Source organism: Callospermophilus lateralis, unplaced genomic scaffold, assembly GCF_048772815.1.
Source record: "Callospermophilus lateralis isolate mCalLat2 unplaced genomic scaffold, mCalLat2.hap1 Scaffold_52, whole genome shotgun sequence".
NCBI lineage: Eukaryota > Metazoa > Chordata > Mammalia > Rodentia > Sciuridae > Callospermophilus > Callospermophilus lateralis.
In genome coordinates this window covers 232,499-376,677 of record NW_027514454.1, presented here as the reverse complement: position 1 = coordinate 376,677, position 144,179 = coordinate 232,499, and the positions used below count along the sequence as shown (strand labels likewise).

General features: G+C 45.7%; 1 pseudogene; it reads left to right on the top strand.

The window, feature by feature from the left end:
• Positions 1–133,462: 133,462 nt before the first annotated feature.
• LOC143387238 (E3 ubiquitin-protein ligase Mdm2 pseudogene) lies at positions 133,463–134,712 on the top strand (annotated as a pseudogene).
• Positions 134,713–144,179: the final 9,467 nt, after the last annotated feature.

The window sequence follows — 144,179 nt, the reverse complement described above, 5'->3', positions numbered from 1 at the left end:
CCTGGCCCACCCCTCTCTGTGCCTACCCAGGAGGAGCCCCAGCTCCCTGTGACCCAAGTCTGAGCCTCTGGTCTGAGTCCGGAGATCGCACTTCAACATGGCACGACTGGCTGGGCACCTCCAGCCTCCAAATCCACTCGGAGCCTCGTTCCCCAGCCACCTGCCGTTTCCCTGACTGTCTTCCTGCTTCCAGTTTTGCCTGGAGTTGCTTGCAGTGGCCCTGCAGATCACCACCTCTGTCCCTCCCAGCACAGGGAGGCCTGGAGGGTCTCTGAACTTGGCAGAGAGTGGGTGCTCCACGATGTCTCCCAGAGGTCGTGAACAGTGGGGCTCAGGCCCCCGTCAGACCCCAGCCTGGACCTGGGCACTGTGCGGTGCATCCTGAGGCCAGGGGTCTTCTGTGGTGTCCCACAGCCTTCCCTGGACACTGGCATGGGGTCAGTGCATCCCCCTCTGCCAGGTCCCCCAGGGGAGCAGACTGTCCCCGCTCTGTATGAAGCACAGGTTTTGTTCTTGGGCACGTAAGAGGAGGTGGGAGGAGGAAGAGAGGAAGTTGGCATTTCTATGCTCCTAGAATTTTTCTGTAGCCAGAAGATTCTAGGTCTTCAGAGCCTCAGGTAGCTTTCCTGAACCCAGGTCCTCTTAATTCTGCCCACCCCTTCCTCCATAAAACTGTATTAAAACTTCTCCTGTATGACTGTGTGGGCATGAGTGTACTCCAGTCTGAATTCATAATGTGACATTCATTATCGTTGGCTTCTTTTTTTTTCCCCCCCTGATTTTTTAAAATAAATTAAGTGAATGCATGGTCACCCTGGGCCAGACTGTGTAGATGTGATCACCACATGAAGGGAGCGAACGGAGATGCTGTGGGGTGGGAGTTGGGGGGTGGAGAGACAGGACCCTAACGCTGCAGGAAATGAAGTGTTCTTAGAATTCTCTTGATTCCGTTAAGCAGGCTTCATATAGAAGGAGGTTCTTTCCAGAAGGGACATTTTGGATGAAAGCAGACAGGGTGGGACCTTGGTGCACCCTGGAGTTACAGCCAGAGTCGTGCAGTGTTCCTGCCTTTCCCCTGAGGAGGGGAGGTTGGCAAATCCAAAGGATTGCCTCTCCACCTGCACGGATGGAGTCCTTCTGATTTCATGTTCACTTGAAAACCATCTCTCAGGAATAAGAACGATTTCTGTGTCTTCTGCTGTGTGAAGCCCCTGAGCATAGAACTCTCTCCACCGAGGCCCCACATAGAGGTGGCTTCTGTGAAACCCCGTCCAGCACTGCTCAGGCCACAGGCGCAGAACATCCCAGCCCCAAGTCAGGTGGCCCTTCTATCCTAGTCACTTGAAAAGTCTATGCAGTCCTTAGGTGGATCTGATGAACCCCACAAGGTTGCAACTAGGGGTTGTTTCAGAAGGTCCCATCACCCCTTCCCTCAGCCCAATGAAGAAGCTGCTCAGAAATGGATCTGAGAATCTGACGCTGGCTCAGTGCTTGGTTTTAGGATATTGATCATGGCAGGTCTTTATAGACAAGTGCAGGTAACAGTAACACCTCATGGTCTTTGATCAGGGTCTTCCAGACCACAGAGCCAACAGATACCACAACCAGTTGGGAGGGAATTGAACTCAACTGTGGACACTCAACCAAAAGCCGGGGACGTGGCCACAAATAAAGATATTCAGGGGTAAAGAAATCACACGTTTCCTCCAGTCTTGCTCCAAAGACAGCGTGCTGACCAAGCTGGGAATATGCTCCTTCTTTTTCGGTTTGCATTACTATAAGTGTTTGAAAGACAAGATCACAAGATCACCGGAGATTTTTTTGCAAGCTTGAAACCCATCTTGCTGTGGCAGAGCTAGGTCCAGCTGTCAGATAAAAAGAGTGCTTGTTCCTGCTGAAGTTCTAGCAACATAAGATGGAATCTAATTTGTTCCCAATTAGTCATCTATATAAATGTTCTCCAATGTTCAGGGACAAGGTAACCTGCACCCTAGTCATCTGCCAGCCCTTTCAAGGAGAGAGACCAGGGCTATTGAAGGCAGTTTATTATGCCTATTGCCATCTGGGCTTATTTGGACAAAATCACTTTCTGATGTAGGAGTTCTTAGCCTGTGGAATCCAAAGCATGATAAGTCATTCACTGGATTCTGTAATTTTCCAGGTTTGGCCACAGGCCCACTGGAGCCTGGGGAACTCAAGCTCACCCAAATCCAATGACTGAAGAATGGAAAAAGATGGTACATCAATGGAAAATCCAGGCACTGATGCCTAAAGACGGCAGAAGGGCTGCTGATCAGTAGGAGAAGTAGAAGCCCCTGGAGTTGGCAAGAGACAGAGAGGAATTCACCCTTGACCTCACTCTCCAAGCCCTCCCAGGCGTATGCTTGCTGCCTTGTCAAATGAAGACACAAGCCGTAGTCACACAGTCATTTATTCAGCAGCCATTTAAGGGGGGCTGGCTCTAGACAAGGTCCTTGACCGAGTACTACTACTGAGGATGCAAAATAGGGTGCCTTCGTGGGACTTGAAGATCTGGGTTCTTTGCCCAACGTATGCACACATCGGGCTGGAGACATAAAGCTTTCCCCCCTTGTGCATGAAGCCCCCCCACCCCATTTCCTCCTTCTAGCAGAGAGGCTGAAGAAAACTTGCAATACATAGGAAGCATAGGAAATTGACTAAGATTATAAATTGTCCTTGTGACTCACATAGGTCTGGGCTGGCACTGAGGTTTTCTCTGACACCGTCCGTTTTCAGTTTCCTTCATGCCAAGCATATTTCAGACTTAAAAAAAAATCATGTTTTTTTTTTCTTTTCTTTTCCAGTGAACTTGTTCATTCATGCTCTTTGAACTTCAAGATGGAAAAAGCAAAGTCAAAATCCATAAGTTTCTTTGGAGCTTCTGACCTACTTTTGGGAAAATCAATTCCTGTTGAAATTACAAGTGGGGCCCTGCTTCCAGAGGTTTCCTGAGATGTGCTGTCAGAAGCATATGGGAAGCGGGGTGCTCTGGGGTCCCCTCTGAAAATCCACACATGAGCAATGACGTCTAACCCAAGGCTTTGCATCCCTACTGACACTAGAAAGACGTCTGCCAGGTGACTCCCCTTCAGCCCTGGGCCCCACTTCCTACCGGCCCTGTACCTCCAGTGCAGACCTTGGCCTCACCCGCCTGAGTCAGGGTGCCCTTGAGGAGCTTCTATTTGGAGATGGGGCACCTCGAGCTCCACCCACCTCACTCTGTCCTAGCCCCTGGGCTCCTGCCTTGCCCACACCAGCCAACTGTAGAAGGGGGTTCTTGTGACCATCTGTCCCTCCGATTCTCCCTGCCCCACCACCTGTGCCTCATGCCCAAGGACCCAAGAACTGGGGACCCAAAAGTAGATCCCCTAAAAGTTCATGTGTTAGAAACTCAATCCCCCAATCACAAGTCAGTGCACATTTGAAGGTGGAGCTATTAGGAGGGGAGCAGGTTTAGATGAGGGCATCAGGGTATGGCCTCCCTGATGGCATTAGTCACTTGACCTGAGCTATCACGCTTGCTCTGTCTCATAAGGGATGCCCTCCGCCATGTTCTGATGTGGCAAGAAGGTCCTCACCAGTGCCAAGCAGATCTGCTGATACCATGTTCTTAGACTCTCCAGCCTCCAGAACATATGCCAAGGCACATGATAGGTGTGCCTAATTCTTTATAAATTACCTGGTCTCAGATATTTTGTGATAGCTACAGAAAGGAGACAAAGATACCACCTTCTGCACCTCTCATCCGGGCTTCGACCTTCATTCCATTGACACACGCACGCCCTAACTTCTGCCTGCTCTCAGCACAACATTATTCTCCTACATCCCCAGGCTGGGGCCACGTTGACCTCCTCCCTGCATGTTAAGCCATTCATGTACTTTGTAGATCCCGGTGTTCTTTTCCGGCAGAGAAAAATTAATTTTCACCTTGTGTAATTTCCTTTGACAGACCTGCAGGTTCACATCACACACACACACACACACACACACACACAACTTGGGGGTCTTGGGTTGGCTTGCCACACAGCTGACCCTCTGTGTGTCCTGTGTCTCCCGGTGCTATGCTTGGATTTGGAATGTCCACCCAAGCCCTGGCTCCTGCCTTGGGAGGTGGCGGAAACTTCAGGAGGTGGAGCCCAGCGGGAGGTTCTCAGGTGACTGGGGGCATGCCCTTGAAGGGACTGAGGACTCTCCTCTCTTCTTTCTTTGCCCTGACTTGAGGATAGGGGTTTTGCTCTGCCAGACGCTCCTGCCATGATATATTGACTCACAACAGGCCCAAGACAAGTGGGGTCAGCCAGTCATGAACTTCAACCTTCAAAACTGTGAACCAACAAAAACCTTTTCTATTTGTAAGTTGATTATCTCCGGCATTTCTTACAGTAATGGAAAGCTGACGAATATACCCTGCACACTGTGTTTTGAAGGAAGGGCTTCCCTTGGGGGGTGGGGGCACGCCTAACTTGGTCTCTTCTTACCTGACTCTGGCTTATTCCACAGAAAAGGCTTCATCTTCCCAAGTTCTAATTTCCCCTTCTTGGAAAGGATAATAACAGTACTAACTCTATCCATCTGCTGGGGTGAAGAAAGGATCAGCAATATGTAGAGCCCTTAATTCCAGTTCAACCAATGACGGCCGCATCTGGGTTATAAAGTGACTTCACCTTACAGGTGCCTATCATTGTTCTCATCTGTGATGTCACTTGAGAGCTCCTTGCTATAAGGGAAAACAAAGGCAGTCTTTCAGGGACACCAGCACCTGGGACCGTTTCGGAGGGTTTCCCCGCTTGGCCTGCTGCAGGAGTTCTTCTGTGGATGCTGATCCTGTTCCAGGCTGCCTCCCTTCATGAGTCAGGTCTCCAGGAGGACAGGCTCCGAGGACGGAATCCTTTTCCAACAAAACATTCCTTGTGTGGCCTGCACAGAATTGAGCGGCTGCATGTGCGAGGGCTCACACCCATGGTCCACTCTGCACGGAGGGGCTGGGGAGGCCTTCAGCTGTGGTTCAGAGTCACAGAGTGAAAAGGTGTTCAGGGACTCCTACAGGTCCCCAACGAGCTCCTGACCACCAGTCATTGTCATCACATCGACTATTTGGGTGACCCTTTTCTTTCTCACTCAAACCGGGACACCTTGGAATGTGAAGGTGAGGAGCATTAATGATTACTCTGGTAATTATGAATTACTTGAGCACAAGAGATGGGTCTGCCAGGGACTGTCACCCTACTTGTCAAGCAGGTATTGGGTGAAGACTCCGTGCTCAGCACTTGGCCTACCTAATCTGTATTTGCTGATCGCTCTGTTGTGTGAGTCGACATGTCCTTGTTGCGTAGATCAGAACACTGAGGCCAGAGGAGGAAGGAACCTAAACAAGGTCATTTGCCCATAAGTGGCGGAAGCAGGGTGTCGGTCTCCAGCGCCTGGGCCTCCGCCCCCTCCGCCACCCTGCTCTCTGTCCACTTAGTCCTTCACTGAGGCAGCTGCCTGGGTGGGACGTCCAGGCTGCAGCTGGCACTCGATTGGGTATGGCAGCTGCAAGGGGGTTGTGGAATTCTGGGATACCTTGCCAGCGGAAGTCAGGCTCTCAGTGACCGTAGTTCATCTGGCTTTCATGAGCATTCGGAGCTGGTCCACAGATGCTGGTGTCATGTGAGGCACACTCTGGACTCAGGCTTTGCAGGTGATTTTGGCCAGCGGGCCCCTGTCCCTTTGGGTCAGGTTCAGAGCTGCCTGTCTCTGGCTCAGGGCACAGCTGGAGAGCCTGAGGTCCTTGTCCATGATCCCAGCCAGGGGACCTGGAAATAATTCAGTCATTCATTGCTTTTGTCCAAAGCAGGAATCAGTGCAGATGACTGTAGTGGTCCTCTGTAGAATCTGCATGTCTGTCAAGGTTGACTGACAGCAGAGGCAGCCATCTCTGCATAGGCCCACATGCAGCAAGTGAAGCTCGGGAAACTGTACACTTATCAAAACAAAAAGCTCCTGCAACTCATCAGTCCACCTGCTGTAAGTCGGCAGCTCCTCCCAGCTCCTTTCCACTGTAGCTCTCCTGCTCTGCTCCTGTAACCAGGCAACCCGGGAGCACAGGCATCGCAGAGTGACATCTGTACAGACGGTTGAGCTCCATCATGATGACAGATGCCCAGGACTTTCTGGAAGCACCCTTAAAGTGTCAACATCATGGCAGAAAAACAGAAAAGTAGACACAAAGACATATCACAATCAAATTTAAGAAATGGCCGGTGCATCTGTCTGCTTCCCATTTATATTTCTAGGTAGTGGAAAAGTCATCTGTCCTGGTAATTATCATTCCATTTCTGTCTTCTTGGCACAAGATGCTAATTACTTGGCTTGGGAACTTTCTGAGCAGGGTACATTATTTTAGTCAATCATAAAAAATTTTCGTAACCAAAGATATAACCCAAAATATCACATGCTTTTGCATTTTGTGTTGCTGGTCAATTCCAGGTTACCTGGGCAACAACCCTGACCTGTGGGCTGGAGATTAGAAAACTCCACAGCATGCGATAATTTTGACACATAGTTTCGAAATATACCACATAATTTTTACAGAAGCTTTCCTTCCTAATTGCATGAAAATCCTCATGAAAGGCAAGGCTACTTTAAGTGACTGACTAAAAATATGGTGGCTTGAACCAAGTGCCACTTTTCTCTCAAGTGACCCTCCGAGTTCCAAGTTGGACTGGAATAGGGTTAGGCTGGTGCTATCCTGCCTCTGTCCACACATGGTCTCCAAAGGCCCTCGGTTCACGGATGCTCAAGGCATCAGGAGTGGAGCACACCAGTGTGGAGGGGGTGCAAAGCCGGCCTGGGGACAGTGCATTCACTCTACCCAGGGGAGGACACAGCCACATGGCCACACTTCAGGAGATGGTGGGGAACACAGGAGAGCGGCCAGGCGCCTTCCAGGACACGGTCCCACCCTTATGGAGAAGGGTGGGACTTCCTCCACAGAGAGCTGCTCCCTGTCTCAGCTCAGGCTGCTGCAGCACAATGCCGCAGGTGGAAGGGCGTAGAAACAACAGAGATAGTTCTGGAAGCTGGAAGTCCAAGATCAAAGCGCCAGCAGATTCCATGACTGGTGAGGGCCTCGCTCCTGATTCCTAGATGGCCACCTGCCAGTGGTAATCTCACAGGGGGAAGAGCCAGATATCTCTCAGGGGTCGTTTTAATAAGGTCTTAGAGACCTTTCATGAGGATTCTCTTCTAATGTCCCAAACACGTCCTATACCATCACCCTGGGAACTAAGTCTCAATGTTCGAATTTGAGGGGACATAGACACTTAGACCACAGCACAATCTTATGGGCATTTTACCCAGGAGAAAACCGAGGTGCAGAATAATGGAGCAACTCCCCCAAGAGCACGGAAACCAGAGGGGAGTCGGGATCCTCCCTCGGTGTCTGCCTCTGAGTCCACGCCTTCAATCATACGCTCGGTTGGATTTAAATATAACATGGGCTTTACCAGAAAATTCGGACTTTTGAAATTTGACTGACTCTCTTTCTATCCTAAAGCATCAGAGCCACTTCTTTGTCAAACTGCTAGGAGATACTGACACTGGGCTGGAGAACTGGGTGTCACCTCTACCCTCGCGTCCAGGACTCAGACTGGGCCAGGGCCCCGCAGCTGGAGGACATGGATGGGCTGGGCCTCCCACTAGACTGACCAGTGGGCATGACGGGCTCGAGGCCTTGTGAGGAAGGTCACCTTGCTCTCCCTGAGCAGTGGCTGCCCTTCCTGATGCCCTGGGAGCCCCCGTTACTACAGCAGGACCTGAGGTGCATGCTCAAGAGCTGGACAGGGGCCCAAAGCCAAGCAGCTGACGCTTTTCAGTGTCACCCGGGAGGAGGCGGGGCCCGGGAGGAGGCGGGGCCCGGGAGGGGGCGGGGCCCGGGAGGGGGCGGGGCCCTCAGAGCCTTTCACATCTTAAAGACACATTGCTGCTTTCGTGGACTTTGTCTCATCCTCATCTCATTTAATATTTCTTTTTTTCCTTTTCCTGTCATTAATGTGGGACTAAGAGATGGGGGAATTGGGAGATCCAAGCAAAACCGAACAGTGAGTGTCATTTGAGGGCAACCTGCAGTTATCAGGACCTTCCCTGTGTGCTTTTGGTGGAGGTATTCAGATCTCCTGAGGCCCACAGTCAGGAGGCAGAGAGGCCAGCGGAGGCTTGGAGGCTACCAGGGGCCACCAGGAAGTAGTGCTGATGTCCTCACTGTGGCTCTGGTGCCTTCCCGAGAACACGCTGCCTCAAAAACTCCGGGTGGACAACTGTCTTCTAAATTAGTTCCTTTTCTGAGGGTCCTGCTAGGGGTTGGCTGGACCAGAAGAGTGGATGGCCTGGGTTTAAGCAAAGGTACTGACCCAGTGATTCATAACTTTTGAGAAGGTGGAGAACCAGAGTATCCAGAACCAAGCATGTACCTAGGCACTCTCACACTTTAGAGGATTCCAAACACCCTGAGGCCCTCCCACGGCTTCCTATGTGAGGATTAAAACTGTTCCCTTTCTCCATTGTATTTGTTGATCATAATGATGAAAACTTTCTTATCAGTGTAAGAGTAGTTAACAAATTATGGCAAATCCATGCCATGGACTGCTACGCAGTGAGGACGAAGAAAGGAGTAGATGTGTGTGTGTGTGTGTGTGTGTGTGTGTGTGTGTGCGCACAGACTATGGTTGAATGTGGCTCACCCCCTCCAAAACTCATAGAGTATGATCTCCACTGTGAGGTATCAAGAAGGCAGAAGCTTAACCCGACTGTAGTGTAGAGCTGGTACCTTTGGGAGATGATCAGGGTTAGATAAGGTCATTAGGGTGGAGCCCCATGATGGAATCCTAGGAGCTTTATAAAAAGAGAGAGATCCAGGTGTGGTGGCACACGCCTACAATCCCAGATACTCCAGGGACTTGAGATGGCAGCATCATGAGTTCCAGGCCAGCCTGGGCAACATAGCAAAACCCCATTCAAAAAAAAAAAATGCAGAAACACACACACACGTGCGTGGACCCTGTTTCTAGCCATGTGATCCTTTGCATCCCCTTGAAATTCTCCCAGCGAGAAGCCATAATCAGGTACTGCTTCTTGCTCTTAGACCAGATCTGTAAGCCAAATGAACCTCTTTTCTTTGCAACATACCCAGCCTGTGGCATTGTTTTATAAGCAACAACAAGGGAACTAATTCAGAGAGAGAGAGAGAGACAAGGAGAGAGAGAATGACTCTGCTGCACACTGGGAGACAGCAATGACAAAACTGAAGCCCCACCCTGCAAGTTGCTCTGCTAGAGCCCTGGCAGTGCATGGGGCCGAGAGTGAGGGCGAAGGGCCACTCAGAGACACTGGGGCTTGTTCTGAGGAAGTCAGGGAGCTCTGGAGGGTTTTGCGCAGGGCAAGACATGATTGTTTTCAGTTTTTAAAAGCTCTGGAAAGAATTGCTTCTGTGAGTGGTTTGAAGGAGGCAGAGGATTTTAATCGGCCATGGCAGTAGTTCAGGTGTGGGGATGGGGTTGAAGCCTGCTGGGGGCCCAGGGTGCTGAGAAACTGACAGACTCTGCATGAACTGGGTAGAGCCCCCAGGAGTTGTGGAAAGAAAAGTCAGGGACCAAAGTGGACCCCAGTGTTTGGCCACTAAATCATGGTGTGTTAACTGAGGTGGAGAGACTAGGACAGCTTCAGGTTTGGCAGGGACGGCGTCAAGGGTCCTCTTCTGCACCCGTCTGCATGCCTCTCAGGTCCAGGCTGGGTGTCAGGTGGGGGCTGGTGGTCCAACCTCAGGATGGAGCAGCCTGTTTCTGATCTCCACCTTCTGCACATTTCTCAGAGCCCCAGGACTGGACGAATCAATGGGGAGTGAGGCATAGTCTCAGAAGGCGTGGGGAACCTCTGTCATTTAGAGGCCACTTGCAGGAGGACCCAGCATGGCCGGGGGAGAAGGTCCAAGAACCTGAAGGGGAGAAACTGGAAACCCAGAGCAGACAGAGCTTCAGAGACGGGGAGGGGTCTGCTTGGGGAACGAGCTGTTGACGTGGGGACCAAGAGACAGACCCAGCCGCAGACACGGGTGCCCCAGAAGGATACAGATGACAGGGCAGAGGATCCGAATGACTGGGAGAGCGCCTAGTGGGTGAGGCAGCAGAGCCAGATCCCCTGCCTTTCACCTCCCTGCCCCCCGGAGAGGCCTTCTCCTTCATCAGCAGTTGCCCGCCTCCCCCTGACCCGGGGCCTCTGTTCCAGCCTGTTCTGCATAGCCCTGGTCAGGCCCTGTGGTGCCCTCCTGCCCTGTCCTTCCTTCAAAGCCATTAACCCAGCGGGAGAAAGTCGTTCAACACTCGCTGTGGCTCTCCGTTAGGGTACGAATCATCTACGACGCTGAGACTGTGCACGGACTGCCATGTCGTATTGGTTTTGTGGGTGACGGCTCTTTCATCCACGAGGATGTTTTTCCTGGGCCATTTTCAGACTCTTTGTTTTGTGCAGATGATCCAAGACGTTCTGGAAATTTCTTTCTGAATGATCCATTCAATTCAGATATTCCAACCCTATGAAGGCAAAACAAATACAGAGTATGTGCACACACACACACACACAGACACACACACACACACATAGAAACACACACAGACATACACAGACACACACACAGCGACACACAGAGAGACACACAGACACACACAGACACAGAAACACACACACAGAGTTTTTCAATCTCTATTAAGCTGAAAGTCTCCGGGTAAATGAACAAATTAGTTCAACACAGAGCTAGTCACCTGGGAGGGAAAAATCAAGATGGACTTGTCACAGCTCTCAGGATGATGACGTTGTACCTGAGCCCACCCGACGGCCGTGGGCACCTCAGTGCATTGTATTTCTATCTGCAAGGCCGTTACCCTCACATTTCCTGTTACAGACTTGAAACATCACAGATCCGTGGGGTGGGGGTGGGCAGCTGCCACTTGCAAGGGTGCTGAGTTACCCCAAGAAGTCCTGAAAAGTAGGTCAGTGGGTCACCGTACAGACCTCACCAGAGAGGAAGTGTGCCTGACCCCCCGGAGGCCCAGGCTCTTCCAGAGGCCAGGCAGAGCCGGCACCCCGGGACCCAGAGAGGAAATGCCAGAGTCAGGGTAGCCTGTGGGCAAGGAGCAGGCGGTGGGGGGGAGACCCGGCCAGAAGTTGTGCCACTGTAAATATCTGTGGCCCAGAGTAAGAGAACCGTGCTGGGTGGGCCCAGGACAGTGAGGGGCCCAAGCTACAAGAACTTGGAGGTTCATTGAGCCCAACTTCCTGCCCAGGGCAGGGACACCTTCCCAGAATCCTCTTCAGGAAGCCTGAGTGTCCAGCTCCCCCGAACCCCAGGTGGCCGTGAGCTCAAGGCGTGTGTGTTCCATGGCCACTGGTCACGCTGAGCTTCAAGGTGGGGTGGGGCCTGCAGGGTCTGACACTCCCTGCCATCGAAGGGCTGATCTGCTGGACGGGGCTGTCCCCCGGTGCCTGTGCGGGCTCAGGCAGAGTTCTGGTGATTCTTCCAGGACAAATTGACAAAGAGTGGGCTATAGGGCGCTTGTGCCTGTCCCTCCGAGGGGGGTGGGCCGGTGGGCACAGGGAGGACTGGAAGGCAAGGAGGCCCACCTTACCTGTGTCCGTCCCAGAGCTCACCTCGACTTATTCCCTCCAGAAGCTGCTTTTTAACCACAGTGGAGGCCCCAGACCTGGGGACTTTGGCTAAGGGGGACCAGGAGTCTCCTTTCCGGCCTGGAGAAGGCGCTCCAGGTCTCCCCGGGGCACTGGAGAGTAATCACGTGGTGAGTTGGTGTCTTGGGGTGGGTGAATCCTGGGTTCTGTTCCTGCATGCTCCTCAGGTAGAGAGGAGAACCCCGGGGTGACAGTGGCCTTGGCTCTGTGGCACAGCCATCTCCAGGAAGCAGAGATGCCCCTGCTCTGCCCACAGGTCCCGCACTCTGGGCGGTTCTGGGCCACTGTGGCAATTCCCCAGGCCCTGACCTCCACGGGTCTTTGGCAGACAGCTTGCAGGTGGCCTGGGTGACCACCCCTTTACTTCTGCTCACGTACCCACCTCTGCCCTTTCTAGACTTCAGGTTGCAAAACTTCAGGGGCAATTTCCTCTGGACTGCTGCTGACTTACCTGTGTTGTGGGGTAAGGTCCCTGGGGATGGGCTTTGTGGAGCCCCCAGACTCCCTAATCCACTCCTGACCAGGCTCCCTGTCCAATACCTTTGTCAAGAAAGCAATCCAATGGCACTTCCCACTCCAGAACTGCTCCTTCTGGAGAAATAGCTCATTACTACTGTGTTTCCTGAATTCCCTAGGACTGCCCACCCACACTTCTAGAAGTTCTCGCCTGGCATGTTCAGCTACGGTTTCATCTCTACCCCACAGAGTTCTCCGTGTGAAAACAGCCAAGTGACTGGCAGACACCACAACTGACCCTCTCAGCTTCTGCCAAGTTCCAGGATGGGGGCTGGGGCTGCCGGGCACAGAGAGGGTTTGCCTCTGAGAAGCTGCCTGGACCACAGGACCCACCAGTCTGCAGAAAGCACATGTCCGTGTCATGGCATCTCACAAAGCTGACTCAAAGCGAGCAGGAAAAAGATGCTTTGAGCTGCAAGATGCAATCTCATGGCTTCCCAGAAACCCCCACCCCCAGGAAATGGGGGAACCTTCCCTGAGATAAGAGGCAGGGACTGAAATCACGCTGTTCTCCCACAAAAGCTGCAGGCATGTGTGTGTCAGGGGGTTGTGATAGCGAGGGACCCTCCCCTTTCCTGGGGGGCCACACTGTCGTGGGGACCAGGGGAGAGGGGCTCTTCTGCAGCTCTGCAGATGGCCCAGCACAGAGAGCAACAGGAGCTAAACACAGCAGGGGCGGGGGACGGAGGAGGCTCCCACGGTGCGAGCCTACATCACATCTGTCCTTGGCTGGGAAAGAAGCTGATCATGGTATAAATAAAACCCTCTCCAGGCCTCAGCAAAAGGCACTGTGAGGACCGGGAGGCATCTGCTGGTGCCCCGTGGCAGCCACCTAGGGAAGGTGGTGGTGGCTCGGCTGTGGTTTGCCCCAGAGGTGTGCAGGCTGGAGGCCTGGCCTCCAGGGAGGCAGTGTTGAGCTGGTGGAAACTTGAAGAGGTGCAGCCTGGGGACCGTAATTAGGTCATGAGGACCCCGACCCTGGAAAGGACTAACACGAATCTCACGGAAATGGGTGAATTCTCACAAGATGTGTTCTGAGGGAGCCTGGCATTTCCCCTGAATCCCTCTTTGGCATGGGCTGCATCACCACTTTCATATAAGTGCCCGTCACTGTGTTGCCTTCTCCCATGAGGTCCTCACCAGAGCCAAGCAGATGCCAGTGCCATGCTCTTGAACCTCCAGAACTGTAAACCTCTTTTCTTTACAAATTACCCGGCCTTGGATATTCTGTCATAGCATCAGACAGCGGACTAAGACAGAGGTCCAGACTCACCTCTGGCCTCTTATAGCACTCATCCTGCTGCCCTGCTCTCTGTCTGCAACCAGGGGCCTCCTGGTTTATTTATCTTTTTTTTTTTTTAATCCTACCAGCTCTAATAACAACAGCTGACATTGATGAAGCACTTACTACATGCCAGGTTTTGTGCTAAGTAGGTCACATACATGACCTTTTATTCTCCTGTCCAACTCTGAGTGGTTGACAGTATTTTTCCTGATTCTAAAGATGGGGAAGTGGCCCAAGATCACCTGCTGGCAAGTTCTGAAGCCAGGAATCGCAGACACACTGATGTGGTGAGCGTCTTTCTCAGTAGAACTTCTGCATTTCTTCCTGGATGGGCACTGGCCAGAAGTCACTTCTCCCAGGTCTACAAAACAGCTCATACCGAAGCCCATCTTTTGCTATAACGTTGGCACAAAGATCCTCCATATGATGGTGTCATCTGCCTGAGAGCATCTTTATTCATCTTGGTTTCTCTTAGAATCTCCACGTTAGTGTTTTGTATATAGAAAATGATCGTCGCACGTTTCACTGAGTTGAATATGTTCGTTTCTTTTCTACAGATGGGCCCAGGATAGGGGCCTCTGAGATAAAATAACCAAATTCTAACCACAGTGTGCTTGAAAATCAGCAAAGAGATAAATACAAGAAGGAAGCCTACGCCTCCGGCAGAAGTGGGATTGCAAACATGAGTCACGCCCAGTGATCTGCAAGTACGCTGGTGAAGTGGCTCTTTGAGGGTTGCCATGAGAACCACCACTCGAGACTCTTGTGGTACCCTAGTAATAGCACAGCCGTGGTGTTGTGCGTGAGATGCGTATGCATGTTGAATGCGGAGCACATGGGGACTGCCTATGCCTGAGACTTCCCGTGGAAGACGGTCCTTGATATAGGTAAACACACTGTCATGGAAATGCTTCCAGGTGTCTCGCGACAAAGACTCTGTTGATCTTTCACGTCGACTTCATCAGGGGAGACCGTCTGCTGCAATATGGGATTCCCCAAGTTTCACTCAGAATGTATGATGGGAAGGGCTCGGTGCTGGCACCGTGTGAGAAACCAAAAGTCCAAGCAGATAGCCTTGATCTTGACCACATGTTAGCTCTGTACACTCTACTGGGTTTCCCCAGTGGTAGCATTTTGCAAAACTGTAGTGTAAGATCAGAACCAGGAGAGGGACACTGGCACAACCCACTGGTTTACCCAGATTCTCAGTTTTCCTGGCACTTGTGTGTGTGTGTGTCCAAGAGCGTTAGATCCCGTACCATCTCCTCGCTTTAGTGGGTTCACATAGCCACCTCTGTCCAGATCTTGAATCGTTTCAACATCTCTGAGATCCCTCATATTCTCATGCTGCCTTCTTATGAAAACATGCCCCTCTCTCCTGCTCTTAGCCTCCATCCCGAATCTCCAGCAGTGAGTGACTAACTTCTACCAATAACGTTCTAATCTCCATTTCTAACATTTTTTTGTCATTTCAAAAATGTTAAATAAATGAAATCACACAATATATAACCTTTGTGATTGGCCTTTCCCCAACTCACCATAACTCATGGGGGATTCACCTAAGTTGTGTGCATCCGTGATTCATTCCTTGCTTTGAGTAGCAGACTGTGGTATGTATGCACCACAGCTGGTTTCACCAAGTACCTATTGAAGAGCATCTGGCAAAATTCCTATTTGGGGCTATAGCAATAAACATTCATGCACAGGTTTTTATGTGAACATGTCTTCATTTCTCTGGGAGAGAAGATGAGGGCATAGTTGCAGGGTCAGAAGGCAATTATGTGTTTAGTTTTACAAGAAACTGCCAGTTTTTCAGAGTGGATATGCTATTTTACATTTCCATCAACAATATATGCATGATCCAGTTTCTCCTAATTCTGGACATCGGTTCATATTGTTCAATTTTTAAAATTCTGATAGTTGTGATGTGTATGTAGTGATATCTACATGATTTTCATTTGAATTTCTCTAATGGCTGTTGAAGTATCTTTTCCTTTGCTTATTAGTTACCTGTATATCCTGCTTTTTTGGGTGAAATATCCATTCATGTCTTTCCCCCATTTTCTAATTGGATTGTTTTTTTTTTTCTCACTCTTGAGTTCTATACATTCTTTATATATTTTTGATACTAGTCCTTTGTCGAATATGTGATTTGCAAATACTTCCCCCAACTCTGTAGTTTATTTTTTCATCCTCTGAACATGAACTTTACACAGAGCAAAAGTTTTTATTTTTGATGAGGTCTGGTTTGTCAACTTTTCCATATACAGATGGTACTTTTGATTTAAGTCTAAAAATTTTTGCATAGTCCCAATTTCTGAAAGTTTTGTAGGTTTGCATTTTACCTCTAAGTTCATGATACATTTTGAGCTAACTTTGTATGAAATGTAAAGTTTAGGTTGTGTTTTTTTTTTCTTTTAGCCTGAAGATGTCCAGTTGCTCCAGGCAATCCTTCCTCTATTGAATTGCCTTTGTACCTTGTCAAAAAATCAGCTGGACATATTTGTGTGCATCTATTTCAATGCCCTTGCTGTTCCATGGATCTCTCTTCTATCACTCTGTCCATACAATGCTGTCTTGATGACTTGACTGTATGTGAGGCGTGTGTGCTGGGTCCTCCCACAGGCTAGGCAGGCACCCCCACTGACCTGTACCCCCCAACCCTATATCCAGGGTCCTCCTAGAGAGATTTCTTTTTCTTTGTTCTTATCAGGGTCGTTTTAGCTATCGCAAGGCCTGAGCTTTACCATAGACATTTTTTAATTAGACTACTAAGTCTACAGAAAACCTTCCTGGGATTTGGATGGTGATTGTTTTAGATCAATCTAAATTGTTTAGATCTTAGAATGTCCACTTTATTGTTTTGTATATATAAAATGCTCATCATGCATTTCATTGAGTTGGATGCATTTGTTTCTTTTCTATAGATTTAGACACATTTAGTATATTGAATCTTCCAATCAATGACAGATCCCACTTATTTCGGTCTTTTAAAAATGTATTTCATCAATATTTTACAATTTTCAATATAGAGATCCTGAACATGTTTTATCAAGTGCACACCTAAGTATTTAATTGTCCTTGGAGTGACTATAAGTGGCATTGTATTTTTATTTCAGTTTCCACATTTTCAGGGTTAGTGTATAGAAATAGAATTATTTTTTTTTTGTTAGTTTTGAGTCCTGTGACATTGTTGAATTCATTTATTAGTTCTAGAAGTTTTTTTCCCATAGATTCTTGAGGCTTTTCTATAAAGACAATCATATCATCTTAAAGTCTAGTTTTATTTCTTCCCAGTATTTATGCCTTTTATTTCTTGCTTTCCCTATTTCAGTAAGTAAAGTTCCTTTTACTATGTTGAACAATAGTGGTAAGAATGAACATTACCTTGTTCCCCACTAAGTAAGATACTAGTTGTGCTTTTTCCTTTTGTAGTTACTCTTTACTGGAGTTGATTCCCCTATATTCTTTTTTTTTTTAAAGAGAGAGTGAGAGAGGGAGAGAGAGGGAGAGAGAGAATTTTAATATTTATTTTTTAGTTATCGGTGGACACAACATCTTTGTTCTTTTTTGTATGTGATGCTGAGGATCAAACCTGGGCCACAGGCATGCCAGGCGAGCGCGCTACCGCTTGAGCCACATCCCCAGCCCAATTCCCCTATATTCTTAGCATGCTGATATTTTTATGATGAATGGAGTTGGATTTGCCAAAGAGTTGTTGGGGTGTACGGATAGGCTATATATTTCTACTTAGCTGATTGCTATGGCACCTAACATTGAATGATTTTGAATGTTGGACCACCCTTGCATATTTAGAAGTCCCACTTGTTCACTGGGGGGATTCTTGTCATATATTACAGGGTGAGTTTTGTGAGTATCTTGCCGAGAATTTTAAAAATCCAACTTCATAAGAGTTGTTGGTCTTTGGTTTTATTTGTAGTTTCTTTTTCTGTTTTTGTTTTGTATTGTATTAGGATAACACTGGTTTCATGAGATGAACTGGGGAACATTTCCTTGTATTCTTCTTACTGGAGTAGAGTGTGTAAAATTGTTTTTAATTCTTCTTTAAATGTTTGGTAGACTCCTCTAGTGAATGTGGGCCCAGAGATTTCCTTTTAAGGAGCTTTTCAATTACTAATTCAATTTCCTTAGTGGCTACAGGGTTATTCTGACATCTTGCTCGACTTGGCAGCTTGTGATTTTCAAGGAATTAGTGCAATTCTTCTAATTTGTCAGATAGAAGAGTTTAATGCTATTTGTAACATTCCCTTGTTACCTTTCCAACGGTGCAGGACCTGCAGTGGTGAACCCCCTTCCATTCCTGACGAGAGTGGATGAAAGGGGGCCTACTTTGGGTCTTGTCTGACTCTGTTCTTGACCCTCTTGAGAGAGGCTTATCAATTGTATTGATTGTTTTTTAAGGACCAGTTTTTATTTTCATATCAGTTTTTCCTGTTCTTTCCCTGTTGCGTTTTCATTGATTTCTAGTCTTATATTCATTAGTCCCTTCCTTTAGCTTGCTTTGCATTTATTTTGCTCCTCTAAAATGTTTCTTGAGGTAGTAACTCAGACTATTGATTTGAGACCTTTCTTTAATCAAATGTAGCATTTAGCATCATGAATTTCCTCACATTACTCCCTTAATTGCACAAATTTCAACAGGCTGTATTTTCCTTTCCTCTCGGCTCTATGCACAGTTGCATCTACGTATCAGCAGGGGGTTGGTTCCAGGACCCCTCACAAACACCACAACCCACAGGTGTGCTCACATAATATGGTGCACTGTTTGCATACAACCGACCTATACCCTTTCATAGATTTTATTTTATTTTACAGTGCTGGCAATCAAACCCCTGGCCCTTTTTATCCTAAGCGAATGTTCTCCCACTGAGCTATACCCAAACCCTTCTCATACACTTCAAATAATAATCTCTAGGTTACTGGTAATATCTAAAACAATGTCAACATTATATATAAACAATTGCCGTTCTCTTATTTAGGAACTAAATACAAGAAAAAAAGCTGATGCATATTCATTACAGATGAACTTCTAAAAAGTATATTTTCAATCTGTGCTTGATTGGATCTGCAGATATGGAACCCAGTGATACCAGATTTAAAATTTCCCTTTTAGACTATCTCTTTGACCAAGAGATTATTTCTAAGTTGTTCAATTCCTACATGCTTGTTTCTTTTCCTGTTGTTTTATGTTACTGATTTCTTGTTTGATTCCATTATGGCGGGAGACCACATTTATTGACTATGATTCTCTAACACTTTTTCAGGTCAGATTGGAGTCATAGCTCAGTGGGTGAGAGCTTTCCCAAATGTGCATGGCCTTGGGCCCAGTCTCCAGCAACTCCATAAAAATTTTTTGACATGTATTTTATTCTCTGTGATATGATTGATTTAACTTGGTGCATGATCCTTGGGCAATGGGGAAAAAAAAACTGTATTCTGCTGTTGTTTGGTGGAGCGGGTTGTATATGCCGATCACAGTTGATTGTCCTTGCTAATTTTCTTTCCAGTAGTTCTATCAATTGCTGAGAAGGGAGTACTGAAATCTTTAGCGATAGTTGTGGGTTTTTCTCTTCTGCTAGCAGCTCTTTCAGTGGTTGCTACAAATATCTTGAGATGAGGATGTAGGGTGCGTTCCCTTTCAGGACTGTAATTTCACTTTGATGGGTTGGTTCCTTGGGTATGATGTAATTTTCATCTTCACTTCTAATAGTTTTCTCTGGAGTCTACTTTATCAGATATGAATATGGCTGGTTCTGCTTTTTTCGTAGGAATGCTTACAGTTTTTCACCTCCAGCCTATCTATGTCGTTGAGGTCAAAGTGAGTTTTCTGGAGGCTGCTTTCGGTTTGGTCATTTCTTAAAATCCATTCTGATTCCGGTGATTACTGAGATGTCAGTGCTGGAAACTGCCATTTTACTATTTGGTTTCCATTTCTTTCTTCTGCTTCCCTGCCTGTTTCACATTTCTTGTCGTCTTGAGGTTTACTCAAGCAGTTTTAGGATCATGTCTTGAATTATTTGGACCTTTCTTTTTTTTTAAAGTATTTTTTTTAAGGTGGACACAATATCTTTATTTCATTTTTATGTGGTGCTGAGGATCGAACCCAGTGCGTTCTACTGTCCACTGAGGCAAGGAAATCTCTACTCCCTACTTTGAAACAGCATTGTGTTGCGTATCAGATGTAATGGTGGTTTCAATGATCAAGTATACCTGACAAAGCTCATGAAGAACAGGCTATTCTATCATTACACATATTTCTGCTCTTTTCACTGCTTCTTTTTTCTTCCTTTAAGACTCAAAGATTCATTTTTTATTATTTTCTTTCTATCTGAAGACCTTCCCTTAGCTGATGGTCAAATCTCTAGCTGTGTGGGTCTGCTAGTAACAAATCCTTTCCGTTTTCCCTTGAGATTATTCTTTTTGTATTTCCCCTCATTCTTCATGGATAATTTTGCCACATACAGGATTTGTGTTTGGCTAAGGGCTGTTCCACTTCGTCCGGTCCTCTGTGATTTTCTCTGAAGAACCTGCTGTCATTCTAATTGCTGTGGCCTGCATGTGATGCGTGGATTCTCTCTCACCGATTGCAAGATGGTTTTCTTTGACTTTAGTTTTCAGATGTTACATGATAACGTGTGATGGTGTGGATTGCTTTGGTTTTATACTGTTTGGTATTTATGTAGCGCCTTGGATGTGCAGATCTGGGTCTTTTGCCAAATTCAAGAATATTCAGCCATTCTATATCTACAAACACTTTTCCCGTCCTGCCCTCTTTCTCCTCCCCATCAGGAAATGATATGAATGTTGTCTTTTATTATTGGCCCATGAGTCTCTGATTTTTTTTTTTTACTATTATCATATTTTCTTTTTTCAGATTGTGTGAATTCTATTGTCTGTCCCCAAGTTCAAGGATAATATCCTCTAGCATCTCCACTGTCTTATTGAACCCATGCAGTAATTTTCTTTAATTTATGCTTTTGTGGGTTTTTTTCCATTTGGTTCTTTTTTTATAGCTTGTATTTATTTACTCAGATTTTTCATTTCATTTAGCTCAAGATGCGATTTTCTGTGATGGCTACTTTGAAATCCTTTGATAATCCTGACATCTGATTCATCCTGAAGTTGGCATGAGTTACTAGTCTCTGCTCCCTCAAGCTGTGATTTTGTTGTTGTTGTTGTTATTGTTTTTCCTGGTATGATGGCAATATTTTAATTGTATCTTGTACATTTTTTTTTCTGTTTTAGGAGACTGGTTCCTATGAAACTCTTTCATATCAGCAATCACTCTGTTTACACTTGGTGTGTGCCTCGCCTTATCTTCATGGGTTCTGGTTGCAATGACAGTTGAAGTTTTGGAGCATTTGATCTGCTGAGTTTCTCTGGAGACACCGGGGTCTTATTGGTCCCTGCTGGTGCTACCTGAGGGGGTGAAAGGACTTTTCCTGGTCCTGAAGTTTGGATTTCTCTTAGTGGGAAGGTGTTCCCTTTACCGTACTCTCCAAAGGCTCTGGGGTTTCACGGACGCAGTGTGAAGATCAGATGTTCCCTCTCCTTGAGGCTCCCTCAGCAGAAATGCAGAATGATACCTGGGAAAAGACACCTCTTCTCATGGACGGGGGAGAGACGACAGAGCAGGAAGATGCTGCTGTCACTTCCACTGAAACGACACAGGGGTCTCTGCAGCCCTCTTCCCAGGGTCTGCTCAGCTCAGGTGCCATGTTCACAGAGTCCACGGCTCCCCCCTGCCGCCCCCACGTTTCCTGGGTCCCTGCAGCCCTCAGCCACCCTGCGACGGGATGTACCGAGCCACCAGCGACTGCTGGCTCTTGTCTTCCCCACAGAACTGTCAAACTTCTCCTTTCCACAATCAGGTAATGCAAATGTTTAAAGAACACAACAGCTACTTTTAGAAAGGAATCATCTCTGGAATGATTTTAAAGGTCACTGCCTGTTTTAGAAACATTTGTTGAGAGAAAAAGAAATCACCAATTCAGTTTTCCCTGGACAGCAATTTAAAGAAATATTGGCTGTCCAAACCGTCTCCCCAAAGCCCACTAAGTGAATGCTAAGAAAGAGAAACAATGATTATTTTTATGGGTTTGGTGTGTTTTATTGCAAGCGTATTAATTTGAGCCAGGTCAACCAGGATAGGGTCGCATTTCCGATGTATGCAGGAGGAGGACTTTACGGGCATTGCAACAAACCTGTGCGTGCAAAGATCTCTTCCCAAGGATCTTTTCAAAGTGGGGTGAGATGGGGGTGGAGTCTGGATTATTCGGAAATGTAGCTTCAGTTCTCAGCTTGGCACCATTAAGATGGGTTATTGGAAACATTTGTCAAAATTATCTGGATCTTTTTCTTCTCTTGAAAAGGCGCGTGAAATCATCTCTAAGGTCCCTCTTAGCTCCGAGGTGAGCTTTCATATGCTTTCACTATTTCAGTGACTAGGGGTTCAGGACTTGAACCTCTAACTAACTGTCAACCACTTGCTGTGGCCCTATCTGAGGTTGATCAGAGTCACAGCTCATAATGGTTAGATGCTTTCCATGAGGAATTTTGTGGTATAGAAGTTTCCAGAAAAGTAGGAAGACTGCTTTCTTAGCTCACCAGGCACAGGGATGGCTCACCACAGTACCTTCCCAACAGAAGCCCCCGGTCGTGGGTGGAGCAAGGTGTCAGGTGAAGAGAGCCCAGATGAACCGTTTTCCAGGGAGACAAAACCCTTGCGAGGGGCATTAGCCCAGTTAGGAAGCTAAATATTCATCCAGTTTTTTCTCTCTCTCCCTCCCTTTCTTTCCCTTCCTCCCTTTGTGAAAGAGGAAAACAAGGTGGCAGGAGGTACTGACTGTACCCGTGTGAATGCTGAGCACCACATCACAGCCCGGGATGGAAAGACCAGCATGGTGACCCCTGGAGAGAAAGGGCAGCCACTACCAAAGCTGGACCCAAAGAGCATGTGTCCCCACCCCCACCCCCGTGCCCCTCCCTTGCCCCACCCCCCACAGCCTGGGATCAGGGCTCTCCCCCTCCCACACGTGTTAGCGCCTAGCTCAAGTCCCCTTTCTGCAGGGGCCCTTTGACAGGGTCAGCCCACCTCCAAGCCTGTCACCTGGATCCTACTACAAATTCTATTTCCCCTATTTACAGTCTTTCAACCAAAACCCCCAGCAGGGTGCAGACGCAGGCCGGAGCAGTGAGAACCGAACTGTTTCTTCCCAGTGGTCTGACTTTCTGAGAGGCCCCTGGACACAGTGTGCCCGATGACCTGGCTCCAACCCTGGCTGGCACCCAGTCCCCGGGAACCTGGAGGGTCAGACTCATCCCTCCCTCTCATCCATTCTGTCATTTACTGAGTTCTCAGGGATTCCCTTGCTCCCATGCCCCCAAGGATCCCCGGGGTGGCCCATATTGTACAGGTCCTGGATTTAAAGGCTGCGAATGGCAGTGGGCAGAATTGCCATTTCAAAATGGAACCCGAGACCACGTGTTCGATGGATGACAGGCTCAGGTACCGTCAGCTGTGACAGCCATCTCACACAAGAGATTCTCCCCCTGAAGAAAACCTCATCCAGTGAGAAGCAGCTTTCCACATGGCTTGTGCTCTTCCGGAGACGCTTTTTTCCTTTTTCTGTTTCTTCTTCTTCTTTTTGTTTTAATCCTTGACCTACTTTCTCCTCTGTGCAGGATACCTAATGGGAAGGAAGCCGGGAGGAGAGCCCTAAGAGGGTGTGGTCTCTGAAGCCCTCCACCTCAAGGGCTTTCTTGTCAGTGTGGGGTCAACTGCGTCCGGGGAACCGCAGGTTTGCTGGAGATTTCTATGGCTCAACTCTGCTCCTGTGAGACGGGAGACTGCAGAGGTGGCCAGGAGAGCTGGGCAGAGGGACTGACCAGGCAGGCGCACAGCCCCCCCACGCCCTTGCACACTGCGTGCACACACACATTCCCAAATCCGCCCTGCGCTCCCCAGCCTGTGCAGGGCTGAGGAAGAGGCTGTCAGGGTCTGGTGTGTTAGGTGCCGTCTGGTGATGGTTTTTCTAAAGCAGATTCCACTAGTGATGTGATCTGAGCACAAAAGGACAGAGCCTCACCCTGGCCCCTGGAGCCATCAGCCTGAACCCCAGGAGGTTCTGGAGAGGAAAGAGGTGGACCCCGGTTCACACACCCTGTCGACATGTGCGTAGCAAGAACAGCGGGGGCTTTCAGCCTTGAGGGGCGTCAGACCCACTGAACGGGCAACAGGAAGAGGCGCCCCTCAAGTGAGAGCTGGGGTCTGCTGGGGCCACAGTGTCCCCTCTGACACTGGATGGCTGCATTCAACACCCCTGGTGTCTGCCACAAAGATGCCATGAGACCTTGAGGATGGCGCTCCCAGGATGGCATTAGTGGCTTCAGAAGAAGCAGCAAAGAACCCTAAGCTGGCACCCTGGCCCTCTGTCATGCTGTGCTGTCCCCCAGAGAGCTCTGCGCTGGGGCCACTGCAGAGCCACAGCAGGAGGAGATGACCAAGGAGAGCAACAGACACGACATGGAGAAGGGACCCGGGGCCATCGTCCCTGGAGCCGTGCACTCTGCCAAGAAACTGGGACTGCATTGGGAGCTTGCTGGGCTCTGTGACAGATGCCACAGTCTGCCTGGTTTTCACACCGTTCCGGAGGCTGGAAGTCCACTGTCCAGGTATTGGCAGGTCTGATTTCTTCTGAGGCCTCTCTAAGGCCATCTCATGTGGCACTTTTCCTACCTCCATGTTTCCATGTCTGAATTCTGGATGAGGGGCCACCCTTACAACGTCATTTTAATTTTTTTTGGTACCCTGGATTGAACTCAGGGGCACTCAGCCACTGAGCCACGTCCCCAGCCCTATTTTGTATTTTATTTAGAGACAGGGTCTCACTGAGTTGCTTAGTGCCTGGCCTTTGCTGAGGCTGGCTTTGAACTTGAGATCCTCCTGCCTCAGCCTCCCGAGCTGCTGGGATTACAGGTGTGCCCCACCATGCCCCGCTTCAAGAGTTATAGATATTAGTAATTAAAATTGGGATAAAAGAACCTGTGATTGTCCTGCTTATGTCTACCAGGTGACCCACGTGTACTTGGTGAGTTGCAGTTCATGAAAGCGATGTCACTGGTGAATTTATTGTTTTGCAATGATTTCAGACACTGAAAAGACACACGCATTTCTAGTCTGTGTTAATGTCAGAGCTTGCTCACCACAGGGGTTTTCTAATTTTGCTTTCTTCATGGAGAAAGACCCAGAGTCTCTGGAAACTTCTGCTTTATTTCCATTCCCCTGGGTTTGCTTTGTTGTGTCATTAGGGCAGAGAAAGAAAGAAAGAAAGAAAGAGAGAAAGAGAGAGAGAAAAAAGAAAGAAAAAGAAAAAAGAAAAAATCAAGAGGGTGTGAGTGGTTTTATGGGGGTGTCTTCTTGGTGGACTGAGAACAAGAAGCTCCAGCCAGGTGGTTCCCAGCCTTCAGGGAGGGCAGGTGACTGACTCTCCTAGAGAGAGGGTCTCTCTGGCCACAGGTCCGTATCTCCCCCTGACTCTTGGACAGCCCGTTCCCATCTTTACCCTTTCACCTGAGAGCATCTCTGCTCCTGGCCCATCCTCCATCCCTCCTGGAGGGGGCCATCCCACCCTGGCGTCGGCCTCTGTAAGGCCCACTGGCCTCCTGTCCCCCTGGGTCTGACCACTTCTCTGCCTCCCGTGTCCCTGCCCCAGCTCAGCCCTTTCCCCAGCAGCTCCTCCTCTGTCCCTTGAAGCCCTATCACGCCATCTGATCTCTGCTCAGGAGGAAGCTGACGCTCATTGAAGGAGCTCCCTGTTTTGGGCTTATTGTTTACATCTGTGGTCTCTTTAACCGTTCAATCTATGGCAAGGCTGTGTATGGGGGGGGACACGTCATAGCCACCCGACCCCCACCCCACTGAGGTGCTGTGCTGCAGAGATAGTCTGGGGTGGAGATCTCTGAACAAAGAGGGCAGAGATCTCAGGAAGAGGAACATATTTTTGAGGAGGGGACGGAGAAGTAGGGTGTGGAGAGACCGAGCAGGACCCTGAGGAAGGACACTGGCTGGATGTCACTGGGGTGTTCCCCCCTCACTGTCGTGGAAGGCTCTTAGTCACATCCTGGGGGGCTCATGGGCTTGTGTCTCCTTCGCAGACATCTGCCTGCAGGGACAGAGCTGGTGGCATTCAGGTGCAGCTGCTGGGAGCACCATTTTATAAGCAGGGAAACTGAGCCTCAGAGAGTTCACGCCACAACTGGTCAGCGACAGACCCCTGGATTAAGTCGGCTTAGATTTGTCTGACTCTGAGGTCCACCCTCGCTCAGTCGACGCCGCCTCCATTCTTGTTTGAGTCCTTTTGCGTCTTCCCTTTTGCGTACTTAGGTGAGACTATCTGGGGTTGGCCTGGTCCCCAGCCTTTCTGAGGTCCTTAGAGGGGAGTGAGACAGCTTCCTGCCTGGGGCACCTGTAGTTCCTGCCCTGAGGTGCCGCACCTGGCACACGGTTTCCTGGACCCTGGGTGCTTCATGCACCGTCTCTCCACACTTTAGACCACAAAGTGGGTCTCCTGAAGTCTCCAGAAGGGTGCAGCCCACTGGTCTCATGCCGTGGAAATCCCAGCCCATCTCTCTGTCTTTCTTTGCATCCTGAGTATTTCCGACCTGCTTTATTGCAACAATGTAATCAGGCTCATTTCAGTGGGTTCTGCTCCCAGGGAGAAGAAGGGAAGCTTCGATTTCCTCTCACAGCGAGGCCAACAAAACAACAACAACAACAACAACAACAACAGTAACAAAAACCCAGACGTTCTTAACAGCCATGGTCGTAGTCCCTGCTCCGTTCTGGGTTTTCAAACCAAAGAGGCCATAAAGAAGCACAGCAGAAATGGCCCCATAAGCCCAATGAGAGCGGGTTTCACCTTCAGAGGCCGGTGGAGGAAAGCCCTCCAGGAGTAGACGAGAGGCTCTCACCCTGAGGACCTTGGATGCAGCTGGTGCTGCTGAGGGCTGCTCTCACCCTGACCCTGAACCCCTCCTTCCTCCGCACCTGAGAACAGGAAGAACACAGCCCAGTCACAGACTCTGAACCAGCCTCGAGAAGCCAACAGTGAGCTGACACTTCAGAGACACCTAGAAGACGTGCTCCGCAAGCGAACATATTTCCAGAATTTCTCTCTCAAAGTTTATTTCTTGGCTTGATGAATTATCTCCCATCAAAATGCAAAGGGGATCCCTGGGGCACAGGGGAAACTAGGGGGCAGGTTGGCAGGTGTTGGAAGTAGACCTACGGCGTTGCCTGGTTCTTAGGTCACAGAGCACCTAACCTCTCTGAGGGTGGAGGTGCTCAAGGGAGCCTGTCTCATTGATAATGGACTTCAAGTCATTTGGACACACGGCATGCTCGATTAATACGAGCTGCGTCCCATACATTTTAACCTGCATTATTTTATTTAATTCTGTGTATTTTAAAAATAATTTGAAATCACTGCAATTCAGAGTCTAGACTCTGGGAGTCAATGCCAGTTGTGTCTCTTGCTGGCTGTGTGACCTTGGGCAAGTGAATTAACCATTCTATGCCTCAGTTTCCTTATTTATAAACTCAGATCAAAACTATACCTCCCTCTTAGGGTGGATGTAGGGATAGCGACTTCGCAGAGGTGAAGTGTTCGGAAAGGACTTGGGGACATAGTGTCTTTACCACCACGGGCCATGGTCTCCGAATGTCATTCTCCTCAGGAGCACCTTTGCCTTGGGGATAGTTCTCTGTGTTTGAAAGAAGACACATTTCTTCAATGTCAGTGCTCAGTGGATGAATTTCCCCTTCTCTCCTTTGAATCATCCTTCCTTGGATGGCCTTGGTGTGCATGTCACCTCCCCGTGCCCCACAGGCTGGCCCAGGACAGGATGCAGTGTCTCAGAGAGCTGGGTATCCTCCAACTGCAGGCTCAGCTGCTTGGCGGGTCCTGTGACCCTTGACAACGCCCAGGGTCAGGCAGGAAGCATGGCCCTCACTCACCAGATACAGCCTCAGCGTCTGACAACTCGGGACTTTCCCTGGCTCTCATCACCGTCCCCAGGGACAGGCATATGACTCATGAGAAAAGCCCGCAGCTGCCCAGCCGGGAGCTTGGGAGTGGGCACCATTTGGCCAGGGGTCTTTCCCTTTGATCTCTGGGTCTCACCAATGGATCCCAGCCTCTCTGGGTGGCCTCAGGTGGCATCCCGCTTCTCTGTCCCCCTGTGTCTGGCCACCACCTGTGACCAGAACACACTGGAGATTCTGCATGGCCCAGGATTGCCCAAGGACAGATAAAGAAATATTTGAGCTTCAGATAAATAAGAGAACATTTCTACTGCCAGTGTCTCTCTTGCAATATTTGGCACACATTTACCCTAAAAGTTATTGCTGGTTTATCTGAAATTCAAATTTCCCTGGGCAGCCTGTGTTTTTCTAGGCTATGTCTGGACCCCCTCTCAGAGGGCTTGCCTCTCTGGGTAGCAGTTTTAACCAGCTGAACATTTGATTTCATCTTTGTCATGAGCAGGAGGTGACTGGCTTTCCCTTTGCTTGGGGGCGGGAGAGGGGACGCTGGTGCATTGCAAGAATTGAAAAGGATTTGTTGCTTGCATCTTTCTGCAGTTGGTCTCCTTGGCCTCAGAATTGCTCTAGGACTTTCCTGCCTGATGCCTCATTCTTGGGCCTAGGGGTTGGGAGCTTCCATTTGCTTGCATCAGGTCATGTTCAGTGACCACTCTTAGGGTGACCTGTGTCTCAGATCAGAGTGAAGTATAGACAGTTTTCTGTCACTGTGACAAAATGCCTGAGATGATCCACTGTTAGAGAGGAAAGGTTTATTTTTGACTCATGGTTTCAGAGGTTCTGGTCCATTCCTGTGCTTTGGGGACTGTGGTGACACAGCATACCAGGTCTCTCATCAGGTCGTGGAGTGTGTAATACTGCAAAGCTGCTCACCTTGTGGCAGCTGGGAAATGAAAGGGAGAACCAGGACAGGGCTAGACTCCCAGTATCCCTTTAAGGACACGCCCCCATAACCTAACTTCCTCCCTCTAGGCTCCACCCCCAGGGTCCCACTGCCTCCCCTGTAAAGCCCCAGGTTAACTTGCTGTTTTAGCACATGGGCTTTGGGGAGTCGTTTCAGTTCCAAGCTACAGCGGTGGATGAGGAGGAGCACATGGACTCCCCGGAGGCTCCTTCGGGTGACATCACACGTGGGAGTCCCACGGCCTGTGGGGTGGAGCTAGCCATGCTGGAACAATCCTTCTGGAGATGGGCTCTTGCCCACAGAGTGGTCACTGGCGGAACACCTGGCCTTGGAGGATGGAGCACTTAGCACATGTGAGGGAGACAGGGCAGGGGACAGGGAGGCTCCCTGGCTAGCTGATCATGGCTCAGCAGCAGTAGTGTCCAGAGCCCTCTCAAACTGAGTCAGGATGCATCTGCCCCAAGAAATCTTTCTTGATGGGACAAGAGGGAGCAGGATTCTCCCATTAGTCCCCCACCTCTTGTGGAAGGAGTATCTGTGCCAGGGGTCACCTGGCTTCTTGCGGCAGCCCCACGTTAGATGGAAGCCCGAAGCCCGAATAACCGCCACCCAGAACCGGTTCAATTGGATGTGTCTTATTGAGCATCTACTATGTGCTAACCACAGTACGAGGCTCACATTGTAAGGTTGGGGAGTCCCGTCCTCTTGTGGGAGAAAGGTCATGTGCACTGAGATCGATGTGCACCTTGGAAACCCCAGGTAGGAGGTTCAGGAACCCCACCTGGCTGTCCACCTGGCTCTGAGGGGCAGTCTTCCCTGGGACATACCCCAGGAAGCAAGAGGCTAGGCCTGTCCTTTCAAGTTGTGACTGCCACAGCAGAACCCCGTGGACCCGACAGCTCACAAACAATAGAAACTTATTTCTGGTGTCTGGAAATCTGGGATCAGTGTACCCATGTGGTCACCTCCCTCAGGACCCTCCTGATACCTCCCATGGGTGGCCAGGATTTCAACAGACCAAGGCTGAAGGGACACAAACTTTCGTTCATCACGTCCTGAGGGTGAGGGGAAATCCTTCATTGGAAAGCCCAGATTCTCAGGAAATAACCTCATCCAGTGGACCTGGGGGCGCCTTTTGCTTGTGGAAATTCAGAGCAGCAGGTTTTTTTATGCAGAAGCTCATCACACACCCCAGCAGCTCTGGCAGCCCTTCATTTGCAGCCCCCCTTCCCTGCACCACAAACCCCGTCTGCCTGGGCTACTTTGGGCTCATTACCGGCACTAAAGTGTCTGCTTTTTACATATGGGCTGTGCTCCGAGCTGCCCAGGAACAGGAAGAACAGGGCCGGGGAGCCGAGGGAGACTTTTTGTTCATTATTTTCCCTACAAGATGTGTTCGAGGAGGGGGGACCTGGAGCCGTGGCCCTAAGGAGCTCGTGGGAGGAGGACAGATTCCTCATTTATTTCCCATTTGTCACCTGGAGCAGGTGATGAGGCGGAGAAGCACAGATGAGCAGCGTCCCTGGGACCTGAGGAAAGCACCCCCGGGAGCAGGGTCCCCTGCAGCTCCTCTGAAGAAGGAGCCGTCCCCTCCAGCTCTGCAGGGAGAGCAGCTCGGGGCCACCCGAGGGGTGCAGGCAGTGGGGAGGGGACACCCTGTCCCACAGTGGGGTCCCTCGCTGCCCGGTGGGGCCAGCAGTGTCATACAGTGACTAGGACTCCACTCTGACAGAGTAGGGTCTGGGGACGAAATACCGCAGGCTCTTGGCAGCTGCCTGGATGGCTGGGAAGGCACAGGTGACAACATGGGAGCACCCGCCACTTAGTGTGCACCTGTGGCCGCCGGTAGGGCAGCTGCAGAGCCCTCCGCCTTCACTAACCCATTTGTCCTCTCCTTATCAGGCAGAGCAGGGGGCCTCCTAGAGCAGCCCCTGGTGCAGCCTGGAGTGCTGTGTGGCTTAGAGGGACCCCTTGGTCCCTGTGACAGTGACAGGGGGCTGAGGAGGGGTGGCCAATGTCCAAGAGAAGCCCCAGCCCCCCTGTAGGAAGACCTGCCAGGGAGTCCTGCAGCCGTGTCGCCTGCCTGCTCAGCTCTGCGGAGCCAGCCCTCACCCCTCACCCCTCAGTCCAGGGGGTACAGGTCAGGGGCCGGCACATGCTGTGGACTAGGGGGGTGTCTCCCAATGGCACATGCTGCAGACCAAGGTGCTGCTGGGCAGTGATGAGACCTTTAAGGGAGGGAGCCTAGCGGGCGGTCATGGGTCAGTGGGGACTTGCCTTCCAGGGGACCGTGGGGCAGCGCTCTCTTCTCGCTCTTGCTTCTGCTTCCTGATTTCCTAAGGGAGAGTGAGCTTCCCAGGCCATGTGCTCCCGCCAGGATGCACTGACCTGCCACAGGCCCAGAGCAACAGGGCCAAAGACAATGGACTGAACCCCCCAAAACCGTGAGCTCGAATAAGCATTCCCTCCTATAAGTCGATCTGTCTCAGGCATTTGTTAGGGGACAGAAAGCTAGCCCAGCATGTGACCCTGACCAGGCCTGTTAGAACTGTTCCTGTTCCTGGTCATGCAACTTAAGATGAATCCATCTAGCGTGATTCTGAAGAGGCTAGAAGTGACTGCTTTTATGAAGCTGCTAAGCTGGTGGAACATAAATCACCTCTGCCACCATTGGGGAAGACCACAGAAGAAGGTGAAGCTAAAATTGCAGGAGAGGGAATTCTGATAACACGGTTTTAGTTCCCCTGAGTCGAGCTACGCCTGAAAGCCATAGACTCCCACTTACCTGAGCCAAAGCCACTTTCCCCCTGAATCTAGTTTCAGTTTAATTTTTATAATTTCAAATCAAAAGAGTTCTGTTTTATAATCTAAGTATATAACCTTGCACAAATTATGCTTCCAAGACTCAATTTCCTCCTAGGTAAAACGGGGATAATAATGCCCATCTACGGTGGTACATCTCGGGTATTAAACCAGGAGTATATTTCCTTAGACATATTAACCTGCTTGCACTAGTTTCCTCTTTGAAAATGTGACTAACGAGACCACTTAACCTTCTTGAAATGTGAACAACTGAGATCATGCACAGAAAGGAATCTGTGCCCTTAGGTGGGAATAAGTTTCCCCAGGGGTAGCTGCATTTTTAAAAAGGCTTTGGGAAGACTGTAGCTTTGCATGCAGCGGCTGGAAGCACTAGGGAGAGGTCCCGCCTGCTCTCCACTGTTTCCCTGAATAGTGAAATTTTGCATGACTCTAGTCTAATAGCACAAACAGGAAATTGACCCTGATGCAATGTACTGGCTCTATTCAAATATCTACATGCGCACTGTTGGGTGTGTGTACTTGGTTCTGCGCCACATGGGTCTGTCTGAGTGCCACCACAGTCAGAGTGCAGCGTCCCACATGCCACCCTCTCCTGCCTCAGTTCTCCCCCCTCCCTCCCTCCCTGCCTCTTTCTGAACCTCTGATGACCACTAACCTGTTTTCCATCCCTACCACTTTGCCACTTTAAAAATATTATATGAATGGAATAATACAGTGTGTAATCTTTTGAGATGGGCTCTTGACTGAAATCCATCTGGTTTCTTGCACGTTATCAATAGTTTCTTTTTTATTGCTGAGTATATTCCATGGATGTGGATGTATCATGATTAAAGGACATCTGGGGCATCTCCAGCTGTTTGGCTAGAACAACAACAACAACAACAACACCCCATAAACATTGTGTATAAATAGAGTAGAGGAAGTGCTGCAGTCTGGCTGGGCACAAATCACGAGCCACTGAAGCAGGAACAAACTTTATTTCTGAACTCCACCGGCACCCTCCACATACGCTCCCCGGGAACTCTCCCGAATGCCACGTGGCTCCTCCAGGAACCACACACCAACCTGAAATCCCTCTTCCGGAAACCCTTCCTCCCGCACTTCCCCAACCAATGGGAACTCTCCAGAATCCCCATGAGAACTCCAAAGTAGCAGGCCCAGGCGGACAGTGAAGCTCTAATCCAGCATCATCTTAACGGCTTGCCTCTCCACCAATACTATTGGCAAAATGCCAGGGGCCATTCCGACTCGGCTGTGGCTCTCAGCAAGGAAGGGATTGAGAGGGAAGGAGGAGGGGAGGGCACGTGCTCTCTTCTGGTGCCTCCAGAATCATCCTGGACTGATTCTGACTGCTCCATCTTGAGTTGCGTGATCAGGAACAGTTCAGGGTCACATGCTGTGCTAGCTTTCTGTCCCCTAGCAAATACCTGAGATAGGTCAATACATATATAAAGAGGGAATGTTTATTTAGGCTTACAGTTTGGGGGGGTTCAGTCTGTTGTCGGTTGGCCTGTTGCGTCTGAGCCTGTGGCAGGTCAGTGCATGGTGGTGGGAGCACATGGCCTCTCACTAGGCTCTATCTAAAGGTTTCATTATGGCCCAACAGCACCTTGGGCTGCCCACCAAGTCCTCACCTGTGTGCCCTTGGGATACATCAAACCCATAGCACATGCCAGTTCCTGAGGAACAGGATCTAACAAATTGTGATATGTCTATTTATGAATATACCACAGTGAATCACACACAAACATGTAAATGATACATATGCTTGTTTTACTTAGTGCTTATATATTATATAATATCTATAATTAACATGCATATTTAATATGTATGATTAAAATAATAATTACAGAAAAGAGATCAGCAGAGAAGAGCAAGTGGATCGGGGCAGGGAAGGGGGAGGAAAGTAGGAGTACGGCGTAACGGATCCCACGATGGTGTAGGGTTATAATGTACCAGTAAAAAACATGATGTATGAGTTTTTGTAAGAATTCAATTTTTCATTTTTAGAGATAAAAGCCTAAGGATAAAATTGCTAGGTATGTCCATTTTTAATTTTAAAAGAAATTGGCAAATAATTTTCCCGAATGTACCATTTTTAAAATTCCTACCGGGGGCTGGGGTTGTGGCTCAGTGGTAGAGTGCTCACCTAGCGTGCTTGAGGTGCCGGGTTCGATGCTCAGCACCACATAAGATAAAATAAAGGTATTAAAAAAAACCCAAAATTCTCACCAATAATGTATAAATCATTTCTCAGCATTCTCAGAATTTGGTGTTCTTGCTATATTCCGTTTTCTCTGTAGTGGTAGGTGTGTAGTGCTATTTCATTGTAATTTCAATTGTCATTTTTTAAATGGCTAGTGACATTGACATATCTTTTTATGGCAAATTCATCATCATCTGAACATCCTCTTCAGTGAAATGTGTGTACTTTTTGTTCATTTTCTGATTGAATTGCTGAATTTGGAGAGCTGTGATGCATTCAAGGTACGCCTTTTATCTCATAGCTGATTTGAAGATATTTTTTCCCAATCGGCAGTTTGTCTTTTTATTTTCTCAAATGAGCTTTCGCAGGACAGAAGCTTTTGATTTTAGGTCCAGTTTATCCATTTTTCCTTTTATGGGTTAACTTTGGTGCTAATTTTCTTCCTTAGACCTTCAAGATTTTCTCTTTGTTCTTTCCTAAAAGTGACTTGCTTTTGCACTTTACCTTTAAGTCCATGTTCATTTGAGTTACTTTTTGTCTAACAGTTTAGGTTTACGTCAGTTTTATTTTTCTGTCCACAGATGTCACATTATTCCAGTACCACGGGGTCAGGTTTGCTCTTCTGATTTTTTTTTTAATTGCAATGGTGGGGATTGAGCCCAGGCCTCATGTGTGCCAGGCAAGTGCTCTGCTGCGGAGCCACCTCCCCAGCCTGTCTGCTCTTTCGGTTTTACTGATCCGTCTATCCCTCTGCCAGAGCCACACTGCCTCAGGTGCTGCAGCAGGCAGAAGGCCTTAGTAACAGGTGCAATGGTTCCTCCTAATGGATTCTTTTTTATCAATTTTGGCTATTTTAAGGCCTTTCCTTAGACATTTTAGAACAAGCTTGTGTAAGTAAAAAAAAAAAAAGCTAAGATTTTGATAAAAACAACATTAAACCTGTAGATCGAATGTCTATAGTGCCTCTGCCTAGGTAGTCAGGTCTCCTGTGATTTATTTCATCAGCATTTTATAAGGAATCCTATACACACTTTATTTGGTTTAGAAGTGTTTCATTTTTCCTGGAGTAATTATAAATTGTGTTGTAGTTTTTAATTTTTTTTTTTTTTTGTAGATGGACCGACTACTTGTATCTATTTATTTTTATGTGTTGATGCTGAGGAACAAACCCAGGGCTTCCCATGTGCTGGGTAAGCGCTCTGCCACTGAGCTACAGACAGTGTTGCACCTTTTAAAATTTTGGTTTCCACTTGTTTGTTGTCAATATGTAGCAACACACAATTCATAAATGGGGTTTAAAAAGACCTGGCCGGAAGCAGCACAAGAATCCAGGGCTTCTCCTAGCCTCATGCTTTACCTAAAAGTGGCAACTGTGTCTGATTACGAGTCTCTGCCCAGCGGCTGCCTGTGCTTGGGTTCTCAGTTACTTGCATGGATTGGCCCCGTGGTGGCAGGAAGGTAAAGTAGGTCCCTGCTTTACCCCAGGTTGCAGAACCTACCTAGCTCAAGAGAACCGGTTGACCAAAGATGCATTGAACCCAGCGACCCTACCTGAAAGACTACAATCAAGGGAAGTTGCACCAGGGGAAGGTTCTGGAGTCTAGACCAGTGGTCCCCCAGAGCTTTAGATTGCAGGGACCTCAACATTCACAGAACCACACCCCAACTGGAGAACTCACAGAGGGCTGCCAGATTCCACTGTGGGTGTTAAAGAGGGAAGGAAATTCCCCGTCAGCTACTTGACCAACAGGACCACCTACTGTCCTTTCTAAAGTCAAAAGACTTTCCCTTCAAGGGGAATTCCTTTTCATGAAAGAGAGAGTTCTTGAAAAACAGAGCTGGCGCATTGCTCCTTTCAGATTCACAGTACCCAGGCCACAAGGACACTGGCCATTCTTGTCACTGGCCAGGGTGACGTCCCAGAGGGGCTGCCTGCTCTACCTGGGCTTCCCTGGAGTGTTCACCTGGAAGGGTTTCCTGGGCTTCCCCCACCTTCAGGTCACCCACGGATCTGGCCACAGGCGCAACAGGAGCAGCTTGGGTCTTTCCAGAGAAGCTCAGTAGCCCGTGTGGCCGGGGACAGTGGTGTGGGAAGAAGGCAGTGGCCAGGTCACAGGGCACTGAGGGCCCCGAGTTGTAATTGTGTTGTCCACACGGCAGGAGGCCATTAATGGACCTAGCAGGGAGCCGTGAGCTGAGGGCTGGGTGAGGAATGACCTAGGGCCAAGCAGAGACTCGGGAGAGATGACAAGGGCCCTTACCAACGGGGACTGGACCCCCCGTTCTGCAGAACCCGTCTCATGGCAGGCACAGCACTGGGTCCTCCTCACATCTATGTTCAAAAGCACCCCATGGAAGTGTCACTGCCTCTGTTGCAGTTCTGAGAAGGGCCGGGTGCTACCCAGAGACTCTCTGCTTCAGGAACTTCCTGGCTCCACACCTTGGCAAGGTGTGAGATTTCACAGGAAGCTCCTAATGGGGCGGGGAGGGGAAGCGAGACTGACCAGGAGGAGCCTTCTGCTCCCTGTTCCTGACGTGACCCTGGTCCCTGGTGACGGGCCAGCCCCTGCCTGGCTCCTGCCTGATTTCTAGACACACGGGCCCCTCAGTTGGCAGAGTCGGTCAACACTCAAGCCCACACCTTCAAGCTGAGCAGCCTCGAGAAAGTTAGTTCCTCTCTCTGAGGCTCAGCCTCTTCGTCCAGGGAGGGAGCTTCTTAGCACGCTTTCTGCTGCCCAAACAAAACACAGGGCAGGGGGGTTTACAAAGGACAGAGATTGATTCGGCTCATGGTCCTGAAGGCTGGGGAGATTGGGAGCAGGGTGCTGGCATCTGAGGAGGACGCTCATGTGGCGTCTGAACATGACAGAAGGGAAAATGAGCACTAACATGAGAAGGAAAGAAGGCGAGAGGGGCTGAGCTTACTTACCTTACTTATCTGTCCCACTCCCGAGATAACAACATCAGGCCACCCATGAGGGCCCAGCCCTGGTAACCTAATCAGCTCCCAGAATTGTTGTACTGGGGAAGAAGTTTCCAACTCATGAGCTACAGGGCACACGTTCAGGGATTCCCGAGAAGGACAAGACAGTTAATGCACGTCTCAGAGCACGAAAGAAGTCCTGGGCCAGGTGCCGTGGTGCAGGCCTGAAATCCCAGCAGCTCAGGAGGCTGAGGCAGGAGGATCTCGAGTTCAAAGCCAGACTCAGTAATGGTGAGGCATTAAGCAACTCAGTGAGACCCTGTCTCTAAATAAAATACAAAATAGGGCTGGGGATGGGGCTCAGTGGCCGAGTGCCCCTCTGTTTAATCCCTGGTACACCCCCCCAAAAAATGAAAAAAGAAGTCCTTGGTAGGATTATTATTGTTACTTTTTTTTGTCAATAACTCTAATCTCATGGTCAAGCTCCAAATCATTTGCCTTCAATGGAAGTTTGTTGTTGTTGTTGTTGTTTTGTGTGTGCGGTTTTGGGGATTGACCCAGGGGATTACACCACTGAGCCGCATCCCCAGCATCTTGCTCAGCTGCTGAGGCTGGCCTGGAATTTGCGATCCTCCTGCCTCAGCCTTCCACGCCAGCCTGGAACCTTAAGTATCAGTAATACCACAACCTCAGGGTCACCAAGTGGCACCTTCCCCTTTCACCCAGCGAGCACTTGACCCCCTTCATATCATCTCTTCGCCTCCTCATATCACTGAGTCGCATAGCAACCCTGTTAATCCCATTGTACAGTCCAAGAACCAAAATCCCAGAGACACTCAGGACCTTGTCCAGGGTCATCCAGCTAATGGATGGCCTGTGACTTTGAGCAGGACACCGGACTTCTCAGAGCCCCAAGTTCTTCCTCTGAATTTTATGTTGCCCTGTGCACTAGATAGCCCCACCCCTGCTCCAGCTGCATGGAAATATAAGCTCTTAGGATTCCTGGCCTCGACTCCAAAAGCAGCTCAAATTGCATTCATCAAATTCCCCTTTGATCAATGCGCTGGAGGGCAGGACTCCACAGTTATTGTCAGAGAGAGAGAGAGAGAGAGAAGGAGGGGGGGGACCAATGCCATGGGGAAGATCATAGAATGTGCTGGAAAGGCTTCTAGGAGCGCAGAGTTCAGGCATGGTGAGCTAGGTCTGTTCCTTCTCTGCCTTAAGCCCCCCATCCTGGCTCTCCACTCCGGGGCTCTTTAAGACAATGGCTGCTCACTCTGGGGGACTATATGCCCCTATGGATCTGCAGGCTCCCAGTCACCCTCTCGGGAGTCCAGGTTCAGGTGGGATGGTTTTAGTCAATGTTCCAGACACACAGAGAGCCAGGGACGTAATTCAATCCAAGCCCAAAGCCTGAGAATCAGAAAAGCCAACGGGGCCAATCCCAGCCCCAGGGCACAAGAGGGTGACAGGAGGTGCCCCCCTCCAGCAGCGAGGCAGGAGGAAAGGCACAAACTCCCCCTCCTCTGCCTTCTGTTCTGCTCCAGCCCTCAGCACACCGACAAGGCCCACCCACACCGCAGAGGGCAACCAGCTTTACTCAATCTCCTGATCCCAATGCCAGTCTCACCCACTTGTGCCCCTGCAGGCAGAGTCAGAGATGATGTTTCCTCTGGGAACCCCGGGGCCAGTCAGTGGACCACACTGCTGCAGTCCGGCTGCAGCAAAATAACCGGGGGGTGACGAACAACTTGCATACATTGATACAGCAGGAGTAGGAGCCGTTTATTGTAGGACAGGAGCGGTATATATACATTCCACACAGCTTATCTAATTAACATAAACTAGATTCAGCAGTCAACCAATAAGGAATCTCCACACTTAATGGCTTGCTGGAATTACTCCACTCCCTCTGGCCTTTTGCCAGGTGCCATCCAGACTTGTTTACAGACACTAACATTTCTCTGGCAAAATGCCAGGTGCCATCGTGACTTGTTTATAGACTCTAACACCACAGCACAGGGCTTAATAGCAAGGCAAGGGAACCACTGTCCCCCTGACCAAGCCCCCCTGATTTACTGATCTGCCCTTGCAGAGTGGGATCTGAGTTGGGCATGCACACATCAAATGCAGGTTCCCCCTAATTCCTCTTCTGCAAGTGGGAGGTGTTCCTGAGTCTTTGCCAGGAGAACACTTTGCTTCATGTTCAGCTTATCATGATGCAGCCTCCACAGAGGGCTCATACCTCATCTGCCTCCTCCTTGCAGCTCCCCTGGGCTCTGGCTGTCCAGGGCCCTTAACCTCCTGCACATCAGAACCCTCCACCTCTGGGTCTCTCTCCTGCATTGCAGGTGAGTGGGTGCTGGAGTTGGGCAACAGAACTTTCTAGGGCTTTCCTGCAAACACTGGCTCATGTCAGAATATAACCCAACAATGCAAGAGACAGCTTGGACCAGCCTTGTCCTCTGCAGGACTGTGCTTCCCCAAATTCCCACCAAAGAGCCCAGCCTAGCCGGGAACGCCACAGGATACGGACATACAGGGCAAAGCAGCCCCGAACCTCCGAGCTCTTTGAAGTTTTGGGTTTTATACATAGAACTCACACCGTGTTTTGCATCTCATTCCATGGTAGGGACAAGTTCACAGATATCTTCAAAGTTTTCTATTGTTTGCTGTGAAGTAAGATTGATGTTCCAGGACTTGAAGCTTTAGGCTCCCTGTGGCCTGGCTGTCTGCGCTGCACCCAGCCCGTCTACTGCCCAGTACTCAGTATGATTTGCTGCTCATGGGTCATCATCTATTTGTTTATTTATTCTGCACATAGTTGGGCGAAACTACCAAGTGGAGGACGGCACAGGGTCAAGCTCATAAGTTTGGAGTCAGGCAGACTTGTATTTGAGCCTCTGCTCCCCTCTTAGCTGTGTTACTTGAGGCAAGTAGCTTACCCTCTCTGAGTTTCAGTGACATTATCTATCACCTGAGAGCATGTATCACACTATGCTTTTGTGAGAATTAAGTGAAGTAAAGCCTATAAAGCATTAGTACTTTTTAGCACAATATTCCTTACACTGCTGCATGGTAAACGAAGGCACGAGGTAGCATTTTTACATGAAATTATTGATGTGGGATTGTTGACTGAATACTAATCAAAAATGTTAAGTGGAGAATCATAAACAATAATAATGATTATTAAACTGTTTATTATGTAAAGCACATAAATGCTTATTGACTTGCCAGACTGCGGCATCTGGTGGCCCGTACGCGGAACGTCTGAAACTTGGAGGTAAGTAAAATTGCTCGCCCCTGAAGAAGGTGAGATAATGGGTGACCATTTCAAAAAACAGTGTGTTCCTGTTTTAATTTATTTTGTTTTTATTTCAAGTTGTCTGTTCCTAGAAATTTCTCAGGCAAACTGGGGAAAATGGTTGACTCAAGGTTTGAAGTTGTTCGCCTCTGAGGAAGAGAAATTGTTAGAAAAAGGAGGCACCCTAGTAAGACCAAGAACAGTTAGGGCATATGTTGATACAATACAAAAATGTAGCCCATGGCTTTTTAAAGACGAGTTATTAAGTATATCAATGGGACCATCATGGTATCCTGTAGAAGAGTTTTTCTTCAACAAGAAAGAGATGGCTAGTTTTGTTTACTACATTTGTCTAAGATCTTGGTTTTTACAGACATCTGATTAATTTACAAAGCTAAAGTGTTAAAATATCAACCACTAAATATGAAATCAAGTACTCTTTACTTATTAAGTTCCATAAGGTAATGTATTTAAACATTATGTGTGTTTTCATAAATTGGTAAATGGAAACAAGAGTTTTATTATTGCTTTGGTCTGTGCCTTTGCCAAAACAAGGTTACTAAGTGTTAGATTCTATCATGTGTAATTTATATACAAAGAGTATAAGAAGTTCCCGTTGAGTTCTCCCGGGATTCAGAGAGTTTTTGGGATCCAGAACGTGGAACTTGGCAGAGAACGTGGATTTCCCCAGAACGTGCTTGTAGAGTGCCGCTGTGAGATCGGGAATAAAGAATTGCTGTTTGAATCTACAAAGCTGTGAGTGGCTCATGATTTTGGGCCCAGCCAGGCTGCGGCATTGCCTGACCTTTGACGTGAAATCAAGGCCTGGTATCTTGTTCTTTGGGCTAGAACTTCATATCCTCTTCCTTAGGATAAATAGGCTGTACTCTATATTTTTTATTCTAAAAATGGAGCAAAGGTTTATGAACACACACGAAGCAAGCATCCTCTACATATTCAAATTCTCTCTCAGTCCTGTACGCTTGTCTTGCCAACACCTACGTCAGTACCATAGATTTTTAGGGACATGTCTTTCTTGGGGCTTTTCTACAACAGAGTTCTTCCTTTTCATACTCATTTTTTCATTAATTTGCAAGTATTGAATGAAAATATGTAAATGTGATAGCAGAGTGGGTTTTTCCTGTTTTGTTTTTTTTTGTTTTTTTTTTTTGGTACTGGGGATTGAACTCAGGGGTGCTTAACCACTGAGCCACATCCCCAGCCCTTTTTTATTTAGAGACTGAGTCTCATTGAGTTGCTCAGGGCCTCGCTAATTTACTACGGCTGGCTTTGACCTCACAATCCTCCTGCCTCAGCCTCCTGAGCCTCTGGGATTACAGGCGTGGGCCACCGCGCCCGGCCAGAGTGGGTTTAGGTGGGGAAAATCCCGGTTACCCTGCTGAGGAGCTGCCCGGCTGGCTGGAGTGCTCAGACTCCTCCACACATGCATGACGAGTGGCAGTGAGCACTGATGGTGGCCTTGGTGCCATGCCCAGAACATTGAAAAGTCAAAAATCCAGCTCTAACATGCAAATAAATAGCCCGCCTTCCTCTCCTTTATAGGCCCACGAGGCCCAGTTTGAATGCCGGATTCTTGAGCCTTTCGCTTCTGTGTTGGAACACCATGACCAGAAAGGCCGGCTCTGAGGCCCCCACCCAGTCGGCCTCCTCCTCTTCCCATCTTGCTTGCCCCACGGAGGGGCCTGGCGGGGACTGTGGGAGCTCCGTCTTGTCTCCTCGCCGACTTTGGCTCTTGGCCACCCTGAAGTGTTCGGGAAGCCCCTCCCTGAAGATGGAGACAGCCTGCGGAGTGGGGGATCCCCGGTGTACCAGGCATGGTCTAGGCCAGGGCCCACAGACATGCGTGAAAAGGGCCACAAAGCCCGTGTTCGAGGTGCTTGGTTTACATGTGGTTCCAGGATTCCCAAACTCACGTGCTGGGAGCGTGTCCCCAGGGTGAAGTCACTGAGAGGCAGACCCTTGAAGAGGAGGATTTGGTGACGAGTGACGAAGTCATGGGGGGCCGCCCTTCCAGGGGGTCAGCACAAATCTCACGGGAGTGGACTGGTGCCAGAGAGTGGGCTGACTTCAAAGAGCCAGGCGGGCCCCTCCCCAGTCCCTCCTGCAACGTGACTCTCTCTCACGCGCCTGCCATGATGCCATCCTCCACGTGAGGACAGCCGGAGGCCCTCACGGGAGGCCACGCGGATGGGGCCAACGACCAGGGACCTTCAGACTCCAAAGCTGGGAGCTAGGCAGACCTCTCCTTTGCACAGGTCCAAGTGCTGGGTAACAGGGGGCACAAGACAGCAGGTGGCACGGTCTCTGTCATACTGCTGGCCTCTGCCCGTGTGGGGCGAGGTTGGGCATGGACACCGGGGGCATGAATCAACAGGGCTCCGTTCTCGTAAAACTTTCCTTTGGACAGGGACACTCTGATCCTGTGTCATTTCCACAAGCCATTCTGCCTTTAATTTTCCAAAGTCATTTAAAAACATAAAAGCTTATGGATTATGAGAAAAAGAAAGAAGTGGACCACAGTAGTGGTTTGCCAACCTGCAGGAACTCTGGATCCAGACACGTGCCACTGGGCACCTTTTACTGTGGGCAGCAGGGCTTGCAGGGGCCTAGGGGAGAGGGCAGGAGTCCATCTCTCAGCTGATCTGAAGCAGCCTGCTGTGTGTGAGCACCTGAGATCCTACAGATTGCTAAGGGCCGGGGGCTCGGGGGGGGGGTGTCTATTAAGGGCCCTTCTGCTGTTAACAGAGAAGTGGTTTTTTTTTTTTTCTTTTTTGTTACCAGGGATTGAACCCAGGGGTCTTAACTGCTGACCACATCTTTAGCCCATATATATATATATATATATATATATATATAATCTAGAGACAGGGTCTCTCTAAGTTGCTTTCGGCCTCACTAAGCTGCCAAGGCTGGCTTTGAACTCACAATCCTCCTGCTTCAGCCTCCTGAGCCTCTGGGATCACAGGTGTGCTGATGATTCTGGGGCAGGCCCCATACAGCCACCTCTGCCCTCTCTGACCTGCTACTTCTAATATTCCAGGCCTCCTTGGAGGTGCGAAGTATGGATAGTCTCATTTTCTATGTCAGATGGAGCCATGGCTCATAAACCCTCTGATTTCTAGAAAACTGACAGTAGAGTTTCTAGAAGACCCATGTGGAATGGCTTCTCCTCACGTCTCCCCACCCCTGGCAGGGGGCGGCGGGGAGGGGGGGGGGACATCTGCAAACAGGAAGCAGGATCCCACAAGCCCAGCTTCCAGGGCCCCGGTGCTCATGCCAGGCTTCTGACGGCTCAGCTCAGGGAAAGACCAATTCCTCTTCATTTCTGTTCAGCGGCTGGATTGAGGCCGTTGTCTCCAACGCTGGATGATGTCGTTGCCGGATAATCTACTTTCCGTTTGCTCGCTTACGAGCAATTTCTAAGGCTCTTGTGGAAATCATTGTTAGTCATCCCTATATTTAGCCTTGAGCTGCATCAATTTGATGGCTTCGAAGCAGAAAAAGAGAGAGAGAGAGAGAGAGAAAGAGGGGCAATTTTGATATTTTGATAAAGGACGCACTTTCCCACAATTTTCACTTTAAAAAATAGCAATGTACACTCTGGAGGTGGGTGTGAATTTTGATAACAGATGTAGTCAAAGGAAATTATGTAAAATCACATTTATGTCTAACTGACTGGGCAGCGATGAGCTGCTGCCCCCTAGGTTTGACTCAGATTGCCATGGGAACAGTTTGGATCTTCTGAGAGGTGCTTCAGAGAAAAACACATCTGGCAGACGCTACCTTCCGCCCCCAGCCCCACTTTCCCCTGAGGGCTGAGCTCATTCATTTACTCGTCCTGCTCTCAAGTCCAGCCTCCTGTCCCTAAGTGTCAGGGCACTTTTGGGGTCCTTGGGTAGTTTATAGGGGAGAGAGGACACTGGGTATAGAATCTTGAGGTCAGCAAGTCCAGCCCGGCTGGGCTCTGGGTGGGAAGGCTCTGTCTGATTCTAATCTTTCTTTTCCTTTTGCCTGGAAGAGTTCTAGAAAGTTCTTCTTGGAACATTTGTTTAAGATGGGGAAATCCACAAAAATAGAAGCCCTTCCTCCTGCCCAGTCCCCAAGTGTCCTTTCTCCTCCCCTCAACACATATCAGGAAGCCATCCAAGAGGTGAGAGGAGTTCCAGGGTCAGCCTGTGCCCTGGCATCCCCCATGACAAAGCCATGTCCCTTTGTGTGTGCCACACGCGTCCTCCAATCACTCAACCTCTTTCCTAAGGAGCAGAGCTGTAGGCTGTAGGCAAGACCCGCTTGGGAGAGAAAACCTAGATTCCCATGTCCAGGCCCCAGCCTCAGACCCAGTGATGCAGAATGTTCCTGGGTGGGACTAGACTGCGATCATTTTGAAGGACTCCCCAGGATATTTGAACACACAGTCTATAGTTCTCGCGTAGACACAAGGCGAAGGAGTCGGTATTTAGAACTCCTGGTCACACATTCAGCTCGCAACCTGGTGGTCTTGCCTGGCTTGCTGTCTTGGCCAATGGTGCTCACACCCCACATGCCACGCACCCATACCAGCCTTCCTGCTTACACACCTCCGAACTCTCTAGACTCAGCAGTCCACGAGGGCAGGGACCTTGTTTATTTTATTTACTCAGCACAAACCTGCCACATAATAAGGCCTCAGTTTTTTACAGGTACAGACCAATGAACAGTCATAACCGTTCCCCAGGGTTTCCAGATTCCCAAACTCACCAGGTCAGCCGATTGAAGGCATGTCACCTTCCCGTAAGCCCAGGGGACCCATGTTTGCAGAGTTAATCTGGACAGGGCTCTACTTTCTCTGGAGGGACTGAGCTTTCAACGGGGGGTCTGTGGTCACCGTTGCTTGTCCTCGGCTCCACATACACTGGGAATTCCTGGAGGTGACCATGTCTGGGACTCTCAGAGATGGCTGCACCTCATTGTTAGCCCCCGGGTCCCTGGGTACTTCATGTCCCTATTGTGTTACCTGTCATACCCTCTCTGCCAACTATATTCCCTTGAGGCCGGGTTCTCAGCTCTGGCCACCCTCTGGAATCACCTGGAAAACTCTGCAGCCTTCTAACACCTCTCCAGAACACTCTGGCCTTTCTGCCGGAGCCTCTGGGAATGGGGCTCAGGTTCCCATGGCTACTGAAGCTCCCCAGTGATTCCAAGGAGCAGCCAAGGCTGAGACCCACTGGGTGAGTGAGGAGCTGAATGCCACCAGGTTTTATTCACTCCTCAAATTAATATGACAGGCAGCTGAGTGTGTAAGACTGGCCACCAGATAAGGGTCCACATGTGCTGCTGGTTTCTAATTGATAACCACACGCTCTCAGCTCTCTGTCAATCACTGTTCTAAGGGCTTCGTGTATATGAACTCACTTCCTCTTCATGATGCCCGGATGAGGGAAGAATAATAAGAGTTAATGCTCATTTTATTTTGCGTGGGCTTCAGATGCCGTGCTGAGTGCTTCACCTGTAGTTCCTTCATGGCAGAGAAGGTAGACGGAGGCACAGGGAGGTTAACTTGCCACAGGTCAAGTGTTGGTTTGTGACATGGAGAGGGGACACTCACCTAGGTAACCAGGTTTCTGAACCCAAGGACTTCACCTATGACATCTTGGGTGGAAATAAGGGTGGCCAAGAATCTGTGCAGAGGAGAGACTAGGACAGGCGACCTCAGGGCCATGCGAGATCTGACCGTCACCGGCTGCCTGACCCCCTGGGTGGGAAGAGGAGCGTGTCTGGGGTAGACACAGAGTGCACATGGTGGGGTGTGCGTTTCCTTCTTCCAGTTTCTGAGTTGCACTTTCTAGCACAAATGCACATACATGTACCAGGAGTTATGAGGCCTTCTCAGAGCAGGAGAAACTGGACTGATTTCCATTTCCCATATCCAATAGCTCATAAAGTTAATGGGGTGTGGACAGAGAAGGGATGCTCTGTTAGGGGTGCCCTTTCTTGCTTCCTGGCTCCAGTGGTGGCCTGGCTGGTCCCCTTCAGGGGGGCTGGGGGCCATACAGCTGAGGATGCTGGGCCGAGCATGACGTTTCTGCCTTCCTGCTCTCCTTCCCCTCTCTCGTAAAAACAGCCTCTGATTTTACTTTGGAGACACGCCCCCCTACTCAGGTCCTTTGGCCCAGGTGTGCTGTGGCTCCCTGACCCTGGAGGGAGGAAGGTGACCACTCTGCCTAGACAATCCACACTTTCTCCAGATTTGCCCAGGGCTGAGGTAGTGGCTTGGCCCATTTGTGCTACTATAATGGAACACCGTAAACAAGAGAAATTTATTCTTCACACTTCTAGAAGCTAAAGATGTCAAAGATCAAGGCACTGACAGACGTGTCTGGTGAGGGCCCACTTTCTGGTTTGCAGAGCGCCCTTCTTTCACTGTATCCTCACGTGGCGGGAAGGGAAGGGAGCTCCCTAGGGCCTCTTTGACAAGGGCGCTAATCCCATTCACGAGGGCTCCACCACTGTGACCTAATCACTCCTCCAAATCTTCACATATGGATATGGCAGGTTGTGAGAGACCCAAGCTTTCAGTTCATAGCACGTAGAATCTAAGCCAGGCCAATGCGATTCAGGTCTGAACCCTTGTGGAACCATTAATAAGAGAAGAACTCGCCCGGAAGGGTTAGCCAAGAATCTAAGATGTTGGGCTGGGGCTGGGGCTCAGTGGCAGAGCGCTTGCCTAGCATATGTGAGGCCCTGGGTTCAACCCTCAGCACCACATAAAATAAACAAATAAAATAAAGGCATTCTGTCCATCACAACTATACACACACACACACACACACACAAATAATTTTAAAAAAAAGAATATAAGATGTCAACTTGGAGTGGTGGCTGCCATCTTGGTCCCACAAGTTAAGGGCCGGTGGAGGACAGAGAGAACAGAAACAGCCAGGAATAAATTCTGAGGATCTCCCCCCAGTCTCCAGATCCAGCTGGGTCTGAGCCCACCTCCATCTCTCAGTTGTGGGAACTAATACACCATTTTCTTGCAAAGCCAATTGGAGTTGGGTTTCTGACAGATAGAACTGCAAAGGTTCTAACGTGGGTGTTGATCCCAGCGTTGCCAGGTACTAGCTCTTTAACGCCTCGGGGCCTCAGTTTTCACATCTGTAAAATGAGAACAACATCATCTCCCTCACAGAGCTGCAGAGGAATTAAAGATGATTCTTATGTAAAATACTGGCAAATGGCAGGTCCGTGATAAATGTTAGCTCCTGTCCCCCAGTTCCAAATATAAAACTAAAATCTGGACCTAAGAGACACAACATGTGGCAAGAATTAAGAGAAGATGTAAAAGTATAACACAATGACCCTTGCCTTAGGAGGCAGGAGATAAATTGGCACGGAAAGTCAGTCAGTAGGAATCAAAGAACTCAAAGCCAAGTTAGAAAATTAGCAAGGATTCTGAGCTATCTTGAAACTCCCACGACTTCAATGCATAAGCAGAATTCATTTACCAAGTCTTTTAAACAGACTCCAGTGAACTTTGCCTTCAGGGTGGGAAATTGCAGAAGGAGGCAGTTGGAAAGGGGAGCCATGAATGGGACAACCTCTGGCCCGTCTTCAGCTGATTTCAGTTGGATCATTTTCATGCCACATGTAACCCCCCAAGGCACATAGTCAGCGTGTGGCTTTGTTGGTCTTGTCCATATTCTAGTATTTTTCTTTCATCCAGAAATACTTTATTTTTTTTTCTCTGCAGATCTATACAAATACCAAGAAAGGAAAAAAAAATTGATCAACTCTGGTTAGAAAAATATCAATGTGTAATGCACTATTTCCAATCTCTGAAAACTTTAAACTGTACAATAACTGAAGACTTGGGTTCCAGTCTCCTGTGAAGGAGCTTGCAAAGCAAATCAATGAAGACCTAAAAAGTTGTTTCAGTTGCCTCAGGTCAATTATAACCACAGTATCAACTATTCGTGATTTATTGAGCACCTATTTATGTCCAGCACTATTCTGGGAAATATGGTGAAAAAAAAAAAAAGGTGGCCTGTTAAACACCCTCTGGCCTGTCTTCAGCTGATTTCAGAGTTAGATCTAGACAGCAAGGAAGACAAATTCTCACACAGCTGATACCAGTTAAGTACTTCTCTGTGGGGTGCAGACTTTAAGTGCAGTGCGAGTTCAAAGATGGAGTGTCACGCAGCCTGTTGGCATTGACAGAACCTTATGGGAGAGGAGAGCCAAGACTCCACTTTGGTTCTTAAAGGGAGCACACAGTGGGAGAAGCCCAGAGGAAAAGGAGCAGGTGTCCAGGTATCAGTGACTGAGTAATGGAGAGCCAGAGCCTGAGGTCTGCCAGAGCCTGGGACGCATGGGACCAGTGATGGCGGTAGATGCATCCGTCACCAGGAAGAGGATGCCAGGCCAGCCAAGGCCTGCCCGGTGACGCTGCTCCATGACAGCCCACAGAGAGAGGGCTGGGCAGCCGGGAGCTGGTCCAGGCATCTGCCTTCCACTCCCTTTCAGCATGGTAGGCCTTCCATCCACAGACTTGTCACCTCATGCCCAAGAAGGCCTCCGCAGCTCCAGGGACAGCCTGCTCACTACATTCAGTCACAGGAAGCAAGGGCGTGGCCGGTGACAGGTCAGGGTTGGCGCCTGTCTCTTGGTTGAGGGGCACAGGACATTCACCAGAACCTCCCCTCACAAGAAGGCCTTCTCTCAAGGTCAGAGATGGGGACCCTGGCCACCCCTAACTGCAAAGAAGGCTGAGGACATGTGTAGCTGGCGTTTGGGGGACTTAACTGTGGGGGTCCACACTCTGTCAGGGGGGAGGAAGGATGGGGGTGGGATGGCCCCTGGGCAGGCAGCCCGAGGGGTGGGTTCACAGAGGGACGGTGCTCTTGGAAGGTCTTGGATTGAGTAAGGATGGTGGTGCTCAGACCCAGGAGCAGTGGAAGCACATTGGAATGATCTGAGAAGGTTGGTTAAAATGCACACCTTAGGCCCCTCCCTGGAGATTCTGATCTGAGAGGGAAGGAGTGGGGCCAGGGTACACGTCTGCTAAGGAGCACCAGGTTACTGACTCTAGGGCGGGTGGCCTCGCTGTGACAGTCACTGCACTAAGGAGGCAAGGCAGGGTCTGGACCATTAAGTATCAGGATGCAGAAGGCATGGGAGCCCCCGATCAAAGTCAGGGGAACCTGACCAGAGAACTCTGCAGCCATCCAGGCAAGACAGGTGAGGTCATAAAGTAGAGAGGCCACAGGGGAATCAAAGGCAGGCACGAGATCATGAAGTGAGGACTCACGGCACCTTCGGTGTGGGAAAGGAAGATGTGAAAGACACATGGAAAATTCCTAGGTTTCTCATCTAAAAATACATACATACATACATACATAAAATACATGTAATCCCAGCAGCTCTGGAGGCTGAGGCAGGAGGATCACAAGTTTGAGGCCAGCCTCAGCGATATAGCGAGTCCCTAAGCAAAGAAAAAGAAAGCTTAGAACCTCCCCTGGCAGCAGCCAGGCGACTGATGTGCCAGGGCTCCTGCTTTGCTTCTGGGACCAGATTCACGAGGGGAGATGGACGCCATTGGCCCCATCCGACAGTCCCGAGGAACAGTGCTGCTCACCCCTTCAAAGGTCAAGACAGGGAGGGACCAAGCATCTGAAATATTCAAAGGAATTAAAGAGCAGCTGTCCCAAATCTACAGACTTCCCGGACTCTCTGGGGACGCAGCCTCCCACATGTGACAGCGATTACAATAATCACTTTTGAAGCAGCCGCCGTGGGGTCTTGTCATTGGATGCTCCTCACCGCCCTCTACATGGCCATCCTTACTCCTGTTCTGTGAGGAAAAAAAACAGGCTTAGAGAGACTAAGTCACTTACTTACGCTGGAAGCCAGCAAGGTAAGAGGTGGCTCTGAACTTAATCTGCCCCACCCCAGCGCCCCCATGTCTGAAGGACCCCCGCAGGAAGGCCACCTCACCCCTTCCTTCACAATTTCCTTGGATGGTCACCATCTCTCTCTTTCTGGGAAATGGAAGTAACTAAGAGAGAAGTCATTCTGTTGGTTGGAAAACACACCAAATCCCGTGGTTTTTGTTGGAAACTGGGCTTTTTTTCCTTCTTAACGCCATTTTCTCTCCCTCATCATAGAAAGTCTTCTTAAAAATCAATGGGATTGGAGACAGATTTGCCCAATAAGTTTACAATGATTAGTCCTAGGAGGTCCTATATGTGCTAAGGACCCAAATCTGCTGAAGGCCCACACACTGGCTTAAAAAGTAGACCTGGTGATGGGCTGCAGTTGACGGCTGGCTGATTGCAGTAGGGTCTCGCGCGAGTAAGCAAAAAAGGATGCAGGTAAAATGTTAAAGACAAACACGTGATGCTTGCCAGGGTGGGTAACTGGCTTGTGATGAGGCCAAAGCCCAGCAGGGGAATTCCTCAGGGACCAATCCTGGCTATGACCCTTGGCCTTCGGTACCTGGCCCTGCTCCTCTCAGCCAACTGCTTCCCCAGCTACCCCTGTCCCATGAGCACTAGAGACAGGTGGCCTACAGCCCGCTCTCCATGCCCCTCCTCTGCACCAGCAAACCTATTTGCACCTTGTGCTTCCTTAATTACAGAACAGGGAGCAGGGGAGCGGGTAATCCATAACTTCATTGCTGACTTGCATTTTTGGGGAGGGAAGGGGAAATATAGCATTGTTAGAGGAAGGAAAGGTATTTATAGAACCGCAGAGTGATGCAGAGATATTAATAACACCTGGGACTCACCCAGGGCTGTTGCCTCAAAATGTTTTAATAAACAAAACCACAGAAGCTCACCCAAGCGTGGAGAGGGAGGGGCATGCAGAGGCCCGTTGGTTGTCAATCCCCAGTTCAGAGCGTGACGCTGGGGTGAGTTCTCATTTGGGGAGCCCATCCTGCACCCGAGCATTTGAGCATTACAAATCCCTCCAAAGGTGAAGGGTTTCAGCCTTTTGAAAAATATAAATAAAGAAAAAGAGAGTATGGGTATAAAAAGAAACTTGTCTAAGGCCCATCAGCTGGGAAGTGGGATCTGACTCCATCCCAAGCCTGCCGGACCCAAAGCTGTCCCTGGGGCACTTTGCTATCCAAAGTCTCCCAAAGACTGAAACCACAGCATGGGACAAGGGACAAAAATAGGGACTCTCACGATCAGGGACTCCCAAACTCCTGTTCGATCCCAAGATAAGAAATGTGGAAGAGGGAGATAGAAACCAGGGTGTGGTCCTGATTCTGACACTCACAGCTTGAGTGATCTTGATTGGGCAGATCCTATGGGGTTGCCAAACCTCCCGACCTGACCTATAAAATAGGGACTAGCAGAGGCTTCAAGTTCAGTCCATGGGGCAAAACTGGGTGTTGGACTCAAGCAAATACAACCATGGAGGGAAAAGAGAAGAACAACTGCTTGCAGCCATTGACAGAGTGTGGGACTGTGACCCTGGAGAGAAGAAGAACACACAAAATGCCCTGGTGTTCATGTCACCTTCCCGCCTGGTGCACATTCCACATTGTGGCATGAAAGTGGAACTGGAATGGAGAGCCGTGTTCTCATGGAGCAGAGGGGAGATGCTCGTTTGGTGCTGATGAGGCAGTTGGAATAGGAGGGGGAGGAAACCAAAGAAGGGTAGCTGTGCAGGGAGAAGAGTCACAGAGATCTGCATCGGGGACTTCCAGAGTCTGAGGACAAAGACTCCACTCCAGGTGTCCAGGTGACGTTCCACAAGGTCTGGTAGAGAACAACTCCTGGCAACCGGGAGGTGAGCGAGGAATTCAAAGATGGTGCAATGCTGGGAATATGGGAGGCTCAACTGGCATAGGGAGGGAAGAATCTCAGGCATTCTGGTAAGACCCCAGGAAAGCTGTGTCCTAGAGTAAGGGCTTTGCTGGCCTGGCCTGCCGAAGCCTAAAGTCAGCCTGTGTTTCCAGAAAATTAATTGCCTGTCAAACAAAACCCAACCCTCTTGAAAGGAAGAAAATACAATTCAGAGCCTCCGTGGACAGCACACAGTAAAAAACCACTAGGGCCAAAGCACAGCAAAACAAAAACACTAGACAAGAAGTAGGAAATAGGACCTAACATCAAGAGAAACACAGTCAACAGAAACAGAACAGGGAGAGGAAGTGGGATTAAGAGACAAGAAATCTTGAAAAGCTGTTTCAGGATTATTTAGGGATTTATAAAGAAAATGTAGATAGAATAAGTAAATAGACGGGATCCTCCACAGAGAAATTAATATCAGTTTTCACAGGTATGGAATTGCAGTCTCAGAAGGAGGAGCAAAAATTTCCAGTAAAAGGGTATTGAAAATATAGTGAGAAAAATGTTTTCCAAATCTGATGAAATATATCAATCAGATCCAAAAAACTCCACAAGTCCTGAGTATTATCAACAAAAAGAAGAACAGATCATGGGGTATCAGTAAAATTTATGAACACCAAAGATGGAGAAAGACTTTAAATCAAAAGATACCTTGTGTATAGGGCAAGAACAAGGATATTAAGAATGGAAAGTTGATCCCTTTTGTCCCTTCTTCTCAGAAGGAGAACAGCATTAAAAGCTTAAATCTAAACTGTAAAAAGGGCCTATCTTAATGCACCTGCATTGTTGAAATATTTGCAGAACTAAAATTTTTGGAATTAATAGATGAAGGGAGGGTGACTTTATTTTGTGTAAAGTTGGTGAAGTGGGATGGGTCAATTATATGGATATAGATCTCATATCCAAAATACAAAACTTATTTTGTTGTTTGGCTGCTTCAAACCCACCAGCAGCCTTCTTTGAGATGTGGCTTTACCACAGGCCCTTGTACTGAATGGGAAAAAACAACAACAACATCAATTTAGAATTTTATTCCCAGCTAATATATCCTTGAAAAATTAAAGTGAAACTAAGACATTTTCAAACTTAACACAAGCTGAAGAAATGTGTTAATACGCTGCATCACCAGAAGTGCAGGAGGAAAGTTTATATAAATAAAATCCAACAGGAACTCAAATGTACACAAAAGAATAAAGAGAGGTGAAATGATAAGCATAACATTTTTGTTTTTAATTTGTTTAAAGTCAATTGACTATTTAAAATGAAAATATAAATAACATATGGTGTGGTCTATAGTCTATTTAAAATTAAAATGTAGGAAAAATAGCATAACATGGGAAGGAAATGAGTGGAAAAATGTTCTTATGGGATTTTTATATTTTACATGGAATGTAATATGAAGACAGACTGTGATATATTAGTGTATTAATCCCTAGAGAAACCACTGAAAACCCAAAGTCAATGCAAAAGAAATGGAATGTTAAAGATCATTCAGTGAATTCAAAAGGAGAGAGGAAAGGGGGAAACAACCAAAGAAATTGCCAGTCTCAGGATTCTAAGAGGGGCCATCACTACAAACCTTACAGACATTAAAAAGCTAATAATTAAATATGATGGAAAATTTATACCAAAGAATTCAGTATCTTATATGAAATGTATAAATACTTTAAAAAGTACAATTATTTAACTAAGAATAAACATAAAATCTGAATTTCCCCTTATCTCCTAAAGAAACTGAACTTGTAACCAAAAAATTTCCTTCAAACAAAACTCTAGGTCCACAAGATAAAATTCACTGTTGAATTATATCAAGCACCTGCAGATGAAACAATACCTTATTTGTATGAGTAAATAAGTTTTTACACAAACTTTTTCAGAAAATAAAGGAGTAAATGCTTTCCAACTCAATGTATCTGGATACTAAAGCCTCACAGTCTGCTACAAAATACACACCCCCCCAAGCGCACACACATGCACGCATGCACACACACACACACACACACACCAGGAAAATGTCACTCAGGATATGGACAAAAATGACTTTAAAAGTACTTAGCAAATAAAATTCAATGACATAAATAGTGACACATTACTACCAAGTGAGGTTTATATTGGGAATTCAAGGTTAATGTAATATTAATCAAAAATGTAATTTACCATATTAACAGAATCAAATTGGAAAATCACATACTCATTAAACACATGCAGAAAAAAACTTTTCACAGTGTTCAGCATCCATTCATGATTCAAACAACAACAACAGACTTTCAGAAATCAGAAAGGAATTTCCTTAGCCTGTTCACGGCATCTGCGGGCAAGCTCCACTAACATTGTACTTTATGGTGCTTTCCCCTAAGATTGGCAACAAGGAAAAAAACACCTGTTTCCCCCACTTCTATTCAGCCTGGTATTGGAAGGGGATGTTATTGAATGGAATAAAACCAGGGGAAAAAAAAGAAAAAGACGTGCAGATTGAAAAGGAAGAACTTCAATTTAAATTCTTCATTTGCAGATAGCATGATTATGTACATAGAAAATACAAAGGAATCCACATAAAAGCTACCAGAGTAAGTGAATTTAGTGAGGTTACAGGGCAGTAGGTCAATATATAAAAATCTATTTTACTTCTTTATATTAGCTTTGGAAAATAAAACCTAGGGAATCCAAGTCCATTAACAATAGCATAAGAAATAAAAATACTGTGACATACATTTATCAAAAGATGCACAAGACCTCTACACTCAGCTCTTCAACACATTACTGACAGAAATGAATAAATAGAATAAATAGAAACAAAATAAATAGAATCAGATAACATGTTTGAGGATTAGAAGACATTATTATTATTATTATTATTATTATTATTATTATTATTATTATTTCTAGGGATTGAACCCAGTGCTTTGCACATGCTAATCACCTACTCTACTACTGAGCTACACTTCCCTCCAACCCTGGAAGTCTTAAAATGATTAAGATGACAATTGTTCTTAATCCAGCAAACTGTTTTGGTAGAGATCGATTAACTAATTCTACAAGTCATAAGAAAATATAAAAGACCAAAATAGAGCAATTGCAAGTAGTTAGAGGACATATATTAGCTTGTTTCAAGACTTACTATAAAGTTACAGAGTCAATATGGTGTAATGTTAACATACAAATTAATGAAAGATAAATGAAGCAGAATATAGTCCAGATAAAGACAAACATACACATGGTCAGCAGATTTTTAAAGAGCAACATGCTGTCAACAGGGCTGGGGTTGGAGATCAGTGGAGGAGCTCTTGCCCAGCACATGTGAGATACTGGGTTCCATCCTCAGCACCACATAAAAATAAATAAATAAAGTTATTGTGTTCATCCACAGATAAAAAAATTTTTTTAAAAAAAATAAAGCAATATAATAGGGAAATCAAATTTTTAAATAAATGATGCTAAAACTTCTGGGTGCAGTGGTGCATGACTGTAATCTCAGAGGCTTGGGAAGCTGAGACAGGAGGATCAAAGCTAGCCTCAGCAACTTAGCGAGGGCCTAAGTCACTTAGTGAGAGCCTGTCTCAAGATAAAAAATTAAAGAAGGTACAAAAAAAGTGCTAAAACTGAACTTTTTGAGGAAAAAAAGTAAACCTTGATCCCTACCTCACACCACTTATAAAATCTAATTTAAAATGAATTACAGATCTAAATGTAAATGATAAAACATATAGAATAAAACATGGCAGAATATCATGACTATGGAGGCAAGCAAAAATATTTTCAACTGAACTTCATCAAAATAAAAACTTTTGCTTTTAATTGGGAGAAAATATTCCCACCACATTTATCTGACAAAAGTTCTATAAAGAACTCCTATGGCTAGGCACCCTGGTTCACGTGTATAATCCCAGCAGTTTGGGAGGCTGAGGCAGGAGGAGAGCAAATTCAAAGCCAGACTCAGCAATTTAGCAAGGCCCTGAGCAACTCAACAAGACTCTGTATCTAAATAAAATATAAAAAAGGGCTGGGGACATGACTCAGGGGTTAAGCACCCCAGGTTCAATCCCTTGTACCAAACAAACAACCACCACCATCAACAACAACAAAAAGTACCCAACTCCTGTCACTTGATTAAAAAAACAAAACAAAACACTTTTTATAAAAAGATTTTTGTGATACTTTTTTTTAAAGGGGAGGATTTTTAGTAGGATTTTTTTTTAATAGCAAAAGACTTGAACAGACACTTTACAAAGAAAAATATACACAAGGTCAATAACACATGAGAAACTGCTCAACATGTCATCAGAGACAAGCAAATTAAACCACAGTGGTAACACTCCTCACCTACTACAGTGGCTATGATTGTAAAGTCCTATGACATTGCACATTAGTAAGAATGTGGAGCAACTGGAAATTTAATTCCTGACTGGTGAAAGTGTAAAACAATGAAACTGTTTTGGAAAACTCTTTGGCAGCCTCTTATAAATATTAAACCAATCTCTTGTCCCCCAGCTAATTCCACTCTTGAGTATTATATCAAGTTAAATAAAAAAAAAAAAACACATGCCTACCCATAAAAATACCTGCACAGAATGTCCATAGTGGTTTTATCCATCATGACTCAAACCCAGAAACAATTGAAATGTCTGTCAAATGGATGAACACATTCTGCAATATCCATACAAAGAAACACTCAGCAACAAAAGGAACAAACGACTAGTACCCCTAGCATGCATCAGGCTCAAAAGACTACGCTGAACAAGAGGAATCAGATACACAAGAGCACATCCTGTGTAATTCCACTGATAGGAAGCTCCAGAACCCGACCATGGGTGATTGTCCATGAAGGATCTTCTTAGTCCTTGGGGGCTGCTGTAACAAATAGCACAGCCTGCGTGGCTCACACAGTTGCAGAAGCGGGGAAGTCCAAAATCACAGCGCTGGCAGATTCCTGTCTGGTGCAGGCCTGCTTCCTGGTTCACAGGTGTCACCTTCTCCTTTCGTCCTCACAAGGGGAGAGGCGGAAGGGAGCTGTCATTGATAAGGCACTGATCAAATTTTTGAAGGTTCTACCTTCATGACCTAATCACCTCCCAAGCCCTCACCTCCTAATACTACCTCTTCGGTGATCAGAGGAAGAATCTGCTCCATATACTTCTCCTGGTTTCTAGTGGTTGGCAGTACTCCGGGGCTCTCCTTGGCTTTTAGCTTCACTCTGATCTCTGTCTCCTGACCTCCTGTGTATCTTCACACCATCTTCTGTGTGTGAGTGTCTGTCTGTCTCTGGGTCTCTTCTTAGGACACCAGTCGTATTAGGTAAAGTGTCCATCTTGAGCATGACCTAGTCCTGAATAATTGCATCGAGGTGGGAGGGGAGATAGTAGAGGATAGGAAAGGCAACAGAATACAACAGACACCAGAATGGCAATATGTAAATCAATGGTTGTGCAACTGATGTGATTCTGCAATCTGTATACGGGGTAAAAATGGGAGTTCATATCCCACTTGAATCAAAGTGTGAAATATGATATATCAAGAACTATGTAATGTTTTGAACAACCAACAATAAAAATTAATTTAAAAAAATAAAGTAAAAAAAATAAAAAAAAATAAAAAAAATAATAATTGCATCGACAACAACTCTATTCACAAATAAGTTCCCATTCTCAGTGTTGCAGTCAGCTTTTGTCACCATGACAGAAATGCCTTAGAAGAACAACTTGGAGGATGAAAAGTTTATTCGGGCTCATTGTTTCGAGGGTTTCAGTTCCAGGGTCAGCTGGCTTCAAGGCAGAAACATCATGGCGGAAGGGCATGGGAGGGGAAGGCGTCTCAGCTCATGGCAGCTGGGGAGTAGAAAGAGCAAGAGAGGAGCCAGGGACAAGATATAGTCCAAGGATATGCCCTCGGTGACCTACTTCCTCTAGCCATGCCCCACCGGCCTATAATTAGCACTCAGTGATCTGTTCAAATTATTCACCCATCAGATGGATTAATCCAGTGATTAGGTTATAGTCCTCATATTCTAGTCATTTCACCTCTGAACATTCTTGAATTAACCTAACACCTGAGCTTTTGGGGGGACATTAAGGATCCACACCCTAACACTGAGGATCTGGGAAGGACGGGATTCTTGGAAGGCACTATTTAATGCAGGGTTGCCAGTATTTTTCATTTTTCTACTCAGAGCCCAACGGCCAACCATCTTCCCTGATAATGCCACCATGATGCTCCGCTAGTGGGGGGGTCTCTGACAGGAGCTGGAGGTGCACTTCAGGATGGTCTTTGGAGCCATCCTCTTTCCCGGGTGCTGTGATGTTTAAAGTCACGAAATGCTGGAAATCTTGGGTTCTGGGAGTTATTCAGGGGAAATTATCCTGCCTATACCTGTGAAACCTGCTGGGGGGCGGGGGGAGCAAACACCTTCCAGATGGAATTCAGTCCTCAGGAATGTGGCTGGAGCCACGGGGAGAGTGATTGGCTGCAGAAAGGAGAGGCTGGAAGGGGAGCAGGAGGGGTCAGCGGGCGACATTCTGGGAGAGGCAGGGGGTGGGACCCATGAGAAGGGGCTCCGTGTTCTGGGAAAGAGAGGATTCCAGCAAGAAAGCCTGACCTGTCAAGCCGACCCCACACGCCTTGGCTAATTTTAACGGAATTCACAAGTCCTTATTTTCAGACCAGGGCGCAGAGGGTGGCTGCGGAACAGAAATGTGATTTACTCACCTAGAATTCACAGAGCAGCCCAAATGCAGGGGAAGCGGCTACAAGCTGGGTACAGCTGAGGAAGAATTTATTGGAGTGGTTTGCAAGACAGTCCCAGGATGTGCAAAGCCATTTATTTTCCAATTTGTAAATCAAAATGTTCTGGGTCAGGCGGGAGAGCTCAGTCTGGGGCTAAGAGCTGTGGTGTATAAATCAAAACAGAATTGGCTGTCAGGGATTTGAAACTCAAACGTAAATTCAGTTTTTCTCCTGTTTATTCTTCCAACAGAAAGGTGCCTCCTCTCCAGCTCCCAGCCTGCACCATCTGTCTCTGTGGCCCTGGGGACGGCCATTGTAGTGCTCTGAATGTCCCCGCTCAGACCCAGGAGGGTCTGTAAGCTCTGAGCTCCCGGAGATGTTTTGTGTTTTAATTTTCATTTGCTCTTTTTAGTGATACATGACAGTAGAATCCATTTTGGAATATTTGTACAAACTAGGAATACATCTTATTCTAATTAGGATCCCAGTCGTGTGGATGTCCACGATGGTGAGATTTACTGTGGTGTATTCATATATGTACATGGGAAAATTCTGTCAGATTCATTCCACGTCCTTCTTATTCATATCCCCCTCCTTTTCCTACATTCCCTGGTCTAATTCAGTGAACTTCTATTCTTCCCCCCTCCTTGTTGTGGGTTAGCGTTCATATATCAGAGAAAACATTTGTCCCTTGGTTTTTGGGTACTGGCTTATTTCACTCAGCACAATCTCCAGATCCATCCATTTACTGACGAATGGCTTTATGGCTGAGTAATATTTCATTGTGTATATAGACCACAATTTATTCATCCATTCATCTGCTGAAGGGCATCTAGTTTTGTTCCATAGCTTAGATATTGTGAATTGTGCTGCTATAAATATTGATGTGGTTGCGTCACTGTAGTATGCTGATTTTAACTTCTTTGGATATATACCAAAGAGTGGGATAACTGGGTCAAATGATGATTCCATTTCATACATGGTTCATGGGACTACAAATTCATGGAATCCCTCTGGATATGTTTTATGGGTGCAAATGCCCTGCTTCCTGTTCTGGGCTTGGAGATAGTCAGAGATTCCAAGGTGTTGTCATTGCAGATTCAGAGAAAGCTGAGTGTGGGATCCTTCCTACGTGCTTTGACCTTTAAGGGATAGCCCTGCTCAGATGTTGACAACTACCCACCCTCCCTACGCCTCTCAGCTTGATAATGTTACAGGCAAGGAAGGGAGAAGGTGCAGGTTGGCAATAACAGCCGTAGCAAAACATTGGTAACAAAAGCAATAACAACATACCAAGAATGGCAAGAGCAATAATAGCATTTATGGCTTTGCTATGTGCTCAGCATTTATCCAAGCATTTTATGTGTACAATCATTATTCCCCTTATCCATGGGGATATGTATCAAGACCACCAGAAAATGACAGAAAGCACAGATAGCATTGAACCCTATGTATTATGTTTTTTTCCTGTGTATATGTACCTATGATAAAGTTAAATTATGAATTAGGCACAGTAAGAGATTAACAATAATAACTAATAATTAAACAGAACAATTATAATAATATTATGTAACAAACTTGCTAGCACCACTCTTCCTGCACTTTTGGACCATTACTATTTAAAGAGTCATTTGAGCACAAGTCCTGCCATACTACTACAGTTGACTGGTAATGTAGATGGCTATACACTGACTAATGGAGGGGGGTAGCATATACATTGCAGATCCACTGCACAAAGGGATGATTCATATACCAGGTGGAACAGAGTGAGACAAGGTGATATTTTATCATATTATTCACAGTGCCATACAATTGAAAACTTATAAGTGATTTATTTCTGTAATTTGGGGGTACTATGTTTGGCTGGGGTAACTGAAAACTCAAAAAGTGAAACCATGGATAAGGAAGTATTAGCTCATTACATCATCGAACCAATTCTTTATGACAAATGGTATTATTCTGTCTTTACAGATGAGGAGACTGAAGAAGAGAGAGAAGTTTAAAGCATCCTCCCACTCATAATTATACACACACACACACACACACACACACACACCAATGAATTAATGAACATCTATTGAATTGACACTCTCATTAATTCTTGAATCATCCATGAAACCTGGGTCTTTGGAGGGCTCTTCTTCCTCAGACACTGGTCTTGAATAGAATTGTCCTGAAGATTTTCATTTTTTTGTTCCAACTACTATTTAAAGAGCTATTTGCCTCTGGGATCCCTTTGGTTCCATACTATCCAATAATTAAAGTAGACCATGCCCGTGACCATGCATGGGGTGGGGGTGGGAAGCTGCTTCTCTCTCTCTCTCTCTCTCTCTCTCTCTCTCAGAACTTACTGGGTGCAGGGCTACAGGCCCCTCCCCTTAGACAACAAGCTCTCTGGAGAGACTTTTTTTTAAATAAGCATCAATCTGCCTCTAAGAAACAAACAAAGGAAGTCCTGACCTGTACGTCTACACTTTCACCCACTCAGGACAGCGGGTCTGTTATGTCACTTGGAACAGCCATTTATCCCTATCAAGCAAAGAGTCCTTCACTTTGTAGATAATTACAGAAAACTCAGAAATTCAGAAGTCTTCCAGGAAGGAGTACAATATGCTTCTCATGGATGAGGGCTGTTGGGAGACTGCCCCTTGGTGTGTCCACAATTTTCTGAGGACACCTGCTGGCCTGAGAACTGCTGCTTGGGACCCCATCCTCCACACTCTGAGCTGAACGTAGCCTCTGGTGCCCAGATCTTTCAGGGAGGGGCTGTATGCTCCCCAGAGACCCGGCCCCCTCCATCTACCAAGTGCCATTCATCCATCAGGTCCCCCCACCAACATCTCTACCCCAGGTAGCATGCCCACACACACACATTGGGAAGGGGTTTTGTACCATAAAATTCATAATGTCCACTATTTTTCCTAGTGAAACATACCCCACCAGTAGTGAGTTCCTTAATATCAGTGTTCTCCACGTGGCTTCCTGGACACTTTTCATGAGAACAGTAAACACGTCTGTCCATGTCTGTCCACGCAGACTTCGATGCCGGATACAGGCTCTAGCACACAGTAGGTCCCCAATATGTGATTGTGAACTAACTTCAACTAATGTGAACCGTTAACTTTCACTGAGCACATCCAGCAGGTGGATGTTCAGTAAAATCCCCTCAAGATGGCCCAGGATGTCTGAAACACACATAGTACCAAAACTTATATCTACCAAATTGTTTTCCTACACATCACACCTATGATAAAGTTAAATTTATAAATTAGGCAGAGTTAGAGAAAAACAATATCGATTAACAATAAAATCAAACAAGGATAATACACTATAATAAAAGTCATGTGAATGTGGTCTCTCTTTCAAAATGTCTTATTGTACTGAACTCACCCTTCTTCTTGGTATGGGGTGAGATGGTACAATGCCTGTGTGGGGAGATAAAGTGGGTGAATGACTTAGGCACTGTGTCCAAAGAGCTCAACCTTTGATTAAATCAGTGTTTTAGGATATCCCAAAGCAAACCCTAGACAGCAAGGCTAAAACATAAAGAAGAAATTAGGGCAGGGACAATAGAGACAGATAATGCATAGGAAATAGACTTCAGAGAGGTAGTTCAGTCAAGTTCCCAGATGAACAAACAACGGAGCAAACAATAGGAATCGTCAACTCTGGTGTAGGAAAGTACAGAATCAACATTCAGAGTCACTATCAAATGGCATCTAAAATATTGTTTTCAACCAAATAATTACGAGACCTACGCAAGTTGTAAAACTTTCCCAAAGGATAATGTGACCCATATTCAAGAATAAAGACAGTCAATAGTGCTGCGAGGGATAGAGATAGTCAATAAAACTGTCTAGGGAGAGATTTTTAAATCAGCTAGTATAAATATGTTCAAAGAAATATGGAAAAATTTGTCTGAACTATTAAAGGAGAGCATGACAACAATGTCTCACTAAAAAGAGAAGATCAATAAAGAGACAGAAGGGTTTCTTAATGGAAATTCTGTCATGTCACACTGTACCCCATGCAGAAACTGCCAACCCCATACAGAGATGGAATCAACTCGTGGAAGACAAACTTGGGCCCTGGTGCGATGTGGGGGTGTCATCTTCTGGGATGCCACCTACAGGATTGTGATTCTCATTGTGACAGGCAACTCTGAACTGTGTGTAGTGGTCTTGGTTCCAAAGGCAGCACTTCCAAGGGAACACAGGGAGACAGCCATCGACACCTACAGGCTACAGCCCTTTCCAGGGCATGCGGAGCTCCTTGTATTCAGAGACCAACCAAAAGTGGCTTCTTTGAACAACAAAATAGACTAACATTGAGCCAGGCGGGTCAAAGAGGGAAAAGAAAGAGAGAAGACTCAAATCACTAAGACCAACCATGAAAGGGGGATGCCACTACTGACCTGGCACAAAGAAAAGAGCTTACGAAGAAATATTCTGAACAAATGAATAACAGCAATTTAGATAACTTCGATAAACTGGATAAAGTGGCAATTTCCTAGACTACCAAAACTGAATCGAGAGTAAATACAAATCCGAATTGAGGTACAACAAATGAATTCAAATAAAGTTGCAGAATGCAAAATCAGTATGTAAAAATAAATTCTATCTTTATACATGAGCAATGAACAATAAAAAAGAGAACTAAAGAAAAAAAATCCATTTACAGTAGAATCAAAAAGAATAAAACACTTAGGAATAAGTTTAACAAAAGAAATTCCACATTTGCACACTGAAAAGCAAAATACAAATTGTTTAAATAAATTTGAAAAGAATGAAACTCTATCTAATAATGTTCATGAATTAGAAAACTCAATATTGTCAAGGTGTCACCCTAAATTGATGTATGGCTTCAATACAATCCCCATAAAAACGCCAGCTGGTTTTTCTTTCTCGGCAATTTATATGCTGATCCTAAACTTCTTGTGGACTCACAAGGGACTCAGAATAGCCAAAACAATATTGAAAAAGAAGAACAAAGTTGCAAGACTTGCATTTCTGATTTCAAAACTTACTACAAAAATACAGTTGTTTTGTAGTAAAAACAGATCAATGAAATTGAATTGCGAGTCCTGAAATAAACCTGAAGATTTATGGTCAGTCGATGTTGATCAGAATGCTCTTTTCTGAAAACAGTGCTGGAACAATTGGATACTCAATTGCAAAAAAAAATGAAGTTAAGCTAGACGCAGTGGCACAGGCCTATAATCCCAGCAGCTAGGGAGGCTGAGGCAGGAGGATAGCAAGTTCAAAGCCAGCCTCCGCAGCAGCAAGGCGCTAAGTAACTCAGTGAGACCCTGTCTCTAAATAAGATACAAAATAGGGCTGAAGATGTGGTTTAGTGGTTAAGTGCCCCTGAGTTCAATCCCTGGTATCCGCCCCCAACCAACAAACAAACAAGAAGAAAGGAAGTTGAACCCTTACCCTACACTATACATAGAAAGTCACTCAAAATGGATCATAAACCAAATGTATAAGCTAAAACCATAAAGCTCTCTGAAGAGCACACAGAAGTACATTTTCATGACTTTGAGGTAGGCAATAGTTTCTTAAATATAACACCTAAAATGCAAGCTGCAAAACCAAACCAAATCAAACAAACAAGAAAGAAAAAAAAAACATGGAAAATTAAAAACTTTTGTGCTGCAAATTAAACCACATAGAAAGTGAAGAAGACAACCCAAAGAATGGGAGAAACTATTTGCATATCACAGATGTGAGACAGGACTTGCATTTAGAGTATATTAAAAGTTTACGACTAAATAATAAAAATCAATTTAAACATGGACTATACATGACATTTTCCCTAAAGAAGATATATGAATGGTCAATAAGCACACCACAGGATGCTCAGCATCGTTAACCATGAGTGGTTCTAACTACAAGAGACAGTTTCACACTCATTAGAACAGCAATGGTAAAAAAGGAAAATCAATGCCGATGGTGTGAAGAAAGTAGGATTGTCCCGGGGCAGGTGAAATGATGTGGCCACTTTGGAAGAGCCACAGTTTCTCCAATTGTTAAACGTTCAGTTACAATATGACCCATGAGCACAAAACCTTGTATATAAATGCTTATAACAGCATGGTCATATTAGCCAAAAAGTGAAACAAACCAAATATCCATCCACAGAGATGAACAAGATGTGGAATATCTGTACAATGGGATATTATTCAGCAACACAAAGAACCACTGAATCCAGAGTGTCTCGGGCTCTGATGATGGGTGAGGTCTGCGTGCGCTGCAGCTCCCTGCAGCTGAGAACCCAGATGCAGCTCCCCGTGGTGAGCTATGCCCTCCAGGGTGGCAGCAGACCCCAGTTGGCTCCTCCCAATTTCTTCCTTCTGGGTTCTTGTCCTGCAAATTCAAAGACTGAAATCCACGGACCAGGCTGAGCCGGTGCAAGAGTAAGCTCTATTCAAGTGTGATTAGAAGCAGAACCCGCCCAGGGGGACAGGGGACCTCCAGGGGTTGCCACCTGGGTGTGTTAGTCCAGGGTTCATATAGCACTTGGGTTAAAGGCTTTTGGTTCAAACTGATGCTAATCAGAGTTTGGAAAAGTACCAGTGCTATTGGTCCAAAATTAAGCTATTTAGGGTTTGGAAAGGTACTAACGATAGTGGTTAGTCCCGCGATCCTATTCAGGTCTGCCCCACTACCTTCTCTATACTTGTCACCTGGAAGAAGGTTGAAGCCCTCTGACTGTGGAGGCTCAGGGGGACCCAGTGATGGCAGGCTTCTGCAGCCATGGTGCGGTGTGGGATCGGGCACTCTGGCCTGGCTGGAGGTGGGCTAGGCCTGGCTCACTTCAGCCAGGGCCTCCAGCCTGAGGTGCCCACCAGGCCACCCGGCCTGCTCCTGCATCTCCACTGCGGCTTCTTCATGTCCACCTCTTGGTGGGATTAGCGGGCTGACTGTGGGGCTGGGAGGCCGGCAGCTCTGACACTACCACACGTGACAACACGAATCAACCGTTTATTTCTAGTGTCCAGAGCAGGCAGATCCACAGGGGCAGAAGGGATTTGCGTTGTCGGCTAAGGACGGGAGTGGGGGTGAATTGGGAGGGACTGGCCGTGGGTTCCATTTGGGTGATGGATCGTGGTGATGGTCGCACAACCCCGTGGTCATACCACTCCAGCACTCACTGTCTGATTTAAATAGGATGGCAGTTTAGTGTATGAATTGCACCTCAATAAAGCTGTTTTCAAAAATCGTTTTAGTGATCTCGGATAAATCATGTAAATGGACCGATTGCTTGACACAGAAGCCATTAGGCGCACGTGACTCCATCAGGTGATAATGCTGCATATTCGTAAGAAACATCCTATAGACACATCGGCTTCTAGACGCATCCCGCAGCTTCCTCTTTTAATTTTGTGATTTATCACTCTTGCCTGAAAAGCTCTCAAGGTCTATCATTACCACATATCAAAATAAAAAGAAGAGTTAAAAACAAACCTCCTAATCATTAATGAAGCAAAACGCTCTCTGTGGGAAAACACTGAAAGGCACTCTGAACTATTACATAGTCTTCTGATGGTAGGCACCAAGATCATCAGTTTTTCTATGCATGTTACAGAGCTATAAAATCATGAAAGCTGGTTTCATGCACCCCGTGTTGGGTGTTGGCCCCCAGGTGAAACAAAAGAGCATCATCCTTCCCCAGGGACGAGAAGGCCCGTGTGGGCTCTGGCGTGGTCTCCACGGGGGCCGGGCCTGTGGGACACCCTCAGCCAGTCAGGCCGAGGTGTCCTGCTTGGATCTGCGCTGGCCCATTCTGAGCCTTGGAACGGTACCCTGAGCTGACTCCAATATACCAGGCCGTTCAGACATTCGAGCTTCTGAGGACTCGGGGCTGGAGGGATGCAGACAGGGAGAGTTCTGCATGTCCTTGTCTCTCTTCTCTGCCCCCCAAGCTGCTGTGGTGGTGTGGGACTGTCAGAGGCCTGAAGATAGAGCTGGGATTCCCATGGGGCTCTGTCATCAGCCTGCTCAATAAATACCAGGCAGCTTGACTCCGTTCCTTCCAGACAGTGACCACTGCTTACTCTGGCTCATCTGTCTTTGAAGCAAGGAAAGCTGTCAATCAGCGATGGTTAACTTTGGCTGTCAGCTTGAGTGAACTGAGAGGCACTTGGAAAGGAGATGGAGCATAGTTCTGGGTGGGACTGGAAGGGCGTTTCCAGAGAAGGTTGGTGTGCTGGTGTGCGTGCCAGTGAACAGAGCAGGAAAGGCCCACCCTGAGCGTGACCCTGCATGGAACAAAGGCTGGAAGGCAGGGGACGCTCTCCTGGACGCGCTCGACCCTTTGTGAACAGGTGCATTTTTTGTCATCTGTGGGCTTCAGACTCAGACGCTTCAGCGTCTGAACAGAGAGGCCTGCAGCAGCCGCTTCCCGGGAGCTCTCCGGCCTTCGGGCTACACAACCGCTCTTGCTCTGAGGTTTGCAGCTTCTCCTCTGAGCAGCCCTGGATCCTCTGCTGCGGGATGTCTCCAGTGAAGGCTGCTGGTGTCCATGGTGGCTCTTCAGTACATCCGTATGCATGTGGGTTTATGAACGGGGCCGAATTTGGAGACTGGGTCTTGGCAGAAGTGATCCAAGGAGAATGAGGTCATGAGAGTGGGCTCTAACTCACTGCGACTGGTGTCCCTACCCAAAGGGAAATTTGTACACAGGGACAACATCCCATAAACGTGAGGACCGCCAGCCAAGGAGACCTCAGAAGGAACCAACCCTCGGACACCTGGATCGGGGACCTCCAGCCTGGACACCTTCACAAGAGCAGAAACAGGGCACCTGGTGGGAAGGTGAGATGTGGGAGCGTGTGGCTTCCCTCTTGACACTGCCCACCCCGGGTGTCAGAGCGTGTCCTGGTGAGACAAGGTGTGGACCTGGGGGAGGGCCATGGGCCCACTTGTTCTCAGATCCCAGTTCTGTCACTCAGGGCCAGAGACTCTGAGAGCCCATGGGACACTGTTGTCATCCCTGACGCTGGCCTTCTCCTGCCAGCCAGAGAGATGTCAACAATGCCCAAAGGGGACTCAGACAAAGAGGGCACCACTGTGGCCACCACTGGAGTGGCCTCACTCCATCTCTCCTTCCTGGGGCACGTCGCTCCTGCTCTGTCTAAACCTCCAGGTGTGCGCTCACACACCCACGGGTGTGGTCTGGAGGTGGTGTAGGTGTGTCCCCTGTAGTGCTGTCTGCTGGGAGCTTGGTGCCCAGTGTGGCAGTGCTGAGGAGGTAGATCTTTAAGAGGTAGGACTCAGAGGAAGGTGCTTAGGTCCTGGGGGCATTTCCCTCAGAAGAGATTATTGCACAAGTCAGTGTGTGAGGTTGTTATAAAGTAAGGCCACCTCATGTACTTGGCTCCTTCTATATGCAGCCATTCTCTTTCTGCGTCTCTATCCAGTTGTGAGGCAATCAGGAGACTTTTGCCAGGACACTAGTGCCATGGTGGGCCCTTTAGCTGCCAAAGATTAAGATGAATAAACCTCTTTGCTTTATAATATACCCAGCCTCAGTAATTTTGTTATAGCAACAGAAAATGGGCTAAGACACATAATAGCATGTGCACACACACATATGCACAAATGCACATTCACATGTCCCACAAAGGCACTTGTTCCATCACCCTCCTCTTTTATCTCCAGACATTTACATCCCCTGTGTCTGTTGTCCACCCCTGCACACAGAGTCCAGGTCCTTCCATTCAGGTGCAATCATTTGCCAATACTTTCTTTCCAGTGGACTATCAATCATCCCACTCCTTCCCTTTCTCAACACATTTTTGTAAAAGCAATTGGCTTTTATTATATTCAACTCCTGAGCAGCATTGCCAGTTCTTGCACCTCTAGTCTCCCTGGCTCCCAAGGTCACCTCTCTCCTGGCTCTTCTTCTCTGACCTCTGTTTCTTCTTCCTCCCGTGGTCTGCGAATGGCCCGGCCCTCCCCAGATTCCATGCAGAGCCTCTCAACTCTCTCCACACCCTTTACCAAAAGTAGCTTCTTCCTTCTTGCAGCTTAAAGTGGCTAGAATGTGCATTCTAGATGCAGCTGAGCTCTGGACATCACATTGCAAATTCCCCCTCAGACGCTTCTTCCTGGAACCTGGCAAACTTCCATTTCCTCCATTTCAACCTATGTTTCAAAATGGAATTCTTTTGTATGACCTCCAATGAAGCATTGTGGTAGAGAGGAAAGAAGCGCACACTTTCTTCTCTCCTGTCCCAAAATGGAGATGCCGTTTGCAGCTGTAGGAACATTTTTGTCACTATGTCACCGAGGTAGTTTTTAAACCAGGGCTGAGTTGGGCCACAGTGCAGATCAGTCCCAAAGAGAACTAGGATTCTGACTATAACTTTTCTGGAAAAAAAAAATTGACCATGACCAAAGGCTTTTGAACTATTCTGTTCTGTTCCTCAAAGTAGCCGCATGCTATATTACTATTAAATATCATCCCAATCATAAAACTAATGCATTGATAGGGTGCAGTGTTATTTTTGTCACATGTCAGCTGAGTGTGGCACAGCCTTGTCTTCCTCTAGGGCCCATCCACAGGCTGCCATTGAATTCTGTCTGCACACTGCCTCTCTCTGTCTGATGTTGATACGGACAACACTCAGGAGCACCCAATTATTCACCTTAGGGTTTATGGACCAGGATGCCAGAGAGCTCCCAGGTGAGCCTTCCCAGGGTGATATTTCTATCTGTCATCCCTTATGAAGAAAGGGAGTGGCTTGGATTTCTTGTTTGTGTCAGAGGGAGGAGGGGGGTAGAAATAAATCTGTGTTAGGAGGCACAGTGCCTGCAGCAAGATCCACTGTAACAACAAAGGAAACTCATTTTCTCACCCTACTTGGTGCGAGATTTGTTTATTCATGGAGAGACAGGCGTGCCGGGTAGAATGTAGAAAGTGAAAGCCTGAAAAAGGATTTAAAAATGATGTTTATGGGCTTATTAGAGCTCAGACCTGTGTCACAGCAGGAAGGCAAATCATAAAAGTTTGCAAGGCACTTCAGAAATCAGAGCGCTTCCCTGGAGTGAAGGAAGGATGGGGAGGGGAGATCAAGACACATGGGGAAGGTGGCCTTGGCCAGTGACCTGGGGACCTGTTGGGAAGAGGTCACACACGTCAGCACCCAATGGAAGGTCATTGGTCGGATTCAGAAACCGCTAGAAAGGGTCCACCACACAGTAATTACTCTCTGGATGCTTCAAAGTGGGGCAGTGGTCAGCCATGTTCCAGCCAAAGTGAGACCCCCAGGTGAGCCAGGGAGCAAGGAAGGCCCGGGCTGGTGGCCCTCCTGGAGGCTAGGAGCTTCCCCCTTACCACCCAATCCGAGCATCGGAATCCAGGCTTCAAGTCCCTGCGCTAACAACTACTTGGTGAGTCTGGGTGGGCACACACACACCTCTGACCCTCTGGAAGGTGGCAGGGACACAGCTTGTGAGATGGTTGGCAGTATTGCAGAACAGTGGGCAGGACGTGCGTACCTCAAAGTGCCTGAGACAGACACAGGCACAAAGTGCTGAGGGAAAGCTCTGCAAGTCTTCTCTAAGCATGGTCTCTCTGACAGGTCTGTCCCTCCATGTCCATGGCTCTGCCCTGCCCACCCCAGAGAGGGGACCTGCTCAGCCTGGCCCCAGTGGCAGATTCATATAATAATACATCAATGTAATAAATTTCAATGTTATAATTATATTGTGCCATAGATATATGATTACTATATAAATAATTATATACTTCATTTAAGTTTTTATAGATTCTCCACATTGGGGATGTCAGGAAAGAATGGGTTAAAGTTTTCTTCCTTTCTCTCTCTCTCTCTCTCTCTCTCTCTCTCTCTCTCTCTCTCTCTGTCTCTCTCTCTTCTCTCTCTTTCCCTCCCTCCCTCCCTCCCTTCCTTCCTTCCTTCCTTCCTTCCTTCCTTCCTTCCTTCCTTCCTTCCTTCCTTCTTTCTTTCTTTCTTTCTTTCTTCCATTCTTATTTTTGTACCAGGGATTAAACCCAAGGGCTGAGCCACACCCCCAGCCCTTTAAAAAATTGTTTTTTAATTTTATTATTATTTTTAAAATTTTGAGACAGAGCCTTGCTAAGTTGCAAGGCTGTCTTTGAACTTGTGATCCTCCTGACTCAGCCTCCTGAATTGCTGGGATTACAGGCATGCGCCAGGGCTCCCTGTGGGTTAAAGTCCTCTTGGCTTCCATGATGGGGATGTGTCAGGGGTGGTATAGGTTGGCTCCTTGCTGGTCTGGTCACAGGGCTCACGAGGGATCTCCTAGAGTCTCTCTTTCCATCTGCCAGCTCTGATTTCTGCCCCTCGGCTTTCTTCTCAGGAGGACTCTCTCTAGGGAGGAGGTAGAGATGCCCCCTCCACATCATCCAGCAGAGTAACTCCAGAGTCAGGAGCATCACTGAAGACGGTCACAGGATCCTTGATCCCATGCAGAAAGGAAGTTGGTCCTTCTACGAGGCTGGCGTATTAGAAAACCCTAACACCCAGAATTCTGAGGCCTGGAAATAGTTACTATTTTTGCTCTCATTACCTTCTTCCCCTATTTAAAGTGTAATCGTTGTTAGAAGAAAACCGCAGCCACACACATCCCTGCCTCAGCCTCACACAATAGACCCTAAAAATAGGGCTCTCTGCCTCTCAGCTTGCAAAGTTCTCCAAAATGAACAAAATACGTGTGTGCAACGGCACTGGAGGTCCATTCCGGCTGGCCCCCTCACATCCGTTTTGCCTTTACTTTCTCAAAAAAGAAGCCTTACCTTCTTCTCGGAAGGACCTAATTCTCCTGGTGGCCAGGGAAAAGCTCCCCACCTCGTTTCTGGACTCCTTGTTTCCCCCTGTGATCCAGTCATCTCTGGAGACAGAGCAGGTCTAGCACCTTCTTGACCCGAGTCACATTTGCCTGCAGATGGGAGCTTCATCCTGTCCTACCCACCCTGGGCAGTGCCCCAGCTCGTGAGCATTTAGAGAGTTGACCGCGGCCTTCCCAGGCTGCCTGGAGTCAGAGAGCACCTAGCCCTGAGGAACGAGCCCAGGACGGAGGTGGGGACTGTGGTGGAGGGGACCACAGAGTGACTTCACACACGAACACACACACAAATTGTTCCCGAGAGGCATATTAACTAAATGTGGGCACTGGGGACGAAGCTGGGTGTTGGGATGGTGGGAATTTCGCACGGGCAGAAATATTGCTGCCTTGGCATGATGGCAAATCCTACCACCCTAAATAGCACAGCTTCTCTTAAAATCCCTCCTGACATCTGCCTGCCGCACCCACACCCAGGAAATGGTGGGTGGGGTCTGTTTGCAGCCACTGTGGTGAGCTAGAACAATCTCACTCATTTGGAGAAAGAATATGTATACAGGAAATGACTGCACTGCAGAGGAGGCCAAAGCCCTCACGGAATTCTTCCACCCTGGTTGGCTTTGCCTTCCATGGCTGTGGCCCTGCTGAGACTATTGCACTTGGCACAGGCCCACGGGGTGGGGCTCCCCCTCCCTCACTTTTGTAGTTGATCCCTTAATCTGGTATCTGGGGGATGACATGTCCCAGCTCCTGGGATTCTAACCCTCCTGCAACCTCCTGCATGGACCCGGCTTCCTCCCCTCTGCAGCAGTGGCCTGAATCAATCACTGGACATGGGGAACCGGACTCAGCAGGACAGGGCTGGGTTCACCACGGTCAGCATCGTCAGTCCTAATAAACAGATCAATGCCCATTAGCCACAGGTGTCTCCAGTGTGGCTTTTCTGGATACCCTGGGCCTTGGCTTGGGCAGCTCACACCACGCACTCAGTATCTCCAGGGAAGTTACAGGTGAGACAGATTTAATAATAATAATAATAATAATCCAGCCTCTTGCTACAAGCAAATAATGAAATTACTATAGAAGTCTTGCCATCACCATTAATTCTCCTAACCTGGGGCTCACCTGTGTCACTATTCACTGGCTTTCCAGAGACGTAACACAATTATATAGATGCCAACTCTGAGCTGTGGACTACTGTGTAGGAAACGACTCTCAATTTTGGGGGGCCCACAACAGCTATTTTATTATTCTCGAGATTCACTGGGTGGACCTGGCCTCAGCTGGAGGTTTTTCTGTTTGTCTTGGTGAGTGTCTCATGGCCTGGACACAGGAGGCTGGGACCCCCTGCACGCCTCCACTGCATGACTGGTGCCTTACCAGGGATGCCAGGGAGGCAAGGCCCCCTTGCTCACTCACGGGGTGTCCCACGTGGCTGGCCCTGGGAGGGAGCCTTCCTGGAGGACAAGCCCCGTTGTGCAAGTGCTAGTCCGAGCTCTGCCTGTATTCCTCCTGCTAACGTCCCTTTGCCCAGAGTCAGCCACATGGATAAAGCCTGGAGATGCCACGGAAAATACTGGAAGGCACTGGAAGGCAGGCCTCTTGGGAGTTTTCAAGTGTAGCCATCTTACCATCCCAATCATTCCACAAACGCAATCCACTTGGGGATAACTAAGTCTGGTGCTCGTCAGCCCTACGAGAGAATCTCCATGTCCCCTTTTCCTCAGGGAGGAAACGAGGGCAGATGTAAATTCACTTATCACCAAGGCAAGAGCTGGCCAGCTCCCTAACTAACAAATTCTCACTGGAATGAAAGGAAGTTTGACCATATTGTTGGTCTGCTTCTTTTTGTTGTTTCAATTTGATAATTTTTAAAATAATATTTTAAGTGAAAAAATAACACACACTGTTGTGGTTTGGATCTAAAATATCCCAGGAGATATTTGATGTGCTCAAGACTTGCTTGATAACCTTTAAGGATGTACGTACATTCTCCTTCAAGTACCCCTGAAGGCTTAGCCCACAGATGCTGTTATACAGAATTTTTCAATTGCTGTAGTTTTCTAAAATATCTTTTATTGACCTATGGCTGTTTAAGAGAGCATTTTGGGGGCTGGGGTTGTAGCTCAGTGGTAGAGTGCTTGCCTAGCATGTATGAGGTACTGGGTTCGATTCTCAGCACTACATAAAAATAAATAAATAAAATGAATGTCTATAGACAACTAAAAAATATTTTTTTAAAAAAAGAGAGCACTCTTTTTCTGAAAAAAAAAAATCAGAAGAAACATTTTTTTCTGTGTCTTCATTCTATTATCAATGTCTAGTTTCCTAGTATTATGATCAGAGGATTTTACTTGAACTATTTCTCCTTAGGGGAATTTGTTGAAATCTTCATTATGGACAATTATATGATCAGTTTTTAATAGATGGTTCATAGACTCTTGAAAAGAAAGTAAATCATCCATTTTCAGGCTATAGATTTTGACACACATCAATCAGATCAACTTTCTTAATTCCAACTTAATTTTGCTGTTTAGCGTGATGTGAATGAATAGCTTTGAAAAGTTTCCTATAGCAAGTGTGTTTCTATTCCTCCTACTATTATTCTTTGTAATTTCCATCTTACCAGTGTTGTTGCTATGTGGGTTTATGCAGAGCTACCCACTTACTAGGCTATTATTGTGTGCAGTGCATCCTCTAGTATTAAAATGTGCCCTTGTTTTATTATTATTATTACCTTTTCTTCATCAAAGGTAAGCTGATAGCATGTCCTCGCTATTGCCGACACTGGCCCAGTACATCTCTGTCCATCTTTTTCTTGTTAAACTTTGGTGTTCACTTGTTTTAGATATGTCTCATTGAAACGGCTTATCGTTGGATTTTGCTGGATGACACAATGTCGAAATCATTTGTCTTAATAGGTGAGTTAACCTTACATCTGCAATACAGATTGGTTCTCTGAATACAGTCTTTAAAAAAACCTTTCAATACAGGGTCTGTTTGCTTTCTGGGGGGAGGAAGGCACAGGAAGAGAGGAGGGAAGAGAGGAGAGGAAAAGAGAAGGCCTGGAGAGAATTGTGCTCCATATTTAGGAGGATTTGTGCTGCTGTTCTAGTGATCACCATATAAAACATAGGTCAGCCAAGTAGTGGGCAAATAAAACAGTATTGGTTAATAATAAAACTAGTCTTTTCTTCTCTCTCTGATATTTTCTTAAGTCAGTTATATTATCTATTGTTAATTTTTATTCTGATTTCTTAAATATGTTCCTGTGTTGCTATGGTTTGGGTGTTGGGTTCATATACTGGAAGGCTTGTCCTGAATGAAGTTACATGTTTTAAGAGGTGGTAGGACCTTCAAGAGGTACGGCCTCATGGCAGGTCACAAGACTGGCCTCTCCCAACTCTCTGGCATCCTGTCTTGAGATGTGATCTCTCCCTCACACATCATCACCCAGGATGCCATCTGCCATGATATCCTCAACAGAATCAAGCTGGTATCAGTGCCATGATTTGGAACCTCTGGAGCTATAAGCTAAAAAATTCTCTTTTTCTTTAAAACTTACCCAGACTTGGGTATTTTATTGTGGTGACAAAAAAATCAGACTAATACATATGTGTGGTATTTGATTGTTGAATTTAAACGATTCCTTTGTCTCCCTGATTTTACCATGGAGGCAATTACTATACTTCCAGCCATCTTTACTGCTTTGCCAGTCCAATTTTTGTTAGTTGTACATTGTCAGGACATATATTTATATTCCATTATGCTACAATTACCACATTACACTTAGTCTTAGATGTGAACCTAAATATAATCAACACTTACAGTCAGACTTTCTGGCTAAAGTTTCCACAGTTGACTCAGTTGGCCGAAGTTCATTTTCTGGTTGTTTCTTCAAGAAGGATTCACAAGAATGATACTTTCTGAGTTCTTGCATGTTCAAAACGTCTTTCTGTAGCCTTTATAATTGTTGAACAGCTTGGATAATATAAAATTCTTGGTTTGCACTTTCCTTAAATATCTCTTAAATGTTTCTCTATCTTCTTCTAATGTTAAATGTTGTTTTGGTGAAGTCTGAGTTCAACCTGATTTTTCTTTTCTTCTTGCAAGTGACTTCATTTTTTTGTGCTTTACTACACAAAAGGTACATTTTTAAAGTCCAACAACTTTACTAGACTGTGGAGACTGTCCTAAATCCGATCTTTCTGGGAAGTGGGGTGTACATATTCATTAAGTAAATTCTGTCCTGTTTTATTCTGGGCGATGTTTTGAATTACATTTCAAAACACTTGTTCCAGGCTATTGTCTTGGTTTCTTCAGAGACGCCAACTGAGCACATGGTGGCTTTCCTTTGCTTCCCGCCACCTCCACCTTGTTCTCTCTGGACTTTCCCTTGTCTCCATTGCATGGAGTCACGTGTCCCATTCCCGTCCTTTGCTTCTCTTAGGTCTGTCTGCGGAGGCCTTGCTCCCCTGGGTTCTCTGTTTCTTCCTGAGTCTTTCAGTCCTATCTTGTCACCTCTGCTTGTCATCTTTGGAGTCCCCACATTTGTACTTTGGTTTTCCTAAATAGGTCAGATGATCATGTTTAGGGTTTTTGTTTTATTTCTAATTCACAGTGAAACAGGCCACATTCTTGGGGTGCCTGTTCTCCTGCTAATGTGATTTACTGCTCTTTGTGTCTTGGAGTACATTGGCATCGAAGCGATTCCGTCTTCTTTAAAATTATTTATAGGGCATTCAGGTTGGACTTCCTTCGATCCGCTTTTGGCAGGATGTTCTATCCAGGGGTGGGACAAAGGCAGCCTTCCAGAATTCTTAATGCCAAAGAGCCTTTCTTTTTCTGTTTCCGCAGAGACAGAGAGCTCCCTGGATGGGATTAACCCAGGTACCCGAGAGCACTAACTCTGGATCCCTCCCCAGCCAGTGTGAACACAGGACCAGGTTGACTCCAGGAAGGGGACTTGTGCTTGCACTTCTAAGATCTGCTGTGGCGGAGCCCTGGGCAGTCCTGCACCTCCTCCTGTGAGCTATCTGTCCCTGGCAGCCCTTACACATGTGTTAGAGTCGATGGATTCTGTCTGTCTGCGAGACTCTTTGAAGCTGTGTGTAATCTCCAGAGGAGAAGGAAACACCACCGCTATGCTCAGATCCAAGGATGATGATTTGGGGAATTGATGATGAGCTTCCCAGCTATCCTGCCAAGGCTTTTGGCAAGGGACAGTTGAGCTACGAGGGAGTCATATTCTTCCTCTACCACTTTTCTCATCAGTATTCCTGTGAGTGATGTGGGAAACAGGGTAGGGAAGGCAAGGTCAGTGGGGACAGTCAGGAGTGGTGGGGGCTGTAGCAAGGTAAAGAACTCATGTGCCATCTAAACCATTCAGATTCACTAAGATCTCCCCCTCCTCACCGCCCCCCCCCCACACACATTGTGGACCAAGCAGAACACACTCTGAGGACACTGGCACACCACCTCTGGTCTTGATCATCTCTAGGGTCCTCCTCTGTCCTCTTGTATTAAGAACCCAACCACCCCTCCCCATGCTAAAAAAAAAAAAAAGATATTTAACTGGGAGGTCTTTAAGTCAGGGTGGCTCAGTGCTTTAATTCCCTACATAAGAAAACCAAAGTCCAACATCACCAGTAAAATGCCACTAGAGACTTTACCAGTGAGAAGCCACCAACTAACCTCTAATTCAAGACTTTCCATTCTGACCCGTCTAACAACATTTTCTCTGTCTTCCCTCCAGTCAGCCTATAGAAGGCTGCTCTCCAGGAGCTGCAGTGGGTCTGTCTCCACGCTGCCTGATTTGTGAATCATTCTTTGCTCAGACAAACTCTGCTCCATTCATTTTGTCTAATTTATTTTTCCATCACCCACCAGGCCTGCAGGTCACCTCAGTGGCTCCCCATCCCTCCGCCAATCCCAAAGGCTATCCTCTAGGCTTATTTCATCAGAGGCACCATGTGACTCTGGAAGAAGGTTGTTTTGCAACCTGAGCTTCAGTCCAATTTAGTCTGATCTCTGCCTTTAGCAAGTACCTTCGTATTGTGCAAGCCCACAAGAGCTCTGGGCAGCTGGAGTTGGCCTGGGCTCCTGGCCAACTGAAGACACCCTACTTGCTTCCATAGTTCTGCTGGCTACCCCAACAGCCCAGCCCCACATCCACACAGGGAGTGTGGAGCCAGCAGGGCAGGGCAGCCCTGAGCAGAGAGAAAAGCTGTGTGAGCTAAAAAACAAAGCAGAGGAAAGCCAATATGGCAGAAGAGAAGAAAGGTGGGAGACGGGCCTCAGGGAGGACATGGGGCCGCTGAAGGTCACCCAGGGCTGTGTGGATATTCCTGGGCTACTGTGGGCCTCCTGCTGCCTGGGAATAGAGTCATAATGTTGTTGGAGAGCAGCCCCAGCAGGAGTAAGGGCCAAGTGTTCTGGACAGTTACCAGAAGTAAGCAGACTGTAATGAAATAGATCAAGAATCTCTTCCAATTAGGACAGTTGGATTTTAAAAATTAGGATTTTTAAAAAGACTTTTTTTCTGAAATAGGAGAAGGAACAAAATGTAAAAATCTGTTCTTTTCTTCCAAAAGACTTGAAGTAGCAAATAAGCAAGGTGTCAGGACTGGGAAAGCCTTCTGTCTAGGCTCCGAGTAAATGAACTTGCCTTTTGGTATCGAGCTCGAGTTAAAATTAAATGGATACATATTCATAGCTTGCAACAAGAGTGATCCTACATTCAACGCCTTAAAAAGAAATCCGAACATTTTTCCTAGGAGGGCAAGCAGAGAGAGAATAATACAATAAGCCCTCCTCCAGAAATCCATCAACAGCCCCTCTGCTTCCACAGCAGGCAGAGTTTCTCAGAGCAGCTTACCAAATGTCCTCCTGGTCTAAAAACAGACTAGATAGCTTTCTCTGGACTCTTCTGGACAACAGCACTTATGGCACCCCTAGTGACAAGGACAAAGCCCGCTTTAAAGGACGGCCCAGCCACCCGCCACATCTGCCCCCAGCCTCACGGGTAGTCTTCCAAGCCTACAGAAACATCTGCAGTCCTTATACCAATGATCTGAGTTGTCCCATTTTTAGGTAACATTGAATTCAGTTTTAAATTCAAATTTAGGTTCTATATTCTCAAGACCTAGAATAGTGCCTGGCTCATGGCTGATGCTCAATATGTATAACTTCCTCTCTCTCCTAATTTCAAGTATAACTGACTCTTTGAAAACATGACCTCAAAGAGCTTGGTTTATTTCCAGTACAGCCACAGATGCAGCAGTCTGCTGTCAGGGACCTTGAGCAGGGTTAATTGGAGTGCTCAGATGACACCCTTAAACCTCTACTAGAAAAATGACTGTCGAGTTCCCTCTAGGGATATTGGCCAATGTTAGAAAAGCCTGAGAAGTGCAGATCTGGGACTTTTAGAATGAACTTCTCGCAGAGGGCAGGTTGTCTAGAAAGTGCCCACGGAGAGAGGGTGTCTGCACAGAGCCCTTGGACAACTCATGGAGAGTGGCCCCCACACTTTTATTTCCACATGTTGATTTATCCCATGATCCTCAAATCCTCCTTCACTGCTTCTCCGGGTGGATGGACCTCTTGAACTTCCCTGTAGGCAGCTAAGCTCTGAACTGACACAGCCCAGGGAAGATAGGTGTGGTGCACTCTCACACACAAACATGAGGAAGAGGGAATCCTTGGTCCCAGGGCCATTTGTGTGGTGCACTGCTTCTTTGTTCTAAAGCATTGCCGTGGGAATTGGTTTCCCCCAAATTCAGCCATGCAGTCAGGCCTCCAAGACTCCTGCAGGAGCATTGCATCAACTCAAGGACGCTCTAGAAGGGACTTCCCCAGAGTTGGGCATGTGCTTGAGCCTGGCCCACCTGTACTTTCTGCGAGGAAAGAGACAGTGAGGGGACAGACACAGAACAGCAGCGGTGACAGTGCTACCCAGAACTGGCTGGACCAATGGCACTGGGAATATCATCATCAGTCACTTGGCTATATGTCAATGGGGGATGAGTCCCCACAGCCCATGGGCCACACTGCCCACCTTCCTACCTCAGTTTTGACTTCAGGATGAAAGATGAGAAAATATGCCCAGGTATTAGCACTACAGTAGTGACCTTTTTGTCATCATTGTTCTCATTGACACTTTATTCAAAGTCCAGTACCAACTCGCTCAAAGCTTGGTGGTCTAAAACCACCCCAGTTTCTACAGTCCACGGGTTGGTCAGCAGTTGCTGTGCAGTCAGTGGGCACTGGCTGTCAGCTATGGGTTCAGGAGGCAGCTCTGCTGATCTTGGCTGAGCTCCTCATTCCTGGGAGCTGGCTTCTTTATGGCTAGAAACTTCTGGAAGGCCTGTGACCCAGACCAGTGGGGCCCTCCCTCTCGTCTCTCTAACTTTCTCCCACCCCAAACCAGTCTGAGATTGTTCACGGGACAGCGTCACGGACTCCAGGAAGCAGAGTCGACCTTTGTTTAGCATGGATTCCACATCCCCCCATTCAATCAACCACAATTTGAAAATATTTGGGAACAATAACACAATAAGAAAGAATACCCACTTAAAAATACTGTATAACTGGGGCTGGGGTTGTGGCTCAGTGGTAGAGCGCTAACCTAGTGCATGCAAGGCCCTGGGTTCTATCCTCAGCACCACATAAAAATAAATAAATAAAACAAAGGTATCGTGTCCAATGACAACTAAAAAAATAAATCTTTAAAAAATATACTGTGTAACAGATATTTACATAACATTTACATTGCATGAGGTATCATGAGTAATCTAGAGATGATTTAAAGAATATAGAAGGATTTGCATAGGTTATATGCAAATACTATGCCATTTTACATGAGAAACTTGAGCATTTGGGCATCCTGCAGGGGCGGGACTGGCTTAGAACTAATTCCCCATGGCCCACAGGGAAACAGTCAGGGCACTCAGGACCTCCTCAGGCCCCAGCTTTCCCTGCATCCCACTGGCCAAATCAAGTCACAAAGCAGCCCAAGTACAAAGGGGGTGAATAGACTTCACCTTTTGATGCAAGGCCCAGCAACGCCACACTGCAAATGTTGTGGATACACAGAACAGCAAAGAGCTGGAGACGTTCCCACTCACTGGATCACAATGTTCTTCTGTTAGAAAGAGTCAATTACCTAAAACACAATTTCCCCCCAGGGACTCAATAAAGATATTTATATTTTATTTTTTTTTAAAGTGGGCTGTGAGTGGATAATTCTTCACCGCTGTAATAGAATTCAAATTAATTGGAGTTTTGCCATCTCGGGGGGTGGAATAACATAAACATGAAAGATTGGATCAAAATATAGCATTCAAACGAAGAATCACCTGGGGCCCTTGTTAAAATGAAGATTCCTGGCCCCAGACAATCTAATTCAATAAAGGCCAGGATGAGGCCCAGGGAACCTATGTGTTAACAAGTTCCTCAGGGGATGAGACAGAAGCCTTCAACGAGACAGAAGCCTTCGTTTGAGAAACACTGGTGTACTGCGTGTGTGTGTGTGTGTGTGTGTAGTGCAATAATAGCATCTCCATTTTAAAAACAAAAAGGAAACAGAGGCCTCTGCCTGCTTAGTGATCTGTCTGAGGTCACTCAGAAGGCTAACCGCAGGTCTGGGGTAGCACCCATGTCTCCGAGCTCTGGAGCTATGGTTTCAGGGGTTCACGGAGCCCTTTTCCCTCACTAGCCCCATCTGGCAGCCTCCTGCGTCACTGATGCTATCACAGATCACTCCCACACCCATCCCAGACACACAAGGGGTCTGGGACTACCCAGGCATCAAGTGCAGGGAAGGAGGGTGGAGAATAGTTTAAAACCTGTGGCCTCGGCTGAAGTGGATGGACTGTGTTACTGGCTCCCTGCTCAGTCTGGGTTCAGCGTTTCCCGTCCCTTGAGGAATAAGCCATGACAAGGCGGGAGAAGGGGGGAGCACATCTCCAGGATGGCCCCTCCCTCTCCAGGTGTGTCCTAGCTCTTCCACCAGGATGATGACAATGACCTGGTGCCATCGATGGTGCAGGCCACCTGTGCCCGTTTTACAGACAAGGAGTGAGGGGTGGAAATGACCATGTGACAAGCAGGGGTGGCCAGATGTCTTTGATTTAGTGGGGTTCCTCGGGATTCTGGCACAGATTCGGATGATTTCCTCCGGAAGAAGAGGAAAGTGAGACATCAGCTCACTTTTAAGATGAATTTAAGTCTTAAAGCCTGATGTGAAAAAGACACCCGGGAGGTACGGGCAGCAGGGTCTTTATGACGGCACAGTCCCGTTTCCCTCACACTTAGAGGCAAGCAAATGTTACCACAAGACACACACGCACACACCTGTGCCCAGCCCCCCCCGCCAGTCCCACACACTATCTGGCTGAAATTCAGGCTGAAGAGAATAAAGCTCCTGTGTTTGTCACCGGCCCTGTCTTTGGGCTGCTCTCCAAGGACCATGTGGTCACTAAAGATGGCATTAGGGGTCTCAAGAGAAATAGAACAGGATGTTCATGAGTATATTACATTTTATCTCTCTATATATCTATATGAATACCTTATCTACCCATTTCTCTCTATATATTGTGTGGGGAGAGAATGAAGGAACTGACCCACAAGATGGTGAGGGCTGGCAAGTCCAACATCTGCAGAACCTGGCTGGAGGTTCAGGGAAGAGCTAATGTTGCAGTTCAAGCACAAAGGCAGTCTGCTGCCTGGATTCTCTCTTCTCAGGAGACATCAGTCTTTTTTCTATTAAGACTTTCAACTGATTGGATGAGGATCACCCACACCAGGAAGGATAATCTGCTTTATTCAAAGTCCACTGATTCATAGATGTTAATTACCTCTAAACATATCTTCACGGCAACATTCTGGTCAGTTACTGGTTGCCATGGCCTGGCCAAGATGGCACATAAAATCAACCATCACCACTGCCCAGGATGTATCCAGGGATGGCGGTGGAAGGCACCTGGCTGGTTGCTGAGCAGCTGTGATGGGAAGAAGACATAGCTGAGGTGCTCACATGGAACCACGTTTATATTTAATTTATATTTATATTTATTTAACCAATTTATATTTCAAGTAGTGAGTATGAGTTCTGTCGAGAGCTGGCTGTCCTCCTGGGAGTAGGCTGAATCATCCTACCTGTGTTTGGGCCACCTGGGCTCCTCCTGCACTTATCTACTGAGATTAAGTGTTACTCCATGAAGTGCATCCTGGCCCCCTCCCCTGCTGGTGTATGCTGCATACCTTCTCCTCCCACAGGTGGGAGCACATACACTCCAACTCTCAAAGAAACCAAAAAAGGGAGTTCTCAGAGTGATGAAGATTCTGGATGATGATGATGATGATGATTTTGGTTATTGTTTCTAGACAATTGTGCAGTCAACAACTTGATCCCTCTGAGTCTTGAGGACATAAAGACATGGAGAGACATACCATGTTCATGAATTTGCATACTCAATGAGGACGGAAAAAAACAAGTCTTCTTAAATTGGCCTATGGCTTTGACACAACTTCAGGCAAAGTCCTACAAGAACTGTCTGTAGATATGTAACAAGCTGACTGACATTCATATGAAAGGGAAAAGAAACTAGAATATCCAAAGGAATACAGACTTTTGAAGAATCCCATAAGGCCAATTTTAAGAATTACTATAAAACTACAATAATCAAAACAGTGTGGCATTGGCAGATAGAGATACCCAGATTTACACAGATCACCAGAGCAGAATAGAGAGACAGTACAGGAACACACACTCATAAACAATTGGTTTTTGTCAAATGTGTCAGAGCAGTTCAGTGGGCACTTTTGAGTATATTCAACAAGTGGTGCTATTATAAACATGAAAAAGTGAACCTCTGCCTAAACCTCATACAAAACTTATACAAAAAAAAATAACTTGAAATGGATCACAGATCTCAATATAAAATGTAAAACTAAAATTTTTAGAGGAAAGAAGGAGAAAAATCTTTGCAACACAAAATTAGAATTTCTAGACATGACAGCAAAATGTACAATCCATAAAAGAAAAAAATTATAATTTGAACTTTATCAAAATCGAGAATTTTTTCTCTGTAAAAGATACTTCTGCTCTATAAAAAAAAACAAGATACAGACTGAGAGAAAATATTTGCAATCTGACAAAGGATCTGTATCCAGAATATGTAAAGAACTAATTCAGCAGTGAGAAAACAATCTAATTAAAAATTTGGCAAAAGTCTTGAGGAGATCCTTCGCCAGAGAAGATAGATATATGGGTGGTAAATAAGCACATGAGAAGATATCCAACATCATTAGCCATTCGAAAAATACAAATTAAAACTATGATGAACTACGACACACCTATTAGAATGACTAAAATAAAAAATGCTGCAAAACTAGAACTCATACATCACTACTTGAAATATAAGTTGATACAGTCAATCTGAAAAACAGTTTGACAGTGCCTTGTGAAACTAAATATTCAATTATCATTCAACCCAGAAATCTAATTTCAAGGTGCTTACCCTACAGAAATTAAGACTTATAGTCACTAGAAACCTATACAGAGATGTTGAAAGCTGTGCTATTCATAATTACCAAACTGGAAATAATCTAAATGTCCTTTATTGGGTGAATGAATAAGCAAAATGGAACATCTGTACATTAAAAAGGAAGTAACTATTGATGCCCATAACAATGGAATGAACCTTAAAGGCATTCATCTGTTCAAGGGGCCAGTTTGAAAAAGTTACAGGTTTGTGATTTCATTGTAAGATTTTCAAAAAGTTAAAAGTATCCTGATGGAGAACACGTAAGTGGTTTTCAATGGTTTGATTTGAAGGAATTGTGAGACCACAGTGAGGCAGCACCCATAAGTCTCTAGGAGGATGGAATTATTATGCATCTTTTTTTAAAAAAGTATTTATTTTTTAGAAGTAGTTGGACATGGTACCTTTATTTTGTTTATTTATTTTTTTATGTGGTGCTGAGGATCGAACCCAGGGCCTTGCCTTTGCCAGACGAGAGCTCTACCACTGAACCACAATCCCAGCCCTTATTATGTATCTTGATGGTAGTGGAGTTTAAACACAGTCATACATATGTTTAAACTCATGGAACTGTACACACACACAGAAGGTCAAAATTGGAGCATGTTAGTTTATTTTTTTCTTATTTTTAAATTTGTTCTAATTAGTTACACATGACAGCAGAATGCATTTTGATTCATTGTGCACAAACAGAGCATTTCTTTGGTTGTACACGATTTAGAGTCACACTTTATATAAAGTCATACGTGCACCTAGGGTAATGATGTTCATCTCATTCCACCATCTTTCCTGCCCCCATGCTCCCCCTCACTCCCCTTTGCCCAAAGTTCCTCCATTCTCCCCCCACACACCCGACCCCCCATTATGGATCAGCATCCACTTATCAAAGAGAACATTTGGCCTTTGGTTTTTTGGGGGATTGGCTTACTTTGCTTAGCATGATATATTCTCCAACTCCACCATTTACTTGAAAATGCCGTAACTTTATTCTCTTTTAATGCTGGGTAATATTCCATTATGTAAATGCACCACAGTTTCTTTATCCATTCACCTAGTGAAGGGCATCTAGGTAGGTTCCATTGTTTAGCTATTGTGAATTGAGCAGAGCCTGTTAATTAAAAACAGATTTAAAAAAAATAAGTCTTATTTCTTGGGAAAAGAGATATTTTAATTTAAAAAAATCATGGAATACATTGCCATGGCCCCTAGTGTTCATTCTTCCTTTCCTGCTTTGATAGTAGAGTTTCGGGACAGCACATGGCTGCCCAGCTACAGACTATTTTCCCATCCTCCCTTGCAGCTAGATAAAGCCAGTAACAGATTTGGGGCAGTGGGCTAAGGACGTCCTTGAGGGAGAACCCTCCCTCTCCTCCACCCCTCTCCTGGAGGTGGTGCTGGTGTGCTACCATGATCAACTGGAGCAGAAGCTTTCAAAAAATAGACATCGACCTGTTGAGGGAGGCAGATAGGCCTGCTGGGACTCTGGATGACCTCATGCAGGTCAGCTCACCGTTTTGCCCTGGACAGTCTGAATTTATGTCGATGAATGCATTTGGGGGTCACTTTGTTACAACTCATGTATGTATTGATAGGAGAAAAATATAACTGGTAAAACAAAAGTCATCCAGAGTCTCACCACCAAGACACATTTTGATCTGACTTTGGTCCTTTCAGTATGCTGTTAGTGTAGCAAAAGAAGAAAGAAAGTAATGAATATGAGCTTGTCTAGTACTGTGGTAGATAATGAAGAATCCTGGATTGGGGGGTGAAGCACAGGGACATAACCTCTTCTCAGCCCTCAGGTTGTAGTAGCTCTCCCTGAAGACTGTGCTTCCCAACCACTCCCAACTACATGCCAGAGTGAAGCAGGCTTGCCTCCAGTACCCGGTGAGAACATGTCCTTGCACTATAACTAGCTAGAGCAATCAGTGCGGTTAATAGTAAAGTACTGAATCTCTGGAGTTGGAAAGCCACAGTTCAAGTCCTAGCTCCACTTCCTATCACCTGTGCAATTTGGGGCAGGTGTCTCCGCTTCTTTGAATTTCCCTTTTCTCTTCTTTGCAGTGGGAATAAATAACAACACCTTCTCTCCTCAGGTTGTTGTGAGGATTGAAGATGATGATACATGCCAGGGAATGACACAGGGTTTGGCATGTAGTCAGCGTTCCATGCTTGGGACTGTGCAATCATCCATTCAGGCACTACACATTAAGTGCCTACTATATGCCAGGCACCTTTCTAGGCACTGGGGACACAGCAATGAGCGAAGCAAAAAAGATCCTTGCTCTCATGAGTCTTGCTTTTCACTGGAGGAGACAGACAATAAAAAGTAGTAATAACAACACTGACAGATCGGATGAAATTAAGATAGATAGAGAGTGACTTATCTCTTTTTTATAACCATTTTAAAGAAGGGGAAGCCATGATTTTGGAATATTAAATAACATTTAAAATCCCCTTAGATCATAACTAGCAGCTCAAGAGCCCCGTTCTCCTTCCTCCAAAGCATTCTAAATTTCTACCCTCCCTTGGCAGTGTCCCGACAGCTGACCATTTAATTTCAACTGGGGTCAAGGTAATTAATTTTCCCCAAAGCTTCATAGGAAAAATTACATTTTTTTCCTCCCGTGTTGCCCATTGTGCTGAAATAGTTCATGCAAGATAATCCCCATTCAAATGACCTTATTAAGTATATATTATGCTCACCTAATGCCAGTGGAAAATAATGTTATTTACCAAAAAAAAAAAATTCATTTTCTGGAAAAGATTGACTACATAACATAAGGCACACTTTTCTAGTTCTACTTCTAAGTTCTAAATTTAGAGATGACAATACCATGGAACAGCCTGAGTTGGTCTATCTTGACTGGTTTGCCACAAGAATCACAAGGGTTTAGGTATTGTCATATTTTTAGCCATGCTCTTCATGCATGGAGTTGAACCCTTCCCACATAAGCTCCTGTTCATTTAACGTAGGTGTGAAAACCCTCAGAATAGCAGCAAAATGCTTTCTCTGGAAATTCACTGGCCCCATCACTTTAATATTTTCTTAACTAATGGGAAAAACTATCTCCTGGAAGAGACATTCAAATGATTTGCACATTGAATTAAAAAAAAATCCCTTTGCTTAATCTCTGAGATGAATTTTCAAGATCCATCCCTTTCAAACCAGGAGAACTCAATTCATTAGGTGATTGTCAATGTCATTCAAATCCCAAGGATACTGGCACAGTTGACCTGGCAAGAGACATTTCCTATTTTCTTCTCGGGCAGCTCAGATGTCTTCATTTCACAGCAGTCAGGCTAAGAGCTGTGTTGCACAGAGGGAGGTGCTGGGCCGCCAGCTGTCCACTGTGTGTCCAGGAGATACTTCCAGTTAGACAGCAGTGGAAGGCTGCTCCAAGATGAATGAGAAGATCCATTCCCTTTGTGCTGCTGAAGGGAAGAGAACTTGACCCCCGAGGGAGTTCACCTTTGCCAGAGAGCTGCGGAACAACTCGGTTTCCTGTGGGGGGCTCCAGCAGCATAGCAGTATATAGACCTCCTTTCTCTTCAGCATGGTGAAGCCACAGAGGACCCCTGCAGTTCCCAAAGCCCCCTGACTGCACCCTTCTCTGTATCTTTGCAGCGGATTCCTTACCCTGGATGGGACTGACAGCAGATCAGATGTTGCAGAAGAAAACATGTGAACTTGAAGATGAAGACATAACAAACTGCCCAAAACACAAAGCACAGAGGGGAAGATCTTTTTAAAATGAACACCAGTGACTTGTGATGCAAAGCAGGTCGTCTACCATGGACGCTATTAGAATCCCCCAAAAGAGGGAGGAGGAAGAGAGACATGGGTGTTTGAAGACGTGATTTCTCCAAATTTTATAAAAACTATGGTCCCAGAAACCCATGAAGATCAGCACATCCCCCGGGGGGGAGAGGCACACAGAAGACCCCCCACCCATCACGCCACCATCAAATTTCTGAAACATGGTGGTCAAGAGATCATCTTAAGAGAAGCCACATACAAAAAAAAAAAAAAAAAAAAAAACACTTTCAACACAAAGAAAAAAAAAACCATAAGAATGATCATAGTTTTTTTTAGTAAGAAATTTTATAAAAAAGAAATAGAACTACACCAAAACTACACCATCCGAGAATCACAGACCCAACAGACATGCTCAAAATGAAGATGGATTAAAGACGCTTCAGCAGAACAAAAGCCAGGCTGGTCCTTCATGAGCAGAGCTGCACCAGAAGTGGTAAGTGAAGCTCTTAAAGGTGAAAGAAAACGAGACCAGATGGCAACTTGGATCTACACAAAGAAACGAGATGTGACAGGAATTTTTTTTAATGTGGATAAATATAAAATGCTATTTTCTTAGTTTAAAAAACATCTCTTTAAAAGATATTGACTGTTTAAAGCAAAAAATAATAACAATATATTTTGAGGTTTGTCAGAGAAGGAGAAAGTAAATGCATAAAAAGGGGCAGGGAAGGATGGAAGTGAGGCCCTTATATGTGCAAAGATATGATATTATTTAAAGGTGAGTTTTGATAATTAAAGCCAAATATGTAGACAAACACACACACCCACAAAACCTCAAAAGATATAGTTAATAAGCCAGTAGTGGGACAAAAAGATACATTCAAAGTAAATTAAAGAGGAAAAGTGAGAAAATATAGAAAATATGTTGGGAAAAAAATGACAAGATGATAAACTTAAACCAATCCTATCCATGATTACATCACATGTACCCAGCCAACCCGTGCTGTACAGTACACTTACCACTCGCCACAACAGGCTACTGGAACTAATTTAAAGTTTAATAATACCAACAACTTAGTTCCTCAGTGACACCAGCCATATGTCACGAGCTCCACAGCCACCATGCTAGAACATTTACAGCATCTTTACCATGGCAGAAAGGTCTTGTTGAAAAACACTGGTCTGAAACACTGATTAAAAGTACACATCATGAGAATAAATTTAAAAAGCAGTAAGTCGGGGCCGGGGTGGTGGCTCCGCGGTAGGGCACTTGCCTGGCACGTGTGAGGCACTGGGTTTGATTCTCAGCACCACATATAAATAAATAAATAAAATAAAGGACCATTGACAACTGAAACATATTAAAGAAAAAAAAATCAATAAGCATCTTCCTAAAGAGCATACACAGAGAATGATCCCAGAAGTTAAAAGAGAAAGATGCACCGTGCAAACCTCTGTTCTGGAAGCCCAGCGGTTCCATTAACGTTGGAGGAGGCTGACTTCACAGCAAGGCACACGACCAAGGATATAGAAGAATATTCAAAGCTTATAAATAGATCATTTCATCCAGAGGACTCAACAATATGAAAGACGTTCGTCCTCATGACTGAGATTCACAGCCCACGGAACCCACCCACATGAAATGTCAACCAAGACCCGGGAGGCCGTGGGCTCGGGGCAGCCCAGACAATGCGGAGGCTGATTCCTGAGAGGCAGGAGCCCGGGGGTGAGGCCTGAGCTGGGAGTTCTGAGGCGTCGGTGCAGGGGTAAGGGATGAGGGTGGAGTCTGGGGGGTTCCCTGCGTGCAGAAGACCAGCTGCTGTCCCCCAAGACTAAGTGGCTGGAGGCTGCAGGACAGGACGCCAGGGGAGTGGGAGCTGCCCAGTGGAACTGTTAGAGGCCCTCATGGAGGACGGATGGAGGACAGATATGGGACAGCTTAGGTGCAAATGTGAGGGGCCTACAGGGCCATAAAAAGGAATAGGGGAGACATTACCCAGAGCTCACCCAGGGCTGGGAACAGGGTTCTTCCAACCAGTCAGGCAGGAAAAGCCTCCTACCTGAGAAATCACTGGATAGAAGTGGCTGACCTACACCTTGTGCAGCGACCAGCCCTATCCTGGTTTCACAGGGCTATACTACACCAAAAATGACCAACCTGCACACTTCAATAGGCACGATTCATTGTATATTAACTATAGCTCAATAAAGCTGTTTTTTGAAAGATAAGGAATTAAATATGTAACTTCATGCCAATAAATTCAGCAACACACATAAAACAAACTCCTTGAAAAACAGAAATACCAAAACTCTTCTCAAAAAGAAATAGACAATTGAAGAATTCTAAATATGTAAGAAGTGGAATTCATAATTGCAACATTCTCACAAGGAAAGTTACAGGCACAGATGACTGCTCTGGTAAATTTTCTGAAACATTTAAGGACAAAATAACGCTGACCTTACTCAACTCGAGAAATTAGGGGAAGGGGTACTTCCCGGCCTCTCTCGTGGGATCCACGTTATTACTCTGATACCAAAAGCAGACAGAGACATTCCGAGAAAGACAATTACAGACCACCATCCCTCAGAAACATGACAAAACTCCTCAAGGAATTTTGGAACATTAGTTCCAATGATATGTGAACCTAATAACACTCTCATGACCAACCAGGAATGCAATGGCTGATTTAACACTGGAAAATTCATCAATGTAACTCACCATATCAACAATTTAAAAAAAAATGAAATCCGACAGATGAAAGAAAATCATTTGACAAAATTAAAAACCCACTTGTGAGAAATCTCTAAGCCAACTATGAATAGAGGAGAACTTTCTCAATCTGATTTTAAAAATTCTTTAAAAAAACAACAAGGGTCATCACAGGGAAGGCAGAGACAAGAGGGGGCCTCTCTTGCTCAGGAGCTAGGCAGGTGTCTGCCTCGCTGATCTTATTCAACATCATACCAGAAATCATACGCAAAGAAAAAAGAGATATAGAAGACAATGTAGATTGGAAAGGAAGGTGTATGACTGTCATTATTCAGATCCAATGTAGTTGTACCTAAGGAAAACCTTCAGAATCTGCAAAAAAAGCTACTAGGACAGACAAACTGAAGTTTATCAAGGTCACAAGATAAATGTCACAGGTCAAGAAATGAAACACGTAAGTATTTCTATAGATGAGGAACATGCAATTGAAAATTGAAACTTAAAAAATACTTTTTACAATATCACCAAATAACACACAGAACTAGGAATAAATCTAAAGCAAATATGTTAATGAAAGATACGACACACTACGTAATACTACTGATAGAAATTAAAGAACACCTAAATAGCTATACTATGTCCATGAAAAAAAGAGTCAATATTACTGAGGCAGCAATTCTCCCCTTGTTGATCTATAGATTCAAGAGACACCCAATCAAATTCTCAATGGACTTCTTTGGTAAATATTAGATAATTCTGAAATATATATGGAAATACAAAAGACCTAGGATATTCCAAGAATTATGAAAAAGAATAACAAAGTTAGTCTTACATTGTCTGATTTAAAGGCTCACTGTAAAACTAACATTGATCAACACAGTGTGGAGCAGATGTGTGGACCAATAGAACAGAAAATATGTGTAGATATGGATCCACACATCAGCTGATTTTTTACAAAGGTACTGAGATAATTTAAAAGACAAAAAAAGAGTTTTTTCAACATATGGACTCAAACAACTTGATTTTCATATTGGGGGAAAAGTGAAACTGAGCACCTTCTTTCCAGCATAAACAAATTCCTAGTAAAACTCAAAATGGACCTAAACATAACAGCTGAAATCATCAAGCTTTTAGAAGAAAACTGGAGAATATCTTGCGGATTTTGGATTATATGATTTAATAGGACAGAGGAAGTAATAACCATTAAAAGAAAAAAATGACACATTATATTTAATCAAGCTTTAAAATTTTACCATCAAAAGAGAAACCACCAATGAACCAAGAAAATGAATAGGAAAACTACAGATTGTGATAAAATGTTAGCAGAAATTTTATCTGATAAAAGATTGTGTGTGTGTGTGTGTGTGTGTGTTCTACAACTTAAAAATACAAGAGAACTCAATCTTAAAAGAGACAGGAGTAAAAGATATGAACATACACAACAAAAAAGATACATAACAGCAAATAAGCACATGGAAAAATGCTCAACATATTAAAAATTAAGGAAGCCTGGCTCAGTGGCACATGCCTGTAATCCCAATGACTGGGGAAGCTCAGGCAGGAGGATTGCAAGTTCAAGGCGAGCCTCAGCAACTTATTGAGGCCCTCAACAACTTAGCGAGATCCTGTCTCAAAATAAAAAATATATATATGGCTTAGTGGTAAAGTGCTGCTGGGTTCAATCTTCAGTACAAAAAAAATTTAAGAGAATGCAGATTAAACTTGCAACATTTGCCCTCAAGTGTGGGTGGGACCTATGCTTGCTTCTAAATACAATATGGTGAGGTGACTGGATGTCATTTGTGTGTTTACATGTGTTTATTGTAGCCTCCATCTGGTCAGTCAACTCCCTAATGATTGTCTCCCTTGAACTTGATGATAAAACCACCTTATGAGGAGGTCCATGGGACAGAGAACTGAGTGTGACCAGTGGTCAACATCCAGTGAGAAGGTAAGACACACAGGAAAGTGCATCCTGCCAGGAACCTGGAAGTGAATCCTTTTTGAGTCACGCCTGAGGTCAATCTCACCCTACAGCCTCTGAGAGACTCAGAAACAAAGAACACAGTTAATCCAGGCCAAGATTCCTGACCTGTGGAAAATACAGGACAATAAATGTATGACGTCTTAAGCCTCTAAATTCATAGTTCTTGTTAGGCAACAACAGATAACTAACAGATGGAACCATTGTAATTGTCCACATTTATGGTGGAGTGAAAAATGGCACAACCATTTTTGAAAAACAGTTTGGTGGTTTCTTATAAACATATATTTACCCTGAGACCTATTGCTCTGTATGTATTTATCTAAGGAGTACATAAATATTCATAACAGCATTACGCATAATAGTCCCCAACAAGAAACGATCCAACTGTCCATGCATAGATAAGTGAATGAGGTACAGAACATTCTTACAATGAAACACTACTTGGCAGTAAGAGGAAGGGACCACAAATACACAAACAGCACTGAGGAGGGTCAAGGGCATCATGTTGAGGAAAAGAGGCAAGACATCAGAAGTATAGTCTACACAATTCCACTCTAGAAAACACAAATCTAATCCACGGTAACAGAAACAGATCTGTGGCCACCTGGAACTAGGGGCGTGGGACTTAGCAGTGTCAGTGAACGGTCGCAAAGATGACTTTTGGGGATGTTAGACGAGTGTGGCATCTTGATTGGAGCAGTAGTGAGGGTCAGCTGTGCAGATTCAATGAACTCATCACCTAAAATCAGTGAGTTATATCATTTATTAATCATTCCTCCTTGAAGCTGATTTTAAAAAAAATAGATCTCAACATGAATTAAAGATTTAACCAATGAAACTCCTGGAAAAAGACACAGAGGTAAAACTTCTCGGCATTGATCTTAGCAATGACTTCTTGGATATGACCCCCAAAACACAGGCAACCAAAGCGAAAATAAATAAGTAGGGGGGCATCTAACTGAAAAACTTCTGCTCAGCAAAGGAACAATCAACATAGTGAAAAGACAACGTATGGAATAGAATAAAATACTTTTAAACCATGTATGTGATAAGGAGTTATCCAAATATATAAGGCACTCAAAAAACTCAACAGTGGAAAACCAAAATAAGATTTAAAAACAGTTTAAGCACTTCAAGAGACATTTCTCCAAAGAAGACATACCAATGAACAGTAGGTTCATATAAAAATGCTCAACATGACTAATCATTGGGTAAATGCAAATCAAAATCACAATGTGGTATTATTGCCTCACACCTATTAGGATGGCTCTTATTAAAAAAGAAAAGTGTTGGTGAGTTTTGTAGAGAAACTGGACCACTTTTACACTAGAAAAAGGCACGTAAAATGGTGTAGCCACCATGGAAAATAGTGTGTCAGCTCCTCCAAACATCAAAAGTAGAATTGGTGTATGATTAAGGTATCCCACTTCTGGGTATTTAGCCAAATTAAAACAAAGATCTCAAAGAGGAAGTTGTACAGCCAGGTTCATTGCGGCATTATTCACAACAGCCAAGGTATGGAAACAACCCAAATGGCCACCAGCAGATAAGTGGATAAAGAAAACATGAAGGGCCTTCCCCCTGGTGGGCCAGCTCTCTGCCTTTGCTCACCTCCACTTGGCTTTCTGTTTTGAACACATCTTTTCCTCTATCTCAAAAAAAGTGTAATGTGCTGAAGGGAACAACCTCCTTTATGCCTAATTTGGTTAAACCACTTGTTTGTAATCCCTGGGGACATCAAGACACCAGCCTATATTGCTTGGAACCACCATAAATAATTGAAACATCAATAACAATCAGTTTGTAAGATTCTTCCCTGAGCATAGCTCATCAATGAACAGGCTGGGAGAGGAATATTAAAAGAGAGAGAGAGAGAGATTAAGGTACATAAAGGTTACTTTCTAACTAACAGCTTTACACAACTACTACATGGAATATAAATTCAGCAACGTGAAATAGAGACTCCAAATGCCTTATGGCTTACTTCTGATAGTCCAAGTTGATAGACAGGTCTGCCCTGCAAAGGTGGCAGGCACTCAGCCCTTTTCTCTGCTGCTCTACCATCTCTAGGGTGCTATGCTCATCAGCAGAATCCAAGAAAACTCATCACAAATTCAGCTCTTGGAAAGATGGAAAGAGTGTGGGAGAAATGCTCTGTGAAATGTGCATGGCATCTCTGCTTGCATACTATTGGCCAGAATCCAGTCACATGTCCACACGGAGCTACAAAAGAGACTGAGCCTTTGCTGGGCAGCCACGTGACCCACCACAAATCAGGGGCTCCACTAATATGGAAGAAGACAATGGAGCCTGGCGAGAGCACTTTGCCGGCTTCTGGGGTATTTCAGCATCTATGTAACAGGTGTGGGAGTGAAAGTCGGCTCAGACATCCACACTATAAAGTCATAGGTCAGTAGAGAAGCAAGAATTAACAGTTTATTTCCAGTACAAGAAGGAAGTTCAAAAGGAACCTAAAGTTTTAAACACTTAAGCTTCCCATCTTACCCATTTTCTGATTCCTGATTGGCAGCTCCACACAATGGTCTGACCCATCTCTATTCTGGGGTGGAAAGTTCTTCATCCTTCCATCAGAGCAGAGACACTTCTATCAGGAAAGGGGCTATGTTATGGTTTGGATGTCAGATGTCCCCCACTCCCTACCCTCCCAAAAAAGCTCATATGTGAGACAATGGAAGAAGGTTCAGAGGAGAAGTGATCAGGTTGTGAGAGTCTCAGACCAATCAGTACTGAGTGCTAACTGAAGGCGGGCAGGGTGTGACTGAGGAGGTGAGCATTGGGGGTGTGACATTGTGTTCTACCTCATCTGGAGCCCCAAGGAATGGAGCCAGCTGTCGATGGTCCAAGACCTCTGAAACTGGGAACTCCCTAGATAAAACTTTTCCTCCTGTAAAATTGTTCTTGTCAGGTCTTTCAGTCACAGCAGCAGAAAAACTGGTTAAAATAGCTTTGGGGGTGCTCAGGGAGAGGTTGAGAGGCACTCAGGAAGAAACAGTGTCACCATCATGCTAAAAAACCTTTCTTCCTCCCTGCAAATACCTCTGAAGTTTAGTTCAAGTGAAAAATGTGTGTTCCCATCACCCAAGAGCAGGGTATATTGGCATACCTATGAACAGGCCAAGGCTTGGTTTTCTGACCAAGAGTATCTACAATCACAAAATTTGTTTTTTTTTTGTGTGTGGACTTGCTACCTGAGTCCCTTAATTTACTGTGAGACACATAATACCTTTATACAACTCGAGGCTAGAAAGAAGGTCCCTGGAAATGTCAACAGCAACCTCTGAAAACTGAAAAGCCTTTACTAGGAATCATGTAAACTTGATAGGCAATTGCAAAAATCCAAGGTGACCTGAATGCAGTGGCCTCTTTCCATCTTTTTTGGCCTCCACGTTTGTTAAACTGCTCCTCAAGCTCGACACCAGGCTGAGCACCGATGTGACATAGAAGGGCAAGACAGGCACCATTCTGCCCTCCTGACGCTTAACACTCACTTTCAAATTCAAACTCCCACCACCAGCAGCGTCAGGTTCAGTCCAGATCTGACTGAATGGTGGTTAATTCCTTTGCTCTTGGCTAGGACTGCATCCATGTAGCCCCCAAATTTATTCAGGGAACCCTCTGTAACTGGCTGCTCTGCTTTCTGACCCCAAATGACTGTCTCTCAAATAGCCGAAAAAAGAGGAGCTTCTCAAGATGGGTGACTTTTAGTACTAAAAGCAGAATGTCCCAGGCAATCTGGACTGAGTGGGCCATTCTCCTTCCAGGTAAGAGATGCCCTCCCCACAAAGGATGCAGAAATGGGGAAACCGGAAGTAGTCACATGGACTAGAGTAACAGAGCTTATGACTCAAATGATCATGGCTCTCCCCAGCAGTACCTGGGTGTACACACCCATGTGACTGTTGGGCATTTTGGTGGCTGTATCTAGATAAATTGGGCTTTGGTGATATCCAGGAAGATAGCTATAACCTTACCACTGGTGACCTGCCACACACATATAGTCCATCTAGATTCTTCCCTCATCACAGCCCTCACTCTCCCCTCTCCCCACCCTCACAGTACAGCCCAGAGCCTGCCAGATCAAGCCAGGCCTTCAGACAGCTGCTTAGACAGCTCCCTCTGCCTGTCCTGCCCTCAACTCATGAATACCCAGGTTTGCATCTCTGTCCCTGCCTTGACCCTTACCCTTGCTCCCATCAGTGTGTCTCTGGGAGGCACAAGGGCACCAGGGTTAAGAGCACAAGTGGGGGATCAGACATATGGAGTTTCAATACTTTTTAATTTCCAGTTGGAATTTGGGTAAACTGAGCTCTTCCAGAATCAGTTTTCTCTCTGGAAAATGGAAACAATCATATCTACCTAATAGGATAAGACAAGGTATCCACATAGAAAGTGACACAGGAGAACCTTTAAGTGATAGAAATAGATACTCCAGTCTAGTACCTCCATTTATTTATAAGCTTTTGTCCCTTGGCCCTCACATTCCTACCATTTGGCCTGAGATGTGTGTTGTGTGAATGAGGTGTGCTGAAAAGATGGGACTCTGACTTCTAGAAGTGGTAACTGACAGCAGCCTCTCAGTAATCTTAAGGAAAATCCAAAAGTGACAGGCTATGCCTCCACATGCCTCAGGGGAAAACTGATAAGGGCATTTTCCTGCTCTCCACATCTAAGTGTGAAGAGCCATTTGGCACATCCATAACAAACGCTTTTTAAAATGATCAATTTGACAACTGCACTTCTAGGAATGTATGCTATTGAAATAACCAAGAGATTTATATGCTTGTGTCTGCCCAAAGTCACTGAGAACAGTGGTGTTAATCAGAGTGAGAATTATAAATAACCTAACCACCCACGGCCATTGGATAGCACGCCTATGTAAGAGGTATTACAGCAGCCAGGCTGAAGACCCAGGTCCTGCTGGCAAGGTTCCATCCTGGACCTGCCCCTTGCCAGGGATGCCATCCTGGGCACGTACTTAGCCTTTCCATGTCTCTGCATCCCTGTGTGTGAGGTGAGACTAAGATGAGGAGCACAGACCTTAGAGAAGTCCCTGGTACATATTATACTTTTGCTATGGACTAGATACTCTGATTGTAGAAGGTTAAGAGAAGGAGACTTTTCAAATGTACCAATTTTTCTAAAACTGGGCCCTCCATACCTGTAGGTTCTGCCTCCATGGATTGAACCAACAGAAGACTGAAAATATTAAAAAAATACATTTGCTGCTGTACTGAACAATACAGACTTTTTTCCTTGTCCTTAGTCCCTAAACAATATAGCATAACATTGTATAGCGTTTACATTGTACTAAATATAATAAGTAATCGAGACAATATTTCAAGTATACAGGGGGAATGTGTGTAGGATTCCATGCCAACACTACGCCATTCTATATAGAATTTGAACATCTGCAGATCTGGTAGCCAAGTGGATCCTGGAACCAGTACCCTGCTGTAGGGAGGGTTGATAGTAAAAAGTGAATGTTCAGCCCCACTCTATTTAAATCCCAAAATGTTGCTTTTAGAACTAGAGAATGGTGTATGGTAACCACCAATGGCTACCTCTGGGTGTTAGAGTTACCAGTGATTTTTCTTTTCTTTTGGTTCTTTTCTGTGTTCTAGTTCCTGCAATGAAGACCTCCTAGCCTCATCCATACTAAAAGGGCAAGGTGGTGGCAGGGCCAACGCAGGAAACCTTGAGCTGGGGAGGGGCCTCAGGGGTCCCAGTCCCTCCTCTGCCCGCAGCTGGCTGCCAGTCCTGGGTGACCTGCCTCACACGTGCGGAATGAAGGGCTGGGCTGGAGGCGACCCCTCTAAGCCCCTCCAGCCCCACACTGCTCCTCTGAAGCACGTGGTTCTGATGCAGGGTTCTCCAGAAGCCAGAATCAACAGGACACTAGGCAATTTGTGAGGGGCATGGGCTCACATGACCACAGAGCACGGCAAGTCCTGCCATGGGCCCGTGGCCAGTTAGAGAACCAGAGAAATAGGTGACCAGGTTCCAAGGCCCAGACCCAGGGAAGCCCATGGTGAAACCCCAATCCGGGCGGAAGGCCTGAGAGCTCTGGGAAGGGGAGGAGGGGACGGCGGGGGATGGGGGGAAACTGCGGGTGCAAGTCCCAAAGTCCAAAGGCCGAGAACTTGGCACTCTGACGCCCCAGGGTGGGAGGAAACGGCGGAAGCCCCTCCCAGAGAGCCTGAAGCTCAGAATGAGCGGGAATGCACTCCACTTCCGCCCTCTGTTTCCTTCCGGGCACCCAGCCAATAGGAGGATGCCCGCCCACATGGAGGGCAGGGCTTGTGCACAGGGCCCGCCCCCCGCCAACCTAGACCCACCTTCTCAGACACACCCAGAAACGCGCTTCCCCGGCAACCGGGCCTCCTTTCCTCCAATCAAGTTGACGTCAAAACTGACCAGCATCCTTCCAACAGGCTTATTAGATGGTTGCCACGGAAGCAGAGTAGAGGGTGAGCTTCAAATAAACTGAATGAGCCCTGGTAGTCACAGAGTAAGACCAGCCAGGCCATCCCTATCTAAGTGTCCTGAAGCTGTCGGTTCCTCGTGGGGAGATGTTAGGAGCTACAGAGGCCCAGCTTCTGGAAAGTGTCCCTTCTGCCAACTGCTCAGGCTTCTTTCAGCCCCGCACTCTCAGACTCTGGGAAGCAGATACCTGCAAGAAGCTCTGTAAACACAGATTTCTTTTCCCCGGGACTGACTTTAGTGCGTAATTATCCATTTTGGATTTACCTTGCCCTCTTGGTGCTAGAAGCGTTGCTGGCTCAAAGGAACCTGGGGTGCGATGGGAGATAGAGGAGAGGAAATAAGCTGTAGTAGCAGGGTGAGAGGCTGGGGGAGGCAGCTACTGAGGAAGCACAAGGGGCAGCCTCATGGGAGGAGTGCATTCCTGGAGAAATAGTCTGAGGCAACCCCGCCTCATAGAAGGTAGTCTCCCTCGGCTCATTCTTTCCCTGGATCAGATGGGAATTTCTCCAGCATCAGGTGAGCCCCAGACTATTGGCAACTAGAGCAATTGGGAGCCCCAATAACAGTAAGCATCAGGGGAAGCATCCTCTCCCACCATACCTGAGTTTCCTTTGACTATTGAAAAAGATGGGGGATCCCACCATAACAAGTGACCTGGCTCAGGGAGCCTCTCTGTCTTCCCATGTCTAAGGCTCCCACCCTGTACCCAGAGACAACAGGGAAGCTGAAGGGAATTGGAAGGTGCCTTGCCTGGGAAGCCTCTTGTCCCTGTGGAAATGAGACTTCCATCTCCCACCTAGAGAGACTGTACCCTCTCAGGTAGCCTCAGAAGAGCCAGGGTGAGCCCCAGGAGCACCAGCTAAACCGTGCAGAACAAAATGTGACAAATGCTCAGAAAACTGAACTGTCCTTTAAAGCACAATCCTTATAAGTCAGCCAGGACCCTCATGCAAAATCAAAACACGGTGACTGCCTCCTAAAGTAGAAGATTTAAGTATGAGCCAGAGTCTTCTAACAATGAACAAAATGTCCTCAATGCAATGGAATATCACTGGTCCTACCAAGAGCCTGAAAAATCTCAACTTAAGTGATTCTAATGTAGCAGATGTTGGAATTATCAGACAAGAATTTCAAAACCACTGTCATAAAAATGCTTTAGCAGTCAATTAGAAATTCTCTAGAAATAAATAAAAGATAAAAATTTCAGCGAATAGGAGATATAAAAATTAAATGGGGGACTGTGGGCATAGTTCAGTGATACAGCGTGTTGAGCAACCTTGACTCGTGCTTTCTTAAAATCGCCATTTAGTGTTGGGAGAACTGCATGAATCCTTTTAAGGTCAGCATTTCCAGTAACCTAACTATCTTCTACTAGGATCCATCTCTTAGAGCTTCTACCACTTCAACACTGCCACATTGGGGACCAAGCTTCCAGCACATGGACCTTGAAGACACTCTCAAATCATAACCAAATCATAGCACTTAATGTTAGAACAGAAGTGGTACAAAAAGGAACTAAGACTGGAACACTGATATCTTTCTGTGGTTTGCAGGATATGTTATTAAAACACTCTTCTTCAGACTAGCTACAAATACCCCTGGTCCAACAGAGAAGCTTTGCTCTTCAGGATTTCCAGCAGTCCCTAACCCTCTTGTGGGTACCTGGGACTGTCCTCCTCCTCCAGGTCCAAGAGCAGCTAGCAGGGGGTGAGGATAGAGAGAGAGGACATGAACTCAAGCGTTCCCCTTCCAACAGGCTGTCTCCAGCTTTGTAGATATGACCTCAGCTTGTTGGAATGCCAAGTGAAAGGGTGGGAGGTTCACTTCAGCCCTTCAGAGAGGGAAATATGAAGGCCCTCAACCTTCAGTGAACTCATAGCAAGACATGTGGGACTCTTCTGGAAGCAACTGTGGAAAACTGGAGACCACCTCTTCAAGGAGTCCTGAGCCAGGGGTGTTCACTGGGTGTGTGGAAGCTAACTGGCTTTCCAGGAGGAGGAGCATCCCTGAGACTGAGTGCCCAGGGAGGAAATCCTGCCTAGTGGGAACCTGAACTTCTCCAGCACCAGGGACAGAAACACAGAATGCTCCTGAGCCAATCCAAGGAACATCCTGTAGGCTTTACGCTCCCTGGTAGTTGGGGCAGAATAATTATTCTCACTTTGCATCCAAGTAAACCTTGTTGAGCGCAGTTAAACGGTTGCCCCTGGTCCAAGCTAGCATGGTTTCCTCTGTTCCCCAGAGATGGTCCCCGAGGCTTGAATCGGGACCCACTCAAAATGATGCTTTCATTGCAGACTTCTGGGCCCCTATTGGGGGGGTGTTCTTTTCCAGCCCTTCAGGCCTTATTAATGTTTAGCTAAAGAGTCAGAAATGGGCATGTGTCAATTTTCCCAAATATGGAGCCATATGGGCTGTGGGTTTCTATTTTCTAAGTGCCTGAGATACATTAGTGAATTTTAACATCCAAATTTTAAATGGTCCAGACAAAGGGCAGCCACTTCCAAGATTCATGTTAGGCCAGAATAGGGAGAAACTGTGTTTTGAAAGAACTTGCTTATGCCAAGCTTGTAAGCAAATTTCAGATTCCTTTCTGGTGCTTGGTATAGGATTTTAAAAAAAAAAAAATTTGTAGTTATAGATGGGCATAATGCCTTTATTTGATTTGTTTACTTTTATTTGGTGCTGAGGATCAAACCCAGTGCCTCACACATGCAAGGGAAGCGCTGTGCCACTGAGCTACAGCCCCAGTCCCTTCATAGAGGTTTCTGTAGCATGGTCCAATGTAGGTAGATATGCTCAGCAATGTTATCTTACATGCTGTTATTTTTATTTCTTAAGAAACTGAATACCCAAGGTCTCTTCTACTGACCCTAGGGATTTTTCCAGTGATATTTTGGCAGCTTCTTCTCAAAGATTGTTTATTGATTTTCAAGCAAACAAACAGAAAGCAAACCCTAGTCTTTTAACACTCAATTATCTTCTATCCTCACTCTCAAGAGTAGCCTCCATCTATTTTCATAGCTGTGGTTTATGCTTTTTCTCTTTCACCATGCCCTGTGAAAATAAAACATGTTGGAGTTTTAACAAGACATCAGGTTCCAGTAGATAAAATTCGTGTGAAGTTAAACTTCATGTTTATTTGTATTTTTTCTTGATACTTCTAATATTTCCCATAGTACCATATGGGCTGTGTTTATCATTTCTTCTATCCTCTGAGGCTGGATTTTTTTTGTTGTTGTTTGATAATCAGCAAGCTCACAAAAACAAACAAAAAAGAATCATCAAGTTATAAAAGTTGTTTTACTCAAGACTATTTTGATTACTTTGGTATTCTCTTTTCCAGAGAGTCTCCTCCTGGAATAATTATATGAAAAGACTAAATGAAGTGCAGTTTTCTGTTTGGGAGTACGTACCAGGTGCAAGGTGCTATGCAATTACAATATTTTCAGTTGCAGTAATAGAAGACTCAACTCCAAATGGTATAAACAGTGAAGAAAGTTTGCTATCTCCCATTAGATAAGTCCCAAAGTAGGGTGACTCCTGGTTGGCTAATTCAGTGACTTGGTGACCTCAAAGTCATCCTCCTCTTTGCCATCCTTGGGCTCCCTTCCCAAGTATGACTGGCCTTGTTCACAAGATGACAATGTCTTATGGAAGGGGCCAACTCTCTCTCCATGTCTTTCTATGAATGATGAACCCTGTCTAAGATTATCCCAGGAAAATGTCACCTTATATCCCATCAGCCACAAGCACCCCCAAACCTAAACCCATCAACACAAGAAAGGGATTAGTGGATTAGCTTGAGGTTGCTCCTGGACATACAATGGTAACCGAGGATCTGAGCTAGAACCACAGGAGGGGGAGTTGATGTGAGCAAATCCCGCAAAGGGACTGCTACCTGTAATTAATCCCGTTTAGTTCCCACAACAATCTTGAGGTAGCTATTCTTATCACCATTGTTGTAAATGGGACATGGAAGCCTATGGAAGTTTAAATTCCTGTCTTACTATCCACACATAGAATAGAGGAGCCAGGATTGTCTTCCCCATGAGTTCAGATGCAACTGGAACCATTGTGCATCTCTGTTCTTAATAGTTAAGTCAGAATTAGGTGCTCGGTGAAAAGAAAGCTCAAGGCCTAGGAATCACAGAGTTGTAGGGTTGGGAAGGGCCTTCGATGTCTCAGCCCTATGCCCTTCAAACGTGATAATTGAACAAAGAACCAAGTAGAGAGCGTCTGGGCTTGCCAAGGGGAGGAGGGTGCAGCCCAGGGACTGGTAGGCAGAACGGGAAGGGGTCTGAGTCCCTTTTGTGTGACCCTGACGGAATACCCAAGGCTTGAGTAATTTATAATAAAAAGGAACTTATTTTTTCCCAGTTCTGGAAACTGGAAAGTCTGGCATTAGGGAACCAGCATTTAGTGATGATCTTCTTTCTACTCAAGGCAGACGGTCAAGAGAGAAAAAGAGCAAGAAGCAAGACAGAACCAAACTCACTTTCTGTTTGTTTGTTTTTTGTGTTACTGGGTATCAAATCAGGGCCTTGTGCATGCAGGGCGAGTACTCTACCCACTGAGCTGTATCCCCAGCCCCCAAACTCACTTTTTAACATGAACTTTCGGGGACACTGTCAAATCATAACAGAAAGTTACACCAATAATAATACAATATGGCAGAATATATCAAGGAAGAGTTCACAAATACATGGGGTGTGTTCATAAAAGGATTGACCCTTAGATATTGTAAAAGGATCTGGCAAGAGGCCTTCAAGATAACATTTCAACAAAGCAAGACTGGTAGAAGAGAAGTGGATACCAGGATAAGAGCCACATGGAAAGCAACCATGTGGTCAGAACATCTGGAAGGAAAACACATTGGAAAGCAAAGCTTGGCTTGAAATGTTAAACTAAGGAACTTATTTTAAATTTCTTGGGAATTGAGGGAGAAATGAAGGTTTTGAGCAGGCGTGACCTGGTCAAAATGGCCTTCTATAAAGATTAATCTGGTGACCGTAGAGGGTGTTCTGCATATCCATCAGGATGCTTGGGCTACAAGCAACAGAAACCCAACTGAGTTTAGCTTGATCAGCAAAGACACTGATTATCTCATTTTTAAAAATGCTGGAAACGCCGGGCTGTTCTGAGGTGGCTATTTCTCCTCTTTCTTCTCAGGATGTCAACATTGCTCTCATCCTAGCTCCCCTTGAAAAAGGCACCTTTGCACGTCCCAAGTGTGGCAACGGTCCACAACAACATGAAAGAAAGATCTGATGCTGTTTCCCATGGCTCCTTTGGTAAGAAAATGGTGAGACGTGATCTGAATAGCAGCACAGCTAGGTGAACTCGCTGCTTGGACATCTCCACTTAAGAGTGTTGATCCACGGCTCTGTGTGGTCCAGGAGGGTCTCACTGCCCGTTTCTCATTGTCAAAACTCTTGTCAAGGACTTGAGAGACACTAGGAAAGTTTGTTGATCTTGCAAATGCCCTGGGCCAGGAAAATTGAGTTCAAGATTCCCCGAAGTTCACTTCCATCTCTGTGTCTCCCTGTTCCTCTGTCTCTTAGTATGTAATCGCCATCGTTTGACCGTCCCCTCTAAAACTCATGTTCACATTTAACTGTTGCTGTGACGGTCCTGGGATGTGGGACCTTTAAAAGGTGATTAGATGATGGTGGTTCCATCCTCAAAAATGGAAGACAGCTATGATGGCAGGAGTGGCTTTGTTATGAAAATGGGCTTCACTACATGCACATTCTCTCTGTCTCTGTCACTGTCTCTCATGCTGCCTCACCATGTGATGCCCTCTGCCATGTCATACACAGTAAGAAGGCCTCACCAGGTGGCTAATCATCAACATTGTACACATAAGAATCAAACAGAATGCTGCTGTAAATGCCAGGTCTAGATTCCACTCCTTGTAGGTCTGAGGAGGCTGAGAACAGGGGCTTTGAACAAGTGCTGATGAGATTCTGAGGCCACTTGTCTGGAGTCCCTATGTTGAGTGACCCTGCTTGATGTCACAACATTGTCATACTTGTTTTGTAGCTGCTTGTCCACATGTTGACCTTCCCACTAGACTGTGAGCTCCTTCTTTACCTGTCTATTGCCAGTGTCTCGCATCACACCTGGACACATGGACAACAGATCACTAGAGTCTTAGCTTGGAAAATGTCCCTACACCTGTCAAAATCACAGAGACAAAAAACGGAATGGTGGTGCTTGGGTGTTGAGGGGGGCAATGGGGAGTTGTTTAATGAGAAGAATCTTAATTTGTGTTATGGTTTGGACACGTGGTGTCCCCAAAAGCTCATGTGTGAGACAATGCCAGAATTTTCAGAGGTGAAAGGATTTGATTGTGAGTGTTGTAACACAATCCCTCGATTAATCCATTGATAAGGATGAACTAGGTGGTAACTGTAAGCAATCAGGGTGTAACCGGAGGAGGTGGTTTGCTAGGGGCATACCTTTGGTGTTTATATTTTGTTTCTGGTGAGCCGAATTCATTCTCTCTCTCTCTCTCTCTCTCTCTCTCCTTCCTGTTTGACATGTCCTGAGCAGTTTTTTTTCCTACAGGCCCTTCTGCCATGATGTTCTGCCTCACTTTGGGCCCAGAGCTATGGAGTCATCCAATCATGAACTGAACCTCTGAAACATTGACCTAAACTACATTTTTCTTCCTCTATATTGTTCTTGTCAGTTCTTTGGGTCACAGTGGTACAAAAGGTGACTGAAATAGTTTGAAATGTTGGATGTTAACTTTTCATTGCTATGACAAAATGCCTGAGAAAATCAACTTAACGGAGAAATTTTTTGTTATTGTTGTTCTGTTTTGTTTTGTTTTAGGCTCATGGTTTCAGTCTGTGATCAGCTGGCTCTGTTGCTCTCAGGTCTGTGATGAGGAGGAAACATCATGACAGAAGGGCATAGCAGGAGAAAGCTACACACGGTAGCCAAGAAACAGTAGGGGTGGAGGAAAGGACAAGATACAGGCAGACCCCCAAGGACCACTCCCGTCATTTCAGTTCTACCTCTTATATTTTCCACCATCTCCCAATAATGCCATCAGCTATTAATCTCTCCATGGATTTGATTATTCCATTAACAAGGTCAGAGCCCCCATGATCCAGTCACTTCCCAAGCCCCCACCTCTGAACATGGCAGAATTGGAGACTAGGAAATCCAAGTCTCCAATTGGGGGACATTCCAGATCCAACCCATAACAATGGGAAAGTCGTGAGAATGGATCAGTGGAAACAATTGTACAATTTTAATATACCTACTGCCCCGGAGAGTGAATTCAAAAACTATTAAACCCGGAACATTCAATGTTATGTAGGTTTTACCACAATTTTTTTAAATGAGGGAAAAAAATCATTTGGCTGCTTTCCCAAGCCTCTCTCACTTCCCCCAGAAAATTTTGCACTCACATTATGGTCTTGATTTGACAAGCAGACCCACCTAAGATGAGGCTCCTCCGTGGCAGATATCATCCTTGAAGCCCACCTTCAAACCCAAGTCTTAGGTACCACGAAGCTCCAGTAAAACAAGCACCAATAAAACGAGAGGCCTAGGCTGGACGTCGGCCTCCAAGATGTCGCCTTGGAGCACTGGTTTCTTTGCAGCTCCCTGGGCCAGTTACAAAGTAAAATTTTTCCAGGTTGCGTCGGAGGAAACAGAGATGGATGTGTCTCTTGTTACTAGAACCTCGTTGCATTACCATAAAACACCATTAGACCTCTCTCCAGAAGTTGCCTATTTTTCTTGAAATGTACGAAGGAAAAGGAATTTTAACAAGGTTCCAGGAAGTTATATCCATATTCTGCATGGATGCTGAGCTTTATTTCTTAAATCTGTATTCAGAAATATTCCAGTCTTGAGCACTGTAGATCTAACTTCTGGCATTCTTCAGAGAAACACTCGTGTCTGGCAGCCTCTCCCTGGCCCTAGCTGGCCACTTGGACCTTTTGTCTTCTCCCTCACTCTGTTTTTTTTTTTTTTTTGTACCAGAGATTGTCCCTAGGGGTGCTTAACCACTGAGTCAATCCCCACCCCTTTTTATTTTTTATTTTGATACCGGGTCTCACTAAGTTGCTGAGGCTGCCTTTGAACTTGCAATCCTCCTGCCTCCACCTCTGAGCTGCTGGGATTACAGCTGGGCACCCTATAAGTCAAAGTGTATTTCTTAAAGGTTTTGAGAAAAAAAGGAAATAAACATTTTAAGCCAGATGCAGTGGCACTTGCCTGTACAACCCAGCAGCTCAGGAGGCTGAGTCAGGAGGATCGTGAGTTCAAAGCCAGCCTCAGCAAAAGCGAGGTGCTAAGCAACTCAGTGAGACCCTGTCTCTAAATAAAATGCAAAATAGGGCTGGGGATGTGGCTCAGTGGTTGAGAACCCCTGAGTTCAATTTTGGTACCCCAGAATTAAATAAAAATGAATAAATAACCATTTTAGTTTGCTTTTTCCTGATGCTGTGACTTTATCCTTAACCTGTTGGCCCTATATGGCCGTCTTTCCCTTCCTACCAACAGGAGAGTCATCCTGTCCGTTGGCATGGGTTTCTCCAGCTCACCAAGGTCCATCATCAAGACAGCAGGCCGTTTGCTTAAAAGTCAGTTATCTCAGCCATGCACCAAGCAGACAAATAAACAGGACAAAATCCTGCTCAATGTTCACTGTTTTCCTCTTACAGTCATTTCTCTGGCAAGATGTTGACACAGCCACTCAGGCCTCCAACCAAATAAATGAACTGAGAGTTCAAGTTAAATACGCCATCATGATAATTTATTGATGAAAGCATTGTCCAGGAATGTCTCATCATTCAGGAAACTTACAAGTTCATTGGAGATGATTCAAACTCATAAAATATTTATTAAATACAGGCACTTAGGGAGCCCAAACTCTGTGAATTGGGACAAATACTGAGGTTGGCCTCTTAAACCATGTTTCTTTGGGCAAAGAAAACAAGTCTTTAGAAACTATTCTTCCTTCCAGGTGTCACTTGGCATTTCTGCAGACCGTGTCCAATTCCCCTTATCCCACCCCTTCCGGCTTCTCCATAAACCACCGTTCCTGCTGCAGGTTGAAATGATCACTTGTATGGAGTAGAGTCTGCTTCCTACAAAGCAAAGTGAAAATTAAGTAGCCCAGTGTCATTTCATCTGACTCTAGCCCAGCCTGTGACCTCCCGACAACCATGTCCCCTTGAACTTGGGGTATGGATGCGATACAGTTCCATTTAATGCAAGGAATTTCAGAGGTGGGGGAGGGGAGGGGGCGGGTGCTGTTCCATGATTCTCAGGACTCTGCTATAGCCTTCAGGGCAATATCATAAATATTGGTCATTGTCACAGTTTCCCCACTACCTTTGAATCCTTGAAGACAGAGACAGTTTTTTTACTTCTAGGACTTGATGCACACAGTAGGTATGCAGTTGCTCTCAGTGAGTGAACATTCTAGCACCCTTTACTCTGAGAAAATTCAGGCCCTGTGCCACAGACTCCGCAGCTTCCCTCCTCTGTCTCAGAAGGCATCTGCTACAGTTAGCACTGGGAGCCCTCCCCAAGGCCCGTGTGTCCCCAAGTTGGTTCTATTGAGAGATATCAGTACCTTTAAGAGGTGGGGCCTAGAGGAAGGTCTTCTGGTCATTTGGGGCAAGTTATTGAGGTGGGTGCTGGGATCCCATCCCCTCACCTCCCTCTCTTTCACTTCCCCTCCATGAGGTGAATGGCTTTGTTCCACGACACACCTTCTGCCATGACGTGCGGCCTTGTCACAGGCCCAAAAGCAATGTCACCGGCCCAAAGCAACCATGGACTGGAATCTGCAAATCTGTGAGCCAAAATAAGCCTTTTCTCTTTATAAGTTAGTTACCACAGATATTCATTATAGCAATGGAAAGCTGACTCACATCTGTGCAAAAATATATCATCTTGTTCTCTCCTATTTCAGAAGAAGGGTGTGCATTTTGAAGTCAAATAGACATGGATCAAATCTTAGCTCTGCTCATTATCCAGACCGACACTTCTCCAACTTCTCTGCACACGTGAAGCAGCTAGAAATCAGGTTAGATGAGGTGCTAATTTGGTAGGTCTCTGGTGAGGCCCAAGCTCGCAAGTGAGGCTCATGCTGTGGATCCATGGACCACAGACTTTGAATAACAAGTCTCCAGGGTCTAAGTGGTCTTGGTCAAGTGGCTTAAACTTTCTGAGCCCATTCGCTTCATTGAGGACAATCAGGAGGTTATAGAATAGACTGTCAAGTTTGCATGTGGCTTCCCCTAATAGGAACCAGAAACAGTGGTTGAAGCAAGTAAGGGCTTTGTTTTTTCCTCATTCAAGAAGGAATCCAGAAATGGAAAGAGGAGGGCTGGTGTTGCTGCTTAAGGAACCAAGTTCCTTGGCTCTTTCTACTCCACCTTCCTTAACAAATGGAAATTCACTCTCCAGGCCACTGGATACTCTGTCTGTGCATCTGCCTTCTAGGAAGACAGGAAGAGGGAAGAGTAAAGGGTAAAGGACACAATGCATGTGCCAGTTGACTCTGTTTTTAAAAAACAAAAATAAATAATAACTCACCCCAAAGCCCCTCCCTGTAGGTGTCAGTTCTGGGTCAGGACACACCGCTGCAGCTTGAGCATGTGACAAGGTGAATATTCCACCTGGGTACATTGCTGCCCTGAGCAAAACAGAGGAGTTATCAGGAGGGAGGCAGGGAAGCATGAACACGGCTCACCAGTAGCAGTGTCTGATGCAAATATCTACTGTACTCTGTTGTAATGGCACCCACGAGGCACCAGGCCCAGCACAGCATCTGCTAGAGTCCTGAGTGCATCCTCTCCAGGAATGCTGCATTTAGGGTTTATTTTCTGTGTCTTCCCTTCCCCACTTACTCATCTCTCCTTCCCAGCTTCCTCAGGCCTTCCGCCATCTTGCCTGACTCACCATTCATCACCATGGCAACCACCTGCCTTCAAGGGGCTCCATGACTGCATTCTCAAAACTCAGAACCATCACCCTAAACACTCATCCAACAGTTTCTTCTCAAAGCCCTTCTCACTGAACCTCTGGGAGGTCTTTTAAGGCCAGTGCACACTCCTCTTTAAAACACCAACCTAGAAAGGCCTGAATGGGACTAAAAGGTTGGCCCTACTGCTAATCAGAAGAAGGAACCCCTCTCTCCCTGGCTCTCTGAAGTCTTCTGCCTTCTGAACCAAACTCGGACTGGAATTTACACCCTTGGTTCTTCTGGTTCCCAGGCTTTGGACTCAGACTGGAACTCTACCTTTAGTTCTCTGGCATACCCACTGCAGATATTGGGCCTTCGCGGCCTCCATGCCCACAGGAACCAATCCCTTATAATACTGTGTATCTAATGTATATTTTATATATTACATATATGCCATATCAAATTGGTTCCTTTTTCTCTGGAGAACCCAAACTAATACAATGCATAAAGAATACAGGCCAAAGGCTGTAATACTTGCATAGCCAAACCCAAGATTTCAGGGATAAGCTGAGTGGCTGACTTGGTTGCATTTCTTGCTTCAACCCGTGTGACAAGGTGAATATTGATTTATTGATATAAGTTGATAACAAGTCAATGAAAGAAAGAACAACATAGTATATGCAAAAGCGACTTTCATGAGAAGGCAAAATCAGTACAGATGTAATTACTACTTTGCATAATGTCATTAGAAAGTAAAACTGAATATATTAAAAATATATTTGAATTTTCTGGGAGTAATCATGAAACTCTTAGCTTGCAGAAGTTTTAAATAATCTTGTTATTTCTTTTATTTTTAACAATTTCCCCGAACAGAACATTTTTTTTGTACCCAAATAGAACATTTTTAAAAAATTAAAACTAAGTTCAATATTATTTAAGAGAAACCATGGTGCATTAACTTTTAGAAGTTAGTACAGAGCACACAAACTCAAGCAGATTGAAAAAAAGAAAAGTAGGAAATGAAAACACAGCAAAGATCATTTTCCCCAAATATTTAAACTTACATCATTGACTTCAGTATATTATGTTTTGCTTTAGATGTAAGACTTTAAACTTTTATGCACTAAAAAGAATTTATCAAAAAGAATTCTATTTGGCAGTGATAAAGGTGTGCTTCTGGGTATGGCAAAATAAGCTCTGGCTGTTTAGACTGGGAACACATTAAACTAGTCTTGGCCCCTTTTGCTGGCTGGGCTTCTGCCATGCCTGGAGCTCACAGTCCTTGGCACCATCCGTGCCTCCCTTCACCCAATCAACCTGCCTCTCCTCCCCAGCAGCCCTCCCACACAGCTGTCACTCACCCAGCCTCTGATCCCCATGATCAGCCAGTGGCACCGTGGATGCAGGGAGGCTATTTCTTTGCCATATGAGCTTGACAACATGGCACCTCTCCGTTCCTCACAGGCAGAGTGGCAATGATAATGACCTCTGCAGAGCTCTCCTGGGACCTACAGGAGGTAGCAGGTCCTAGTGCGAAGCCCGGCCTGCACCTGACAGAGCCTTAATGTGTGGATTTCTCTTCCCTTGGTGATTTCTCACCTGGACAGTTGCAACCTTGCCCTAACAGGTTTCCAGGGCACCAGCTCCCTGTCCCTCCTCCCCTCCAATCTACCCTCCTTGGGGAAGCCTCCAGGATCTTGCAAAATACAGGCCTGTTTCCAGTTTTCTCCTTTTTGAAAACTCGCAGTGAGTCCCCCATTGCCTACGGAGTAAAATCTAAGCCCCTCACAAGAGAGTGTGAGGAATGTCTGTGATTCTGGACTCAGACATGCTTCTCTCTAGGCTATGTCTCCATATTTACCTCTTGACTCTGGTCTGGGCTTCTCAATTTGCCCACCTCCAGCCTTTGCTCAGGGCCCTTTCTCAACATGGAATGCCCAGATTCCAGGGTTTCCTCCTCTTGGAAGCTACCTCCTTTCCTCCAGTGGGGTGAGAAGAAATCTTTCGCTGCTCAACACAGTATGCACCATGGTTTGAGGGCGTGCTGGGAGAGGAGTTCTACGTGAGTGGTTCCTGTCCCACTGCACATGCCCAGGGAAGACAGGACTTTGCTTCCTGATCACTGTTTGCTCAGCACCTGGCTCAGAATGAGAGTCCTTCATGAGTGACATTTAAAACCTGAGGAAGAGGGAATCTTGATTAAAGAAGGAGAGAAAGCTGCAAGGCAGAGAGATGCCTTGGCTATTCCACCAGAACAAGAATCGATAGCCAAGGTCTTAACAATCCAGGGACAAAGGACATGCTGAGGTGGCTCTCCACGTTGCTTCCCTTAGTGAATTCCTACCGTCTCATGATTATTACAGTGAATCCTATTGGATTGGGCTTTGGCTTTTGTTGTCCCTGGAATAGAAACGTCTAGTCCTGTAATCACAACCTCCTCCCTGGTGATCAAAGTCACAGGCCCTTAAGGAGGGACCTGCTTCTCCTTTTGCTGCTCCAGCTGCTCCTGCATATGGCAGAACATCACCTTTATCCCTGTGCATGAATTATGACTTGGGGACAGGCTTCATTTAGAGCATGGTCATCCGTCACAGATCCTAGGACTAGAGAGCCAACCAAGGCTTTTCAGAGTCCTTGCCATTGTAGTAAACCTTGATCTGGGTATGTTTTATAAAGGGAATCATGCAATACCTGTCCTTTGTGTCTGGCTTTGTTCCCTTAGCACACTGTTGCAAGGTGGGTTGTAGCATTATCATATCATGTCATATCATATCATATCATATCATATCATATCATATCATATCTACTCTGTCCTCTGAAAGTCTGCATACCCCATGGTTTCACTTAAACTGATTTAATTTGATGAAAAAGTTTATTATCTTCCTGTTTTGAAGAAATGAACGACAGTGGTAGACTCTTGGAAAATATCCTACAGAGATAACGGAAAAAGCAGTCCGTGTGGACAATTTTATCTGTCCTTTCCTTCATCAGATTCCTGGGCATTCACTTTTTGTCTGATGTAAGTGCTGGGTGTTGAAGAAACCAAGATGAACAAGATGTCCAGGGCCTTGCTGTGCTCTCCTCCTGGAAATCTCATGGAGAATCATGAGTCCTGTCACTTCAACATCAAATCCAAGGGACCATAGAGCAAATGATTTGTAACATTTGTGGAATGAATGAACACAGGATGACGTTCCGTGCAACACAGAGGGAAGAGGTCCCTGCGTAAGAACCTACTTATGACACACTCTGTGTTCTCTACCCTGTCTCTAGCCTAGGCCGAGTGAAATCCTGAGCCTGGACAGGGGACCATCGTGATGTAACACCCAGGTTGTAATACCCGATGACTATAAGGTCTTTGTTATAAGGAGACACTAGAGTTCATCTCCAGTGAGCTCCTGATTGTGAATGACTGTAGTTTCAAAGCACTTTAAAATTTGTCATATCTTTATTTCACCCAATAAAATGTGTGTGTGTGTGTGTGTGTGTGTGTGTGTGTGTGTGGCGGGGGGATATGTGGTTGTATCCCCATCCACTAGTCAGTGGATGCTAAGTCAGAGCCAAATGCAAAGGAAAAATTAAAAGAGCTTAGTAACAACCAAAGCTCTAAAGCTGGGCTCCTTTAGGTGGGAGAACTTTGGACAGGACTGAAGTTTGGGTAGGATCACATCCTAGCTAGAGAACACTGGACAGGAGACCTTTCAGCTCATGAATAGGCTGCAAATTCTGGGGACAGTTCAGGCAGCTTCCCCAGGAAGCCAGAAACAAAGCAGAAGGCCAAAAACCCAGCATGCTGCTCCTGGTCCCTCCCTCCCTGCTCCTGGTCCCTCCCTCCCTGCTCCTGGTCCCTCCCTCCCTGTTCCTGCTCCCTCCCTCCCTGCTCCTGGCTCCCTCCCTCCCTCCATTCTTTGGCCTCTTCTCTCACCCTTATTCCATAGGCTGTCCCAGAATCTAGTCTCTGTCTGACTTCCTTGCAATAAAAGAGGACCCTCCTCCACAAAACAAAGTGAGCCCCCAGAAGCCTTATCCACTGTACCCCAGCCATGACCCCCCAGGATGGGAGACCCAAGGATCAACTCAATGACCAGCTTTCTGGGATAGGATGGGCTGGTCCTCACACATACCCAGAACACTTCCCAGTGGGTACAGAGCATCCTCATCAAAGACACATAACAAGAATCCCCCAAACACCCGCACACACCTTCCTCTCTTTGTGCTTCAGTCCTTCCCCCAAGGAAGCAAGAGTGAGCCACTCCCACCAGCAGCCTCTCTGGGCCAACCAGGTGGAGGGGTCACTTGGATTTCCCAAGCATATAAATAAGATGCCTGATCAATGGACTGGTCACTTAAATAGGCACTTCCTTCCACAGAATTTCAACTTAAAACCCCGACAAAGCCATCCTCAGAAAAGTGTTCTCTTGTATTTATCTCTTCCATTTCACTTAATTAATCTGCAGTTCTCCTCCCAGCTGTGTGATGGGGGAGAGTTTCTAAGAATTGAGTTTCTTCTAAGAACACGAGCTCATTTGCTCATTTGATTTGCCAAATGTAGCAAGGGAGTGTTTTCTCTCCATCTTCCCAAGATTTATTATGGGACCACTAATTTATTCTCTGTCAAATTGGGCATCTCTAACCTGGGAACACTGTTAGAAAATGAATGGGAGAGAGTGGTGTGCCATCAGAGTTCACCCGAACTGATGGGGACAATTAACAAAGTCCTCTGAGTTTTATAAATACCAAGGAGCAAGTGATGGAGTTGGAGCAAGAGGTGCTACTGCCACCAAGAGAGAGGTTTCTCTGTCTTCTGGGACATGCAGTCAGCAAATTCATTCCACCTTACTCCACCTCCTCCTGGCAGACAAAGAGTAAAGTTTATAAGACACATTGAAGGATTTCGCCAGGAGGAGAAGGTAAGGTCCTGGCTGAATGGAGACTGAGTCACACTGCCAGTAGTCTCCTAAGAAGAGCAGAGCTGTTACTTGAAGTCCCCTCCATTTTGAAAAGTACTGAAGAGTGGGAGCCTGGAGCCAGACAGGCAGGGTGCAAATACAAACTCCACCACTTTACGAAGTAGTTTTACCTCCCTGTGTTTCTGTTTCCTCCAGGGAAAAATAGAGATAATAATGGCATTACCCCCCAGGGTTGTTATGGAAACTCCTTGAGGTAACGCATGTGGAGCTGTTAGTGCCCAGAAAGCTTGTACAGTTGTTCCCCTTCATCTAGGTCTTTGCCCATATTTTTATTATCCACAGTCAATCATGGACTGAAAACAATAAATGGAAAATCCTAGAAATTAAACATTTTGTGAATTTTAAACTGCATGCCATTCTGATTAGTGTGATGAGACCATGTTTCATCCCATCTCCAGATGGAATGAGTCATTCCTTTGTCCAGCATAACCACACTGTATACACTACCCTCCCGTTGGCTACTTAGTAGCCATCTTGGTTATCAGATCAATTGTTGTGGCATCACAGTGCTTGTGTTCAAGTGGTAGCCTAAGTCTGCGTCATGATTCATCATTCCCCTTACTTCGTCTTATCATGTAGTGATCGTATCATCTTGCATCCTCGTAGGGAGGATGAGTACAGTACAGTAAGACATGTCGTGACTCTCAGACCACATCAGAATAACTTTTATCATAGTAGATTTTTATGATTGTTCCATTTTATGATGTTGTTCATCTCTTGCTACACCTGACTTTTAAACTGAACTTCATTCTGGGTGTGTAAATATATATAAGGAGAAAACCTACTATATAGAGAGGGCTCAGAGCTGTCCGCAGCTCCAGGCATCTACTGGGGGTCTTGGAACATATTCCTGGGAAGCTAACCCATTCCCTGGGAGAGAAAAGAGCAATCCATGAACAAGAGTGAATTCTTGAGGGCCCCACTGTCCCCCCACACTGGGGCACTGGAGACCAAGCCTCAACATAAGCTTTGGTGGGTACGAATCCTATTCAGACCACAGCATGAGGAATGGAGGCCACCAGGGGTGGCATGGGCTGCAGGCGGTGGGAAGGATGGATACCTGGATAAGAACAGGCAGAAGGGAGTTGGAGAGGGAAGGAGCCCTGAAGGACTTCAGGTGCACTGAAGGAGCAACGTCTTACCCTGGACTGGGAGAAGCCAGCAATAGCTCTCCAGATGAGCCTCGGATCTGGCTTTTGAAAACTCCGCCTGACTTGAGAGTAGCTGATAAACTGGAAGGGCGGAAGGGTGGAGAGAGAGAGGGAGACAGACTTGCAGGAAGCCAGGCCCAACAGCCCCGGAAAGAGAAAGTGGCTCGTCCATTGTAATCAGAAGGCTGTTAGGTGGAAAATCATTCCCTTAACACGGGCGTCCTACTTAAGAGACTATGTTTTTGACTGTCAAAAGGCGGTATTCAATTCTATTACCCAAAGAGTACATCGTTCCTCTGATAAAAGATTGGAGAGAGGAAGCGGTAATAAGAACATAATAAGCTGAGAGAAAATGCACTTCTCCAAATCCCCCGAGTCTTATTTCATTGGATATATTTGAAAGTTCTATTGTTAAAATAAGTTTAAATTGTATGATGGGAAGAAATGTCACTCTCATCACCTACTTTAATGGAAAGTCTCATCTTAGAGGCAGGGAGATACTTTGACAAATGGATGAAAGCAGTTTGGTGTCTCTGACTTGACAGGGGCTCAGGGTGGGGCTGTGAATTCTTGCAGGCCCCACATTCTGGAAGACTCGGGTCTGTGCTGTTCCGGATCTACCGCCTGATTGCTTAAGGCCACCATTTCTTTTTCCCCCAAAGGCTGATGAACCCTGGATGCTTGTCACACACACTTAAGCAGCATTGTGAGGATTAATGAACTGCCTTTGGTCAAAAAATACAGGATTATGAAGATTTTAGTCAACTCCCACCATTCTTTATGAAAAATCAGACTGCTGGAATAACCATAAAATTCACCAAAAGAACTGCATGGAAATCAATGGAAGCATTCTAACTGCCATTACGAATGGAAATAGGATTCGGAGTGTTGGAAAGAGTGGAAGTCAGCTGTCAGGAAAATACTGCTAAGTGACCATGAGCCCTGGCAGGGTCCTGGAAGCCGAAGCCCTGAGAACCTTCCTTTCCCTGTAAGAATCTCTCTAAAGAAAAAGGTCATCCATCCCACCAGTGTTTTGATGTGCTGTGGTCAGAAACAGAAAGCCACCTGAACAAATTCAAGAAAGAGAATTGTGGGTGGCAGCAGTAGCTCAGTGGTAGAACCGGCCTAGTACGTGAAAGGTCCTGAGATCCACCCCCAGCCAAACAAAAAAGAAAAAGAAAGAGAGTTCAAATACACTGTAATCCTACCTAACATTTTTAATCACTCAACATGTGTCAGAAACTGTGCTAAGCCCTTTAAAGGTCAGTTCTTATTTAAGCCTCACAATGGCGACCTCCCTCCATTACACAACAAAGATCGAGGTCCAGAGAGGTTAAGGGACTTACTTGAACTCTCACAGCTCCAATGAAGCAGACCGTGTCCAAATCCAATTATTAGCCACTCTGAGGCCAAACTCAAAAGACTTAATTTGCCTTAGGTTATAAACTGCATAGGCCCTGAAACTGTTCTGGCCCAAACTGTTCTGTTCTCTCTCTCCTTTTTTTGGGGGGTGGGGGGTGAGGTACCAGGAATTGAACTCAGGGACACTCAATCACTGAGCCACATCCCCAGTATTTTATTTAGAGACAGAGACTCACTGAGTTGCTTAGTGCCACACTGTTGTTGAGGCTGGCTTTGAACTCACCATCCTCCTATCGCAGCCTCCGGAACCAGTGGGATTATAGGTAGGCACCACCACGCCCTATTGGGTTGTCTGTCTTGACCTTTCTACTTCCACCACCCTGAACACTAGCACTTCTCCTTCCTTAGAGCTTTGACTAATAAAGACTGGCTCTGGCCCCAAGCCTCCCTGCGCCCTCACAAGTGAAGCCTTGCTGCTTAACCAGTCCTGTCTCTTTAAGACCACGGTTCTTGTGCTGGGCCAGGTCCTCAGTGGGCGATGGAAGAGGGGATGGAAACTTTAAGGTTGGTCTAGCACAAGGAAGCTAGGTGGTTGAGGGATTGTCCTCAGGAGGTGCTAGTACGGGCCCCCCAGAGTGAGTGAGTTATGGATAAAAGAAAGTTGTCAGACAAAGAGCAAGACTGGCCCCTCCTGCTGTCTGGCTTCTAGTCTCACCGTGTGACCTCTTCATATGCCCTCCAGTCCTTGGGAGGCCATCTGCCACCAGGCCCTGACCAGAGCAAGCCAAAGCCAGCACCATGTCCTTGGGCCTCCCTGAGCTAAATTAACCTCTTCTTCTTACAAATGGTCTAGCCTCTGGTGTTTTGTTATAAATACAGAAAACAAACTAAAAAAAGGCTTAATTCCAAATTCTTGTGAAAAGAATCACCAAGACCTAGCGCATCTTTTCAAGTCAGGCTCCCAGGAGGTCAGCGCTCTCTAGCCAATCAGCGCTGGCCTCCCTAGGGTCAGTCCAGCAGCAAGGCCAAGGTGAGGCCTTTGGAGCTGAGCACAGACATTTATACACAGGGTCAGTTGGGCAGAGAGGCAAAGATCAGGGGCTCTGGCACACACCCGAGGGACAGGGCATTGCAAATCAGCACCTAGTCCCCAGCCCTGGGCTCCTTCTCAAGAGATGGGGACTGAGGGCCTATATGGTCTGCTGGGGACCAGGTGGCCGATGGTCAGGATCAAGGACCGTGGACTATGGAACTGTTCAAAAATTCTCAACACCAGGGCTTTTCCCAAACTCCATAAATGTATTTTTGTTTATGTCTTTTTTTCCCCCTAGACCTAAAATTTTAGTTTTCTTCATTCTCTTCCTTCCTCGGCCTCCAAAACAAATCCATTTGTTTGTTCCCCCATTCTCAGAATTTACAGTTGGTTCCTTCTCTTTAGGTATCCACTAAGCCAAGTCCATCTCCAGCTGCACCAGTTGAACAAATAGTCACACAGCAATCCCGACGATTCTGCAAGGAAGGACTGTTATTACCTCCTGATTGCAGGTAAGAAAACTGAGGCCCAGAGAGTTTAAAGAATTGGTCCAGAGTCACGCAGCTCAGATGTAGCCGACCAGGGCTCAGAGTCCTGCAGATGTCCCTGTGCTCTTAAGCATGTGCCTGAGAGCCTACTGTGTGCCACCTCCTGCCCACCTATGGCCTGTGCAGATGCCTCGGCTGTGTCTAGGAACTTGGTTCCCCAAATGTCCCCAGTCAACAGGGGACTGATAAGGGTGGCTTCCCGGCCCCCAGACTAAGCAAACAATGTGATGTACGCTGAAGACACACCTTCCTTCTAGGGGTGTGGGATTTGGGTAGATGCTAAGCAGGGAGCACCGAGGCCCTGGCTGGTGAGAACCCTGGACACCATATCTCTAAGGGGCTCTCCTGCGCAGAAGTGTCCAGCTGCTGGGGAAGGAGTGGGCTCGGGGGGGGGGACCTCGTGTAGGAAGGAGAGCACACGGAAGCCCCCCGGGGTCGCAGCAGGCTCCGCCCCCTCTCCCTGGGGATTCAGCTCCTGTCATCTTTCCTATATCACCACCACGAAGCTCAGCTGTGAGTACAATCATGTGCTAAGTCTTGTGAGTCTTTCTAGCAAACCCCCAAATGCAGAGATGGTTTGGGGACCCCACCCATAGACCATGACAAATGCCATCAGCACAAGTGACATAGGGAGACGGCAGGACTCCAGGAAGTTCCTCCGGGTGTTGGGTTTCAGGCCAAACCTGGAAGATAAGGAAGAGTTAAGGAGCCAAGGTCAGAAGGAACATGCTGGACAGAAGGAGGAGGCCAAGGGCAGGGTGGGCCGCACGTGTGGCTTCTGAAGGGACTGCACAATGCCCATCAGGGCTGCAGCCCCGCAGGCCAGAAGTCCAAGCTACAGACCCACGCTGCTCCAGGGTGCCTTGGGCCCGCAGAGCGTTGGACTGGCTGCTGCCCTTCCTGGTGACTGTGGAGGGCCAGGGCAGGTGAGACTGGCCTCCCAGCTGTCTCCCTGACTCCCGGTGCTCAGCCTATTGTGGCCCTGCCCCAACCCCACCCCTGCCCACTGATGGTGGCAGGGCTGTCTGTGCTCCCTGGCTCCCTGGGGCTTTGGCAAATGAAGGAGAGAAGGTCGTCAGCTGTCCTTTCTCAGAAGTATCACCTTTTGTTTTGACAATTTACCCCCTACCCCCCATGAAGGGTGTTAAGTTTTCCTTTTGTTGAGAAAAGCAGGGTGATAACTGATGGGAGTTGTGGGTCAATGGCCCCCTCACCAACTGTGGCCAATGAAGTGGGTAATTCATTGTTTTGGTCCATTCTAAGATGGAGTTATTTAAAAAAAAATCCCAATTCTGTATTTCTTTTATTTCTGGAGCCTAAAACTAAGCGTCCCACATCTGACAAGGGCCTTCTTGTTGTGTCACCCAGGGTGCAAGGCAGAGAGCAAGGGAAGAGAGGAGAGGGAGATCAGGAGCAGGAGGAGGTTTAAGTCTCTTTTAAACTCACCCCTAGCAGATGGGTCATTAATCAGTTTATGAAGACAAAGCCCTCGGCCCTAACCACCTCTTCAAGTCCCTCCTCTCATTTCTTTGCATCAGTAATAATTTCCAACTCGTGAATTTTAGGGAACATGTTTAATCCACAGCAGTAACCCCACTTTCATCCCTTTATTCTTTAGGTCCATCTTTTTTTAAAAAAAGAAAAAAATCAATGGGCGGTGAAATCCAGAAATCTGGCAACACTTAATCAGGAGCAAAGTCCAAATTCCTTCAGCACCTGGCACTCTGAAGTCTTGCCTGTACTTTCATCTGTCTTTCCAGCGCTTTCTGTCCCCAGTCTGCCAACAGGACCATACCTCCTGGCTTCTTACTCCAAGTCCTTTCCCTGGGTCAGCCCTTGTTGTGGTTTAGATATGAAGTGTGCCCCCCCCCAAAAAAAAAGCTCACGTGTGAGATAATGCAATCAGGTTTGAGATGAAATGATTGGGTTCTGAGAGTCTTAACCTAATCAGTGCATTAATCGCCTTATAGGGATTAACTGGGTGGTGACTGTAGGCAGGTGGGGTGTGGCTCGGGAGCTGGGTCAATGGGGGCGTGCCCTTGGCCTTTATATTTTGCCTGTGGTGAGGGGAGTCTCTCTCCCATACCCCGAGCTGCTTTCCTCTGCCACACTCTCCTGCCAAGATGTTCTGCATGGCCTCAGGCTCAGAGCAGTAGTGGTGGCCATCTAAGGACAGAGACCTCTGAAACCTTGAGCCTCCAAATAAACCTTTCCTTCTGGAATGGTTCTTGTGAGGTCTTTTTGTTGCAGAGCCCTCTGGGAAACCGAGGCAGCATGCAGCACCCCTCAGACCCCAACTCTTGCAATCAGGTCAGAAGGATTTCAGACATGCCACTCAGAGTAACAGGCATGAGCTTACTGAGGGATAAGGAAAAGTGAAGCGGACACTCTCAAGGGAGACAGTGGGTCCTCTCAGAGAGGAGAGGGACAAGATAATTCTTCTGCACTCCAGTTTATTTATTTATTTTTTTTTTAAGAGAGAGAGGGAGAGAGAGAGAGAGAATTTTTAACATTTATTTTTTAGTTATCGGCAGACACAACATCTTTGTTTGTATGTGGTGCTGAGGATCGAACCCGGGCTGCACACATGCCAGGCGAGCGTGCTACTGCTTGAGCCACATCCCCAGCCCCTGCACTCCAGTTTTATCAGGGGTCCCAAAGAACTTTCCAGAGAGCCCCACCCAACTCCACCTCTTAACTTTTGACTGACAGCCACATGACATCAGATTTTCAAGCCCCCACCTCCATGACAACTCTAGGTCACTTTGGCCCAGGCTGACCAGTTCTAATTGGATTCTTAGCCACGATTCTTATGGATTTTATGGATTCCTGTGATGGACATTATTTCAGGCTTGCATTTCTCCTGCAGGTTACAGGGATTTTGCTGAGGGATGTGACATCTCCTGTCCACTGAAGCCAGGCAGGGTGGCAGGTAAATGGCTTCTTGGAAAAGAAAGCAGGTGGGGTCGGCCTAGTGGGCCCATCTTATGGAATTATTCCCTTAACCCTGTCTTCCCCGAATCGGCATCTGTCTGTCTGTTATCATTTTGATCACAGCAGCAAAAAAAATGACTACAACAGCTCCCCCCTTGGGGGTGCCTCAGTCTACCACCCTTCCCCCCCCAAATTGCCCCTCTAATCAACCCCCACCTGTCTTAGATGTGGAAAAATGGAAAAAACCCCAAGATAGTGCAGCCTGGGAAAGGGGAGTGACAAAGATAAGCCAAATATTGATAGCTTTCATCTCTTTCAAGATAAATCCTCTTCAGATGCTGGCCACTGGATGGGGTGAAAGTGCCTCATCAAACCTGGATGAACCTCATGTTTCCTAGATTAGGAAACAGTAATCTCTTCCAAGATAAATCCTCTCCAGGTGCGGCCACTGACTCCCAACCCAGAGACCCAAACTCCTGAGAACCAAACTGAGGCGCTCTCAGGGTGACCTACAGAATGAGCGCAAACTCCTCCTTGATCAGCGGCTCATTTTCCACCAGGACAGTGGTCCCTTCCCGTGGATGTCATCTGCTACTGAACAAAAGGCCGAGGTGACCTGTGAAGTCTGCGTCCAGCCTGGTCCTTTTGTGCCAACAACTGGCCCCAGCTCTTCTCGTGTGTCCAGGTTAGACCTGTCTGCGTTTCTGCCCTTGGCAAAGCCTGTCGCTGCCCAGCCTTCAGGGCCCCAGAGCCTGTCCCCGAGCCTGGCAGGAAGTGCCCACGGAACAGGGTGGATGCCGCTCTGCTGGCCACTTGAGTTGAGCTGATGTTAGTCCAGGTGACCCACAGTGAGCGCCAGGAGAGGAGATGAATGTCAAGGCTTAAAAGCATAAGCAACATGGCTCTCACCTGGAACAAAGAGGCCACTTGTGGGACTACAGCTGAGGCTGAAGCCCAGCTAATGCCGAGAGATCGCCATTCACAGGCTCCACTGTCAATCACAGATAGAGGACTGGAACCCTGTTCAGAGGGTCCAGGACAGTGGAAATGGTTCTGAGCCATGATGGCAATCACGTGAGTTACAACAATGACACCCTTCCTTCAAGACGTTGAACTTGGGGTAGACTGCTGCAAAGGATAGAGAAGAGCTCTTCCGATTTAGACCTACCTGTCCCCCCCCACCCCAAGTATTTCATTGTTCCCCAAGTAGCAATGTTGTTTTCCCAAATAAAACATTTTAAAAATGAAGTAGGTAAAAATGAACAATGGCCCCATCGGTCGGCCAGGCCACGGGTGCTCTCAGAAGTTCAGGTTTGGCCTCAGCATGGGAGACGAGGAGACCACAGTAAACCATGCACGATGGGTGTTCCCTAATCACTCGGCAAAGCTGTTGTCGAGGGCAGTGTCGCGTGTACCCAACGTCCTCTGAGTGCAGACTCATGGATAGATTCCACTTCCGCTATCAAGCTAAACAAAATGCTTTCTAAAAAGCATTAGGCAAACCTTCCCAAGCTGAGACTATCCGAGCCGCCAGCTCCCTGGCTGGTCAGCAGTGTCCCCACCAGGGCTGATCCCACAGGTCTGGCCGCCCTGGTCCCCACAGTCCCCAGGCTGCTTGCCTCTGCCCTCGCCTCTCCCTGAGCAGCCACCCTGGGTCCAGAGCTGACCTCCCCAGAGCCCTGTAGATCTGGTGTCCCCTTTGTCTCAGTCTGTCCCTGAGCTGTCCCCACAGTTCTGGGGGGAGCCCCTTTCTTCTGCTGCTTCCTCCATCCAGAGCTTGACTCCAAGCCGTGGGGCCTCCGCGTGCCCCCGAGGGACCCCGCCGTCTCCCCACTTCAGGGACCAGCTCCTCCACTCCCCGTGTTCTCTCTGCAGCTCTGGCCTCCTCTGTCATCTGTCACAGTCACCCAGGACCAACCCGTAGGTCCCACCTGCCAGGCCCCTGCTGTCTCAGGGTTGTGTCAGCTGGGCCCGCCCTGGTCCCTCCTGTTCTATGGCGGGACACTGAGCCCTGCAGGCTGGGTGGCTCCAGGGTCAGCTCGTCCAGCTGGGCTCAGCCATGGGCCAGGGAGAGACGAGGGTTGGGCATGGTCTGGGGCACAGCTCTGGCCACCAGCCTTCCGTGGCTCCAGCCTCATAGGACACACCTGAGGAGGGCTGGCCTGTGAACGCCACCTTCTCCTTCATGTCCTCCTGTGGGGGTGGCAGTGGCTTCCCACCTCCTGCCCTGTGTCTACCTTCCCGCCTCCTCTCTCTGCAGTGTGATCGGTCTTGGCCTTCAGTCCCCTCTGTTGGTGACAGGTGCCATCCACCTCTCTGGCCTCCAGAGCTGCCCACCCTGCCCTTTCTGTGACAGCCTCCTTGCTGGCCGCAACTTGCTGCCCTCCCACCTCCCAAACACAGGTGGCCGCATGTCTGCTTTGACTAGGACCATATCACTTTGCACATCATCCCTGCTTGCTTGTTCATGGAGACCTCATCATTCATTCTCAGAACGATCCCCGTCAGGATGGTAATGGCGTGGTCAACCCACCCTTCACCTCATTCTCACAGGGTGCCCAGAGGGAACTTCCAAACACACAAGCCAGATGACATCATGCTCCTGCTTAAAACCCACCAAAACATACCCATCAGGAGGAGTAGTAGCATTTTAAAAGAGAAAGAAAGAAAATAAAGTCAAGTGCGGTGGTGCTTGCCTATAATCCCAGCAGCTCAGGAGGCTGAGGCAGGAGGATTGCAAGTTCAAAGCCAGCCTCAGCAACTTAGTGAGGTCATGAGCAACTTAGCAAGACTCTGTCTCTAAATAAAATAACAGTAAAAAAGGGAAGTGGCTCAGTGATTGAGCACCCCTGGGTTCAATCCCCAGTATAAGAAAGGAAGGAAGGAAGAAAGGAGTAAGTTCTGGTCCGCCTCCTACTGAGCCAGGCAATGTTTATTTCACCTGCCAACAGTTCAGCTCCCAGAACCCAGGCAGCAGACAAAGAGGGAGAATCAGCTTCTATCACGCGCAGTGGCTGCTGTCCCTTTACTCTCCCTCACCCCAAAAACCTTGCAAGGTGCCTATTTTTGTGATGCTGCATTAGAGATAAAGGAAACTGAGGCTCAGTTCATAACCTTTCCCAAATTCTGACTCCAGGGATTGTTCTCTGGACCCTTGGCCATCAGCAGGGCCCGGGACAAAGGTCTCTATCAAATCATACTCATACGCACAGTTCTTCGGCTACCAGAGATGAATAATCATTTGGGTTGATTTATAACTTTTAAAGTGTGAATGGTTCGTCACAGTGGCTGAGCAGAGGCTAGGACTCGGGGAATGGGTTTCTGAGCAGAGAGGGTATTTAATGAGTGTCTCCTGTATGCAGATCCACACCAAGAGCTGCGCACCTCCTGAAGACGTGAAAGCAGCAATTCCGCCCTCAGGGGCTTCAAGTCTGGTCCTAAAACCCTTCGGATGTGGATGTCTCCATCACCCCGCACACCCAGTGGCCCTCTGTTCGGTGGCCAATTCCACCGCAATGCCCACAATGCCCGGGCGATGTCAATCACGCAATCACAGGGCGGGGCTGCCCATTTGCTCAGAATGAACGGAATGCACGGGTACCTTCTGTCGCTCTGATCAGAGAGGCCAAGGGGCTGGGGATCTTTGCCCTGCCTCTCCTGGGCGTGGCAGAAGGACAAAACAATGTATATATGTCAATTAAGTCTAGGTTATTAATTATGTTATTGAGTTCTATAGTTTCCTTATTCAACTTTTGTTTGGAAGATCTGTCCAGTGGTGAGAGAGGTGTGTTGAAGTCTCCCATGATTATTGTATGGTGGTCTTTTAGACTCTTGAACTTGAGAAGAGTTTGTTTGATGAACATAGCTGCACCATTGTTTGGGGCATATATATTTATGATTGTTATGTCTTGTTCGTGTATGGTTCCCTTGAGCAGTATGTAGTGTCCCTCTTCATCCCGAAATAGAAAAAGAGGGAGAACTTCCAAATTCATTCTATGAGGCCAACATCACCCTGATTCCTAAACCAGACAAAGACACTTCAAAGAAAGAAAACTACAGACCAATAGCTCTAATGAACCTAGATGCAAAAATCCTCAATAAACTTCTGGCGAACTGGATACAAAAACATATCAAAAAAATTGTGCACCATGATCAGGTAGGATTTATCCCTGGGATGCAAGGTTGGTTCAATATACGGAAATCAATAAATGTTATTCACCACATCAATAGGCTTAAAAATAAGAACCATATGATCATCTCGATAGATGCGGAAAAAGCATTTGACAAAGTACAGCATCCCTTTATGTTCAAAACTCTAGAAAAACCAGGGATAACAGGAACATACCTCAATATTGTAAAAGCAATCTATGCTAAGCCTCAGGCTACCATCATTCTGAATGGAGAAAAACTGAAGGCATTCCCTCTAAAATCTGGAACAAGACAGGGATGCCCTCTCTCACCACTTCTGTTCAACATAGTTCTCGAATCACTGGCCAGAGCAATTAGACAGACAAAAGAAATTAAAGGCATAAAAATAGGAAAAGAAGAACTCAAATTATCACTATTTGCAGATGACATGATTCTATACCTAGCAGACCCAAAAGGGTCTACAAAGAAACTATTAGAGCTAATAAATGAATTCAGCAAAGTGGCAGGATATAAAATCAACACGCATAAATCAAAGGCATTCCTGTATATCAGCGACAAATCCTCTGAAATGGAAATGAGGACAACTACCCCATTCACAATATCCTCAAAAAATAAAATAAAATACTTGGGAATCAACCTAACAAAAGAGGTGAAAGACTTATACAATGAAAACTACAGAACCCTAAAGAGAGAAATAGAAGAAGATCTTAGAAGATGGAAAAATATACTCTGTTCATGGATAGGTAGAACTAACATCATCAAAATGGCGATATTACCAAAAGTTCTCTATAGGTTTAATGCAATGCCAATCAAAATCCCAATGGCATTTTTTGTAGAAATAGAGAAAGCAATCATGAAATTCATATGGAAAAATAAAAGACCCAGAATAGCAAAAACAATGCTAAGCAGGAAGTGTGAATCAGGCGGTATAACGATACCAGACTTCAAACTATACTACAGAGCAATAGTAACAAAAACAGCATGGTACTGGTACCAAAACAGGCGGGTGGACCAATGGTACAGAATAGAGGACACAGAAACCAATCCACAAAACTACAACTATCTTATATTCGATAAAGGGGCTAAAAGCATGCAATGGAAGAAGGATAGCCTCTTCAACAAATGGTGTTGGGAAAACTGGAAATCCATATGCAACAAAATGAAACTGAATCCCTTTCTCTCACAATGCACAAAAGTTAACTCAAAGTGGATCAAGGAACTTGATATCAAATCAGAGACATGGCGTCTGATAGAAGAAAAAGTTGGCTATGATCTACATACTGTGGGGTCAGGCTCCAAATTCCTCAATAGGACACCCATAGCACAAGTGTTAATAACTAGAATCAACAAACGGGACTTACTCAAACTAAAAAGTTTTTTCTCAGCAAAAGAAACAATAAGAGAGGTAAATAGGGAGCCTACGTCCTGGGAACAAATCTTTACTCCTCACACTTCAGACAGAGCCCTAATATCCAGAATATACAAAGAACTAAAAAAATTAGACAATAAGATAACAAATAACCCAATCAACAAATGGGCCAAGGACCTGAACAGAAATTTCGCAGAGGAGGACATACAATCAATCAACAAGTATATGAAAAAATGCTCACCATCTCTAGCAGTCAGAGAAATGCAAATCAAAACCACCCTAAGATACCATCTCACTCCAGTAAGATTGGCAGCCATTATGAAGTCAAACAAAAACAAGTGCTGGCAAGGATGTGGGGAAAAGGGTACTCTTGTACATTGCTGGTGGGACTGCAAATTGGTGCGGCCAATTTGGAAAACAGTATGGAGATTTCTTGGAAAGCTCGGAATGGAACCACCATTTGATCAAGCTATTCCCCTACTCGGTCTATTCCCTAAAGACCTAAAAAGAGCACACTATAGGGACACTGCTACATCCATGTTCATAGCAGCACAATTCACAATAGCAAGACTGTGGAACCAACCTAGATGCCCTTCAATAGACGAATGGATAAAAAAAATGTGGCATTTATACACAATGGAGTATTACTCTGCATTAAGAAATGACAAAATCATAGAATTTGGAGGGAAATGGATGGCATTAGAGCAGATTATGCTAAGCGAAGCTAGCCAATCCCTTAAAAACAAATGCCAAATGTCTTCTTTGATATAAGGAGAGTAACTAAGAACAGAGTAGGGACGAAGAGCATGAGAAGAAGATTAACATTAAACAGGGATGAGAGGTGGGAGGGAAAGGGAGAGAAAAGGGAAATTGCATGTAAATAGAAGGAGACCCTCAGGGTTATACAAAATTACATACAAGAGGAAGTGAGGGGAAAGGAGGAAAAATATAAGGGGGAGAAATAAATTACAGTAGAGGGGGTAGAGAGAGAAGAGGGGAGGGGATGGGGGAGGGGGGATAGTAGAGGATAGGAAAGGCAGCAGAATACAACAAACACCAGAATGGCAATATGTAAATCAATGGTTGTGCAACTGATGTGATTCTGCAATCTGTATATGGAGTAAAAATGGGAGTTCATATCCTACTTGAATCAAAGTGTGAAATATGATATATCAAGAACTATGTAATGTTTTGAACAACCTACAATAAAAATTAATTAAAAAAAGAATGTTGTAAATAGGACATTTATTTTATCTTCTCTTCAGCAATACCCAATGGGCCTGATTTGTCAGCCTAATGGTTAGATAATAGATTTCTAGAATCCTGCTCTCTGTGTGCCTTCATGGTTAAGAAAAATTTATTTTTCTTCTGAAACCAGTGTCCTTACTTTGAAATAAAATGTTTGTATATCCTCACTAACTCACATAGAAGTATAACATTAATTTATAGGGCAGTTGGACATTCATAAATGCATCTATTAAAAACTAGCTGGAAACTTCTTGAAGGCACAGTTGTGTGATTCATCTCTGGCACTTCATCACAACTTCCTTGTCAATAGATGTAACTATTAAAATATGTATTTAAACTCAGCCAATTGATGATAGAGCTAACTGGTTTACTCCAGGATACAAATACACACACACACACACACACACACACACACACACTCACACACACACACACACACACCCCATCTTATTTTAAACTCTTAACTTTTAGTTTGCATACAGGTGATGATTTGCCTTGGTTTATTCCTGTCATGATGCTATTATAGTTTGGATCTGGAATATCCCCCAAAGTCTCATGTATCAAAATTTTGGTACTCAGTGCAGAAATGTTCAGAGATGAGACATTTGGGAAGTGATTGGATAACAAGAGTCTAACTTTATCATCTCCATTGATGGAATGTATTGTTGGGAGGTGGTGGAAACTGTGGGAGATGGAAACTAGTTGAGAGACCAGATCTTTGGAATTGTGCCCTGCCCCAGGATCTCCTTTCATCCTTTATGTTGATTTTCTCAGGTATTTTGTCACAGTGATAAAAAGCTGACTAATAAATATGCCATAATCATTTTTAGAGGTGGTCTTATTTAGAGTGTGATAAGAAGAATAATAAGCCCCATAATGTCTAATTCCTAGACATATATTCCATGAATACATTATCTTACATGGAAAGGGAATTTTGCAGATATGATTCAGAATATGGATCTTGAGATGTAAAGAGTATCCTAGATTAACTTGGACCGAGTCTAGTTACATGAGTCTTTAAAAGCAGAGAATTTTTCCTATGAAGTTCAGAGGGATATGACACGATGGAAAGGGGGAAACATTTCAAGCACAGTATGGTCAACTTCTGTTTGCTGGTTTCAAGATGGAGGACAAGGACCAAGGTCAAAGAATGTATATAGCTGGGAACAACCTTCTGCTCATAGCCACAAAGGACTAAATCCTACCAATAACGCAAATGAGCAAGGAAATGAATCCTCCCTTAGAACCTCCAAACAGGAAAACACACCCTTACAGCAAGTTGGATTTTAGCCTGGTGAAATTTTACAAAATAAGAAAACTGTGAAGTAATAAATTCATTTCAGATGTCAAATTGGTGGTAATTTATTATAGCAGCAGGAGAAAACTAATACAGATATTTTAATATGTTGACTCCAGTTGGGAAGATACATCAGGGCCAGTGAACAGAAAATCTGTAGAGGGGAAGCCAAAATCATAAAGTCCCTTCAATTTAAGAGTCAGAAAAGTGCAGAGTGTACAGAAAGGTAGCCTCTCCTCCTCTTTAGCATCTTTCTTGATTCCCTTAAGATCTTGGAGAATGGGAGCATGTGTTATACACAGCAAGATATTAGGAGGGCTAGTTTATGTCATTAGAGACTGAAAATTTACTTTCATCTCTTCAGAAGAACTGGTATAAAAATGCATACAGAAATGACAATGTTGGCATTTTTTAGAGAATCATAATACAGTTGAATGAATATGAGTTATATGAAAGTAGAAAGCACTTAAGTGTTTAAAAATAAAGCTGATTCAGCTGCTTCAGATTTCCACTGATTGAGCGCAGACTTCTGCAATTGCCTCTGCAGCTGTTTCAGGCTTCAGTGCTACTCTTTTAACTTGACATTCTGGAAATTAGTTACTTTAGTTTTAAACAGCTGACTTACTGTTAGTCAATATAATACATCTCTTTAAGAATAATTTTTCTCCTCAGAAAAAGAAAGTACATCAGTAACATAAACAGACAAGCTGCAAGCTGAGTGTCAAAGTCTTTGCTGCTGTAAAGCCTCCAAGGTCCTGAAGAAGGGCTCTTCCTTGCCTGAGAGATGGACCACAAGGAAGAATCCATGTGGAGACAGGTTCAATTATGACTTTAATGGAGAAGAGGAATACTTTGAGGACAATGTAAAAATGGCCAGAAAGCGAGAAAGCCATCTCCCAAACACCAGAGTTCTCCAGAGTGGTCCCCAGACCACAGTATCTAGTAGGAATCATTATAACAGAAAATTCTTGTATCTCCCCCAGGCTTAATCAAAAATTCTGGGGGTGGAACTCCAAGTTCTACACTGTTACAAAAATCCACAGGTGATTCAGATGTCTGCTAATGTTTGAGAAATAGTGACCTAACACAACCTCTCTGGTCACTTTCTAAATTTTCTTATTAGCTTCTCTAAAGTTTTCTTTAATTCATGAGATGCCTCCAGGAATTAAACAGAGGCTGTTCTTACTAGGTTATTGCCCCTCAAACTAATTTATTTTAGGGTACTGTGTATGAATGAGTTCTCACTATGTCCAATAAGGTTCTTAATATGTCAAGTGCCCAATAAATGGAAAATAATTAAAATTGATGATACAGTAAGAACATGTTTAATGAGTGGGAGTTCAAAAGAGGAGGAAAAAGAATTCAATCTATTTGGTTTCAAATTTATTTTGTTTGCTGTCTACTTTTGAGCGAATTCATTTGATTGCTAGCAGCAAAATATTGTCATGAAATATATTTTGAAAACATGGATTCTTAGGCCTTTTCCCTGCATTTTTACATAGTTATATCCAACACTTATTTATTTTCCTAAGAGAGATCCTTTCTCACTTTTGTCTAGAACTTCAATAGTTTCCCAGAAAGCTAGGAGCATACTTTTTAAATTAATCATCTAATCATCTAAATAATTGAGAGTTAGGAAATTTACCAATTGAAACTAACTTTTAGAAAATGTAGCTTGCTATCTTGTTTTGAGATTAGTTTTGTCAGATAAATGTTAATGGGTAAAAAAAAATCATTCACTGTACATAATTAAAATATTTGGGGAAAATGGCTGCAAATAAAACCTATAAAATGTTAGATTTTAAATGTAACTTAATCCTGTGGCTTTGCTTGTTTGTTGAATGTTCTTTAAATTGAGATATTATTTATACAATGCTGTTTTAAAGCATTAATTCACTGTGTGAAATATTTGATTATCTTAATTCTTATCGCTAACCAATATTCCTTGTTATTCTAGAAAAAAAGTAGATGAAACTGAAAAGAATGACAATTACAAGCAAATAAAAATTATAGGACACTTTTTCTTGCACTGAAATCCACTTCAAAGCTCCTACAACTTGGGAAATGAAAGGAATGGGAGTTCTTAGTGTATATTTGTGGAACTAGTTAATTTGGACTTCTCATATAGTCAGGAGAAATTCTAAAGTAAGAATTGAGGTAACACTTTGTACTACCTAAAATAATACTTAAGACAGTGATGGAAAACTACAAGTTATTGTTGACTTTTGTTTTACTCATGTCTGAAAGGTTTCTGTATATTTTGTCATTTTATAATAGCATTAGTCATTGAAGTACCTTAGTTATTTCATTTTTTCCCCTGTAGGTAATAGATTTGTCAAAAAAAAGTACATAGATATGTGTATGAAATAATATCATTCACTGCTGGAAAGTATTCTATAAAGACTTTCTGCTGCTTCCCAACTAGTGAAGAGAAACTAGTTTGCTGTTTAATTCTAGATAGGCATTACCTGAGGAGAAGGAGTGATGTAGAGTGGAAATGCTAACTCGCTGGGTGACTGAAGACAAATAAACATAATGTCTCTTTTGACTCAGTTTCCACATGTGAAAAATAAGAGATTTTCTCTTGGACTATGTTGATGAGCATTCTATCTTTACGGCCTATGCATTTACTTCTTTGACCACATTAATTAAAGATGTTCCTACTGTGTTTCCTGATGTCTAGATTTTTCAGAGCTCTTCTCCCTCATGCCACACTCTCTCAGAGTGTTTGTGATCCTGTCTATCAGTTTGACCCTATGCCTCTTAGGGGACTCTTGAATGAACTTAAGCCATAAATTGATAACAGTGCTGCTGACTCCCATTTTAACATCAAAAAAGTCTTTTTTATTTTTATCTCTAGAAGCTTCTTTTGAGAATATTTTCAGAAAAAAAAACACTATGGCTTCCTTGGGAGTTGGTATTACAGATGAGAATATTTTCAAAATATAAAAATTATAGCATATACCTTGTATAGAAACAGGATGGAAGAGAAAATTTTGAGGGAACAGTTCTGATGCATCTCAACTTGAGTTCTGAATGCATTTTATATGGGACTTGTTACATTTGCTGCTTACAGAACCAAGTATGTTTCTATAAAGCCAAAAAGAAACATCATGATAGATTTTCCTTTAAAAAAAAAATAGATGTTGGCAAAACTTAGAAATATTTACTTCTCTTTTTACACATCCTCAAAGCTATGAACAAAAGAAACTTGAATTCAAGTAAATCTGTGCCATATTTTCCTTAGGAACAAAAAATCACTTTGGGGCCATACTGCAGAGCTTGGCTTCTGTGCTGGCCTCTGCGGCCGTGTGTTCTGGGGAGAAAATTTAGTCAGAAACCTAACTCAAGGGGCAGCCCTACCCCTCTAGCCGAGTTTCTGTCGCTTTCCCCCTGCCAGGCACTACCTTTCTCATGGGACTTAGTGCGTTCAAGTGCCCAGTGGTCTGGGCCGCCAGTGGGATGGTCGCTGAGGCCCAAGCACTCCTGGTGAAGGAAACTGGGGCACTTTGAAGGACCCTTCATGGCCCTCCTCCCCCACCTCCAAACAAAAAGCCTGGAGTGTTTAGCAGGCTGGTCAAGTTCGGACATGTTACAAGACTGTCAAGAGACTGTCATTGGAGGAGCTAAGTCCTGACTGTCTACAGCTGAGGCCATTTAAACGATTCCCTTTCCTGATTGAAGATAGACACCCATGGTCACAGATATGTGGCACATTTTATGTACTTATCCAGGCCATTGTGCAATACCAGCATATCTGTTTCTACTGATGGTGCTGTAAGCACCTCACAGATTCCAGCTTCGGAACAAGAGATCCTGGTTTGACCAAAGCCATTGCTTTTGAAGTTGTTAAAGTCTGTTGATGCACAAAAAGACACTTACACCATGAAAGAGAACCATCAGATGCCAGCACATTAGTGAGTGAGAAGAGGTGTCACCTTGAAGGTGGGAGTGTATCAGAAGGGTCTTATGCTAGAACTACAGGGAGAGAAGACTTCATCTTCCTGTTTGGTTTCTAGACCATCTACCTCATCTAAAAGGAGAACAATTAGTGAGACAGAAGAAAATTTATATGAATTATCTGGTGAATGACAAAAGCACCACAAATCTGATAGTATTTCCCTTTCCTTTGATGAAAGCCTGGCTCTGTGTGTAATAAGGGAAATATGTTGTGAAGAAAGCAGTAGCAGTGAATCAATAGTGATTCCATCAAATCTGAAAATTGAAGATGGTGTGAGTGAACATTCCAGTGATTGGTTGGATCAGAACTCAGTTTCAGATAAATTTAGTGTAGAATTTGAAGTTGAATCTCTTGATTCAGAGGATTATAGCCTTAGTGAAGAAGGACAAGGACTCTCAGATGAAGATGATGAGGTGTATTGAGTTACTGTGTATCAGGCAGGGGAAAATGATACAGATTCATTTGAAGAAGATCCTGAAATTTCCTTATCTGACTGTTGGAAGTGTACTTCATGCAATGAAATGAATCCTCCCTTTCCACCACAATGCAATAGATGTTGGACCCTTCATGAGAACTGGCTTCCTGAATATAAAGGGGAAATTTCTGTGACATCCAAAAAAAAAAAAAAAAAAAAAAAACTAGAGCAAATGATTCCAAAGAATCATGTATTGAGGAAAATGATAAGACCACACAAGCCTCCCAGTCACAAGAAAGTGAGGACTATTCTCAGCTATCAACTTCAAATAGCATTATTTATCACAGTCAAGACGATGTCAAAGAGTTTGAGAAGGAAGAAACACAAGACAAAGAAGAAGGTACGGAAACTGATTTTCTCCTTAATGTCATTGATCCATGTGTGATTTGCCAAGGTTGACCTAAAAATGTTTATGGTAAACCAGGATATCTTATGTCATGCTTCACATATGCAAAGAAGCTAAAGAAAAGGAATAAGTCCTGTCCAGTATGCAGACAACCAATTCAAATGATTGTGTTAACTTATTTCAACTAGCTGCCTTGTCATAAAAATAGGATTATATATTTTTAGTTATAACCCTAAATATTTTGACCTTATGGATTTTATTTTTACTGACATTTATAAGGGAAAAAAACTCAAACTGTCTTCCTCTAGATTTCTTTGTAATGTAATTTACCTACCTTGGCAGGAAAAGTAGGTAATATGTATTCCCTTCTAGGAAAGATTCCCTTCTGTTTATATTTTATATTTGGGTTTTAATAAAATTTACATTGAATATATAGCTCATTTTTTACCCTCACCTCTCATTTTAAATAATTTCAACTCTCTTAAGTGAGAAGTACCTAATTTTCTTTTTTTTTTAACATAAGGCATTTAAGTGTAACTTACTTAGTACTTTCCATGTAAGGAGAAAAATATGTATAAGAAACATAATATTTGTATTTTAGATACTCTGTGTTGGATGTGGTGATCCACACCTGTAATCCCAGTAACTGAGACTGAAGCAGAAGGATTGAAAGTTCAAGGCCAGCCTTACCAACTTAGAAAGATTCTATTTCAAAATTAAAAATAAAAAAGGCTGTGGATATAGCTCAGTGTTTAAGTACCTGGGTTCAGTCCCTGGCACCAAAAAATAATTTTAGATACTCTGAAAGTTTCTAATCTTTTTCATAAGTTCTTTCATAAGTTGAGAGTTATATTTGGTGCTATGTAAATAAAAATTAATTTATTCTACAGCCTCTGTTATATGTAGTAAGGGGTAGGTAGAAATGAGGTCAGTAAAATGTGGAATTGTCCTGAGAAAATTGTATTGTTTTCTATAAGCTGAAAAGTGATTCTAAGAAAATTTGAAAAAACTTTTTGGACTAGGTTATGTGGTTCTTAATAGTTTCCTAAGTTTCAGAATTTGGTTTAAGTCTTGTTTTAGAAACCAGTGAATTCAGGAATTTGATAAACAACTGTTTATTAAAACTAGCTGGAAAGGTTGTAAAAAATAACTTTTGGAATCTATTTTATATATTTTAACTTAGGTGTCCATGAATAGCTCTGTTAACTTCTTTGGGTATCAGGAGATCTGGTCTTTGCCAAAGGCTTTAGAAAGACTAAATATCTGCTCTACTCTTTGTCTCTGCCTCTTAACAGAGAATATTTAGCTTGTGTTCTTTCCCAGGGGCAAAAAAAGGGGAAGATACACTCTTAAGGTTCATCAATATTTGCAATGCAGAATGAGTTAGAAAGAAAATATAATAAATGGATGTGTTTGCACCTCTGTTTTCCATAAAAGCTCTCTTCTTCCACCAAAACAAAACTTCTTCTTTCAGGGAAGCACCATAAAGAACAAGGCTTCAGTTTGAAGTCAGAAGTCGATTCATATCCCAAGTCTACCACCACTAAGCTATGTGATCTTAGGAAAGCACCTAATCTCACAGTTGTAAAAGTGATAAAATACTTAACCTCTGGAGGTTGATAAAAAGTTTGAATGAAATAAAATACATTATGCTCTGTAAAATGTGTATAATTGAATATATTTACCATCTCTTCTAATAGTAAGAAGTTAATGGATTCCAAAAGGTGATATAGTCATAAAAACTAATAGTTTGAGGAAGACAGGATTTTTTTAAAAGAAGCAATGGACATGGATTAGTTCCAAACCAAATTGTTTCTACTGTAGAGATGGTAATGTTTATAAACTTGAGAAGCTGTGACATGTGAACAGGGTGACTGCATAAAATTGAAATGAGCTATATACGGGAATAGTGTGCTGGAATTTGAAACACAACAGTGAAGGTGTGAAATTATTTGTTCTTTAATATATTGATAGTGGCCATTTGTATTCTCTCATTCTCTCTCTTCCTTCTATGGACCCTAGGCCCCCCCATGCTGAAGATCTCCACAATCTCAAGGCATGTTTGTCCAGAATGAACCATGACATCCTGTCAATGAGGACTCTAAGATAGAGTGAAAGAGAAGGCGCATGTCTACCACCAGGAAGTGTGCCATGTCCTCGGAGAGGAAGTCTGTTAATGCCATCTGTCAGTCAACAGGGACAGGCTATGCTCTGTAACAGCAATCCCTGTCTCTCCAGGCCTTGAAACTGCCCAAGCCATTTCAGCTTTCTGCATTACTACTAACTGCCATTAAGGCCACTTGTGGACCCAGGCTGATAGACAGCAGCCCACATTTCAAGGTGACCACACGTGAAGGAAAGAAAGAACTTGGATATGTCCCCTCTGGTAGCCCAGAGGTGATAATGCCCTCAACTACCCTCATAAGAATGGCTGTGGAAGCCACTTACTTGCAGGGAGGATACAATGTATGATCCAGTGAGCCCCAGAGGGAGGAGAACCAGGGGAATGTGGTCCCCTTTCCCAGAGACCAGAGACAGCAGAGTGCAGCAGAGAACAGCTCAGTGACTCAGAGGAAACCATGGGAAGGAGAGAGGGATGTGGGCTGTCCTCTTGACTTGTGATGTGGCCTGAGGTTGTGACAAGGGCAGTTCCTCTTTCTGGGCTTCCTAATAGGATCCTGGGATTTTGTCTATTCAGATGCTTCAGTTAATTCCTGTTTGGGGATCTGTTATGGAGAACAGGACTCAGTCTCTGCCTCCCTGAGTCTGCATGGGGCAGGAGTATGCTCCAGGCCTGTATGTGATCCCTGGGCTCAAGCTGGGCCTGGAAGGCCAAGGGAGAGTGAGGCAAGTGTGCAAGGGCAGGAGAGGATGCAACAGATTGTTTAAAATTAGGATTTCTGAGATGCAACATGGTCTGGAATCATGTTTTTAGGCAACTGAGTGTGGTCCCTTCAGTTGGGCTGATGAAGAAAACATCACAGCTGAAGCATCTGAATAGACAACTGAGTTGCCTGGCTTCTCAGTTATGGAGGCCAAGGCCTGGTTGCCTGGTCATAGTCTCTCTTCTTGGCATGTCTTCTAGAAGCCTTCCTGGAGATGCAGGCAGAGAGTGCTGGTCTCCTCATAAGGCCACTAATCATGACTCAGGGCCTCTGATCCTACCCATCCACTATGGCTGGGGAAGAGAAAACCAACCCAGGAGAAGGCATTGCCAGTAGGGCACAGGAGCTTGGCTAGCCCTCAGGGGGAGATCATGGTCAGTGCACTCTTTAGGAGCAAGTGCTCATGGGCATTTGTGCCATAGCTGTGGTGATTAAATGGCAGAACCCACAATGGGCCCAAATGAGTGAGACAGGGCATGAGAAGACAAGGGGACACACAGCCTGATCTGTTCTTTGTGTTCACAGGGAGGACTTGCATGCGGGCTGACCATGAACTGAGAGTCCTAGTCCCAGGCACAGGTCCTCAGGGGATTGAGCACCTGACATGAGCCAGAGCAAGTCTGGACCAATTCTGTACCTTGGCAGGTGTGAGCTTCACATCCACCCCCCAAACAATTTTAATTGTCTTGACTTCTTCGAATAAACATTACCTTCATAAAACACACCATAACTGGTGACTCCTGCCCAGCCAGGCTTTAAGAAGAGCTTTTATTGTTTTATCAAAGCAAAAGCATACAAGGCTCTCGGTGGCCTCTCTGAACTTACAAAGTTCATGCTGCAATCCAAGATTTAGATGATGGTGCAGCCACCTTCTGTGGCATGGGCATAAGCAGGGGCACCGTCCATGAGTGTGCTGGCATCCAAGATACCCTGGTAGGTCATGACAGATTGTGGGCTACAGTCACACAGTCAAACATCCTGTGAGAGAAAGCGGCAGCATTTCTGTTATGGAAACCCCATAAGCACTGTAAAGGCGATGGCTATTACTTAAATAGCTTCAACTGTGACTTGTGGTGATGCCAGCACATTATTGGGGCTGATGATGCCCATCTGTTGAATAAGGAGGTTTCTTCCCCACAGCCAGGACCTGAGCGGTGACCCTTCTGGTTTCTACAATGGGACAGGCAAATTCCCATCCAGGGCACCCCCCACATGTCTGATTGGGTGCCAGGTGAACAGCTGACCCACTTTTCTTTGGCTTTGTGGAATGATGGTAACCTTTATCTCTCTTCATTATACTTTCCCTGTCTATCAATCTGAACAAATGATTTGATACTTTCTGCTTCTAAATACAAAGGCGGCCAATAATTGGAACAGGTGTGTGTATGGGGGGGTGGGGGGTGTAGATCCTCTGTCGTCTCTGTGTCAATAGCTATGGTTTTATCAGGAGCCCAGATGGATTGTGGTTAATGCCTTTGAGAAAGATTTTGTTGTTATTTAAATTCAATAAAGTTTTTCTACTCTGCTTTTATTCTGTTGTTTGCTTCACTGAATCCAGTCTAGAATGTCTGTTTCTTTCCAGCAAAGCACAGCTATTTGAGAAAGAAATATGCTTTAGATAATAGATTTTCCTAGTAAATACCAGACCAGGTACATTGTATTTTCTTTCACAATCCAAGGACTTTGTTATGGTAGTGCACAGCACAATGAAATTATAATTTTCAGACTTCAAAGTGAAGCTTGCAGAATAGGAAACTGAAGCCTGCCCTGTGAAATAAGACAGACACAGTGGTGCATTTAGTCAGAGTCAAGACAAGTGGTCACACATGACATCTGGCCAGTGAAGGAGCAAGGGACATGGCCCGGCCACCTGGAGGAATGCTTTGCAGTGTGGTCTTCGCTCCTGCTGTCCTACCCTGCTCCCTGCCCTGGCCTCCTGGGGCAAACCTGAGTGAAATCCATCTGCATGTGATGTGGCATTCCTGTGTAGGTTGAGGGTAACATGTCTTCACTGTTCTGAGGTCTTCCCTTGCCAGGGAAGGGTCCTGACCCACTCTCCACAGGGAGAAAGCCCAGGAAAAAGAAGGAGCAGGCATCTTACCACAGCATCCTCAGCACTGGTCACTGTGCACTCTACCCACCATGGGCCTTTTCTCTTGGCAAGCCCAGCTCAGTTTGGGTCCCTTCCTATGGCCATGCTCCCCAGCTTCGTGGTGCTTTGCTGAGAAGCCTTCCCACCAGATGATGTGCAAGTAAGTGTCCACTGCCAGTGAAGCCTGGGAACCACCTCTGCAAAATTATCCCTGGCTCTTCTTTTTTCTCCTCAGGAGTTAGCATAGCACTTGGAAAATCAAAGTGTGTCATGAACAAGCAGTAAGGAAGCTTGAACATTCTATAATGTACACTCCAAAGTGTGATTCTGAGTGTTTGTGACCTGATATCATGGATCTGAGCTAGGAAAGGGACCAACACCCTCCACCTGTGGGGAGAATAGGGGAATGCGGTGCTGAGGGCAGGATTCCCAAGGGTTCATAACTCTACACTCTGCAATTTATTGCTAAGACTGGAAATTATAAGAAAATCTATTGAGATTGGGAAAAAACAATGTAAAAACTGCCAACCATTCTGAAGTTAACTGCAAGGAATATGTTATTAAGGTAGCAAGCAACAGGATATTGTAAATAATTCTTAAATGTTGATAGAGATAACAAGTGCTGCCTTGTGAATAAACAAGAGCAATCAGAGTGTGTGGAGTGGCTACTGTAATGGAGAACTATGTCTTGCAACTAACTTTCACATTCACTGTTTAAAAGGTCATTTGGAAAGTAATTGTTCTTCTTCTTATTTGCTCACAAGCTCACATTTAGAAATATTTCTCTTAAAATATTTCTCTCCTACTTATGCCATTAGAATTGGTCTGTGTATGTGGAGTTATGTATGTGCACATGTATATTTAAATTATGTAAATTCTTTAGTTTATAAAAAAAAAGAAAGAAATGCAAGCTTAACATTTGGCAAACAATTATTTCCTTTTCTGAACACTAAGAACAAAATTGCAAGGTGAGGTTACTTCCACCCTGAGATGAATACATGATATTTTCCCAGCAGAAGTGCTTTATTCCTTGCACTGGACATTCTGAAGCTGTGGGAGAGATGCTGACACACTCTCTGGGTCTGCTGCACAGAGATCCAGAGGGGTCTCCAGTGGAGGCTTTGAGGAGGTTCATGACTCAGGAAAGGGTGGTATGGGCACCAGGTGGCCTCCAGGGTGCCTTCCCTCATTCTCTCACCAGCACCAACCTTGTTGCAGTCATGCTGAATCCTGATCTGTTTGAAGATGAAACCCCTGGGTGTGCAGACCTGGGTCACTTGATACAGTGTGGACCCAAGGCTGAAGGCCCCTGTGCTGGAGTGCTCAGCTCCCCAGGATATCATACTGGGGCATGGAATGACTTGCTAAGCCCTGGGGGAAAAGAGACCGAGGATGGTGTTCCAGGGATATTCTAGCTTCTTCCCCATCCCCAGTGGAAGTGAGATGAGCGCTAGTGTTACTTTGGCTCTGGGGTTCAGACTGGAGAGACACTGAGAACTCCTGAACCTTTCACTCCACAGCTTCCCAGACAGCCTTGATGCTCTGGTAACAGCAAATGCAAAAAGATTTCATAGCAATTGGGATTTTCCCAGTGGGATTGGGCTGACACTACTTTGGGATTCTGCCCCATTGGGGATCAGGAACCCCAACCACTGGATTGTATGCATATCCATCTCTTTCCTCAATTCCTAGTTCTTTAAAAACAAGGAACACTAGAATAAACAAAGGAAGAGCCTTCTTTTGATCCCATGTAGAAATGGACAGAATAATTGGAGCCAGACTGAGGCCTGACCCCAGCCTGGGCCTCCTACCCATGCCACTCACATACAGGGAATGAGTCCATGGGCCAGAACCCTGGACAGGTGATAAGGAGCCTGCTTCTGCTGCCACCCCACTTTCCCAGCCTAGGATTTTCTGCCACTCCTTAATAAATACATCTCAACACTCCATGGGCAGTAGTTGGATGGCCATGATCACACACTCCATATCAATCCTTACTTATTTAATCCTAGTTTTACTAAAACCATTTGGGTAAATCCCATGTTCTGTGAGAAATTATTAAGTTTTTTTTTTTTTTTTAATTTGAGACGCCCAGCAAGGTTAACACAAAGATATTAAAACAGTGTCCTGACAGTCATACATTAGTGTCAAGCCTGGCCCTAGGGCAGATGTTGGCCTATGGGTCGTGGCAGTCTCCTGAGGGCTCTAACCTGCCAGGATTCATACAGTGATGGGTTCACAGGCTAATGATTTTGGGGAGCTTTGTGATATAAGTAAATTCTCTCAATGTCCCCTGGTCACTTGGATGTTAGTGCTTTGCACCATGATGTTCTGCCTTATCAGGGACCCAGACCCACAATAAAGCCACATGACCACAGACCAAAAACAAAGTAAACCTTTGGTCCTTTTAACTTGTTTCTCTCAGGTGTTTTGTCATGGCAACTGAAAACTGTGAATCAACAGAATATCCCTTCATCTAAAGAACTAGAAATTTTATTTTAAATTTTACATTGCTTTCTAGTCACAGAACCATTTTCTTTGGAAGATGTCACACTTAATAACTCACACAACACAAATGTGTTATATAGACTAGTAGTATAGTAGTTTGGGCTAAGAAGTGTTACACACACACACACACACACACACACACACACTTATTTACTTTTTATAATGTTATTTTTTCCATCATATCATTGAAGAAAATGCATCTTGGAATTGTGGTAAGTGCTCTTCTAGGTTAATGTCCAGGCAGCAGATGGCCTGGCATGTTCAGGGAGGGTAAGCACAGCTGTTAATCCTTCTCTCCTTGTGGTCTAACCCCAGAAAACTAGGGAAGAAAACCAGACCTCAGTGCCAGGAAGGAAATGGTGTGCTGCTGCTTACTTCTGGAAAACCCCCACCAGCAGACCAGCGTAAGCCTTTGAGTATCTCTACTTGACAGAGGGCTGCTGGGACATGTAGGCCATGCTGAGAACTATAAGGGAAGAATTTTGAAATCAAATAGAATTTTTAACTAAAGATCTGCACTTAGTAATTTAATTGCATATGCTCTGAGACCTGCTTCCTTCTCTAATGTGGGAGCAATGTAATTGATGTGCCCAGGAGCACATGGGCTTAGAGACCATGTGTGCAGCCTGTAGTGTGGAATTAGGTTTCAGAACATGCAGGATGTCAGGGCAGGACATGCAGGCCCTCCAGAGCCTAGACTCCAGGCTCTGCAGACTGCATTCAAGCCTTTCCAGCTTGCGGTGTACCACAAATATGCTTCAGGCCAATTTTTTTTTTAGTCAAAGGGGAAACTGAAAGCTCTCCATGTGGACTCAGGCATATGACAGGGTGTGTGATTGTGCATATGTATCTGTTGTCTTTGGGTGTGTTTCTGGGAGGGAGGCATATCAGGCATGCCCCCCCCCCCCCGTGGCACTTGTCAGGGTTACCATGTGAACCCCTGTGAAGCGGAGCTTATGTGTCCTGGTGAGCACATCATGGTGCCTGACATGTGAATGGACTTGGGAGTTCAGGGCCATGATGGGCAGGGAGGTTTCTTCTGTGCTGTGCTGAGAACCACAGAGCAGTTCAGTGCTGGCCTGGGCACCTGTAGGGCCTGTGGTCTCCTCTCCAGGAACCTCCTAGAGCCAGACCTTCTCTACCACTAAAGCACACCTTCTCAGAAAATCCCGTCCAACATCACTGCCTTCCATAGCCCCCACATTTTCCATTATGCTCCAAAAGCATTAATTGGTTCAGGAGAACATGAGATGCCAAGGGTAGCACCCGAGAGCCCCTTCCCTGGGAGCCCCATAGTGATATCTTCCACTCTTTCTCATAGTTATGCTGCTGGGCTGAGAGCGTGCTCCAGTTGTCCTACCAGTCCTGGCCTTGACCCTTGCTTCAGCAGGAGCTGATGGTGTTTTGCTCTCCATGTCTCTGTCCCTTCCTGATTATGGTCATGCCCCCAGCAGCACTGCACAGCATGTGATGCCCTACTGGAGTTTACAGGAACATCACTACACTCATGGATGTTGGGTGGCACTAGCTCTGAAGCCTCACACCTTCCTCTGTCCCTCTCGATGCCTTGAAAACATTTAACTTCACTGTTCCCTAACTATTGCCCCTGGCACTGGGGGGCAAGGGAATATCATCCCTGAGATGGGACCCTGGAAGAGAAATCAATGTCAGAGGGAACACCTGGAGTCAGGCAGAGCTGGCCTGCACTAGACATTGCTAACACTGCTGAGGGGAACTCTGGGTCCATGGTGCATAGATGGGTTGCAGGATGCAGGATTTCAGGCTTCAGACACATGTATGAGTCCTTCCAGAAGGTACCTGAGGCTCTGAATATCAGTGAGTTTCCTGGGAGAGATTATGGGAGAGAACATCAGGGTCACACACTGCTCATGATGCCACACCTCTGGTTACTGATGGATCCTTCAGAAAGAGTGAACCATACATTGGCTTCCTGTAATGCTTTCCTCTCTGCGGGGTGATTTCTTTTGTCTAAAATATGTCCTGTTCGGTTAACCCATGAGAAAGTGAAGGTTAGCTGTGTTGAGCTGCAGCCTCCAGAACCTAAGACCTTGGAGTGGGGGTGAAGTTCTTGCTTCCTTCTGGGCAAGTATACCTGCACAGCCCCTTGAGCACTCTTGTAACACTTCCACAAGGGTCTGTGTCTTTGGGG